The sequence below is a fragment of the Schistocerca cancellata genome, chromosome 3 (assembly GCF_023864275.1).
Source record: "Schistocerca cancellata isolate TAMUIC-IGC-003103 chromosome 3, iqSchCanc2.1, whole genome shotgun sequence".
Taxonomy (NCBI): Eukaryota; Metazoa; Arthropoda; class Insecta; order Orthoptera; family Acrididae; genus Schistocerca; species Schistocerca cancellata.
In genome coordinates, this window is record NC_064628.1 from 1,905,910 (window position 1) to 2,040,663 (window position 134,754).

At 40.4% G+C, this 134,754-nt stretch overlaps 1 protein-coding gene across 1 annotated transcript; it reads left to right on the forward strand.

Moving 5' to 3' along the window:
• Nucleotides 1-57,303: 57,303 nt before the first annotated feature.
• On the forward strand, nucleotides 57,304-119,540 carry LOC126176758 (DNA cross-link repair 1A protein). Its single transcript, XM_049923927.1, has 11 exons — nucleotides 57,304-57,803; nucleotides 62,149-63,236; nucleotides 84,481-84,751; nucleotides 90,130-90,342; nucleotides 94,860-95,000; nucleotides 97,884-97,995; nucleotides 99,586-99,729; nucleotides 104,560-104,684; nucleotides 104,933-105,108; nucleotides 110,927-111,065; nucleotides 118,899-119,540. The coding sequence occupies exons 1-11, from the start codon at nucleotides 57,425-57,427 to the stop codon at nucleotides 119,090-119,092; spliced, it is 2,982 nt and encodes a 993-aa protein (XP_049779884.1). The 5' UTR covers nucleotides 57,304-57,424; the 3' UTR covers nucleotides 119,093-119,540.
• Nucleotides 119,541-134,754: the final 15,214 nt, after the last annotated feature.

Below are 134,754 nucleotides of genomic sequence, written 5' to 3' on the forward strand. Positions count from 1 at the left end.
TCCCAAACATGCTCAATGGGGGACAGATCCGGAGATCTTGCTGGCCAGGATAGTTGACTTACACCTTCAAGAGCACGTTGGGTGGCACGGGATACATGCGGACGTGCATTGTCCTGTTGGAACAGCAAGTTCCCTTGCCGGCCTAGGAATGGTAGAACGATGGGTTCGATGACGGTTTGGATGTACCGTGCACTATTCAGTGTCCCCTCGACGATCACCAGTGGTGTATGGCCAGTGTAGGAGATCGCTCCCCACACCATGATGCCGGGTGTTGGCCCTGTGTGCCTCGGTCGTATGCAGTCCTGATTGTGGCGCTCACCTGCACGGCGCCAAACACGCATACGACCATCATTGGCACCAAGGCAGAAGCGACTCTCATCGCTGAAGACGACACGTCTCCATTCGTCCCTCCATTCACGCCTATCGCGACACCACTGGAGGCGGGCTGCACGATGTTGGGGCGTGAGTGGAAGACGGCCTAACGGTGTGCGGGACCGTAGCCCAGCTTCATGGAGACGGTTGCGAATGGTCCTCGCCGATACCCCAGGAGCAACAGTGTCCCTAATTTGCTGGGAAGTGGCGGTGCGGTCCCCTACGGCACTGCGTAGGATCCTACGGTCTTGGCGTGCATCCGTGCGTCGCTGCGGTCCGGTCCCAGGTCGACGGGCACGTGCACCTTCCGCCGACCACTGGCGACAACATCGATGTACTGTGGAGACCTCACGCCCCACGTGTTGAGCAATTCGGCGGTACGTCCACCCGGCCTCCCGCATGCCCACTATACGCCCTCGCTCAAAGTCCGTCAACTGCACATACGGTTCACGTCCACGCTGTCGCGGCATGCTACCAGTGTTAAAGACTGCGATGGAGCTCCGTATGCCACGGCAAACTGGCTGACACTGACGGCGGCGGTGCACAAATGCTGCGCAGCTAGCGCCATTCGACGGCCAACACCGCGGTTCCTGGTGTGTCCGCTGTGCCGTGCGTGTGATCATTGCTTGTACAGCCCTCTCGCAGTGTCCGGAGCAAGTATGGTGGGTCTGACACACCGGTGTCAATGTGTTCTTTTTTCCATTTCCAGGAGTGTATTTTCGCAGATGTGAGACAATCACCGGCGGACGTGGGGGTCATCTCCCGCAGTACGACGCTTCAGCAGCACCTGCACGCAGACGACAGTATCTCGTCTTTCACCAGCTATATCAGTAACATTGCGCAGCTTCGGCAAATTCAGAAGCCTCGCAGTAGTCACTCCCAGTGTCCATTGCATGCTTAATTATATTTTTATGTAAGAGACCAGTCAGTGGAACGATACAGCAGAGTGTGCTTGCCTAGGCTGGCATCCTTCCACTCAGTAGTCAGTCTCAATTATACGTAAATTCCAGTTAGGTTCCCCGATCTACTGCCAACCAACCTGAGTTCGTGTTAATGAAATGTTATACGGTTGAAGTTTCTGTTTATATGTTTGTTCCCTCTTGACCTTGATATTACTTAATAAATCTCCTTGTGATGCCTTAAGTCCTTGTTATCAATTTTTCAGTGACACCCTTTCTCACTCCCTACGATGTCATTTATTTTGTTGTGGGTTTGAAGTAATTAAATTAATTTTCTGTGTAGTTAGGCAACTCAGGGGTGATCCACACTGGGGGCCACTAGTCAGATTTCCTTGCGCTATTGATAAACGTGGCACCTCTTGGATGTGGCGGTTACGACTTTTTAGTCGTTTGGCAGACAGAGAACAGCCGCCACCACAGGTTAGCTTGCAAGGTAGTTCTTATTTGTACTCGTTGCCTGATGCTTACAAGCATTTGTGAAAACAATTTTCTTTAGCGTTTTCTCTCGATTGTTTTCAGCAATATTACACCTGTTGATTAATATGTTAACCCAAAATTGATATTGGAAACATAAAAGCCTTTTACAACTGACGCAGTTTATTCCATATTTACTTACATAGTTAGTTTGGAAGGAGTGAAAACTGTCTCTCAGGAAGGCACAACCGAATTTTCATCTGCTTTTTGAAATAGATATATTTTGCTTTTATTTTTGATGGAACTGGAAGTTACAGTATTCAGTCTCAATACAATGCCCTTCTGGTCACTTGTCCCTGTATCCCTCATGATGCTCTAATTTGCTTAGGAATACTTGTTGCTAAGAGGGCAAGTATATTTTTTACGACCATTTACAGTTCCTGAACTAACAGTTCAAATTAATCTTTGGAGACAGTATTTAGTACAGTTTCAGACGATGTTTTATGCCCACCACCGACTTCAAAAGTGTATTTTCGCTAACATATTGAGGGTAGACTGAATTCGCCTCTATCGTTAATTTTGTGAGTGGGGGACCTATTTAAAATGACACACAAGGTTGCTTTGAACTGTACGGTAATGGCATCATCTGAGTCAATAGATAGGCAAAAGCAACCGATTATTAGTTTATTCTGGTTGTCAAGTGTAACCTCTACCGATAGTAACTCACAGGAGCTGCCCACTTCGATTTAACTACGAGAGAAACTACTACTAACCGTAACAAATACGCCACCATCAGCTGTATACAGCGTGAAAATTAATAAGACCGACAAACTGCAGGGATGGATGCCTTATAGGAAATTTTGGAAGAAAGGTCCTGTGAATATGTGTCCGGAAATGCACCGTTGCGACAGTAGATGGTCCTGACGAATGACAGGTTCTCTGACCACGTGACATGTGTGTTGCAAGGGCACAGAGTATTGTAAGTACCAGAATGGTCCGGTATTAAATGTCGGGAACAAGCTGAGATGGTCCTTGTTTACAGCCAAGCAGATGGAAACTGTACCAAAACACGTACCCTAACGGACACAAACCACAACACACATTTCAAGCCCTTGACGGGCGTTTGTGTTATCATGTGTCACTTCAGACAGACTAAAGTGCAGGGAAGTGGAGGACTGTTCATGCACCAGATATGGAGCTTATACTAGGGTTCGTCTCACTATTCTGTAGAACCTTGCCCTCCAAATCTGGCCTACGCACAGCCCACTGCTCCCTCCACTTTCGTCTGTCAGAAAGGACCCATGATTATAAAAACGCCGAAAATGGGTTTGAAACGTTGTGTGATGTGGCAAATGACTGTGAGTGTACTTATTTTGGTATAGCCGTACTGCCTCTCGCCCGTTTCCATAGTCTTGGCTCTACACAAACACCATCTCGCCTTTTTGCCGACATGAATACCGAACCATTCTGCTGTTTACAGTACTCTGCGTCAATCACACAGCCTGCAACACACAAGGAATACAAGGCACATGGTCAGAGGAACTCTCATTCGTCAGCGTCAACTACCACAACAATGATGCATTTCCAGACACATGTTCATAGGTCCTTTTTTTCCCTCAATTTCGTCAGGAATCAGACCCTCCAGTATGTTGGTTTTATTGATGTTCACCATGTACACACTATCAATTCAGAATTCTATTAGATCCTTTCCAAAAATTTCGGGTCAAATTATCTCCAGCTTTAGCCAGCTTTCAGTACCTATAACGATTTGAGCTTCAATTCTTTCTGTTTGTGCTTGGAGCTCTGGTTCTTTCCCAACACAGCTCCGACAATTTAGAACAACAATTGTTTCCTAGATCTACCCTCATCCTGTGTTTTCCCTGCTCCCTTTGAGACTGAACCCACTTTCTGTACTTTCCTGAGACCCTCTACCCCGCCACAAGTGTAGAGTCCTCCTGTGTATAACAGATCCATGATCTGGGAATTGAGTTTAACGTCCCGTCGACATCGATGTCACTAGAGCAAACCGCCCACTCTATTAAATGAGCCCTAAAACCCACTGCCGTATGGGAGTGCCGAGTGGAGACATCTCTACATTGTCAGAATGGTGTTGCTGAACTTGTAGAGCGTCGTTCTGCGCCAATAAAACATGATTAACAAGTTGATATGTCTTCATTCAGATTTAGAGTTCTGCATCTTTTCGTCAGCCTCGGCTGACGCCATATGCCATTGACATGGAGGAATTCTGCTGACTCCTGTTGTTGGCTCAGCTCTGCTAGTACCAGTCCACTGCATCAGCAGTTTGGCTGAAGTCTTTTGGGCTGTAGCGCGAGAGTATGTCCCCACACTACATTAGAGCGTCCTCTTGTCCTACTCCAGAAGACGATGATGATCCACACTGATCCACTGGGATGAAACGAGCCGTCAGAAGTTGTGTAGTAGGCTGATCCTGGTACCACTGGACAGTTTGGCACTAGCATCCAGAAGTGCATGCGGCAACGATCAGGGGCAGAAACCCCAGATGACACCCTCAGCCAGCAGTGACGATGATGCAGTGTTATGTGCACCACAAGATATACTGGTGTTGGAAGAAACTCAGTCTCCACTCGGTGATGTGGTAGTTGACAGACATGAAGTCCCTTGAGTGGCAGGTCATGATTACTTGGATGTTGTTGTCTCGAGAATGGCAAGCAGCATATTCATGAAAAGTGCTGCAACATCTGGTACATGGATGTCACTACACCAAAATAATTATTGAATCGTGTGTTTCAGTATGAACGTCATTAATCCTAATAACAATATGAAGTCAGAGATAGAAAACTATGGTATTTATGAAGACGACTGGGAGGCGGCGACATGCGGCTCTGTTCATTATGATCGAATGTGGCCAGATTCCTTACTAGTTATCAGTGGTCCTCATTCTGCTGCGTTTGGTTACCAGTTTGGTACAGACTCTTAACTCAAATGCCTCTAGGCTCTGACAGGTGTTACTGAATCGAGGTACAGCTTGTTGCTCCATGCAGCAAGTGCTAACGAATACATCTCTGACTCACTCTCCCTCAGTGGACGTTCTGGTGAATGTGTAGCTTGAACCTGGTGACTGTTGCTGATGTTGCAACTTGTAATCACCCACACGACCGACTTACAGTGTTACTTGTTTCTTTCTCCTACATAGCTATGTCACACCTGAAACTGACCAACATGAACTTAAGAAAATTTTTAATTTCTTCCCATTTTCTACTCTATAGTGTAGCATTCCCCTCTACTTTAGAAAATTAGTTCTGAATTTTACTTTCTCTATCTATTGCTAAACTAGTCTATACATGTTTCGTATTTACAGTTTAATATGACTCCACGTTCAAGCTCTTGTTTGGTTCTTGAGCTAAACTGTAAGGCTCTTAATTTTAGTCTATGTTAACTTGACTATCTAACTTTATATTATCTTTCTCGTCTGTTTTTCTACTACTAATACTGTTTACAGTTTCTGTTCCTAATTCTTATCACTAGTATATATCTGTAGGAGGTGAGATACCATAGCGGTAGTAAGCCACCAATAGAGGCAAAACACCCTGATCACGAGGATATTATTCATTAAACAGAGCACTAGTACAGAGGAACTAGTCAATCACATGGTTGAGCTCTCACTGAACTCATGTTGGCTGTCCCAAAATGCTTACACACTGGGGTAGGCTATATAAGTGAACGAGTTGTGATGAATTGGAAGAAATGCATTGAGAAGCTATACGAAACTGGTTTGGCCAAAAAAAGTATTTTGAAAGAGGATATGAATAAAAAAAGTGGGGTTTAGGGACAACAGGTTTAGGTAGGATTTTCTTCGAAATACATAATGAGGTAAGAAATATGTGAAATAAATACAGAAAACATGCTTGGATAGGATTTTTTGGTGGAAGCAAAGGTTGAAATAAGACGAAAGATCTATGGAATGAAGTTTTGGGTTGGACTGCAGTACCAAATGTTGCACTGAAAACAAACCCTGTCCTTTCCTTTTGTGTCATCCCTCTATATGTTTGTGTACCCTTGTGTATTTGCGTTTTTCCTGTCTTTCTGTGTTTAGCTGATGAGAGCCATGTTGTAGAATTTTTCTGATAATATGTTATTTTCTTTGCAAAGATGTTTAGACATTATTTATTCTGTTTTGTTTTAATGCTCATCTGTGAAGTTGATGTTTCGAAAGTTATTCTGATCTTTTATGTATGTACTCACGTCATAATTTCTGTAACACTGATGTATATGTTATTTCTATTCTTTTGTAAAGCCTGTATTACTACAAATGTTATCTGTATTGTTATGTTTTTAATGATGTATTTTGTACCTTTGTAATTGTATTCTTATGTGTTAAAATTGTAATTGACACCAGTTCATCATATTATTAACTTGTAAGTTCCATTTCACTGTACACGTTTCTGTTGGTCATAGTATATGGACAATATGTGAGACGCAGGGCCTGTTAGTGTTTGCACGTGTGGTAATAATTCAGCAAGGGACTGGATAACAGCATTGCTGGTTCTAAGGACAATTCCAAAAAACTTTGTGAGTGCACAAGTGGTGGTTTATGGACTTGCTATATTCTCCGCAAGACTCTTCGATGGTGAATGTGCACCTGCACAGTCGCAACAGATGGCTGCTGGCTGTCTCTACAAGGACTACAGTGGCTCTACACCTTTGATGACTCACCAATACCATTATTTCTACAAGGACTACAGTGGGTCTACACCTTTGCTGACTCACCAGTACCATTATTTCTACAAGGACTGCAGTGGGTCTGCACCTCTGGTGGCCCACCAATACCGTAATCTCTACCAGGACTACAGTGGGTCTGCTCTGTGATGACCTACCTACCAATATTCTTCAAAACGTCGAATGACTCTGCTGTGGGTTTGCTCTGTTGTGGCCCATTACCTGTCAGCATGTCAAGAGTCAGCACTGTCTTTCCGTTGGAAGGACAACACTACTTCTTCAAGACTGCATGGAAATCCACTACTTCTGTGCGCAATTTCTTTTACTAATGAGACTTTGTGAAAAACAAGAACTGTAATTACTATTATGATGAATGATCAGGACTATCTTTATGGACTGTGAGAAAATTTTAGCTTTTGACCAACATTGTATTAATAAGTGTGAGCATTTGTTATCTTTCTTACTGTAATTTTGAAAAATTTTTTCAAATCTGTTTTGGCCAGTGCCTAAAACAATTTGCAAACTTTTTGTGGGGAGCATGCGGGCTATGTAAGTAGGCTGTTTATGTTTTCTTATTGGCAACGTTACGTAGCGCTCTGTATGAAAATCACTGGCTGTGCTGTGTGCAGTCTGTGGATAGTTTGCATTGTTGTCTGCCAATGTAGTGTTGGGCAGCTGGATGTGAACAGCGCGTAGCGTTGCGCAGTTGGAGGTGAGCCGCCAGCTGTGGTGGATGTGGGGAGAGAGATGGCGGAGTTTTGAAATTTGTAATACTGGATATTATGAACTGCTATGTATATTATGATTCTTCAACACTATTAAGGTAAATACATTGTTTGTTCTCTATTAAAATCTTTCATTTGCTAACTATGCCTATCAGTAGTTAGTGCCTTCCGTAGTTTGAATCTTTTATTTAGCTGGCAGTAGTGGCGCTCGCTATATTGCAGTAGTTCGAGTAACCAAGATTTTTGTGAGGTAAGCGATTTGTGAAACGCATAGGTTAATGTTAGTCATGGCCATTCTTTTGTTGGGATTTCTGAAAGTCAGATTTCGTTGCGCTAAAAATATTGTGTGTCAGTTTAAGCACAGTCATGTATAATTGTTCTAAGGGGACGTTTCAGTACCAAAGATGTTCGATCGCTCTAGGATGAATGTTCCCACAGAGCTTCGCTGGAAGTGCAGAGCACTGTGGGATGTGGCGACCAGCTTGTGTCAACAGGTGTAGGTGTGCCAGGCGGCATTGCTGTTTGCGGTGGTGCAGATGCACGTGACTAGCTGGCCTGTGTGTGAGAACTGCAGAGGGCCTGACCAGACCATTTCTTGTAGAGTGTGCAAGAGCATAACTGTATGGCTGGTGCTTGCGTTTGGCGTGATTGGACCATTTCTAGCAGAGGATGTAGTAGTGTGGCAGATGCTATGCACATGATAGTGGGGTTAGGTTTTGCAATGTTCGTCTGATGCAGCCATTCTGTGAAGTTGGCGGTGTGGGACGGTCAGTCGGCTCATACGGAGACGTGGCAGAGTCGCTTGGCTCTTGTGGTGGCTGAAATACCATGTTGCATGTATCAGTATTGTGGCTGTTGAGGTGGGTGTATTCGTCGTCCAGTGATAATGGAGGATTTTCATCTTGCAGCGTCCACGCTGGTTTGAGACAGTTAAGCAAGGCATGGGTATGTTTCTCATTAATCAAAATGTCAAAAGTATGGGTTCCATGTTTCAGCACTTTGGAGGGTCTCAAATAAGGAGGTTGCAGTGCAGGACATGTTGTGTCATCACGCAACATCATTTGATCACAGTGTTCAAGATCTCTATGAATGAATATCTCCAGTGTGAAGTGTGGTGACGGTGGAGGGATTCGTGTGTGGTGTATGTGATTTTTGAAGCATTCGACCAATATTGGAAGACAGAACTCAGCAACGTCAGTTGCGGAGAGAGTATAATCTACAGAGAGTGCAAGGGGTTCTCCATACACCACTTTTTCGAATGAAGCCTGAAGGTGCTCTTTATATGCAGTCTGTATGCCTAGTAGTACCTATGAAAGTGCCTTGATCCATGATCCCCTGTAACACAAGAGCGCTGCTTTCATTGTTCCACGTCACTTCTCCACAAGCTCATTGCTTTGTGAGTGGAAAGCAGTGAAGTGGAAATGGTTGATCCCAGAATGGCAGCGAAGAGCATTAAAAGGGGCTGACTCGAATTGTTTGCACTGGTTGGTCGTAATGTGGTCAGGTATGCCAAAGTGAGCAGTCCACAGTACGACAAAAGTCCATGCAATGGCGTCTGCCGTGATATCATAGAGGAGGTCTGCCTCCATCCAGCAAGTGGTACTATCAATGGCAGAGAATTTAATGAAATCCTTCAGACTCAGGCAGTGGCTTGTCGATGACTATGCAGACATGTTTGAAATTTGCTGTCAGGATGGAAAAGTTGCCTAAGACAAATTGAGCATGACATCCAGTTTTTCTTGTTTGGAAGGGTGAACAAAACAATGCCCAGTGGAGACTGCCATGTTTTACATTACACCACACAAAATGTCCTTTAATCAGCTGTGTATTTGCCCTGGCCCCAGGCTGGCTGAGGTAGTGAAGCCTGTCAAATACTTCGTGTCGAATGTTGAGGGGGACAAGTGGGCATGGTTTTCCCAGAGAGACATCTCAAAGTGATGTGGTGGTTGTCAAAGACAAAGTGTGTCGTTCAGTCTGAAGGCTCGTATGTCCCTCAGTGAGCAGTTGTGTGATGGCAGGATCGTTTGCTTGTTATTGTGCCACATATGCTTAATCTTATTGTAGGGAGACTGCAGAAAGACGTGAGAAATAATCGGCAATGATTTTATCGGCACGTTGCATGTGTCTGATGTCTGTCATGCATTGGCTCTACAATCGAAGTGAGGGAAATGTTTGGGGCTGGCGTCTGTGGATTGATTGCAAATGGCATCGACCATGGGCTTATGATCTATAAATATTGTTACATGGCGATTTTTGGTGTCTTCATTCAAATAACGAATGGTCAAGTAAACTGTGAGCAGCTCATGGTCAAATGATGACCATTTCGATTCCGCTGCCGACAGTTTCTTGTAGAAAAATTAACAATCTGTTTGAAGAACTGCCTCAATTGCAGTGTCGCTCGTGTGTGTTGTGTCAATTATGCATCCTGTTGTGGGTGTGCCCATGTAACAGCTTGAACCAGGCAGTTTTTGGAGAGATGAAATGCTTCAGTCATTTCTGGGGTCCAAGGTAATTTCCTTTTCCCGTGTTTTCCTTTCAAGGCATTTGATAGCAGGATTTGCAACTCAGCTTCCTGTTGGAGATATCGGTGGTAAAAGATTAGAATCCTCAGGAATCGTCGTAGGTCGTGGTGCGTTTCTGGGCGAGGAACGTCTTGCATCAGTAGTGTTTGTTCAGTTGTCAGTTTGATACCAGCACCATTAAGAGTGTGCCAGAGGAAGGTGACCTCTGTCTGATGAAGCTGTGATTTCATATCGTTCCTGACCATTTCGTCCTCCTGCAATGTGGCTAGAACTTGTTCTTGGTGTTGTGTGAGTGCTAGCCTACAGAATATCAATATGAGAAGATGAGTTCTTTGTTGAAATACATATAGTAGATGGGGAAGCGGAATAAGAGGCTGCCAATGAACTTCTGCCAAGTCTGTGCAGCATTTTAAACATGTTTGGCATAAAGAGATATTCAAACAGTGTGAAGAGAGTTATAGTGGCAGTGTTTTGGATGTCATAGAGGTGCATCGGTATTTGTGGGTAGACACATTTGCAATCAATCATGTTGAAAACTATAGCCGCTCAAGAGTGTGTGTAAAGTCCTGCATGTTGGGAAAGGGCTAGCGGTTACGTTCGAGAGTTGAGGTGCCTGTAATCACCACCCAGTCTGATAGCGCCATTTTAATTAGGAACAAGCTCGATCCTGCAAGCCCAGTGAGTACATGGAGGACGAGTAATTCCTGCTTGAAGAGGTTCGTCAACTGTGGCTTTGGCAAACTGTAGATCTGGGGGTACTAATCGTCATGGTTTACGTCAAACTCGGGGTCCACCCATGGTTATTAAGCAATGCACGGTTCTGTCGTGAACAGCACAGATTGTGTACATATGAGTGAGGCGACAGGGTTGGAAGGACTGTTAGTAGAAACTGTGCACTGTTGTTTTCTGATCTTGGGATGGCCGTCGGTGGCTGGTGGCGTCTGCATTCGCGTGATGTGTGTTGGGGAGGGGACAGGAGGGAAGTGGGGACATGTCCAGGTGTTTGTTGTCTGTTATGCGGAGCTGCTCGTATTCTGCTGCTAGGGCTGCGGTGGCAGCAGCAATGCGTCATCAACGCTCATCGTTTTCTGTTCAGAGTGATTATGTCTTCGTGCTGCAAGCAGTATAGCACTGATGTGTGTGGAGATTGTCCATTGACAGTTTGGCGCATTTATACAGAACGTCATGGATGGTGCGATCATGGGGGAGTGCGACAGGTGGCAGCTGTGGAGGCATGGAAGAGGCAGAGATAGCTTGCACTCGTTTGCCTGAGATGTGCATGAACTGTAAGACATCAGGCAAGAGCTGATGACGTCGTAAAAACTCGATTCCAATGACTGGTTCTACCATGTTGGTAACCAAGGAGGTCCATGGACACTGGAGTGTGTCCAACAAGTGCACAGTGTGTGTAAGAGTGTCATATACACTAATGTTGAAGTTATTGGCAACCTGGAGCGTGAGGGCTCAAAAGTCAGATAGGAGAAGCAATGAAGCGAACTTACATCGGAGCACTTGTTGATTAGTGTGCGTTGATCTGATGCTTTGTCCAAAATGAAGAGACATCCATGGGAAACAGCTGAGGCAGACGTGTGTGTGTGTGTGTGTTAGATATTTTGGTGGGTTGGTGAGATGTCGCATGCTGGAGCGTCCATTGCGACCCTCTTGTTCAGTTTGGGTAGCCGCAAGGGCCCCAATATTTGCGTGCAGCGTCGCCAAATTGTGTGTGATATCAGTAGCGAGCAGGACCTCAAGCCAGTGTGAGTCACGTCATGTTGTTGCCATGCGTAGCTGTGAGCACTGGTGTGTGTTTCTGCGCAGGCGGCAGGATTACTTTGGTCTGCCATGATTGTGACCCTTTGTGATTAGTCAGCTGCGTTTGTGCAGTGCCAGAGATAGTGCCTGCCACACACGTCACTGAGTTGAATCTTGGGATGCTGTTACATTTTGCCTACAGTGGATGACAGTGATCGTTCTGTCAGCTGTAGCCAAGTGCCATCCAACTGCCTCCGTCTCATTCGTGATCATGACGAGTTGGAGGTCTGTCATTAGCTTGACCAAACACAGGGCCCACAGAATGGCTTCTGATATGAGGGGGGTTGGCTGCGGGATGGAGGTGGCGCCAGAGGTGTGATAGTGTACTATCACCCGGTTTGATCTCTTACATGACATCTTGAAGTTGTTGTTTGTGTGTGCGGGATTGTCTCTGTAACCACACTGATTTGGCCATCTCGTATCTGCTCTCCTCTGGGGGCAACTTGATGATATCATAAATTAGTTATGAGTAGCCAAACAGGTAGCTGAACAGATGCTTATACTTTGATCAGTCATCAAAAGTGCCGGTTATATGAAAAATGCACTCGAAGATCATGATCCACCATCTCAGAGTCTTGGTGTTCAAAAGTCAAAGTTTGAGCTCGGCGCCGCCCGAAAATTTCAATTAACTTGTGGTTACATTATGTCCATGACGTTTGTGAGACAAGATATTTTCCAGTTATTCAAATGTAGTTGGTTGTTGCATGGTGAATTTCGAATGTTGAAATACATTGTGTGGTGTGGGAGACATGGGTGATGCAAACATGGCGTTGCTGAGAAGGTTAGAATCGAGAAGGAACTAGGATGAGTCTGTGAATTCATTGGATTTCACTCATTTAACGCGTTCAGCGTGTGCCACCATTGTTGATGTGGCATCAACGGATTATTCGTTCGCTCAGTTTTTACAGTTGGATTCACACACTGTCCACACCGATCCTGCACTGAATTCATGTGAGCGGCTTCCATTGGTAAACGTATGGTGCCCCTTCCATACAGCTGCCTCATTGTCACTAAGTAGTAACCACAATCGAGTTCGGAGACGAAATTGCGCACATTCGCGGTTGACATTGGATCATCAATGTAGGATGTGAGAGACTACAGTGATTGTAAGCCACTGACTGAGATAACACACCTGGGTCATGAGAATACTGCCGGCCGTGATGGCCGAGCGGTTCCAAGCGCTTCAGTCTGGAACAGCGCGACCGCTACGGTCGCAGGTTCGAATCCTGCCTTGGTTATGGCTGTGTGTGCTGTCCTTAGGTTAGTTAGGTTTAAGTAGTTCTAAGTTCTAGGGGACTGATAACCTCAGATGTTAAGTCCCATAGTGCTCAGAGCCATCTGAGAATACTGTTTATTAAACAGAGCACTACTACATAGCGTCTAGTCAATCGCGTTGCCCTGCTCATATTAAAGTCACTTTCCGCTGTCCCAAAGAGCTTACATACGTCATGCTAAAGATGTCTGGTCGCTCTGGACCGAGTGTCTCCATATATCCATTCCGCGGATATTTGATTGGTCGGTGATTCGTCTGAATGGGGTATTTTGCGTTTTAAGCAGATTGCGCAAGTGAACCATAGAATCAGGATAACATTTGTTGTGGATACGCAATTTCATGATGTTGCTTTACATGTTGTAGCGTCTAGTCAACTGATATTCTTCCCTTTTCTGAGATTATCAATCCACCTAAAGAGTGTAATAGACTGGAATCCAAGGTTTTGTTGAGAAAGGTTAGTTTCTGTACAGGTAATATGCGTAATGGATCCTCTGGCGACGGCAGCGGTGGTCGAGCGGTTCTAGGTGCTTCAGTCCGGAACCGCGTGACTGCTATGGTCGCAGGTTCGAATCCTGCCTCAGGCATAGATGTGGGTGATTTCCTTAGGTTAGTTAGGTTTAAGTAGTTCTAAGTTCTAGGGGATTGATGACCTCAGATGTTAAGTCCCATAGTGCTCAGAACCATTCGGACCATTGGATCCTCTGGCTAATACAACATCGGTTGAGAAAAGTCAATCAGTATTATTCTTGTGATAGTAACTGAAATATGAAACCACATCCCTGCTATGTCGCACTTGATTCCATTGATTAGTAATCCGCTATTTCGCAATTTAAATTTTGTCATCCCTGTTGATTTTCCGTTTCTCTAACAATTGACAGTCACTCTTTCCAGTGTAAATATGGAGTAGGCCCTAAGTACATGTGGTCTCCAGTCTTCTGGAAATATGGCTGCAGGTCTAGAACTTCTATGGCAAGTTGAAAAAGAGAGGGAGGGAGGGAGAGAGAGATAGAGTGATATATACTTGCGTATGACAAATCTCTTCTCTCGAGAAATTTCTCTCCTGTGTTACCACAGATGACGTGTCACTGATTTCATTTGTACTAGGATTGCAATACACGCAAGGTGCCTATTTGCTTCCACCGCTCTGAGTGGAATACGTAAGTTCTAATTAATGTTCACCGACCTGCAGTCTTCTACAGTTGTTGTTCCCTGCGCAGAAAACAGCACGTAGGTCGTGAATCCGTAGTCTTGAGGCTGTAAGAAACTCTTAGTGAGGAATTGATATTATCTGAATAATTAAATTTCCAATTAGTTTGTTTATTAGCAGAACACGAGAAATTGCACAGATACATTCCACTTTAGAATCACAAATAATTTCTATTCTTCAACAAATTAATGAACTGCGTATTTTACGTAAATACTATCACACTGTTCTTAGCTACATGTCCACCAACCATACATTGCTAATAAAGCATTGGCACTGCCTGCAGCAGACAACATGTCTGTCCTCCGACACAGCCGAACCAGCTCTCACATTTACAAACAACACATTGCAAATTGTCTTAAGTGATACCGCAGCGGACAATATGTCCGTTCTCCACGACCGCACTGACTTTACCGCCGACCCACATCGTGCGCCATCCAAGTTAGATGCTATCCGAAGATCACCAAAGTGCCTTGTATGCTTTTTCGTTTATCAGTTGTTTATTATTCTGCTGGTTATTAATATTTGTGAAATAATGGAATAATAGCACGCTATTGAGAGATGCTTTAATTTGAAATGCAAGTAAACACACTCTTTAGTTTGTTTAATATCAATAACAGAAGATTCTCATTTAGGCGCGCAACTTCCGAACGCAGCAGTCAGTCGTGGAGAAGGACCGTTATTTAGGCGGTTTTCCTCACGATACCCGCTCTGAGCAATGCCGCACTCAATAAACTGCCCACTGGTGGCGTGCTGAACTGCTTCTTGCAACGTTTCAATTTCGATCCTTGCAACCCCTAAACTGTCCGCTAATCACCTCAATTACTTCGTTTCACTATCCTTTCATCACGTGTACTTAGGTGACTTCGGAAGCTCCTTTAAATCACTATTCAGAGACAAAAGGAATTATCATCAATACCCCCCTCCTTCAGATCAGTGCATATCTACAGAATCAAAGACAAGCAAATGAAAAATAATGTTAACCGAATTACCATAACATATATTCCAACATAACCCATGTACACCTAAAGTAAAAACGTGTACACTAACCCAATTTTCCCATAGATTTAAGTTCATACAGTAAGTTATGTGTATCTTTTCCTTTTATAGCCAACTTCCCTGCTTCTTGCAACGTTTCAATTTCGATCCTTGCAACCCCTGAACTGTCCGCTAATCACCTCAATTACTTCGTTTCACTATCCTTTCATCACGTGTACTTAGGTGACTTCGGAAGCTCCTTTAAATCACTATTCAGAGACAAAAGGAATTATCATCAATACCCCCCCATCCTTCAGATCAGTGCATATCCACAGAATCAAAGACCAGCAAATGAAAAATAATGTTTACCGAATTACCATAACATATATTCCAACATAACCCATGTACACCTAAAGTATAAAACGTGTACACTCGCCCAATTTTCCCTTAGATTTATGTTCATACAGTAAGTTATGTGTATCTTTTCCTTTTTTATCCAACTTCCCTGCTTCTTGCAACGTTTCAATTTCGATCCTTGCAACCCCTGAACTGTCCGCTAATCACCTCAATTACTTCGTTTCACTATCCTTTCACCACGTGTACTTAGGTGACTTCGGAAGCTCCTTTAAACCACTATTCAGAGACAAAAGGAATTATCATCAATACCCCCCCCCCTCCTTCAGATCAGTGCATATCTACAGACTCAAAGACCAGCAAATGAAAAATAATGTTAACCGAATTACCATAACATATATTCCAACATAACCCGTGTACGCCTAAAGTATAAAACGTGTACACTCGCCCAACTTTCCCTTAGATTTAAGTTCATACAGTAAGTTATGTGTATCTTTTCGTTTTTTAGCCAACTTCCCTGCTTCTTGCAACGTTTCAATTTCGATCCTTGCAACCCCTGAACTGTCCGCTAATCACCTCAATTACTTCGTTTCACTATCCTTTCATCATGTGTACTTAGGTGACTTCGGAAGCTCCTTTAAATCACTATTCAGAGAGAAAATTAATTATCATCAATACCCCCCTCCTTCAGATAAGTGCATGTCTACAGAATCAAAGACCAGCAAATGAAAAACAATGTTAACCGAATTACCATAACATATATTCCAACATAACCCATGTACACCTAAAGTATAAAACGTGTACACTCGCCCAATTTTCCCTTAGATTTAAGTTCATACATTAAGTTATGTGCATCTTTTTCTTTTTTAGCCAACTTCCCTGCTTCTTGCAACGTTTCAATTTCGATCCTTGCAACCCCTGAACTGACCGCTAATCACCTCAATTACTTCGTTTCACTATCCTTTTATCACGTGTACTTAGGTGACTTCGGAAGCTCCTTTAAATCACTATTCAGAGACAAAAGGAATTATCATCAATACCCCCCCTACTTCAGATCAGTGCATATCTACAGAATCAAAGACCAGCAAATGAAAAATAATGTTAACCGAATTATCATAACATATATTCCAACATAACCCATGTACATCTAAAGTAAAAACGTGTACACTCGCCCAAATTTCCCATAGATTTAAGTTCATACAGTAAGTTATGTGTATCTTTTTCTTTTTTAGCCAACTTCCCTGCTTCTTGCAACGTTTCAATTTCGATCCTTGCAACCCCTGAACTGTCCGCTAATAACCTCAATTACTTCGTTTCACTATCCTTTCATCACGTGTACTAAGGTGACTTCGGTAGCTCCTTTAAATCACTATTCAGAGACAAAAGGAATTATCATCAATACCCCCCTCCTTCAGATCAGTGCATATCTACAGTATCAAAGACCAGCGAATAAAAAATAATGTTAACCGAATTACCATAACATATATTCCAACATAACCCATGTACACCTAAAGTATAAAACGTGTACACTCGCCCAATTTTCCCTCAGATTTAAGTTCATACAGTAAGTTATGTGTATCTTTTCCTTTTTTAGCCAACTTCCCTGCTTCTTGCAACGTTTCAATTTCGATCCTTGCAACCCCTGAACTGTCTGCTAATCACCTCAATTACTTCGTTTCACTATCCTTTCATCACGTGTACTTAGGTGACTTCGGAAGCTCCTTTACATCACTATTCAGAGAGAAAATTAATTATCATCAATACCCCCCCCCCTCCTTCAGATCAGTGCATATCTACAGAATCAAAGACCAGCAAATGAAAAATAATGTTAACCGAATTACCATGACATATATTCCAACATAACCCATGTACACCTAAAGTAAAAACGTGTACACTCGCCCAACTTTCCCATAGATTTAAGTTCATACAGTAAGTTATGTGTATCTTTTTCTTTTTTAGCCAACTTCCCTGCTTCTTCCAACGTTTCAATTTCGATCCTTGCAACCACTGAACTGACCGCTAATCACCTCAATTACTTCGTTTCACTACCCTTTCATCACGTGTACTTAGGTGACTTCGGAAGCTCCTTTAAACCACTATTCAGAGACAAAAGGAATTATCATCAATACCCCCCCCCTCCTTCAGATCAGTGCATATCTACAGACTCAAAGACCAGCAAATGAAAAATAATGTTAACCGAATTACCATAACATATATTCCAACATAACCCGTGTACGCCTAAAGTATAAAACGTGTACACTCGCCCAACTTTCCCTTAGATTTAAGTTCATACAGTAAGTTATGTGTATCTTTTCGTTTTTTAGCCAACTTCCCTGCTTCTTGCAACGTTTCAATTTCGATCCTTGCAACCCCTGAACTGTCCGCTAATCACCTCAATTACTTCGTTTCACTATCCTTTCATCATGTGTACTTAGGTGACTTCGGAAGCTCCTTTAAATCACTATTCAGAGAGAAAATTAATTATCATCAATACCCCCCTCCTTCAGATAAGTGCATGTCTACAGAATCAAAGACCAGCAAATGAAAAACAATGTTAACCGAATTACCATAACATATATTCCAACATAACCCATGTACACCTAAAGTATAAAACGTGTACACTCGCCCAATTTTCCCTTAGATTTAAGTTCATACATTAAGTTATGTGCATCTTTTTCTTTTTTAGCCAACTTCCCTGCTTCTTGCAACGTTTCAATTTCGATCCTTGCAACCCCTGAACTGACCGCTAATCACCTCAATTACTTCGTTTCACTATCCTTTTATCACGTGTACTTAGGTGACTTCGGAAGCTCCTTTAAATCACTATTCAGAGACAAAAGGAATTATCATCAATACCCCCCCTACTTCAGATCAGTGCATATCTACAGAATCAAAGACCAGCAAATGAAAAATAATGTTAACCGAATTATCATAACATATATTCCAACATAACCCATGTACATCTAAAGTAAAAACGTGTACACTCGCCCAAATTTCCCATAGATTTAAGTTCATACAGTAAGTTATGTGTATCTTTTTCTTTTTTAGCCAACTTCCCTGCTTCTTGCAACGTTTCAATTTCGATCCTTGCAACCCCTGAACTGTCCGCTAATAACCTCAATTACTTCGTTTCACTATCCTTTCATCACGTGTACTAAGGTGACTTCGGTAGCTCCTTTAAATCACTATTCAGAGACAAAAGGAATTATCATCAATACCCCCCTCCTTCAGATCAGTGCATATCTACAGTATCAAAGACCAGCGAATAAAAAATAATGTTAACCGAATTACCATAACATATATTCCAACATAACCCATGTACACCTAAAGTATAAAACGTGTACACTCGCCCAATTTTCCCTCAGATTTAAGTTCATACAGTAAGTTATGTGTATCTTTTCCTTTTTTAGCCAACTTCCCTGCTTCTTGCAACGTTTCAATTTCGATCCTTGCAACCCCTGAACTGTCTGCTAATCACCTCAATTACTTCGTTTCACTATCCTTTCATCACGTGTACTTAGGTGACTTCGGAAGCTCCTTTACATCACTATTCAGAGAGAAAATTAATTATCATCAATACCCCCCCCCCTCCTTCAGATCAGTGCATATCTACAGAATCAAAGACCAGCAAATGAAAAATAATGTTAACCGAATTACCATGACATATATTCCAACATAACCCATGTACACCTAAAGTAAAAACGTGTACACTCGCCCAACTTTCCCATAGATTTAAGTTCATACAGTAAGTTATGTGTATCTTTTTCTTTTTTAGCCAACTTCCCTGCTTCTTCCAACGTTTCAATTTCGATCCTTGCAACCACTGAACTGACCGCTAATCACCTCAATTACTTCGTTTCACTACCCTTTCATCACGTGTACTTAGGTGACTTCGGAAGCTCCTTTAAACCACTATTCAGAGACAAAAGGAATTATCATCAATACCCCCCCCCTCCTTCAGATCAGTGCATATCTACAGACTCAAAGACCAGCAAATGAAAAATAATGTTAACCGAATTACCATAACATATATTCCAACATAACCCGTGTACGCCTAAAGTATAAAACGTGTACACTCGCCCAACTTTCCCTTAGATTTAAGTTCATACAGTAAGTTATGTGTATCTTTTCGTTTTTTAGCCAACTTCCCTGCTTCTTGCAACGTTTCAATTTCGATCCTTGCAACCCCTGAACTGTCCGCTAATCACCTCAATTACTTCGTTTCACTATCCTTTCATCATGTGTACTTAGGTGACTTCGGAAGCTCCTTTAAATCACTATTCAGAGAGAAAATTAATTATCATCAATATCCCCCTCCTTCAGATAAGTGCATGTCTACAGAATCAAAGACCAGCAAATGAAAAACAATGTTAACCGAATTACCATAACATATATTCCAACATAACCCATGTACACCTAAAGTATAAAACGTGTACACTCGCCCAATTTTCCCTTAGATTTAAGTTCATACATTAAGTTATGTGTATCTTTTTCTTTTTTAGCCAACTTCCCTGCTTCTTGCAACGTTTCAATTTCGATCCTTGCAACCCCTGAACTGACCGCTAATCACCTCAATTACTTCGTTTCACTATCCTTTTATCACGTGTACTTAGGTGACTTCGGAAGCTCCTTTAAATCACTATTCAGAGACAAAAGGAATTATCATCAATACCCCCCCTACTTCAGATCAGTGCATATCTACAGAATCAAAGACCAGCAAATGAAAAATAATGTTAACCGAATTATCATAACATATATTCCAACATAACCCATGTACATCTAAAGTAAAAACGTGTACACTCGCCCAACTTTCCCATAGATTTAAGTTCATACAGTAAGTTATGTGTATCTTTTTCTTTTTTAGCCAACTTCCCTGCTTCTTGCAACGTTTCAATTTCGATCCTTGCAACCCCTGAACTGTCCGCTAATAACCTCAATTACTTCGTTTCACTATCCTTTCATCACGTGTACTAAGGTGACTTCGGTAGCTCCTTTAAATCACTATTCAGAGACAAAAGGAATTATCATCAATACCCCCCTCCTTCAGATCAGTGCATATCTACAGTATCAAAGACCAGCGAATAAAAAATAATGTTAACCGAATTACCATAACATATATTCCAACATAACCCATGTACACCTAAAGTATAAAACGTGTACACTCGCCCAATTTTCCCTCAGATTTAAGTTCATAAGGTAAGTTATGTGTATCTTTTCCTTTTTTAGGCAACTTCCCTGCTTCTTGCAACGTTTCATTTTTTATCCTTGCAACCCTTGAACTGTCCGCTAATCACCTCAATTATTTCGTTTCACTATCCTTTCATCATGTGTACATAGGTGACTTCGGAAGATCCTTTAAATTACTATTCAGAGAGAAAAGGAATTATCAACAATACCCCCCTCCTTCAGATCAGTGCATATCTACAGAATCAAAGACCAGCAAATGAAAAATAATGTTAACCGAATTAAAAAAACATATATTCCAACATAACCCATGCACACCTAAAGTATAGAACGTGTACACTCGCCCAATTTTCCCTTAGATTTAAGTTCATACAGTAAGTTATGTGTATCTTTTCCTTTTTTACCTAACTTCCCTGCTTCTTGCAACGTTCCAATTTCGATCCTTGCAACCCCTCAACTGTCCGCTAATCATCTCAATTACTTCGTTTCACTATTCTTTCATCACGTGTACTTAGGTGACTTCGGAAGCTCCTTTAAATCACTATTCAGAGACAAAGGGAATTATCATCAATACCCCCCCTTAAGATCAGTGCATATCTACAGAATCAAAGACCAGCAAATGAAAAATAATGTTAACCGAATTACCAAAACATATATTCCAACATAACCCATGCACACCTAAAGTATAGAAAGTGTACACTCGCACAATTTTCCCTTAGATTTAAGTTCATACAGTAAGTTATGTGTATCTTTTCGTTTTTTAGCCAACTTCCCTGCTTCTTCCAACGTTTCAATTTCGATCCTTGCAACCCCTGAACTGTCGGCTAATAACCTCAATTACTTCGTTTCACTATCCTTTCATCACGTGTACTTAGGTGACTTCGGAAGCTCCTTTAAATCACTATTCAGAGAGAAAAAGAATTATCATCAGTACCCCCCTCCTGCTGATCAGTGCATATCTACACAATCAAAGGTCAGCAAATGAAAAATAATGTTAACCGAATTACCATAACATATATTCCAACATAACCCATGTACACCTAAAGTATAAAACGTGTACACTCGCCCAATTTTCCCTTAGATTTAAGTTCATACAGTAAGTGATGTGTATCTTTTCGTTTTTTAGCCAACTTCCCTGCTTCCCTGTTTCAATTTCGATCCTTGCAACCCCTGAACTGACCGCTAATCACCTCAATTACTTCGTTTCACTATCCTTTTATCACGTGTACTTAGGTGACTTCGGAAGCTCCTTTAAATCACTATTCAGAGACAAAAGGAATTATCATCAATACCCCCCCTACTTCAGATCAGTGCATATCTACAGAATCAAAGACCAGCAAATGAAAAATAATGTTAACAGAATTATCATAACATATATTCCAACATAACCCATGCACACCTAAAGTATAGAACGTGTACACTCGCACAATTTTCCCTTAGATTTAAGTTCATACAGTAAGTTATGTGTATCTTTTCCTTTTTAGGCCAACTTCCCTGCTTCTTGCAACGTTTCAATTTCGATCCTTGCAACCCCTGAACTGTCCGCTAATAACCTCAATTACTTCGTTTCACTATCCTTTCATCACGTGTACTAAGGTGACTTCGGTAGCTCCTTTAAATCACTATTCAGAGACAAAAGGAATTATCATCAATACCCCCCTCCTTCAGATCAGTGCATATCTACAGTATCAAAGACCAGCGAATAAAAAATAATGTTATCCGAATTACCATAACATATATTCCAACATAACCCATGTACACCTAAAGTATAAAACGTGTACACTCGCCCAATTTTCCCTCAGATTTAAGTTCATACAGTAAGTTATGTGTATCTTTTCCTTTTTTAGCCAACTTCCCTGCTTCTTGCAACGTTTCAATTTCGATCCTTGCAACCCCTGAACTGTCTGCTAATCACCTCAATTACTTCGTTTCACTATCCTTTCATCACGTGTACTTAGGTGACTTCGGAAGCTCCTTTAAATCACTATTCAGAGAGAAAATTAATTATCATCAATACCCCCCCCCCCCTCCTTCAGATCAGTGCATATCTACAGAATCAAAGACCAGCAAATGAAAAATAATGTTAACCGAATTACCATGACATATATTCCAACATAACCCATGTACACCTAAAGTAAAAACGTGTACACTCGCCCAACTTTCCCATAGATTTAAGTTCATACAGTAAGTTATGTGTATCTTTTTCTTTTTTAGCCAACTTCCCTGCTTCTTCCAACGTTTCAATTTCGATCCTTGCAACCCCTGAACTGACCGCTAATCACCTCAATTACTTCGTTTCACTACCCTTTCATCACGTGTACTTAGGTGACTCCGGAAGCTCCTTTAAATCACTATTCAGAGACAAAAGGAATTATCATCAATACCCCCCCTCCTTCAGATCAGTGCATATCTACAGAAACAAAGACCAGCAAATGAAAAATAAAGTTAACCGAATTACCATAACATATATTCCAACATAACCCATGTACACCTAAAGTATATAACGTGTACACTAGCCCAATTTTCCCTTAGATTTAAGTTCATACAGTAAGTTATGTGTATCTTTTCCTTTTTTAGCCAACTTCCCTGCTTCTTGCAACGTTTAATTTTTTATCCTTGCAACCCTTGAACTGTCCGCTAATCACCTCAATTATTTCGTTTCACTATCCTTTCATCACGTGTACTTAGGTGACTTCGGAAGATCCTTTAAATTACTATTCAGAGAGAAAAGGAATTATCAACAATACCCCCCTCCTTCAGATCAGTGCATATCTACAGAATCAAAGACCAGCAAATGAAAAATAATGTTAACCGAATTACCAAAACATATATTCCAACATAACCCATGCACACCTAAAGTATAGAACGTGTACACTCGCCCAATTTTCCCTTAGATTTAAGTTCATACAGTAAGTTATGTGTATCTTTTCCTTTTTTACCTAACTTCCCTGCTTCTTGCAACGTTCCAATTTCGATCCTTGCAACCCCTCAACTGTCCACTAATCATCTCAATTACTTCGTTTCACTATCCTTTCATCACGTGTACTTAGGTGACTTCGGAAGCTCCTTTAAATCACTATTCAGAGAGAAAAAGAATTATCATCAGTACCCCCCTCCTGCTGATCAGTGCATATCTACAGAATCAAAGACCAGCAAATGAAAAATAATGTTAACCGAATTACCATAACATATATTCCAACATAACCCATGTACACCTAAAGTATAAAACGTGTACACTCGCCCAATTTTCCCTTAGATTTAAGTTCATACAATAAGTTATGTGTATCTTTTCCTTTTTTACCTAACTTCCCTGCTTCTTGCAACGTTCCAATTTCGATCCTTGCAACCCCTCAACTGTCCGCTAATCATCTCAATTACTTCGTTTCACTATCCTTTCATCACGTGTACTTAGGTGACTATGGAAGCTCCTTTAAATCACTATTCAGAGACAAAGGGAATTATCATCAATACCCCACCCCCTCCTTCAGATCAGTGCATATCTACAGTACCAAAGACCAGCAAATGAAAAATAACGTTAACCGAATTACCATAACATATATTCCAACATAACCCATGTACACCTAAAGCATAAAACGTGTATACTCGCACAATTTTCCCTTAGATTTAAGTTCATACAGTAAGTTATGTGTATCTTTTCCTTTTTTAGATAACTTCCCTGCTTCTTGCAACGTTTCAATTTCGATCCTTGCAACCCCTGAACTGTCCGCTAATCACCTCATTTACTTCGTTTCACTATCCTTTCATCACGTGTACTTAGGTGACTTCGGAAGCTCCTTTAAATCACTATTCAGGGAGAAAAGGAATTATCATCAACACCCCCCCTCCTTCAGATCAGTGCATATCTACAAAATCAAAGACCAGCAAATGAAAAATAATGTTAACCGAATTACCATAACATATATTCCAACATAACTAATGTACATCTAAAGCATAAAACATGTACACTCGCCCAATTTTCCCTTACATTTAAGTTCATACAGTAATTTATGTATATCTTTTCCCTTTTTAGCCAACTTCCCTGCTTCTTGCAACGTTTCAATTCCGATCCTTGCAACCCCTGAACTGTCCTCTAATCACCTCAATTACTTCGTTTCACTATCCTGTCATCACGTGTACTTAGGTGACTTCGGAAGCTCCTTTAAATCACTATTCAGAGAGAAAAGGAATTATCATCAATACCCCCCTCCTTCAGATCGGTGCATATCTACAAAATCAAAGACCAGCAAATGAAAAATAATGTTAACCGAATTACCAAAACATATATTCCAACATAACCCATGCACACCTAAAGTATAGAACGTGTACACTCGCCCAATTTTCCCTTAGATTTAAGTTCATACAGTAAGTTATGTGTATCTTTTCCTTTTTTACCTAACTTCCCTGCTTCTTGCAACGTTCCAATTTCGATCCTTGCAACCCCTCAACTGTCCACTAATCATCTCAATTACTTCGTTTCACTATCCTTTCATCACGTGTACTTAGGTGACTTCGGAAGCTCCTTTAAATCACTATTCAGAGAGAAAAAGAATTATCATCAGTACCCCCCTCCTGCTGATCAGTGCATATCTACAGAATCAAAGACCAGCAAATGAAAAATAATGTTAACCGAATTACCATAACATATATTCCAACATAACCCATGTACACCTAAAGTATAAAACGTGTACACTCGCCCAATTTTCCCTTAGATTTAAGTTCATACAGTAAGTTATGTGTATCTTTTCCTTTTTTACCTAACTTCCCTGCTTCTTGCAACGTTCCAATTTCGATCCTTGCAACCCCTCAACTGTCCACTAATCATCTCAATTACTTCGTTTCACTATCCTTTCATCACGTGTACTTATGTGACTTCGGAAGCTCCTTTAAATCACTATTCAGAGAGAAAAAGAATTATCATCAGTACCCCCCTCCTGCTGATCAGTGCATATCTACAGAATCAAAGACCAGCAAATGAAAAATAATGTTAACCGAATTACCATAACATATATTCCAACATAACCCATGTACACCTAAAGTATAAAACGTGTACACTCGCCCAATTTTCCCTTAGATTTAAGTTCATACAATAAGTTATGTGTATCTTTTCCTTTTTTACCTAACTTCCCTGCTTCTTGCAACGTTCCAATTTCGATCCTTGCAACCCCTCAACTGTCCGCTAATCATCTCAATTACTTCGTTTCACTATCCTTTCATCACGTGTACTTAGGTGACTATGGAAGCTCCTTTAAATCACTATTCAGAGACAAAGGGAATTATCATCAATACCCCACCCCCTCCTTCAGATCAGTGCATATCTACAGTACCAAAGACCAGCAAATGAAAAATAACGTTAACCGAATTACCATAACATATATTCCAACATAACCCATGTACACCTAAAGCATAAAACGTGTATACTCGCACAATTTTCCCTTAGATTTAAGTTCATACAGTAAGTTATGTGTATCTTTTCCTTTTTTAGATAACTTCCCTGCTTCTTGCAACGTTTCAATTTCGATCCTTGCAACCCCTGTACTGTCCGCTAATCACCTCATTTACTTCGTTTCACTATCCTTTCATCACGTGTACTTAGTAGACTTCGGAAGCTCCTTTAAATCACTATTCAGAGACAAAAGGAATTATCATCAATACCCCCCTCCCCTTCAGATCAGTGCATATCTACAGAATCAAAGCCCAGCAAATGAAAAATAATGTTAACCGAATTACCTTAACGTATTCTAACATAACCCATGTACATCTAAAGTATAAAACGTGTACACTCGCCCAATTTTCCCTTAGATTTAAGTTCATACAGTAAGTGATGTGTATCTTTTCGTTTTTTAGCCAACTTCCCTGCTTCTTGCAACGTTTCAATTTCAATCCTTGCAACCCCTGAACTGTCGGCTAATAACCTCAATTACTTCGTTTCACTATCCTTTCATCACGTGTACTTAGGTGACTTCGGAAGCTCCTTTAAATCACTATTCAGAGAGAAAAAGAATTATCATCAGTACCCCCCTCCTGCTGATCAGTGCATATCTACAGAATCAAAGACCAGCAAATGAAAAATAATGTTAACCGAATTACCATAACATATATTCCAACATAACCCATGTACACCTAAAGTATAAAACGTGTACACTCGCCCAATTTTCCCTTAGATTTAAGTTCATACAGTAAGTTATGTGTATCTTTTCCTTTTTTACCTAACTTCCCTGCTTCTTGCAACGTTCCAATTTCGATCCTTGCAACCCCTCAACTGTCCGCTAATCATCTCAATTACTTCGTTTCACTATCCTTTCATCACGTGTACTTAGGTGACTATGGAAGCTCCTTTAAATCACTATTCAGAGACAAAGGGAATTATCATCAATACCCCCCCCCTCCTTCAGATCAGTGCATATCTACAGACTCAAAGACCAGCAAATGAAAAATAATGTTAACCGAATTATCATAACATATATTCCAACATAACCCATGTACGCCTAAAGTATAAAACGTGTACACTCGCCCAACTTTCCCTTAGATTTAAGTTCATACAGTAATTTATGTGTATCTTTTCGTTTTTTAGCCAACTTCCCTGCTTCTTGCAACGTTTCAATTTCGATCCTTGCAACCCCTGAACTGTCCGCTAATCACCTCAATTACTTCGTTTCACTATCCTTTCATCATGTGTACTTAGGTGACTTCGGAAGCTCCTTTAAATCACTATTCAGAGAGAAAATTAATTATCATCAATACCCCCGTCCTTCAGATAAGTGCATGTCTACAGAATCAAAGACCAGCAAATGAAAAACAATGTTAACCGAATTACCATAACATATATTCCAACATAACCCATGTACACCTAAAGTATAAAACGTGTACACTCGCCCAATTTTCCCTTAGATTTAAGTTCATACATTAAGTTATGTGTATCTTTTTCTTTTTTAGCCAACTTCCCTGCTTCTTGCAACGTTTCAATTTCGATCCTTGCAACCCCTGAACTGTCCGCTAATCACCTCAATTACTTCGTTTCACTATCCTTTCATCACGTGTACTTAGGTGACTTTGGAAGCTCCTTTAAATCACTATTCAGGGAGAAAAGGAATTATCATCAACACCCCCCCTCCTTCAGATCAGTGCATATCTACAAAATCAAAGACCAGCAAATGAAAAATAATGTTAACCGAATTACCATAACATATATTCCAACATAACTAATGTACATCTAAAGCATAAAACATGTACACTCGCCCAATTTTCCCTTACATTTAAGTTCATACAGTAATTTATGTATATCTTTTCCCTTTTTAGCCAACTTCCCTGCTTCTTGCAACGTTTCAATTCCGATCCTTGCAACCCCTGAACTGTCCTCTAATCACCTCAATTACTTCGTTTCACTATCCTTTCATCACGTGTACTTAGGTGACTTCGGAAGCTCCTTTAAATCACTATTCAGAGAGAAAAGGAATTATCATCAATACCCCCCTCCTTCAGATCGGTGCATATCTACAAAATCAAAGACCAGCAAATGAAAAATAATGTTAACCGAATTACCATAACATATATTCCAACATAACCCATGTACACCTAAAGTATAGAACGTGTACACTCGCCCAATTTTCCCTTAGATTTAAGTTCATACAGTAAGTTATTGTATTTTTTCCTTTTTTAGCTAACTTCCCTGCTTCTTGCAACGTTTGAATTTCGATCCTTCCAACCCCTGAACTGTCCACTAATCACCTCAATTACTTCGTTTCACTATCCTTTCATCACGTGTACTTAGGTGACTTCGGAAGCTCCTTTAAATCACTATTCAGAGACAAAAGGAATTATCATCAATACCCCCCTCCTTCAGATCAGTGCATATCTACAGAATCAAAGACCAGCAAATGAAAAATAATGTTAACCGAATTACCATAACATATATTCCAACATAACCCATGTACACCTAAAGTATAAAACGTGTATACTCGCACAATTTTCCCTTAGATTTAAGTTCATACAGTAAGTTATGTGTATCTTTTCCTTTTTTAGATAACTTCCCTGCTTCTTGCAACGTTTCAATTTCGATCCTTGCAACCCCTGAACTGTCCGCTAATCACCTCATTTACTTCGTTTCACTATCCTTTCATCACGTGTACTTAGGTGACTTCGGAAGCTCCTTTAAATCACTATTCAGAGACAAAAGGAATTATCATCAATACCCCCCTCCCCTTCAGATCAGTGCATATCTACAGAATCAAAGCCCAGCAAATGAAAAATAATGTTAACCGAATTACCTTAACGTATTCTAACATAACCCATGTACATCTAAAGTATAAAACGTGTACACTCGCCCAATTTTCCCTTAGATTTAAGTTCATACAGTAAGTGATGTGTATCTTTTCGTTTTTTAGCCAACTTCCCTGCTTCCCTGTTTCAATTTCGATCCTTGCAACCTCTGAACTGTCCGCTAATAACCTCAATTACTTCATTTCACTATCCTTTCATCATGTGTACTTAGGTGTCTTCGGAAGCTCCTTTAAATCACTATTCAGAGAGAAAAGGAATTATCATCAATACCAACCTCCTTCAGATCAGTGCATATCTACAAAATCAAAGACCAGCAAATGAAAAATACTGTTAACCGAATTACCATAACATATATTCCAACATAACCCATGTACACCTAAAGTATAAAACGTGAACACTCGCACAATTTTCCCTTAGATTTAAGTTCATACAGTAAGTTATGTGTATGTTTTCCTTTTTTAGCCAACTTCCCTGCTTCTTGCAACGTTTCAATATCGATCCTTGCAACCCCTGAACTGTCCGCTAATTATCTCAATTACTTCGTTTCACTATCCTTTCATCACGTGTACTTTGGTGATTTCGAAAGCTCCTTTAAATCACTATTCAGAGAGAAAAGGAGTTATCATCAATACCTCCCCTTCAGATCAGTGCATGTCTACAAAATCAAAGACCAGCAAATGAAAAATAATGGTAACCGAATTACCATAACATATATTGCAACATAACCCATGTACACCTAAAGTATAAAACGTGTACACTTGCCCAATTTTCCCTTAGATTTAAGTTCATACAGTAAGTTATGTGTATCTTTTCCTTTTTTAGCCAACTTCCCTGCTTCTTGCAACGTTTCAATTTCGATCCTTGCAACCCCTGAACTGTCCGCTAATCACCTCAATTACTTCGTTTCACTGTCCTTTCATCACGTGTACTTAGGTGACTTCGGAAGCTCCGTTAAATCACTATTCAGAGAGAAAAGGAATTATCATCAATACCCCCCTCCTTCAGATCAGTGCATATCTACAGAATCAAAGACCAGCAAATGAAAAATAATGTTAACTGAATTACCATAACATATATTCCAACATAACCCATGTACACCTAAAGTATAAAACGTGTACACTCACCCAATTTTCCCTTAGATTTAAGTTCATACAGTAAGTTATGTGTATCTTTTCCTTTTTTAGCCAACTTCCCTGCTTCTTGCAATGTTTCAATTTCGATACTTGCAACCCCTGAACTGTCCACTAATCACCTCAATTACTTCGTTTCACTATCCTTTCATCACGTGTACTTAGGTGACTTCGGAAGCTCCTTTAAATCACTATTCAGAGAGAAAAGGAATTATCATCAATACCCTCCGTCTTCAGATCAGTGCATATCTACAGAATCAAAGACCAACAAATGAAAAATAATGTTAACCGAATTACCATAACATATATTCCAACATAACCCGTGTACACCTAAAGTATAAAACGTGTACACTCGCCCAATTTTTCCTTAGATTTAAGTTCATACAGGAAGTTATGTGTAACTTTTCCTTTCTTAGCCAACTTCCCTTTTTCTGAAAATGGTGAAGGAACCTGCAATAATGCGTCAATCACTCCTTTAAATGGCTTCTCTCTACTGATATGGACTACAAATATCTTAGTTGGTAGTTGTAGTTCTGTTGAAGTTGGGTTCTGTTGTTTGGGGGAGGAGACCAGACAGCGAGGTCATCGGTCTCATCGGATTAGGGAAGGATGGGGAAGGAAGTCGGCTGTGCCCTTTCAAAGGAACCATCCTAGCATTTGCCTAGAGCGATTTAGAGAAATCACGGAAAACCTAAATCAGGATGACCAGACACGGGATTGTTGAACCATCGTCCTCCCGAATGCGAGTCCAGTCTGTTGAAGTCATTTCGATGATTTGATATGCTCCTTGAAACTTCGTTTAGAACTCTATTTTGTTTTGCACTTTGATTATAAGGGTTAGTTAGTGATACCCACGGCCCTATCTTGTACTGTGGTAGTTTTCTCACACATTGCCCAATAAGTTCATGACTTTCCAAAGCCTTAGTGTTGGCATATTTCACTCTCTGCCAAAGTTCTCTTAAAATGTTTTGCAATTTCTTTCACCAGTTCACCTCGTGTCGCTGATTTTCGTTGAGATGTATCAAAAGGTGGTGGTGTTGTAGGGAAGCAGCCTACTCACGCTGTAGTAAATTCACATCAGTTTCCATTGTGTGCCAGCCAGTCTGCTGTAACTAGCTCTGACGTCATAAATGTTGCGCAATACCTTAAAATTCAAGCAAATGATCTGAAACTTTTCCAGCATGTAAGGAATAATACTAAATTAATGCGTATTAAATATCAGTTCGATAACTTCAGCCATTTTTGTAATTTGGATGTTTTTCTAAAAAAATAATTGGCGCAACAGAAAGGAGCTAGAGACTTCAAAATTTATATTTAGACTCATCTTTCATAATGATTTAATAAAAACAGTACTTTGGATTTCACAGGTTAAGACTTTAGTGGAAATTCATGATTTTCTGGTTTTCATCTCAAAACTGAAGGAAGCAAGATAGATTAAGTAGGCTAATGAATAAGACTAGGATGTTTAGATTTAAATAGGTTGGAGGTCCGCTATGACTATGAAGATGTGAAAAGTTTCTTTTGAATACCTATAAAATTATAGCGATAGCGGATCTCAAAAGGACCAGTTCAGAGCTCATATGCTGCGTGCAGCGTAACTTAATTATTTCTCTCGCCCAAGATATTTAACTTAGCCACGTCATAATTTTATTATAAATACTTACCTGCGTGCTAAATGCACGATTAAATTAACAGCTTCATAAGCCATCAGCAAAAGAAGCTATAAATTATTATGTAACTTGAAGTGGTGCGTTACTAGCCCAGCGGCCAGTCGTGAGAGCCAAGTTAGAGCCGGCGTTCTCTTAGCCGTCCGCACCGAGGCTATATATATAAGAGCACTGCGCGAGTAAGGAAGGCCCCAGTTCTCTCCAGACGCTGAATAGCACGTCAGCTGTGTCGGGAGTCGCTTCGCTACGGTAGCGCTGCTACAAACTGCCTCGGGTGCCGTATTGAGTTACGATGTATACGCGTAACTGTGAAAACATTTCAAATGAAGGATTATTTTTGGAATGATTTTCATTGTCTAGCTTCAGTTTGCGTGTTGTTGTATTTTCACGTGCCGTCGCGGGACAGACATTCTACCAATCATTTTAGCGTGGCGTTTGATGAGATTTTCTCATCAAATTTTGGCGAGCATTCTTTTGACATTCAATTCGGACATTTATAGTTGCATCAGCGAATTAGACTCTGAACTGCTCTGTTTGTTAGGCTGTTGGGATAATTGTGATGTTATCAGTGAATTTCAGAATATACTCAACTATTTTGGAAAATTGTTTTTGATTAGAAATCCCGAACAATCTCCTACTTCTTCAGAGCTATAAGCTGCAGCTATAATAATATTCTCAGGTTAAGTGGGCACTAGGAACTCTCATTACAGGCTCCACGTTTCGTTAAATCACTTTCTGGGTGCCAAAAAGCAAAGAGAGAGCCAGTGTTGAGAACGGCGAAAGACAGCATTATACAACATTCCAAAAGCCGGGAAGTGCAGTGTTTTTCCCACGTTTAAATAACAAACTTTATTTCACAAGCAATTTGCTTACTCATTCGCCGCCCCACATATGGTGCATCGGCCGGGAAAGTCAACTAAGTGAAAGTGATTTTTAACTATTCGGATCCGCGAGTGAAATGCGACACGCAACTGAGTATAGAACAGTGAAAGTGTTACATAGGCAGGTGGACAACGCAGTTGAATCAACAACGCATCTAGATTGACGGAGCTGGCACTGAGTCTAGCGGTGCTGCCGGCATCGCGAGAAGCCAGTTTCGCCGTACCGCAGTCGTCCGCCGCAGCAGCCGGGGGCCGCGCCTGCAGTTACGGGCCACGTAAACACACCACAGCCGTCGGAGTGCCGTCTGCAGTTCAACGTGCCACGTCGCATCAGGAATCCTGGTACGCCGCGCCGGCTACGGCAACGTCGTGCAGAAGGAACTAAGTTAAGTGGAAAACTGTTAAAAATTTTACTAACCTGCACTAAGAGACTGTCGGCGATGGAACCGCCAAAAGAAACTGAGGTTAAACTTATATCAGAACCTATGTCTGAGGAGGGAACTGTAAATCCAGACAACGGTTCAAGTGTAAATATGCATAAAAGTGGTAATGTTAAAGTAAAATATGAAGTATTATCTCCTGACAGTAGTGTGGGAAGGGGTAATGTTTCAATAATAGAGACCCCTGTAGTAAAGCAGAAAGTAGAAATTGTAAATTTATTGGATGATAGTTTCTCTGATGAATTAAAAATGAAACAGTCATCAGAGATGGTAGAGTTTAAGAAGGAGAAGTTAGATAGGACTAATCAATCAGAAGTTTCATTTAATTTTGATGATTCTGGTGTTGGAGCTAGTTTTTCGTCACCTGAGTGTGATAAAAAGCCAGCTAGTGAGCAACCCAAAAATGCTGGGGCTGTTGATCTAAATGTTATATTACAAGCAATCGCTGCCAGTAATGCACAAATGACAGCTGAATTAAAATCTGATATAATTGAGGTAAATAACAGGATTGTGGCCAGTCAAACTAATTTTAATAAACGATTGGAGGTAATGGACGATACCTTCAAGGCTGGTTGCAATAAGTTGAAAGAGGATCTAGACAGTTTGAATTATAAAATTGATTACAACCATGAGGATATTAAGAAAAAGGTTGCTCAACAATTTTCTGAAATGTATAAAACAGTTAAATCTGAAGTTGCTGAGGTTCGCAAAGACTTCCAAATGGAAGATGCGAAGCTGGAGCACAAATTAACAGAAAAGATCGAGTCGGAATCTGAACTGTGCTCAGATAGATTGAAAGATGTTAATATTAAAGTAAACATATGTCAAGCAGACGTAGATGCAATCAAAAGTGATACTACTCATATTGTACAAAGAGTAGATAATGTTGAATTGAGAGTAGAAAATATCAGTACTAACATTGCTAACATTGAGAGTAAAGTAGCTTCAGTAACTTCTGGTAATGGTAGTGTACAACAAGTTGTAGCCGCAAACGCCGCATTTATCGGGTGTCGGCAGTTCTTGCGGTTTGATCCAGATAAAAATATCCACCCGCTAGATTTCTGGAACGATTTTGAAGATGTAATTCCACCAAATTGGTCTGAACGAGAGAAAATCTCATTTATTAAAAGCCATTTAGCAGGTGACGCCTTGCGTTGGTCCGCTGATGTTATGTTGAAGTGTAAAACTTTAGCGGAGTTTAAAACAGCTTTCATTAATGAATATTGGTCTAGTAATAAGCAAAATGAAGTGTTAAGAGAATTTTGGAGTGGAAAACGCTTCAGTGCAGGCAAGGAATCAATTAAAGAATTTGCTAGGTCATGGATTTCACGTTTGTCACATTTGGCGGAAAAGCTAAAGCCAGAAATGATTATATTAGGTCTTGAAGCCAAACTGCCATGGTATTGGCAAACCAGAATTATATCGGCCCCTAGAGACAATCTTGATCGTTTCATTGAATATTTGGAACGTGTAGAACGTGTTGCTGCCAATGAGGAGCAGGCACGTAATAACAGAAATGCCACTAACAATAATAGTAATTTTAGGAATGAGCAAAATGGTAGTGTAAACATCAGAACAGTAGGTATTCGCCATCCTAAGAGAGGTAGGAATTGGGGAAATAATTATCAGAACCAACAATGTCGTCCAAGGGATAATAATTTTGTTCCAAACAGAAATATGCACGTAAACAACAGTACGGAAAGCAATGCTATGCCAGCTAACTATAATGAAACTAAAGAAAACAGCAATAGGCCGAGGCAGGAAAACTAGTTCCCGTCTATGAGGACACTGGCGCTCACCAGGCGGTTACTTTTCCTAAGCCAGTAGTTAAGGGAATTGGTAAGACAGATCAGAATACTCAAACTGAACATGTGGATGAAGAGTCGGTAGCATCTAAAGATACAACAGAAATATTAGATCACTCACAGTATTTGATAGATACCGTGTTAGAAACGCTTTCTAAGTGGGAAGAGAAAGAGAAGGCGCAGCAGTGTAACAATAGGGAAGAGCTACAAAATATTGAATTGACAGGTGAAGAAGCAGAAGAAATTCATGCTTATATTTACGATGAGGATGATGTGCTCTTATCTAAAGTGCCTGTGCAGGATGTTGATAATGTACTAATAGATTTAGGACAGGAGATAAGTGAGAATGTAGAGGGTAGGCAGTTGAGGGTCAATAAACCCAGTAGCTGTGACCAGTTGTCACTTGAGAAGGAAACCGACGATAATGGTGAAAGTGGTTTAGCTGTAACTAGTGCTATGCCCGGTCTGGAGACGCAGAATCGCTCAGACTACAGTAATTTGGGTTATGTTCAGCAAACGAAATGTAATGAAGTCGTTCGGTGTTTCGATTTAAAATTAATAGACCGACTGGAAAAGGCAGCTGAAAATATAATTCCGGAAACCCCTACACACTGTGACCTAAATGTAATGAAGACAGATGTCAATCACTTTAGTTGGAGACAAATCCAAAAGGAACTACTAGATGAATTTGAGGAACCACCTGTACAACCTAGAATAAGCCACCCTATAATAATAGTAAATATGTTGGGTATCAATGTACGTTGTCTCTTAGACAGTGGAAGTGAGGTAAGTGCAATATCTCAGTCCTTCTTTGATGCATTACCTGGTAAAGACAAGCTTACGGTAATGAGGGTATCAGGACTAAGAATAATTGGTGCTACTGGCAAGGTATCAAAAACGGTAAAGCAAGAAGCTTTACTACCCTTTAACATTAATGGTAATTTAATTGATCATCCATGTTTAATTGTAAACAATCTCAGTATTGAGGTTTTAATTGGCATAGATTTCTTGTCAAAATATCAGAGTGTTGTTGACTTTGAAAGAAGCCAGTTAAAAATGGTCTTGCCAATAACCGGAGTAATTACAGTACCTTTTAGTGATAAACATGTAGTAACTGATGATGAAACTTGGGAGCTGCCTATACGAGTTCTGAAAAATAGGAGGTATTGGAACGAAGGTGTTAATCTTAGTAACAGTAAGTTGAACACAGAAGAAGAAGAAGCAATTATTTTAGACAAAATAGAAGCTAAATTGCAGGAAATCAATAAAATTTCCGCCAATCAAAAGGAAGAACTGAGACAGGTTCTAAAGAGGCATCATAAGGTATTTTCAGATCGACGTGGCGTGGTCAAAGGCTATGAATGAATGCTGTAGGGAGGAGGTTGTTCTGTAACCTCTACACAGTGTGGCAGCTGTGCAGTCCCAGCTGTGTGAGATCTTCTTTCCATTTCAGGTCTCACTCATTCTTCATCTTTCCTATCCACCAAAATTTCGGCTTTTACTCTCAAATACTAAAATCTTCCGGTATGGTTATCAATACAGCATTAAACTAATGTTATGCTGTAGGGAGGAGGTTGTTCTGTAACCTCTACACAGTGTGGCAGCTGTGCAGTCCCAGCTGTGTGAGATCTTCTTTCCCTTTCAGATCTCACTCATTCTTCATCTTTCCTATCCACCAAAATTTAGATCTCTTCTTTCAGACATGAAATTTTTCTGTCATGACTATCAGGTCATGAGTTATGTTACCATTCTATCTACCGATCAGTGAAGAAAGATACCTAATGTGATAAACTGAATAGTGACAAACAATAGAGAAGTATGACGTAATTAAGATACAAATGTATTTGAGTAACAATTATGTGTAGTACCCTGGTAATATAGTAAGTACAAAGTGTTGTTTGGTTGGAAATGGTCCATCAACAGTAATTTAAAAAGATGTATGAATTCGTGTACAAGCAGAATCTGAAGTGGTAATGAAACCTAGTGGATACATTAGAGCTAACTAATAAATAATAAGAAAGAGATTGCTAAGTGTTATGAAAAATATGCAGATAAGTTGTAAGTTTAAACTCACCTGATGTAGCAAGGAAAGGCAGTGTAATAGAAGTGAGCAGTGTTTGTGGTTGAGTCGTGAAGGACACGTCCCTGAAGTATTTATAAGGTTGGAGCTGGCCATTATTTTAGTGTAGTGTGTGACAGGATACACCTACGCATATTGAGGTTATGAGTTGGAAGCGTGAATGCGACCATAGGTACCCTTATGTTAGATGAGACAGAGCAGCTCATGGTGTCCTATAGGTTTAAGGAATTTAGCATTACGCTCGTCCATAATTATTTGATGCACTTTAGTGGTAGGTCCGAGAGAGACTACCTGAGGTTTCAGCATCCGATCGAGTGGAAATGGATTGCCACGTGAGCAAACTAATCAGCCGCAATACACTATGAATATGAAATAAATGTGCTATCCTATGCTTTAAATATTAATAGAGTGAGTGGTAAATAAGTACATACACTAGCAATATAAATAAGAAACATAATAGCAGATGTGAAACAGTAATTTTAGCTCAGCATAAATACACTTCAAAGTAAGTAAGACCCTAATTGCAGATGTGGAACTGACAACAGCAGAGGACCAATAAGTGGATTTTGTAGGCAACTAAACGTAGTGTGTTTTGAACACTCAGGACTGTACTATTACCAAAAGTTACTCACATATACAAAGAAGCTGAGAAAACAACCACTAATCATACTCATACTATCTCTAAGAATAAGATAATCAAAGATGATTCAGTTAAGTGCTTAATATACAAATGTCAGGAATGTACCGAGCATTGGTTCAGTGTTCCGGCCCAGAAATAATAAATTGACGTTAAATAGGATTCATGATTGTATGCCATGAGCATAGATTTTCTCTAGTACGTGACTAACGGCGTTTTGAGCCATTTATTTACCGATTTTATGACATTTAAGTAACCACAAGAGTAATGTTAAAAAAAAAAGTTCTGTTAACTTTGTTCCAGTAATATATTGGAAGTTAAAATGTATATATCCCCATTTCATTGTGACCCACCCTTAGATATTAAGTGAACAGAGTCTGAGGCACTCTTTTGTTTGTTCTACAGGACAAACCAGATAATGGCAGCCGGGTAGCTGCGTGAAAGTGTGGAGTGACTTGGACACAACTCACAGTGACCCCTCCCCTTTCCCCCATGTAATTTAGAGAGAACGTGAAGGACGCACACCATAGCAACTTCCCCTCCTCTACCCTTGTGAATGGAAGTGTAGGACGCCAGCCAAAGCGGCTACAACCACGTGTGTAAAAATTATTTGTGAACTTTCTTTCAGGTTTAGAAAAGACTGCTAAGAGATAATCATCTGTTTATGTATCATGTTATTTTCTTTGAATTTGTGTATGTAAAAATGTATTTAATGGATCTAAGATTTTCATAATTTTTTAATTCGTATGTGTTTGTTGGTCTAAGGCAATATGTATGCCGAAATATTTTAGTGACTTCGCTTAAAATTTTGAGTACTGACATTGTTTAAAAGGCAGTGAACATGCCCACAATTTAAATAATTAATGTAGATAATCAGTTTTCTTTAATGTTTCTACATGTTTATATTTCAATTTTGATTTTTATAGGGAGTTAAATTGTACTCTTGCTTCCCTTTTTGTAATTAAATTTTTTTTTCTCATTCATTAACATTCATAAACAAAAAATTTAAGTAGAGGGTGATGTAGGGAAGCAGCCTACTCACGCTGTAGTAAATTCACATCAGTTTCCATTGTGTGCCAGCCAGTCTGCTGTAACTAGCTCTGACGTCATAAATGTTGCGCAATACCTTAAAATTCAAGCAAATGATCTGAAACTTTTCCAGCATGTAAGGAATAATACTAAATTAATGCGTATTAAATATCAGTTCGATAACTTCAGCCATTTTTGTAATTTGGACGTTTTTCTAAAAAAATAATTGGCGCAACAGAAAGGAGCTAGAGACTTCAAAATTTATATTTAGACTCATCTTTCATAATGATTTAATAAAAACAGTACTTTGGATTTCACAGGTTAAGACTTTAGTGGAAATTCATGATTTTCTGGTTTTCATCTCAAAACTGAAGGAAGCAAGATAGATTAAGTAGGCTAATGAATAAGACTAGGATGTTTAGATTTAAATAGGTTGGAGGTCCGCTATGACTATGAAGATGTGAAAAGTTTCTTTTGAATACCTATAAAATTATAGCGATAGCGGATCTCAAAAGGACCAGTTCAGAGCTCATATGCTGCGTGCAGCGTAACTTAATTATTTCTCTCGCCCAAGATATTTAACTTAGCCACGTCATAATTTTATTATAAATACTTACCTGCGTGCTAAATGCACGATTAAATTAACAGCTTCATAAGCCATCAGCAAAAGAAGCTATAAATTATTATGTAACTTGAAGTGGTGCGTTACTAGCCCAGCGGCCAGTCGTGAGAGCCAAGTTAGAGCCGGCGTTCTCTTAGCCGTCCGCACCGAGGCTATATATATAAGAGCACTGCGCGAGTAAGGAAGGCCCCAGTTCTCTCCAGACGCTGAATAGCACGTCAGCTGTGTCGGGAGTCGCTTCGCTACGGTAGCGCTGCTACAAACTGCCTCGGGTGCCGTATTGAGTTACGATGTATACGCGTAACTGTGAAAACATTTCAAATGAAGGATTATTTTTGGAATGATTTTCATTGTCTAGCTTCAGTTTGCGTGTTGTTGTATTTTCACGTGCCGTCGCGGGACAGACATTCTACCAATCATTTTAACGTGGCGTTTGATGAGATTTTCTCATCAAATTTTGGCGAGCATTCTTTTGACATTCAATTCGGACATTTATAGTTGCATCAGCGAATTAGACTCTGAACTGCTCTGTTTGTTAGGCTGTTGGGATAATTGTGATGTTATCAGTGAATTTCAGAATATACTCAACTATTTTGGAAAATTGTTTTTGATTAGAAATCCCGAACAATCTCCTACTTCTTCAGAGCTATAAGCTGCAGCTATAATAATATTCTCAGGTTAAGTGGGCACTAGGAACTCTCATTACAGGCTCCACGTTTCGTTAAATCACTTTCTGGGTGCCAAAAAGCAAAGAGAGAGCCAGTGTTGAGAACGGCGAAAGACAGCATTATACAACATTCCAAAAGCCGGGAAGTGCAGTGTTTTTCCCACGTTTAAATAACAAACTTTATTTCACAAGCAATTTGCTTTACTCATTCGCCGCCCCACAGTGTCTTCTGCCCATACAATACTTTGTATGGTAAAAGACCTGTTCCTGTGTGGAGGTTTGAATTACATATGCTGACTACAAAACTTAGATAGGTATCCCCGTCTACATTTGGCTAGTCATGTAATGGCTTAACATATTCAATACTGTGTGGCGAACTCTTTCTGTTCGTCCATTACCTGGTGGACAGAATGAGGTGGTACGTAATTTCTTGATTTGCAATAAACGGTATAACTGTGTCATTAAATTGGGCACAAAGGTAGGCCCCTGATCTGTGATTCTGCTCTCCGGTATGCCAAATTTCAGTAACCAGTTGTTTACCACTGCCTGTGCAACGATGTTAGCTTTCCAATCCAGAGTTGCTACTACTACTATGTGCCTCGAAAAATGATCTATCATTGTGAGTACATATTTGTTACCGTCTGGAGTTCTGCTGTAAGGTCCTCATCCATCACGTCCTACCATTTGGAACGGTTTTTCATCTACTGATAACCTCTGCAATTGCGTTTTCTGATGACTTAAATCTGTTCTCTCCACATACTACTGTACAATTGCGAAGGGAGACGAAAATTTAATAGTCATGGGTGACTGGAATTCGACAGTAGGAAAAGGGAGAGAAGGAAACATAGTAGGTGAATATGGTTTGGGGGTAAGAAATGAAAGAGGAAGCCGCCTGGTAGAATTTTGCACAGAGCATAACTTAATCATAGCTAACACTTGGTTCAAGAATCATGAAAGAAGGTTGTATACATGGAAGAACCTGGAGATACTAAAAGGTATCAGATAGATTATATAATGGTAAGACAGAGATTTAGGAACCAGGTTTTAAATTGTAAGACTTTTTCAGGAGCAAATGTGGACTTTGACCACAATCTATTGGTTATGAACTGTAGATTAAAACCGAAGAAACTGCAAAAAGATCGGAATTTAAGGAGATGGGACCTGGATAAACTGACTAAACCAGAGTTTGTCCAGAGTTTCAGGGAGAGCATAAGGGAACAATTGACAGGAATTGGGGAAAGAAATACAGTAGAAGAAGAATGGGTAGCTCTGAGGAATGAAGTAGTGAAGGCAGAAGAGGATCAAGTAGGTAAAAAGACGAGGACTAGTAGAAATCCTTGGGTAACAGAAGAAATATTGAATTTAATTGATGAAAGGGGAAAATATAAAATGCAGTAAATGAAGTAGGCAAAAAGGAGATCGACAGGAAGTGCAAAATGGCTAAGCAGGGATGGCTAGAGGACAAATGTAAGGATGTAGAGGCTTATCTCACTAGGCGTAAGATAGATACTGTCTACAGGAAAATTAAAAGAGACCTTTGGAGAAAGGAGAGCCACTTGTATGAATATCAAGAGCTCAGATGTAGACCCAGTTCTAAGCAAAGAAGGGAAAGCAGAAAGGTGGAAGGAGTATATAGAGGCTCTATACCGATGTACTTGAGAACAAAATTATTGAAATGGAAGAGGATGTAGATGAAGATGATATGAGAGATACGATACTGCGTGAAGAGTTTGACAGAGCACTGAAAGACCTGAGTCGAAACAAGGCCCCGGGAGTAGACAACATTCCATTAGAACTACTGACAGCCTTGGGAGAGCCAGTCCTGACAAAAATCTACCATCTGGTGAGCAAAATGTATGAGACAGGCGAAATACCCTCAGACTTCAAGAAGAATATAATAATTCCAATCCCAAAGAAAGCAGGTGTTGACAGATGTGAAAATTACCGAACTAACAATTTAATAAGTCACAGCTGGAAAATACTACCGCGAATTACTTACAGACGAATGGAAAAACTGGTAGAAGCCGACCTCGGGGAAGATCAGTTTGGATTCCGTAGAAATGTTGGAACACGTGAGGCAATATTGACCTTACGACTTATCTTAGAAAATAGATTAATGAAAGGCAAACCTACGTTTCTAGCATTTGTAGACTAAGAGAAAGCTTTTGACAATGTTGACTGGAATACTCTCTTTCAAATTCTGAAGGTGGCTGGAGTAAAATACAGGGAGCGAAAGACTATTTACAATTTGCACAGAAAGGAGATGGCAATTATAAGAGTCGAGGGGCATGAAAGGGAAACAGTCGTAGGGAAGGGAGTGAGACAGGGTTGTAGCCTCTCCCCGATGTTATTCAATCTGTATATTGAGCAAGCAGTAAAGGAAAAAAAAGAAAAATTTGGAATAAGTATTAAAATCGATGGAGAGGACATAAAAACTTTAAGGTTCGCCGATGACATTGTAATTCTGTCAGAGACAGCAAAGGACTTGGAAGAGCAGTTCAATGGAATGGACAGTGTCTTGAAAGGAGGATATAAGATGAACATCAACAAAAGCAAAAGGAGGATAATGGAATGTAGTTGAATTACGTCGGGTGATGCTGAAGGAATTAGATTAGGAAATGAGACACTTAAAGTAGTAATGGAGTTTTGCCATTTGGGGAGCAAAATAACTGATGATGGTCGAAGTAGAGAGGATATAAAATGTAGACTGGCAATGGCAAGGAAAGCGTTTATGAAGAAGAGAAATTTGTTAACATCGAGTATAGATTTAAATGTCAGGAAGTCGTTTCTGAAAGTATTTGTATGGAGTGTAGCCATGTATGGAAGTGAAACGTGGGTGATAAATAGTTTAGACAAGAAGAGAACAGAAGCTTTCGAAATGTGGTGCTACAGAAGAATGCTGAGGATTAGATGGGTAGATCACAGAACTATTGAGGAGGTATTGAATAGAATTGGGGAGAAGAGGAGTTTGTGGCACAACTTGACACAAAGAAGGGACCAGTTGGTAGGACATGTTCTGAGGCATCAGGGGATCACAAATTTAGCATTAGAGAGCAGCGTGGAGGGTAAAAATCGTAGAGGGAGAAAAAAATGGTTCAAAGGGCTCTGAGCGCTCGATGTTAACAAGTTTCTCTTCTTCATAAACGTTTTCCTTGCCATTGCCAGTCTACATTTTATATCCTCTCTACTTCGACCATCATCAGTTATTTTCCTCCCAAAATAGCAAAACTCCTTTACTACTTTAAGTGTCTCATTTCCTAATCTAATACCCTCAACATCACCCGACTTAATTCGACTACATTCCATTATCCTCGTTTTGCTTTTATTGATGTTCATCTTATACTCTCTTTTCAAGACACTGTCCATTCTGTTCAACTGCTCTTCAAAGTCCTTTGCTGTCTCTGACACAATTACAATGTCATCTGCGAACCTAAAAATTTTTATTTCTTCTCCATGGATTTTAATACCTACTCTGAACTTTTCTTTTGTTTCCTTTGTTGCTTGCTCAATATACAGATTGAATAACATCGGGGATAGGCTACAATGAGCATATGAAGGGTGAAGGGAAGGAAGGGAATCATTAATAATTTTGAGCCACTACCAAAAACAAATCTGGGATCAGTGTATCTTGTTCCTGAAATTTATTTTAAAGTACTTTCATGCAAGATGAGATAGATGTATTATTAAAATATTATATTACATTATTCAAATGGCCACAAAAACTTTATTGTTATTGCATTAATCTCAACCTTTCAAAAAATGTAGAAATAAATAAGAAATTAAAAAAATAAGAAAAGGACAGATGCTCTGCACATGCAACAGGCTATATAAGAAAGCTACAAGCCTCTTATTGAACCTGGTTTTTATTCATTATAATTGCAAAACAAATTTAAATACAAATATATAATTTTTCATTAATGTGCCTTGTGATTGTGAACTTTTTTGGCTATGTCGTCTATATCTGTGTCGTTTGGGTTGCATGCAATCCTCATTGTTTCTGTTAAATGACTAGACAACCGATTATGATATTTATTTTTCAGGTACTTCCTTTTTGAAAATGAAGCTTCACAAAGGTAAGTTGAAGGAAATAGCGTTAAAATGACTATGCACAGTCTCGTAAATTTTTATAATTGTTAGGCACACATTTCCAAAATTCAGTGTACTGTTGTGTTTCACAATTTTCTATAAACAGAGCTTCAAGCCTTGTGTCATGCTGAAGTTCGATTATTTTTTTAGCTAATTAGTTTTAGGAAATCCAAAGTGGCAGAATAATTTGAGATCATCATGTCCAACATGCCAAGGGTTCTCTACGGGAGTGAAACAGCTTTGAATATTTTAACATCTGCAAATCTGTTTTTTATTTCTTCCAAATAGGCTTCCAAATATTCTTTCACGTTTTGATACATAGTTTCAGCGAAAGTTAAGTCTGATCAGAGCATAGCAACAGTTGGAAAATTAGGCAGATCTTTTACTTCGAGTTCATTTATATATAATTGCAGTTTGGCTTCAAATGCAAATATTTTGTTAGTCATTTGCCAATTATCTTGTTTGGTCCTTGTAATTCCAAGTTAAGTGGATTGAATTTTTGTGTAATATCGGTCAAAAAAGCTGTAAGTACCCACAGTTCATCATCATCAAGTTCAGGATAGTTTTTACCACTTTGTTGTAAGAATAAAATATTGCTTAGCCATCTGGCAGCAGTATGTAGGAGAACATCACTGTAACAAACTTGCAATTCTTACAGAAGTTCTTTAAATTTTCGGTGATTAAGTTCACAGGCACGAATGAAATTTATAATGCTTACAACCGTTTGCATAACATTCTTCAATTTGGTATTTAAAATTTGACCTACCATACTTTCCTGATGCAGTAAGCAGTGAATGGAGAGTAAATTTGGCAAATTCCATTCCTTATTAATCAGTGCTATCAAATCATTGTTGACACCCATCATTGACAGACAATCATCTGTACATACTGATATTAATTTGCTCGTAGGTAAGCCATTTTTATACAAATTGTTTAATTGCATCCACAAAATCACATCCTTTTGTGTGACCTTTCATGGTTATAATTGCTAAAATATCATTTGTGTAGTAATGCACAAATAATGAAAACTGAGCCATCGAAGCTAGATCTGTACTGGAATCATATGCAAGACTAAAGTATTTGCATAGTTTGACTTTGTTAATTACTGCCTCAAACATATATTTTGAAATATCTTCTATATGTCGTCGACAGGTAGATACTGAAAGTGAGAGCTTATTTATTTCATCTGATATTTATTTACTGTTGGAGAAATTTTGAAACGAAGTTTCAGAAACAGTCATCTTAAATTGCTTCACTAATTCAGCATCAGTGAAAGCTTTCATATTTTTTGCCAGAATATTACATACTTGGTATGATGCTCTTGTGACATCCTCACTTTGCCCAACTGCTGCTAACATAATGTTTTGTTGACGACGAATGGTAGATTTTAGATGAGCAATTTTTTCCTTTCTTCCATTTGAATTCAAAGGAAAAGCTATTGTAAATGAATTGTACTTACTTGTGTAGTGGCGAAATAAGTTGTCTCTCTTCAGTCCCACAATCGTATTCCAGAATATTAAGCAATTAGCAGTACCTTCTTTGTGTCCACTTATAAAGCAAAACTCTTCTTCAGATATTTCTTGAAAACTTCTTTTCTCTTCATATATCTTCCTCTTAATCTCTGTTCTTGAGGGTATATCAGACATTATTTATTCCACTAATAATTATATCACCAAATATGAGCAAAAATACGCGCAATACGCGACGAACGCTCAGGGACACCGAAACTTAGTTCACGCCTGACATACTGACACGACAAAGCTAACAACGAGGCGGCTGCGGGACAAGCCCGTCGCCGACAAACGAGCGGCCGTGGGCACGCGGCGCGTTTGATGCATGGCTCACATTATTGGCTAGTAGGCCCATCACGCCTTTAGCGCTGTGGAACACTGGCAAGTGGCGCGTTAAATGAAAGTGGTGGATGGTTTTCAGTTATCTAATTACTTCCCTGACTTTAATCAAAATTCTAAGCAATTTCCGTATACAAAACACCGCTACGCCAGACAAGTAGATAACTAATGCTACCCGTCCGAAGCCAAGGAGGGTCGCGGGCCGCACGAAAACATGATCTGGGCCGCATGTGGCCCGTGGGCCACAGTTTGACTACCACTGATCTATAACAAAAATAATACGTCAAAAAACCAATCTCCCTCATGGCGAGGCTACATTTCTCAAACCAGATACCATGTCTAATGGAACGCCAGCTGTTTTCATGCCAACACCGTCACATAAATGGGTCCCTGGTCTGAGACGCTGTAATTCTGGCCAGCTACATACGGTATTGTCACCCGAGTGCTCCATCTGACAACCTTCTCAATAAGACCAAATAGTGCAAGAAATTAATAACCGACATTATCTCCTCCCCATGTCAGCCCGCAGTGAAGCACTGTTATATTTCAGAGTCATATCCATACCCAACAACAGAAAACACACAGTGAATTAAATTAATTACTGCACAACAAACACCAAACCACTAAAAACCTCAAAAAAAGCCAAACCCATGAACCATACTAAAGCCTTAATAACTCACTGAAAACACTTCCTATGCACGATACTTGACCAACAACTAACACTCCCAGCAACATTAAACTGTAAACACGAAACTTCAAATGAACCCAATACAACATGTTACACTCCGCACATATACGTACACCACATGAGGGCACCATCAAACACAACAACACGACATCTACAAACACAGTCAACTCAAAAACTTCGCACCGTAATGACGTCACACACAACATTACTGTTATGTCATGGATAGAAACAGATGGGTAGGATCAGATGCTTCTGTTGAACCGAGCAAGTTGCCAATCTCTGCATCATGTTGAAATCTTGTCACTGACTGAATATCACTGACTAAATATTTAAGTAGCTTCTCTCAGATAGTACTTCAATATAGATAATAGCACCATCTTCAAAAAGCCTGATTTTGCTGTTAATATTGCCCGCAAGGTCATTAACATCCAAAATGAACTGCAAGAGTCCCAGCACACTTTCCTGGGGCACACCTGAAGTTGCTTCTACATCTGATGATGACTCTCCATCCAAGATAACATCCTGCGCCCTCCCTGACAAAAAGTCCTCCATATCATCGTACTTTTGACAAAAACCGTAGGTGTGATACTGAATCAAATGCTTTTTGGTAATCAAGAAACACTGTATCTACGTCGTCGCTTGATCCAAAGCTTTCAGTATCTCATGTGAGAAAAGTGCCAATTCACACGATCGATGTTTTCGAAAACCACGATTGTTGGCACTGAGGTTATTCTATTCGAGATACCTCATTATGCTTCAGCTCGGCATATGTCCTAAGATTCTACAGTAAATCCATGTCAAGGATAGTGGAGGATAGTTTTGTAGATCACTTCTACTGCCCTTCTTGTAGATGGGTGTGATCTGGACATGGTTTTTTCTTCGAGTGATCTACGATGGATTATAGTGAGAAAAGGGGCTAACTCAGCATCGTGGAGTAAGCAGTTCTCTGTCTACGGTATGTTCAAGCGGACAGTTTTGCGATCTGGGACGATAACCACCCAAGTGAGGACGCTATTTCTGCAGACGACGACTATGTAAATATAAACTGACGAATACGCGAGAGTACCCCGTATGCTCTTCAGTTGTTGCCAGCTTAACTAGACGAAAACTCTTTTCCGGGAATAATTAACCAAGGATTAAAATGGGGTCGACACACACTCTTATCGCCAAGTTAACCCGTGGTTAGCCTAGTCCTGTAGCTGGATTTATCCCGAGATTGTACAACTGACTGTAAGAGGAGTATCTTTGTATACATGGAGTAGAGCCACATACAACTCTCTCACAAATATTTGGATATTTATATCCTAGTGTGTGCAAAGATCATAAAGAGACAGATACATCACACGGTAGAAAATGGCCCTTCTGGTTGGTACATTCCTGCTGCTAACTTAATGTCTGTAGTAAGACTGTTTGTATCACTGATTGTAACTCGTATTCACGGTATGACACTGGGCTAAGCAAAGTGATGTGACGGACAGTGTGAATACATCATTACGTGATGGTGGCGTCGCGTGGCCTGACGTAATGACCTAGTGCAAAATTTAAAGATGTTGTAGCAGGTTCTTCACCAGCAGAAGCTATGGAACTGATGTGGCGAGAAATGAAGGAAAAGACTTCTTGTTACCATTAAAGAAGAAACTGCAGGAAATACAAAATACGAAAATCCTCATATTTTCAATACCGTTGCGGCATGATCTTCCATCCTGGTCTTGTGTGAATGTTGAAATGAGAAGAGTAAATGAAGAAACGAAGAAAATTTGTAAATACTTTAAAAATGACTGTTTTGTAAACATAACTAACTTAGGTATAAGATTCCACACTGCTCATGGTCTCCATCTGAATCAAAAATGGTTCAAATGGCTCTGAGCACTATGGGACTTAACTACAGAGGTCATCAGTCCCCTAGAACTTAGAACTACTTGAACCTAACTAACCTAAGGACATCACACACATCCATGCCCGAGGCAGGATTCGAACCTGCGACCGCAATGGTCATGCGGTTCCAAACTGACGCGCTTAGAACCGCATGGCCACACCGGCCGGCCATCTGAATCAACTCGGAAAGAAGTATGTGAGTAATGAAATCATAAAAGCAGCACAAATCGATAGCTCTGAGTCAATACCACTTAGATTTAGGGAAAACTCTTTTTTAGAGGTAGTGAAGAAGCGCCGAGACTAACAGGATTGCCCAGATTCACCATGGACGACCAGATTAAAGATAAGAATAATATAATAAATGTCGGTATCGCCAGAGAGAAATATAGCAGTAATGACGATTCCCCCATTAAAAATATTACTCACCAACTTTGTCTTTCACGACAGGTTATCTCAATATTGAAATTATAAGTGGAAAACACGTAATTTTAAACGAATTTGCAAATGAGAATTTATTTGATATATTATGCTTAAGTGAGCACTGGTGAAATGGGAATGAAGTATATTCTCATGTACTAGATGATTTCCACTTAGCAAACAACTTTAGCAGAGGGCAGCATATTCATGGGGGTGTATCAATTTACATTATAAAAGATTAATAAATTGTAGTAATGAACTAGATCTCGGATTTCTGTGCAGTGAGATACATTTTGAAGCCACAGGTGTATATCTGGATCATTTAAAAATTGTTATTGTATCTCTTTATAGATCACCAGACGGAAGTCCACTAATATTTTTAGAAAAACTTGAGACTTTACTGAAGTTCTTTCTTAGTCCTCAGTGGAAGAAATATGGTATAGTGATTGGTGGTGACATCAATGCCGCATTTGATGTAAACAAAGATGTGCACACTGTAGATGAATTTAAAAACCTGTTACGACAATTCAACTTCACTTTTACGAACTGCAAATCCATAAGACAGTCCGCTTGTCTCGACAACATATTTACAAATGTTAATAGAGAGTTACTGTCTTCAGATGTAGCTGTCTTTGATTTCTCGGACCATGACTCAGTTTGGGTGAAAATAGGTACAGATAGGCCTAATGTGGACTATAAGAAGTTTGAAGAACCTAAAATAGTAATCACAAGACCAATAACGCAAGAAAAATTGTCTAATTTCATAGTCTCACTCAGTAATTATGACTGCTCATATGTCGTTGTTGTTGTTGTTGTGGTCTTCAGTCCTGAGGCTGGTTTGATGCAGCTCTCCATGCTACCCTATCCTGTGCAAGCTTCTTCATCTCCCAGTACCTATGGCAACCTACATTCCTCTGAATCTGCTTAGTGTATTCATCTCTTGGTCTCCGTGTACGATTTTTCCCTCCATACTGCTGTGTAATACTAAATTGGTCATCCTTTGATGCCTCAGAACATGTCCTACGAACCGATCCCTTCTTCTAGTCAAGTTGTGCCACAAACTCCTCTTGTCCCCAATTCTATTCAATACCTCCTCATTAGTTATGTGATCTACCCATCTGCCCCCCCTCCCAATGAACTATGGACCTTGCTGTTGGTGAGGAGGCTTGCGTGCCTCAGCAATACAGATAGCTGTACCATAAGTCCAACTGTAACAGATGGGTATCTGTTGAGAGGCCAGATAAAAATGTGGTTCCTGAAGAGGGGCAGCAGCCTTTTCAGTACTTGCAGGGGCTGATCTGGCCTTGTAACACTAACCAAAACGGCCTTGCTGTGCGAACTGTTGAAAGCAAGGGAAAAGTACAGCTTGCAGCTTTACTGGTCACCTATGTTTAACAATAATGCTCAGGGTTCTGCCAATACATTATTCGATAGATTTTTTCATTCTTTCTTAAACATATTCGAGACCAGCTGCCCTCAATACAAATGAAAAGTTAACCCTAAAAGTAACAGTAAAAGACATAGGGATAAGAATCCATGGTATACCGCTCAACTAGCCAATATGAAAAGGAGGTTGTTGTTGTATAGAGATTCTTACAGACTTCAGAAAACTGATATGGTAAACAAAGGTACTCAAGAGCACAAAAGGAACATAAGTATGCTTTAAATGAGGCCAAAAAACAACATAACCTAGTCAGCATTAAGTCATCAAAAATTAATGCAAAAAAAAGATGGACTATAATAAATTCAGTAACCAAAAGAAAGCAGAAGCCTGAGGTAGAAATTTCAGCAGATGAATTTAATAACTACTGTATAAAATCTGTTAATCGAATTAGGGAAAGCAATGGGAGGCCGCAAGAAACTGTAGCTCATCTCATTAAATATCATAATGTAGACTACACCCTGAAAGATAAATTCCTTTTAACAGAGGTCACACCAGATGTTGTTTTAACTATTGTAAATAATTTTAGGGCCTCTGATAGTGAAGATATATATGGAATTTGTTGTAATATGTTAAAAAATATAATTTGGCACATAGTATATCTTCTTACTAAATGTAAAAACAGATGTCTAATTGAAGGAGTATTCCCAGATGTATTAAAATTATCCAGGGTAGTGACCATTTACAAGAAAGGAGACAAAAATTGCCCATCTAGGTATCGCCCAAAATCTCTGTCATCTATTTTATCTAAAGTTTTGGAATCCATCATCAACTCCCAGTTGTGTGATTATCTGACATGTAACAGCATTATCACTGCGTTACAATTTGGCTTTAGGTAGGGCAAATCCACAGTCCATACCATTGACTCCCTGTTTAAAAAAGTTCTTATTGCTTATGAAGGAAAAAATTTTTCTCAGGCTACCTTTTGTGATCTTAGCAAAGCCTTCGATTGTGTGGAGAATATTTCACTCCTCAACAGACTAGTTTATTACAGAATCACAAACAGTGAAGTTGACAACATTTTCGAATCTTTCTTCAGCAACTGTAAACAAATTGTTTGTATTGGTAAACAGAGATCACAGCTAGCTGAAGGTAAGTGTGGTATGCCACAAGGCTCAATATTAGAACCTCTACTATTTATCTTAATGACAAACGATCTACCATCTTACATAAATACTCACTCCATTCTCTATCCAGATGATACCACTTTTTTCAATATCGGCTCAGACATGGATATGATCCAAACTGTGGCAAATGACACAATGTCGCAGGCATCAGTCTGGTTTCGAGCTAATGGGTTCCTGCTTAATGAGAGTATTTAGGTTAAGAGATCTGCCAATAGAAGACTTCATGGATAGTGTTAAATTCTTAGGTATTGTTATAGATAGTAAATTGACTTGGGAGCCACATATTAAATACATTAGTGCAAGGCTCTCTAGAGTGGCGTATTTGTTAAGGAATTTAAAAAACCATGTACCTGCGGCCTATGTAAGATCGGCCTACTTTGCTTTTTTTCAAAGCATTATATCTTATAGGCTTTTACTATGGGGCAATAGCTCACACCTTCAGGACATTTTGGTACTTAAGAAGAAAGTAATTCGAATTATCACAAACAGTGATAAACTGGTCCACTGTTTATCAACTGAAACGTCCCCTTTGAACAATTTATGAATTACTGTGCTGATAAACCTCTTACATTATTTGCTTTTCAAACAGCTGAGCAAAACTGAACGTACTCAAACATTCACTAAAGGGACACACAATATTTTTTAGCACAACGCAATCTTTCAATAATCCCTACAAAAGAAAGGCCCTGACTAACATTAACCTATACCTTTCACAAATCACTTACCTCACAAAAATCTTCGTTACTCGAACTACTGCAATACAGCGAGCGCCACTACTGCCAGCTAAATAAAAGATTCAAACTACGGAAGGCACTAACTACTGATAGGCATAGTTAGCAAATGAAAGATTTTAATAGAGAGCAAACAATGTATTTACCTTAATAGTCATCAAAGGTCATAATATATATAGCGGTTCATGACATCCAGTCTTACAAATTTCAAAATTCCGCCATTTCTCTCTCCACATCCACCACTGCTGGCGGCTCACCTCCAACTGCGCAACGCTACGTGCTGTTCACATCGATCTGCCCAAAACTACAATGGCAGACAACGATGAAAACTAGCCACAGACTGCACACAGCACAGCCAGTGATTTTCCATACAGAGCGCTACGTGGCGTTACCAATAAGAAAACCTAAACAGCCTACTTACACAACTTAAAAATATTAACTGTTATAAACATGTATATTTACACTGCCCTATGCATATGAAGAGCAACTTATCAGAATACCAGCATAGAAGAGATGTACACTCTCATAGAAATAGTAGCCATCTTGACATATCTACTACAGATTATCCAAGTCACTGGGTATGAATATGTTTAACAAACAGCCACTAGAATGGGTAGAAGCTCCATTTGATTTATTTAAAGACAAATTATTCAGTTGGTTAACTGCAAATCCTTTCTACTCACTTCAGGAATTTTATGACTGTAAAATATTATAGTGGTACCAGTTTGGAAAGTGCAGCATAACTTATTTAACTGTGTAATTTATGATGCAATGTTTTCTTTATATTTCATTTTAAATATTGTATTTTATGGAAAACCAATAGTGACATAGTGATCTTTAGCCCATGTATATATGCTGAATATTTACTTTACTTTACTTTTGCATGTCTGTCAGTAGACTTGGATTCCAATAGGTCGGTGTTGTGTCTTTGGGATTGCCTCGTATGCTCTTTCGCAGCAGGTGTCGCAGATGCTCCGGCTGACGAAGCAAAAATCGGGATTGTAACCTCGCTTCCAAATTTTGCTGTTGAAGGAGCAGGGGAGCTTGGGGTCGTGGAGAAGTGAGAGGTTATTTGGCTCAGCCCATTGTTCTAGCAGCTGACCATTGGCATCTGTCTCGTCGTAGCCCCAGGTGGTGCTGTGGCTGTTAAAGTCGCCCACAACGAAGTGTGTGCTTTGGTTGTTGAAGCTTTCTGGCGTTGAAATGTGTAAGTTCTGGCCGGGGGGTTTATATACGGATCATATCGTAAATGATCCACTCTCTATGCCTAACACTTCAGTGTTGTTGGTGGTTGTCTTACTCGTGGAAGAGAGCAGCATCTCGGGTCTGGTAAATATTGCGCTCCCGTACCTTCTGTGAGGTGCTTCTACTGCCAAGCGCATTCCTTTGATATTGGGTCTGTTTGCTGTTTCATCTCTATGCATTTCCGGCAGGCACAGTACATCCCACTTTTATGATTGGCATAGTTGCGATATTACATCCTCTTTATTCTTGGTGATTCCCTCGACGTTCTGGCTGACGATCGTCAGGGTTGGCCCTGAAGAGGACCTGTTTTTGTTTTTGGCTTTTGATTGCATTGGTTTCCGGTGGTGGAAGGTTTGGCCGTTGTCCGATTCGGCAACGTTTCCGGGGAGCGCCGGCATTTTACTTTTTTCTATGTAGCATGTAAGTAAAATGCACACGTGGAGGCACCTTCCTTGCTCCCCTATGCTGTATAACTTTGTAGGCGACTTGCCTACAACAAATAATTGCATAGCTGTCCAGTATAATGAGTTAACGAAGTAATATTTATTCGTGAAAACTCACAATGAGAAGAAACTAAAAACAACAGAGAAGTAACAAAAACTAGGAGATCCTATAGTCTTACGGCAAAGATAAAAAACAACACATGACCAAAAAAAACTCTCACGCACTTTTGATCTCACTTTGCACTAGAGATGGGGGATCCGCTTTTGAACTGATTCATAGAGTTGAATCTTTCAAAGGAGTGAACAATCAGTGATTCAGAAAAAAAGAACAGTAGCTCCAAACGTTTCCCAAGGCAGAGAGAGAGAGACGGAGCATATCAGCAGCGCCTCTGCTGGTCACAGCACAGTGCACGCCACACAACACAGCCAGCGCCGGCCTCTGCCCTGCTTCTACCTTGGCTGCCTGCATTGTGCAGTGCCCCATTGGATTTTGTGTTTCACATATGCCGTGCCGTCTCTGTGCGTCGTCTGCCGCGTGCAGTGTCTGGCGCAGCTTAACTTCGCATCGCACTCTGTCGGCGATCGTTTCAGTCGCACGTCTTGCCCTCTGGGCAGTTGATGCGAGCAACAGGACAGAGAGCCACCTAGCGGATAACATAGGAACTACTTGCAACAACCTGCTCGCAAGGGAACGGACGATTTGTCTTGGAGTGGGTGAGTTCACCGCTCCCCCCCCCTTGGAACTCGCCCGCTCAATGCTCACCCCACCGTTCTCGACTCTAGCCAGAGCGTTGAGCAAAGCAACTCAGGTGTCACTCTGGTCTCTGCGGTCAGAGCTCACGCAGTAATACAGCTCGCGACTCGACCTGCTCGACTCAGTGCTTCTGCATCGGAGTTCGTCTCTACTGGATATTGTTCTTCGTAGTAATACCGCCATGTATATTACATTATTATGTTATGTATACATCATTTGTTTTTATTTTATTTTTATTTGTTTAAATTGATCAGATTAGGTTCCTGACGACTCCTCTTACTATAGGATTTTTATTACGGACACTCGAATTTACGCTTTAATTACGAGCGAACCAATAAACGTATCGCAAAATGTGATACACCAATATTTTCCTTGTTTTATTCTGCGTAAGGCTATATGCAGCACTTTCGTTTTACAGTCAAATTTATATTTTTTTCTTATTCTGGTACGGATTTTGCGATTTTAGGCGTCTTCGGAAGAAAACGTTCACTTTAAAAATATATGGCTTGCGATGTATTTGTATGAGGTTAATGAAATTTTAATACATTATAGCCAAATATATTGTTAACGTAAATCTCAAGTTACAACATTTTCCGATCACCCAAAAAACCACGATAGTGCAAAATAAATCAATAATCAAAAACTTTGTCATATCGTGGAGATTTCAATAAACAATACAAAATTCTTACTCATTATCTGTGTTACTTCAAAATAGGATCAAATAAGATCAAAATACAGGTATAGTACTGGAATAAACCAAGTTTAAAGGGCAATGTGCCTTCCATTTATTTTCTATTGTAAATGAGTGGTGAGTCATGAAAAAGAGCTAATTCATTTCAGGGAGTGAACAGTTCTGATCCGATCTCTGAAAAGAACAGTTTTGCCCATCTCTACTTTGCACCAGACATGAAAAATATCACTGCCACACGCCCCCCCTCCTTAAAGTGCGGAGCCCCAGGGATATCTTGATACTTGAATTTTATTCGACGTCCAGCTCTGGTGTGCGTCGGGTGTCTCGGGGGCGGTGACGTTGTTGTTTGTGGTGGTGATTCACCTGTCTCGGACGATGTACTGAGCGGTGTTTTGGTATGCTCTGCGTCCATCATGTGTTGATGCACAGGCGTGGTGTCAGAGGTCGGAGAGGGTAAAACCCATGCTGACTTGACATGTTCAATCGATACCTTTGTCGGAACACCATTGTACATTATGTCCACGGTATGCTTATTTCTACTCAGCACCTGAAATGGGCTCGTATATAGTGGTTGTAAAGGCGATTTGACTGAGTCTGTTCGCAACATTACGTGAGAGCAATTGTACAAGTCTTTGTGTACAAACACCTTATGGTTACCATGGCGAGAAGGTGGCGGGCAACGTATATTTGTGCAGTGACGTTTTAGCTGCTGCACCCAGTGTGTGAGGCCCTCTGATCCAGGTAGTAAGGTTGGTACTAAATAATCTGCAGGAATCCGTAGCGGCTCGCCGTAAACCATCTCGGCAACTGATGCACCAATATCGGGTTTGTGAGCTGTCCGCAGTCCTAACAACACTAATAGTAATGCTTCAGTCCATCTCTCTTGATGACACATCAATGCTGCTTTGGGTGTTCTGTGCCATCGTTCGACCATACCATTACTGGCAGGGTGATAGGCAGTCGTGTGGTGGCGTTGGAAACCGCACATTTTGGATAGCTCGAGGAACAACGTAGATTCGAACTGACGTCCTTGGTCAGTTGCGACATGAAGGGGGCATCAAAAACGGGCAACCCACGTACACAGGAACGTCTTAGCAGTAGTTCTTACTTGCATTGGTAGCTGTTGTTGCCATACGTGGAGTAACAGTCTATCAGAGACTGTCGATCTATCTACCAGGCTGCGTAAATGACGCCAGTATTCTGACGGGGTCCTATCTCCCCGTTTCTCTTGGTACAGTACTTGTTTGACTCTGATGTCGACTGACTTCACACACCGAGAAATTAATTCTTCTTTCAGTCTACAGTATGCTCCTTCAGTAGGCGGGTTCACTATAATGTCAGATATCAAAACCGAGGTCTGATGGTCCAAATTACTTATCACCAAGGTGAACTTCTCGTGATCACTGAATATTCTTTGTTGTAGAAATATATTTTCCATTACCGCGAACCATGTGTGTGGCTGAGAAGGCATGAATGGGGGCGCCCGTAATTGCAACCATTGAGTTGGTGAAGCATTGAAACCAGCGGGTACTTCCGTTGCTGTTACTTGCTGTGGTTGTGCTGCCATGGTTGTTGAACCAACGTCATTCCTTTCGTCCGGTATATGCTTTAAGTTCATATCTTTCGAAATATGCAACTGTAAAGTTTCTATCTCATTCTGAAGCCTATGAATTTGTTCCGTTATCGAACCGTATCGTTTGCCGCCGTCGGTCATTGCTTGTGCAGTTAATGTTCGACGTAGCTAACGAAAGAGTTAAAGTTCCTTAATCGGAGGTCACCAATTATGTAGGCGACTTGCCTACAACAAATAATTGCACAGCCGTCCGGTATAATGAGTTAACGAAGTAATATTTATTCGTGAAAACTCACAATGAGAAGAAACTAAAAACAACAGAGAAGTAACAAAAGCTAGGAGATCATATAGTCTTACGGCAAAGATAAAAATCAACACATGACTAAAAAAAAAACTCTCGCGCACCTTTGATCTCACTTTGCACCAGACATGAAAAATATCACTGCCACAACTTGTATATATGTAACTTGACTTTTTCAATTGCTGTAGTAGCTAAACGACAATAAAATTTCATTAAATTCAATTCAATTCATACGTTCAGTTCAATTTAATTCAATTCAATTCAGTATGATTTGGTCTATCCATAATCGATTATGAGAATAATAACGATTAATCGATTAATTGCAATGTATCGCCCATCACATGTGCTGTGTTCAAAACATCAAAACAAAACATGAAGCGGGTTGTGCAAGTAGTGTAGTATTGAAAATATTTATATTGTGAGGTTTATATACTTATGCGACGAAATCTTTTCATAATTTGTGACTTCCCAAATGAAGATTCTGTTTACATCAATGAGTGACGATTTATCTGAAGACTTTGTTTCATTTGCGAGGACGTCTCAGTTGCAATCGAGCCCAATTCGTAAGGATGTAACAAGAACTAAGCTTTCTTTTTCACAGCAGAAAGTTCGCAGGCGACTGAAAGCTTCTAAGAGTAGTCTTGACACTGCAAATGCGAAGTTTTCCGATTGTGCTAAGGAAGAAGATAAAAACTTGCAGAAGGGGTGTAAAAAGAACCGTGCACAAAAGAGAGAGACACCGGATGACGAGCAGCAGTTTTGTCCACTGTGCCAGATGCCTTTAGCGTCACTGAATATTTTGCCCGAAGTTCATGTTAGTACATGCTCAGTGGTTTGGGATGATCTCAGAGGTAAGTTATACGATTGCCCTCCAAGTGTAATAAGATCGAGAAACTTATTTATTATAAGAGTGGCAATCAGTGTTTTCACTGTTCAAGATAATTTATGTTACAAATCTTGCGGAATCCTTGGGATTAAAAATGTGAAGAAGAATGTATCAATCATTTAACATTAATACAGATACAGTCTCAAAATAAAATGGAAAATTGTTGTTCCAGAAGGATTTTTTTCTGCCACAAATTGTCGCTAATCGTACACGTTTTACAGAAACAGATGTTTTGAATTATCATTTACAATAATACTTGTATAGTTACGCCACATATTTCAGATCTCAGAAATGCTATGGCAGAAAACTGAAAAGATTGTTACACATAAAGTTACCTTCCATTATTAATGTGGATGCACTCAACGACTGTGATATGTCTTTCGAAAACTATTTCATAGTATCAGTGCATGTCCTAGTATGTCAGGCCCCTGTTGTTCAGGCTTCTGTCACAGTTTGTGTTAAGACTACTGAATTTCTAAGAATGTAGTCTTGAACGAACTGTGACAGAAGTGGGAGCAGTAGGGGACTGATGTACTAGAACATGCACTGATACTTCGAAATAGTGCATTGATAATGACTAGTCACTAGCCGAAATCTAGATTTACTTAATAATATCGTGACCCTGTTTAGCTGTGTGGTACATGCTTGCCTCCCATGCAGCAGACCTGGGTTCGATCTCTGGCTGGGTTGGAGATTTTCTCCGCTCGTGGACTGGGTGTTGTGTTGTCCTCATCATTTCATCCTCATCACCGGCACACAAGTCGCCCAGTGTGGCATTGATTGAAATAAGACTTGCACCTGGTGGCCGAACTTCCCTGGATGGGGCCTGCCGGCCAACAATTCCATATGCTCATTTCATTTCATGAAAGTAAAAGACGACTGATTGCTGTGCTTCATCATTTCAAAATCTTATTACCATCTCGTAAATATTCCAACTAATTGCTGTTTTAGAGATAGTAGTCTTCCTTGGAGACCTATTATAAACATTAAGCTACATATATTGCCTCTCACAGTTAATATCGGCTGGAAGAAGATTGCTTTCAGTAACCAAAATATAGTGATGGGGCTATTATCTTCGACAAAAGATTGTCACAAGTCCATAATTTTGAAAGCAGATATTTGAAATTATTGATGAACCTGATATATTTTAGTCAACAATCTTTGGATCCTTGTGCATTTTTACAGCTGTAGATTGTTTTTTAGATTTGATATTATTTTATGCTGGAAGGAAACCAAATTGAAAATATACTGGGTGATGCCTAGCACGTAGGTCTGCAGGTCTTTCAGTGACATAGTTGCTAACTGTGACATAAAATGTTCTGAAGCTTTTGCTGTGGTCAGTGTCTGACTTATTGTCCACCTCATGACTGGTTGTGTACCAGCAGACCAAACCTAATGAAGCCACTGGAGATGCATCCTTGATTGTTGTTAGTATTACCAACATAGTTTATTTATCCGAGGATCATTGTATGATGGTATAGAATCTGTAAATTTAATACAGGAGAAACATAAATCATATGTGTGTATATGACTATATACGTGGTTGTCATGGCTTTGTGGGAGGAACTATCCCACCATTTGCCTGAACTGATTTAGGAAAACTAAATCAAGATGGCCAAATTGACATAGCGTTAATCCTCCATGATCCCGAATCTGAGAGCAATGTCTTGATAAATGCAGTAACTAAAAGAAAGAAAGGGAAAAAAAGGTTGTAATGGCAGATTGAATCATGGTCTAGTGTGAGGTGTAGGTTAGGTTGAAAGTTGGAGCTTGGTTGTGAGTTGGCCAAGCCAACAAGTGTGAAACTGAAAAGACCTGGTTGTGGTGACAGACTGAGCTCTAACTTAACCCATTTGAAAAAATCGCCACTGACATCATGTGATAGTCGCCATGTTGTCTACACCGTTTATCACAAGTTTCCTGTGTCACTTTTTGTATTAGATGATACCCAGTGTGAAGATTGGAACAAGGTTCTGTAACAACATAACAAGTGTGCTATACATTGTTCATGTAGGAAACATGTTAGATGTGGGACTAGGCCTAGTTATTTCATTAATGTATCCAACCATATTCCGAAGAGGATATATTTTTTTTAAACCTTTTTTTTTTGTTACATCATTATAATCATTCAGTAGGCTGTTGTGTGTGTACTGACAATTTTAAAACCTCAAGAACACTTTTGATTGTTCTGATGTATGGTATATTTAAACAGTATACTTGAAAATACATGCCAGAGTTTTTTGTACTAGATAATGAAACACCTCTCCATTTCCCATGTGATTCATTCACTTATCAAGCAAAATTTATTAAACGTGGAATGAACTTTGCCCACAGTGGATTATGTCCAAAAGTAGTAATGGCTGAAATGTGGGAGTAATGCAACTAATGAAGAGAGTAGAAACAGTTACTAAACCACGTAATGAAGATGTTAAGTAGCTGATCAGCACAGAAAAAAGAATCTTAACATCATAGCTCAGTGTTCAAAAAAATTTGTTCTTCTTAATAGTAAGAAGCCCTACACCTCCATATCCTCTACCTCCAATACACCCCTCTTCCCTCCCGCAACATAGTGTCCTAGGAGGAATGATCATTCAAAGCAATAAAGTTGAGGACACATGGGCTCCAAAATGCATACCTGAAGGTATATGGGGACTTCCTCATCTCTGATACTTTGAAACAAATCTCTTCTGCTGTCAGCTCTTTGCTTTCTGTATTTTGAGAGGTGATAGTATGGACCAAAACAAGGGAAAACTGCCCAGTAACTATTGGCTCTAAAGTGCATATCTTAAGAGGTATGAGCACTTGTTTATCTTCACTCATGTGAAACATCTCTTAATATATGCATTTTAGAGCCCATGTTTACAAGATTTTTCTGAATAAAATTCAGTCATCAGTTGCAAATATATTTTTATTATGCTTTACCAGGTTTGATTTCGGAATAAAATTAAGTCGTCAGAAACAAATATGTTTTTTTACACTTTGCGGTTACCAGTAAAATGTAATAAAAATACATTTGCAACTGACTGAATAGAATGAGTGGTATTCTTGGCTGAGTTGAATGTGGAAGAGGTGGGGGGAAGGTAGGAGCAGCAGCAAAGGTGCTAAGGCGAAAGATACACAGCAGGAGAAGAGAGATGGAAAACAGTGTAAGTGAATGCTCAGTCTCATCACAGCAGGAGTAGTGTTAAATTGATCATGGAGATAAATTGGAAGAGTTGTTGAGGACCAGGGTAGAAAGATATTTTTGAGATATGTGTGTGGGTCAGGCTCCTTATACTTGAAAATTTACTAAAATGGAAAAGGTGGGGGGCCAGAGGGAAGTAAGCAGTGTGTGTGAGATGAATGATGGGATAAAACTCCTTGTGGTCCCTCTTCTTATTCCTCCTCCCCCCTCCCCCCCCCCCCCCCAAACCTCACCACCGCCACCACACACACACACACACACACACACACTCATACACATGTTTCATACCTCTCTCTATTCCCACTTTGGTTTCATTGTTTAGGAGCGTCCTCTACCTACTAATAGTCATTGTCCCATCTTTACTCTTGCCCTTCACTTCCTATCACCATTATCCACCTCACCAACTGCCACCAAGATAAATACTCATATAATGATTGCACAGCACGAGGACAGAGAGAGTGAGTGAGTGTTCATGTCGCTCTTAGACAAAGCGTACAAATTAGCTTGTTGAAATTTGTTAGATTGTTCTTCACCCAGATCTAGTGGTCATTTTATTTTGAAATGCTAGATACATAACCCTCAGGTTGCTCCATCACTTGGGTGAAATATTCAAATTTCTGACTCATTTCCAATTAACAGTATTTCACTATTTGAATATGGCTTGTTCAGGAGATTCCAAGGGAGCATCTAGAGACTCTCATCTGGTATGTTCAGTTTTTTCTTATGGACATATTCTGTGTGTACATTTCCACCATTACAGAAGAAATTGAAGGCACGGGATTTTTAAGACTCTGTAGTTTTGTCTAAATCCTCGGGTGGTGTCCTTTTAGCTTGGACCCAAGCTCTCTGAATGTATTACCTAATAATGAAATAAATTTTAGAGTTTTGGATTTATTTTGTTTATATTGAACAGATGAATGATTGCCAATTGTTCCTTTGCTTAATGTGAATATCCTTTTCATACTTGTTTGTTGTTCCAAAATACTTAATGGCAGAAATGGATATCAATATTGTGAAACTTCAGTCACTATATTAACTTTAAACTTTTTTGTTTGTTTGTTTTCAGTTAGTCAAGTCTTAATGTATCAACCTGTTGATACCATCCCTTTGGTTTACTCTTTTTCAGAATGTCCCCAAGGAAAGGAGTGTAGTGAAACAAGCATTTTTCACTTTAAAGACTTCTCCCACAAATTATTGGCAGAAATTCGAGCAACAGTCATTGACTACAATCGTCGCCCATCAAAAGACGATTTGTGCGATGTGGACAGAAGTCAGTTGTCGGCCAATAAGAGGATAATATCAGAGACCAGTACTGAGAGTTCTTTAGATTTATTTTCGGATGAGGGAGATGAAGGAGGCTGTATTAAGCAAACAACTTATCAAGCTGCCTGTGTAAATGCTGCTTCAGGTGGGAGGAAAGAAGTGTCAGTTTCTTCTTCATCACAGTCAACATATTTTGAAGCTGATGTTGATGACAACGGTAATGTGGATACTAGTGAATCAGTAGCAGATTTTAACAAAACAAATCATACAAAAAGTATCTCGTCCAAGTGTTTTGAAGGAAATAGCTCTACTAAAGTGCCCTCAGAACGATTTATACGCCATAATGACCTAACAACTAGCAGAACAAATGTTTTTTCGGGTTCTGATGAATCGTCCAAATCTGTTTCAATTCTCAAAGTTTCTTCGCCTGTTGAACAACTTACCAAAAACCCATTCAAAGTTAAAAAGCCTAGTAACATCTTAAGAAACTTAAGTGGTGGTAAGGACAATTACTTTTTAGGTAATCTGGAAGATAATCAGTCAGTGGAAGCTGCATTGGTGAATACTGAAAAAGAAATTTCAGCTTGCGACAGTTCCAATAGTCTGAAATCAAATACAGTGGACCTGAGCTGTGATGAAGACAGTGATAGTTCTGCAAGAACTGATAAAACAGAAATTTTTCTTCAGAAAAGTCTTCAGTTTAAAGGTAGCATTAAATTTAAAGGCAAATGTGACAGTGCTGATACCACCAATGTTAAAAGTCCAGTTAAGTCTAAGACTATTCCATGCAATTGTGTCCATGGGATCGCTTCTGAAGTACCTTCTGTAGAAATGGAGATTAATTCACCAAAGAAGTCCCTAGTAAGTCCTGTCAAAGTTCATCTTACTTACAACAAAACTGGGTGGCAGGGTCTCGGCATTGATACTGTCCCTGGAACTTTACTTGATGAGGTAAGACAACATTTCTGACAAACAAAGCTCAGTTTTGTTATTTTTAGACTGATGAAAACTAAAATAGTGTGTGTGGGCATGTAACAGATGTGCATTGCCATAAAACTGTGTGTGCGGTAACTTAATTATGTGTTAGTTTGTTGTATTACTGTGTTTTTATGCTTTTTGTGACTATTCTTTGCTCATTATGAAACACTGATATCTCTAGTTAATTGAACTGTGTACATAAACAGTACTACACCATTCACCCTCATGGAATTTACTCGAGTTAAGTCAGGTTTCAGTTGTGCTGCAATCCAGCTCATTTGTGATATAAAATATATTATTGGGAAGTAATTAAACGTGACAAGTGACAATATGTAGTATAAGGAAACAAAAGAAATTATAAAGAATAATATACTCAGACGAGTAGAAGACTTGAGCATACTCAAGTGAAAAACAGTGTTTGGTAAAACAAAATACCACTGTCTTAATGAAATTCACTAGACTGTTGTGCATCATGCTAGCAGCTACAGTCCTGTAAAGTCAACAGCAATTCCCTTATTTGTTAAGTGTGTTGATTCACTTGCTCATGCACCTTGTGGTGGTCCCTATCATCCAAATCAAAGATTAAGGATATGTTAAAACTTCCTAAATTTTGAAAGATGGATGATTACGTTGCAGGTCACAACTTACCAAATAACTGGTTTAGAAAACTGATACAACAAAGTGTCATGCTACTTGTTACAAAAAGTATATTGTTATTAGGCTGAGAAATAATCAATGTGACCACTATCTGAAGCTACAGAATTTGAGAGACAGGGAAGTCAGTAAATAGCAGCTCCATGTGTATGTATACCATTTATGTGTTTAATATATTAGGTTGGTGGATAAGTTTGTTGTGTTTATCCCTAAGTTTAATAAACACAACAGGTAACACATAATAGAGACTTTAGTCATCAATAATATATTCTCCTTCACTATTTACAACAGTCTGCCAATATTGGGGTAACTTTCCAATTCCATTATTGCAGAAATCATGTGGTTTTGAGGTGAAGAACTTGTCGAGCCATATTAGGATCGGATTTTCATCTGGAAAGGAAGTTCCTTGAAGGTTGTTAGACAGAGAGCAGAAAAAGAGAAAGTCTGAGGCCTAAAAATCAGGTGAATAAGTTGGGTGCAGAATGACTTCCCAACCCAGCTCCCGTATAGTGTTTTTTGTCAATCCAGCAGAGGTAAGAGGGCGATATTGTGGAGTAGCATCACTTAGTGCAGCCTTCCTGGTCATTGTTCTTGGATTCCATCTGCAAGACGTCTCAGCTGATTACAGTAAATGTCAGCAGTGATAGTTACACCTCGGGGAGGCAATTCGTAGTACACCACACGATCGCTGTTCCACCAGACGCATGACATCATCTTTTGAGGATGTGTGTCCGCCTGCTTAGCTGGGTGGTAATGTGCTTGTCTCCAATGCAAATGGGAATGGGTTCGATTCCTGGCCGGGTTGGAGATTTTGTCTGCTCGTGGACTGGGTGTTGTGTTGTCCTCATCATCATTCCATCCTTATCACTGGCACACAAGTCGCCCAATGTGGCATCGAATGAAATAAGACTTGCACTTGGCGGCCAAACTTCACCGAGTGGGGCCTCTCGGCCAACGATGCCATAAGCTCATTCCCATTTCCATTGTGGATGAGTGCAGTTCTATGTACGGGAAGTTGCTGATTTGTTGGAGCTCAACCATTCCTTTCTTTTTGTCATGTTAGCACAAAGACACCATTCCTTGTCACCAGTAATGACACAGGGTAGGAATGGCCAGTGTTGCTCATGAGCCAATTGATAACGAGCAAGCAGAGATTTACATATGGCCAGCTGCTGACTTTTGTGATTTTGGCTTAGAGCATGTGATACCCATATACCTGATTTTTGAACCTTCTCCGTTGCATGAAAATTTGCACAATATTGGAATGATTGCAATTCATTACATTTACCAGTTCTCGAGTACGTTGACGTAGATCATTGTGGATTAGTGCATTTAAATGATCGTCATCAAACCGAGAAGGTCTTCGTGAACGTGGAGAGTAACTGATATCAGAACGACCCACCTTAAAATGAGAAAACCACTTTCTTGCCGTGCTCTGTCCACCGGCATTATCCCAATACAAGGCAAAAACATTTCTGGCTGCTTCCGCTGCTGTCACCCCACTGCTGAACTCAAACCGAAGAATATGTCGGAAATATTCTGGTGTCTCCACTTGGCTCTTCATTTTCTAGCATCTGTCGCTCAACTCACATCCCAGATGACAAAATGACAATATGTAAACTCAAACATCAACAGTGAACTACAAATAAAAGTGACAGTTGATAAATAAGCTCATAGCAACTGGAATACCAACGTGCAAAGCAAAAACACTATCAACTTACGCATCAATGTAATAATATTGGCAAGCTGTGGGTGGAATGAAGGTAAATCACTCATTATATAGTTGAACAATCAACATGAACATGAGTACGACTGAAATCAAAGATTGCCATTAAACTTTGAGCGATGTTTTTTATGTGCTTGTTGACCATTGGCTGAACTGAAGAATGTGGCACCACCCGATGGCCTTGATGCCTGATGTCATCAAGATGGTGAACACCACGAAACTTACACAATATGGTGAAGATCACTCATTACAGACAAGGATAATATGAAAATTATTTATTTGCAGAAGTAACATCAAACTGACAGGACAATTGCAGGAATGAGAGAGTTTTGAGTGGAAACAAACTAAGTATACAGAATTCCTAATAATGAAGACATACCAGAACAAATATTAATGCAAAAAACAAGCAGACAAAATCCCCAACAATCAAAAAGACCATAACTCAAAAACCAGAACAAAAACTAGTATTGGAAGTTTCCATTGATGTAGTCGTGCAAGGCATCTCTGCCACTCTTCTTCATTGCTGCTGGCTCTGCTGTCCCCCTATCCGCAGGCCCCCCTAATCATCGGCCAGTACTGTGGTGGACCGAGGACGTTGCAGTTACTGACAAGGACCACCGACGGGCGCTGCAGCAATTTAAGTGACACCCGTCACAAACCACCCTCCTCACTTTTAAGTGTCTCCGTACTAAGACTCATTACCTTACTAAGCGGAGTAAAAAGGAATGCTGGGAGCGCTATGTTTTCTCCCTGGGAATGTATGCCTCTTCATCGCAAGTTTGGTCAAAGCTCCCTAGCCTTCTGGGCCACCAGCAACAGTCAACTGTTCAGGGTCCGAACCTCCAAGGTTCTCTGTGCACTGATCCATCATTCCTTGCAGAACATCTCACGACACACTTTTTTGACGGCATCGTCGTCTTCTTCCTACTCTACTACCTTTCTCCGGCACAAACGCAGAGTTGAACAGACCTCCCCTCTGTTTCATCCCGCACCATGTTGAGCCCCATAATGCACCTTTCGCTGAATGGGAATTGGTGCAGGCTCTTAGCTCTACACGAGACACAGCCTCGAGGCCGGATTCCATCCGCAACCAGATGATCCAACACTTGAACATTCCCAAAGGCCACAGTTCCTCAGGGTCTTCAACCACATTTGGCTCATGGGTGCTTTTCCGTCACAACGGCGAGACAGTAGAGTTACCCCAACGTTAAGCCCGGGAAAAACTCAACATCTCGCAACATCTACCGCCCCATTAGCCTTACAATTGTACTTTGTAAACTGCTTAAAAGGATGGTCGACTTCAGATTACGTTGGTTACTCGAATCTCGGGGCCTTTTGTCCCTGTTTCAGTGTGGCTTCTGGGCAGGGCGATCTCCAACTGACCATTTACTCTGATTGGAATCAGCCATCCAACGGGCTTTTACTCACCAGCGGCACCTTGTCGCAGTCTTCTTTGACCTACATAAGGCATATGACATGGCTTGGCGCCATCACAGTTTTGTTACCCTCCATGAATGGGTTCTGTGGCCCCCTTCCAATTTTTATCCACAAGTTTTTATCTTACCAGCTCTTCCGGGTTCAAGTTGGCACTACACTTAGTGCCCCTCAGGTTCAGGAGAATGGTATCCCACAGGGTACTGTGCTGAGTGTCACACTCTTCCTCATTGCCATCAATGGGCTTGCAACCTCTGTTGGACCTCTGGTTACGCCGGTGTTGTTTGTTGACGATTTTTGTGTCCGGTGCAGCTCCCACTCTGTAGCGTCTGCTGAGTGCCAGCTCCAAGGTGCCATCCGACGGGCCTCTGCGTCAGCCACCGTCCACGGCTTCCAGTTTTCTCCCTGCAAAATGCGGGTTATGCAGTTTTGTCGTCGACCCACAGTACAATCCAATCCAGAACTTTATTTAGGCAACCAGCTTCTCGATGTTGTAGCACAGTCCTGTTTCTTGGGCCTTATTTTTTATAACAACCTGACATGGCTGCCCCACATTCGCCAACTAAAGATTACATGTATGTGGAAGCTTAATGCTCTCTGCCTCTTGGCCCACACATTTTGGGATGCAGACCACTCCACTCTTTTCCTTCTGTACCATGCTCTGGTCTTGTCCAGACTAGATTATGGTAGTCTGGTTTATAGCTCAGCAACTCTTTCCGCTTTTAAACTTGGCATGCATCTCACTTACCTCTGTCAGGGGCTTCGTCTCCACTCATTGGACTGCATCCCATGTTTTTCCTCCCGTAACACCCCCCCCCCCCTCCCCATATGGATGGTGCCTAAACCACAGATTAGAACTGATCTATTCCAGGGTCCTAAGATCTCTGTTGCTCCTATGGTTTACCGGTGTCTTGTATGTGCCGTCCTTGCAGATTTCCAGGGTGTCACCATCTTTTACACTGATAGTTCTAAGACTATTGATGAGGTGGAATACGCTTTCACATCTCCTACTGGCTTCGAGCACCATTTAATGCTGGGATCTGCTATCTTTGACCTTCTCTCAGCCCTTCAGCGTACCGCCTATTCCGTCATCTTTCTCTGTGTACCAAGTCATGTGGGCATCCCAGGGAATGAATTGGCTGCCCATTTGGCTGGAGAAGCGGATACTTACTCCCCATTTACTTTCATGATTCCAGCTGCATATATGCAGATCTACATCAAATCTCTCTTTGCCCAACAGTGGAATGCCATCTGGAGTGCTAGAGCTCATAGTAATAAACTCAGCACAAACAAGGAGTCTACTGCAGTTTGACGCTCTTCTTTCTGCTGCTACTCGGAAGGAGTCCACTGTTTTGTGCTGTTTACGCATTGGTCATACCCGGTTCACCCATTGTTTGTTCCTACGTAACGACCCACCCCCCACAATGTGGTTGTAGAGCCAGACTGACAGTAACTCGCATATTGGTGGAATGTCCCCTTGTTTCGGCCCTTCGTGTTAAGTATGGTCTTCCTAAATCCTTAAATTTAATATTAGCATACGAGCCACGGATGGTTGACCTGGTCCTTGGTTTCCTTTGTGAAAGTGCTTTTTATTTCCAGATATAATGTTCTCCTTTAGACTTGGAGCAGGGCTGGGTTGGTTGTGATTGGGACTTCTTTTGCAGTCTTCTCGGTCTGTGGCCCCATGACCACCCCCCTTTTTTACAGTTCGTAGATCTGGTTTACCTTTTATGCTTTTACTGTGTGTATTTAATGTTTGTTATTTTATAATTTGACTCCCCTGACTGGATCTGTCCACTTTTAGCAAATCCTCATTCTTCTGTAATTCACTTTGAAATCGCGGGACTAATGACCTCGCCATTTTGTCCCATACCCCCTTTCAATTAATCAGTCAGTCAATCAATTTCTTTTTATGCTGATGATGTTGAAGGTGTTAAAGCTGTTTTCTTCGACAACACAGCCTGTCCTCCAGTGTGAGCCTGGCTGCAGCCACACATGATTCAGCGATCACTTGCAGTATGCTATCTGTGCATGTCCTGTATCTAGCACACTTATTAATTTTTATGTACCCTGGATCCACACAACAGCAATTAGGTGGCAGTAACACATATTGTCAACGGCTAAGCATTTTCACCTCAAGAATGACTATGGAAGTGGAGGTTGCCTATATGGTGGGAACTGTGGATTAAATATCCACCTTTGGGATGGTTGGAACCTCAGCATGACAAGGGTGTATGCCTAGGCTGGAGCTCCGGACCTAATAAATGCATGGTATTCAGGACAGACCAACAACAGCCTGACATACATTACACAGACCAACAACAGCCTGACATACATTACATACATGTGTGCTGCAGATATTTCCAGTATGTGTGATCCTTTTTCCTTTTGTTTGGGAATTCAACATCGCTCACATAAATGTTACAGTGGTTCATATTCACGAAATTGGCATTTAGCAATTAGGCTAAACAACCATGCACTGCGTTTTATTGTTATCGTTAATAGTCACTGACTACCAGTACAGAAAGAGACAATGCCAACACTGTACAAAAATCGCTGTGTCTTTTATATTCAAACCAGCGATCTCCGTCTTACTGCTTTAGTTCTATATACAACATGAGGTAGGCCAAGCAGACCTTTTTCCCTTATTTAGACATATAATTCTTAAAGAAACCGACCTCAGACACATGTGTGCTGTAGACCCTGATAACTGGCATTTAGCAACTGTACGGTACTCCGTCTTCAGGCCACGAGTGGCCTACCGGGACCATCCGACCGCCGTGTCATCCTCAGTGGAGGATGCAGATAGGAGGGGCGTGGGGTCAGCACACCGCTCTCTCGGTCATTATGATGGTATTCTTGACCGAAGCCGCTACTATTCGATCGAGTAGCTCCTCAGTTGGCATCACGAGGTGAGTGCACCCCGAAAAATGGCAACTGCGCATGGCGGCCTGGATGGTCACCCATCCAAGTGCCGACCACACCCAACAGCACTTAACTTCGGTGATCTCACGGGATCCGGTGTAACCACTACGGCAAGGGGCAACTGTACAGTGCAGCTGTAAAGTATTTGTTAAAAATTCAAGCAAGTTTCTTAAGAACTAGTTTACAATTTTTTATTCTGGGACACATACAGACACACATGGACGAACACAAACTCAAGACAAAATCATCACTGTCACAGGTGGGATTTGAATCCATGACCTCTCGAAAAAACGTCTTAGTGCCTTAGCCCACTTGGCCTCCACAAGCTTGGCTTAAGGGAAGACCTAAAGCAGCAAGAATTTGCCAGCCGCCGTGGTCTAGCGGTTCTGGCGCTGCAGTCCGGAACCGCGGGACTGCTATGATCGCAGGTTCGAATCCTGCCTCGGGCATGGGTGTGTGTGATGTCCTTAGGTTAGTTAGGTTTAAGTAGTTCTAAGTTCTAGGGGACTTATGACCTAAGCTGTTGAGTCCCATAGTGCTCAGAGCCATTTGACCCAGCAAGAATTTTTGAATAGATCATCCTTAGTCTGACACAACTACCACTCCTTTTGACAGAGGTATAAACGTTCGCTTCCTCCCCAAGCATCAGCATAAGAATGGCAACCAGACATCATGTCGCTGGCAGTCAGTCGCAATTACTCACTGAGAGCATTCATTTCATGACAGTTTCATCGCTCTGGCTGAATATGGTGGCTCTTCAGCTAGAGATGCTGGGAGGAGATGTGGTGTGCCACCTACCATTGCAAAGTATTATTGCAGGGATTATTTTGAAACAGTCAGTGCCAACAGAGTCCTTCCTCAGGCAGGAAGAGACTGGAAACACACCAGGACAGAGAGTCTGTGCATAAGAGCCAACTGTTCCACTTCCTAAATATGAAGCAATTACGGCAAGAGACCAACTTTCTCAACTACAGTGACAGAGTTAGCCAAAGGCTGAGGAAAAATACACTGCACACACAAAGATCTTCTGTGTAACAGGAACTCAGAGAGAAAAGTGTTTTATACCAGCTGGCATTTGTGGATCGCATTTGTGGATCTCGTCCTCAATGCAGCATCAAAAGCTGACGAGAAGGTTTTCCGATGGTCCAGGAGTGATTTAAAGGCTGGGAGGGACAAGACATCATGAAGAATGATGGAACTTATGATAGTGGGCAGTACACCCGCGTAGTGAAGAATGTGATGCTTCTTTCATTGTGAATGCTATACACTGTAGGAAAAAATGAAATTTTTGTATGGTATTATAGGCTGAGAGATCCCGTTTGGGATGTTTGGCTGTATGGTGCAAGCCATATTATTTTATGCCACTTCGGCAATTTGTGTGTTTGTGATGAGGACAGAACACGCCCCCCCCCCCCCCCTCCTCCCCTCCCTTGTCCACGTACACACACAGCATCTGGAATGGAGGAAAGATCATTCTCGTGATCATAGTTCTGCATTCGTTCAGCAGCAGCTGTCCAACAAGGGCTTCAGCATCATCGACTGGCTGCCAAAGGCTGCTGATATGAATCCAGTGCAGAACATTTGAGACGAGGTAGCACAAAAACTGTCAGATAACTGGTCACAAAACCAACGAGATACATCTCATTCCCTTTGAGATGGTGTTCTTGAAGCCTGTGAGGAAGGTCTCTCTTCTGGCAATTACATTTGACTCCTCATAGAGTCCATGTGAAGATACATGGTTAAAGTCAGAAATAATGGGGGATTCTAGACAAGATAGAGCACTGAAAACATTTTATTTTCTTTACTTATTCTTTTGATCAATTTTCTGTCAGTAAGAGCCGGTAGAAGATCACTCGGTGAGACAGAAGTGTCAAACCCGAGATGATTAAACATGAGTTAGTTTGCTTTAAGTTATCTTTTTTAATTGAAACAAATTTCTTTTAAATATGTTTTTAAAAAAATATCATTCGGTCTGCAACTTTTCTTCCACTGTTTTGCAGTAAATGACAATAGCAGCAAGTGGTGGTGCACGTTGTAGGTTGAAAGCATCATACTGTAAGCTTAGGCATTTGTAAACATAATGCCATCGAAATATTAATTGATTTGCAATTGCATCATAAAGTTATTCTCAATGGAATTTGTCAGCTTATGAGCCCAATTCTCATCATTTGCAGGAAAATTTAATTTTCTGCTTTAATGTGAAGAAATCTGCAGCCGAAGCTCATAAAATGCTTGGTAAGATATATGGTGAGGCACCTGTTAGTGAAAGAATGTGCAGATAATGCTTTCAGCATTTCAAGAATGGTACTTCTGATGTCAAAGACCATCATGGTGGTGAATGAGAGTAGGCTTTTGAAGCTACCGAATGGCCAGTACTTTGAATTGTAAATGTCCTGTAAGTTTTTCACAGTAAAGCCTCAAATTTTGAGGAAAAACAGTGGAAGCAAAGTTGTAGACTTCATTCATTTGTCTTTCATTTACCCTTTCCCTACACACTTAAGAAGTAATACATTATGTGGTACTTGTAATGCTATTTTTTGTTATTTTGAATTCGTCTCTCTCTTGCCCTCTATTACTGTCTCCTGTGTCCTCCCAAAAACGTGTCAAGATGCCAAACTGTAGCTACAGCAGCGCTTAGTGAACATGCATGGTTCTTGTTCTTGTATGGAGACAGTAGGCAATGGTGTGACAAAGCGAAGGCAGCCTTGTAGAGAGCAAATAACTAGCTATGGAGTTAATAGCTATTATTAGGTTCGTTAAATTCGGAATAAACCATTTTATTTTATTTGACTTTGTTTTATATTTTGCTGAAATTTCTGATGACATTGTAGGATGCTAGTTTGGGTTAAGCAATGTGTATTTCTCCTTCATTTTATGATTTTCCAATGATTTTTTCATGTTTGCCCATTCTGATGTCACCAGGGAGGTCACTAGTTTTCATGTCTGTTGGTCATTCTGGTTATGCGCTAGTTGCCTACCCAGTACAGTAGTCGATGGACTTTATGACTGTTTTGGAATACTACAAGGGTTTAGATCAAACAATGAGTGGCACCTAATTTTGCAAACTGCCACATAACGTAGCTGTCTGTTCTAACAATTGTGCCTCGATGATTCTCATGTTAGTATTGTGATGACCTAGTTGGTAAGTTAATATCAAACCATTAGGCAATAACTAAAGAAAAAACTGCACTGACTGTGAGGCATTACTATGCAATATGCCTCACACTCAATGAGATAAACCCCTTATTGCTATTTTTCTCTCTTTTTTTTCTCGCTTTTATGAACATGTGTCAGCAAGGATTGTTTTGTAATTACATGGGTAGAAGTTAATTTGCATTCTTCTGATTATTGTAGACTGAATGACAGCTTTACTTTTGAATTACATATTAAAGACTGTGCTGACAGGGTACTGTGTTCCTTATTACATGCCCTGCTTTAATTTCTGTATGCCTTTGCAGCACACTTTTCTGGAAATTGCAAGAATTGTGCATTGTTTCTTTGCATAGTTCACTTAATAAGTTGAGGCTTTATGTTACTTGTGGCTTATTTAATTTGTTTGTGGATGTTTGACTTTTGCAATCAGTGCTCTGTTTTTGTCTTTTCATTTGTGTCCCTCCATTTTGGGGTTATGCCAATGACAGTGTTCTCAAGGAATATCTTCTTTAAGTCTATAAAGATCAAAAATGTGTTAAACTTAACCAGCAACACTCCAAAAAAGGAATCACACCTGATGAATGAGCTTTTCAATTTGCGGTATGCTTAAGCAAGAAAAACAGTAATAACTGTGACAGCTATTAATTTAGGATTTTCAGCTTCCCGTCAGTGCATAGAGTGTTATTAGTATCTGCACTCTAGCCCCTAAGACTAGCTACAAAAATGAGAGTAGAAGTCATTGGCTAATACTGTTGATATTTTGGCGCTACATTCTGCACTGCTGAGCCCCCACAGGAAAACCATTTGGTCTATAAAAATATTATTCCTGTGACTAGTAAAATTGGCAGCATTGCATAATATATTTGGCTATTTTGTGACCATCAAGCTACTTCCAGGAATGCCATAGATTTATCCTGCTAAATTCACTTGATATTTTCGTGTCAGTTGCTTGAAATAATCTGAGTGATTTTCATGTAAGGTGCTGACGTTGGGTTGTCAGATTTATGGTTTTGAATCCAGAAAGGTTATTGCACAGAGAAAATAAAACCACTTTGATCTTTTATGTCACAGAGTATCTTTGTTAGCTAAACTATGACAATGAGAGAGAGAATGGACCACAGCATTGGCTCGCCAGCGTAGTGGTAATGTGATCACTGTCTGAAGCAATGCCTGTTTTTGCTGTGGGTTCAAAGCTCACTGGAGGATTTTTATATTCGTGTATTTTTACATTTTTTTAAATTGTCAGACCAAGTCAGCAAGGATATTTTAAGGAACTGTCTGCATCATAAGCCTTCTCATAACCTTTATTACTACATTTTGGAGCTGAAGGTGAAAAGCTTATGAAATTCCTGATTACACACTTGTTAATACCAGCATTTTTCTGCTTTAGCCAACGTTATTCCCAAAAAAGTGCGAATTTGTAATTTTTATCAAATACTGAATGCCACTTAACAATTTGTTAAGTAAGTAGACAACACACTTTTGGCTGTAGTAGATTGACAGCTTCCTGTGGTAAAGATAAGCAGTAGTTTCAGACAATAGACCCGCAGCATATGAGTGGAATGTAAATTATGTTTCTGGGCGTAATCTAATGATGTGCATAGACTGTTCAGTGTTTCAGCTAAACCCTCTGTTCAGAGAGATGTAGCTGAAATGGTAAACAACAGATAAACAAAATCGTTTCGTTTGAACCTGTATTGTGTTCAGCATGTCTTAAACCAGCTGAAATACGTGGAGAATATTGTAAAGGTAGACTAATGTCTTCAGTATAGCTCCTGGGAAATCAACCTATCTCCTCATGCTATTGCTCATCAGGTCTTGCTTAAATGAAAAAATTGTGGGTCTCATATAACATAACCCTTTCCACACTGAGAGGAAATCTCTTAAAATTTTTTCTGATATGTACCAATTACCATACATTATTACCTGTAGAATCAGGTAAAAATACTGAAAAAATTCGCATAGTGATAGTTTGTTCAAGAAGTCACCAGCATTATCGTGCTACTCAAAATTCAAACATGTATAAAATGCAAGTAGCATTTCATGGAAGTGTCTAGACACCTTACACAACTTAAGTGAAAGATCCTCAGTCTAAAATGATATAGGAATTTCCTTAAACTAATGAAATGTAGGAAAACAGAACGCATTTATCTCAGTAACACATGGCTTTGTCTTGTCATTGAAGTTTTAAATGATCTGTTGTACTCTGGTGGTCACAGCATGAAACAAAACAGCTGCCAAACAGAAGCTGGGAGCTCACACTATCGCTGCAGTCTGGAGTGACGCAGAAACATGATGTAGCTGAAACACGAAAAATTTATAATCGAACCCGCACGATTGTGCGAGCCAGAGTGGAAAGGGATAATGGAATGACAAATAGATATCAAGACTTGCAGCCCCACAGTAGGAATTGCCATGCAAGAACTTGATGATATAGTCATTGAGAAGGTGAAAGAACGATAAACCAGCAGTTTTAGATTATATGAGAAGTGAATAGATTAAAAATTTAGGCACCAAAGGAAGTTCATTGCTATCTTTATTTTTCCCCAAATGACGAAAGAACACCTAACAAACATCATAGATGGTTTCTTACTTTTGCAGCTTGTGGTGACAAGCATAAACGCAGAGCTAGTGCAATAAGGCATGCAGGCTCACTCCACGGGGCAATTATACCCATTGTGGGAAAAATTTATCAGCAGATGCAGATCAATTCCCAACACTTGAGTATTACTGAAATAGCTTTAGCAAGGGTCCCCAGCCTCGCCTTGGTCTGTGAGCCAAAGATAAAAGCAGTACCACACATATACTACTACTATCAGCTCTGTTGCAACCTTGTTACATTAAGTTAAGTTGCAAATTACTCCCACAGAACCAGAAACATACATTGCTACCAGTCTCCACTTAACTGACTCTACTTAACTCCCAGCTGAAACACTGCATGGTGACAAAAAATCTGAGCAATGAAAAATTCTCAGTACCATTTTCAAGGTAAAGAAGATCCAACAGTTACAGGAAATCAGGCACATCAGATCTCACAGAAACTTTAGCCACTTGAAGAAAAAATATTTGAATTGTAGCAAAGTCAATATGCAGTAAGGCCATCTATTTCGTTACTCTCATACTCAATTTCATAATTTGGGTAAACATTGGCCAGAATTTTGCTGTCTTTTTCATTCCAGTGAATTCTTACAAATGATAAAAATATGGAAACAAGTAGCTTTGAATTCTGCACCTTCAGATTACCACTTCAGCATTCTAACCATTATGCCATGAGAGAAAGACCTCAGAGCAGTCACTTTGAATGCTTGAGTCCATATACCCATCGAAGGTAATTTTGTAGTATTTATCTTCGTTATAAAACAGGTGAAGGTATCATTTCAAGATGCAAATGATGAAGATAAGCGATTTTAGAAGAAACAAAAAACAAAGGTTGGTAAAACTGGCTTTCTTTCTGTGTTAAGCCGCGATGGTAGATAGTGAGCCATTGTAAGCGCATTCTTAAAGCTTGTATAGCCTCTGTGCTTCATATTTCTACATCTACATACATACTCCGCAATCCACCAGGCGGAGGGTACCTCGTACCACAACTGGCACCTTCTCTCCCTGTTCCACTCCCAAACAGAACGAGGGAAAAATGACTGCCTATATGCCTCTGTACGAGCCCTAATCTCTCTTATCTTATCTTATCTTTGTGGTCTTTCCGCGAAATGTAAGTTGGCGGCAGTAAAATTGTACTGCAGTCAGCTTCAAATGCTGGATCTCTAAATTTCCTCAGTAGCGATTCACAAAAAGAATGCTTCCTTTCCTCTCGAGACTCCCACCCGAGTTCCTGAAGCATTTCCGTAACACTCGCATGATGATCAAACCTACCAGTAACAAATCTAGCAGCCCGCCTCTGAATTGCTTCTATGTCCTCCCTCAATCCGACCTGATAGGGATCCCAAACGCTCGAGCGGTACTCAAGACTAGGTCGTATTAGTGTTTTATAAGTGGTCTCCTTTACAGATGCACCACATCTTCCCAAAATTCTATCAATGAACCGAAGACGACTATCCGCCTTCCCCACAACTCCCATTACATGCTTGTTCCACTTCATATTGCTCTGCAATGTTACACTCAAATATTTAATCGACATGACTGTGTCAAGCGCTACACTACTAATGGAGTATTCAAACATTACGGGATTCTTTTTCCCATTCATCTTCATTAATTTACATTTATCTATATTTAGAGTTAGCTGCCATTCTTTACACCAATCACAAATCCTGTCCAAGTCATTTTGTATCCTCCTACAATCACTCAACGACGACTCCTTCCCTTACACCAGCGCACCATCAGCAAACAGCCGCACATTGCTATCCACCCTATCCAAAAGGTCATTTATGTAGATAGAAAACAACAGCGGACCTACCACACTTCCCTGGAGCACTCCAGATGATACCCTCACCTCCGATGAACATATATCACATATATATATAGTAGTATATGTACATATATAGCATATTTGATGGTATTCAGATGCTGTCACTGTAATTCAAACACTATTACGGGTCCGTAATCAGTGCGATGAATCAAGCAATCCTTAGCACAAGGGGCATAGGCGAATACAGAGTGAGCGTTGTATTTCTTACACATCCTGTGCCTGACATCACACGCTGGCTCAGATTCATGCTTCTACTGCCAAATGGTCTGATTTTTCTGTCATTTTGTCTATAGTGAACTGGTTTAGTTTCTCTGCTGTTAAGTACACACTCTTCAAACTTTAGCAGTAGACGACATACCTCTCTTGCAGTGTATTCAACGAGAGTTGGAGGATCATCTTCATGACACTTACACACTTACTAAATGAACATGTATGTTTCCTGGCGTTTCTCCCAGTGAATCTCAGTCTGGCATCTGCCTTACCCACCGTTAATTTTATATGATCGTTCCACGTCAGATCACTCTGTACACATGTTCCTAGACATTTTATGGAAGTAACTGCTTTCAGTGGTTGTTCTGCAATTGTGTAGTCATACAATGAAGGTCTTTCTGATTATGTATGCAAAATATGTTACGTTTGTTTCTGTTGAAGGTCAGTTGCCACTCCCTGCACCAAGTGTCAATCCTCTGGAGATCTTCCTGCATTTCAGTACAGTTTTGTAGTGCTGTGACTTCTCTGTATACAACAGCATTATTCGCAAAAGGCCTCATGGAACTTCCAACATTATCTACCTGGTCATTTATATATTACATTAAACACAATGATCGTATAAAATGCCCATGGAATACATCCAAAGCTACTTTTATGTGTGAAGACTTATCTCCAGTGAGAATGACATGCCATGTTCTCTTTGCTAGAAATTCTTCAATCCAATCGCATAGTTGGTCTGATATTTCATATGCATGTATTTTGTTCATTAGACAGGGTTGCAGTACTCTATTGAATACCTTTTTATGTATTTATTTACATGTCAAGTTCTGTAGGGCCAAGTTGAGGAGCAAATCTCCAAGGTCATGGAACGTGTCTGTACATGAAATTACAACTTAAAAGTAATAACAGATAAAAATAAAATGTTTATGAAACAAAAAAAAAATCAAGCTATAAGTTCATGTAAACACAATCAACTATACAACATAAGAATCAGCTTAATTTTTCAAGGAACTCCTCTACAGAATATAAGGAGTGACCCGTGATGAAGCTCTTCAGATTTGATTTGAAAGCACGTGAATTACTGCTAAGATTTTTGAATTCTTGTGGTGGCTTATTGAAAATGGCTGCAGCAGTATACTGCACATTTTTCTGCACAAGAGTTAACAAAGTCTAATCCAAATGCAGGTTTGATTTCTGACGAGTATTAACTGAGTGAAAGCTGTTTATTCTTGGGGATAAGCTGATATTGTTAATAAGAAATGACAGTAAGCCAATGTCAAAATATGTAGACTAGTGAACAGGGGTCAACAAGAGGTTCACAAACTTACACCACTTATTGCCAAAACCACCTGTTTGTGAGCCAAAAATATCATTTTAGAATGGAAAGTGAAGGAGCACAGCACATACCTGGGTGCCTGTATCAACTGCTTTTTGGGTCTTGTGGTCAAACGGAGCAGGCTGGGTTTTACACAGTTGTTGTTTCTGGAATCCATGTTGATTCCTAAAGAGGGGATATTCAGTCTTCAGATATTTCATAACCAACTTCAGAGTACAGTCGTACCATTTTGTGCCTCTCTTCAGTGACACTTCTTGAAAATGGGAATGACCTGTGCTTTTTTGCAGTCGTTAGGAATGCTTTGCTTCTTAAGGAGTAAGTTGTTTTGCATAGTCTTTGTAGAGTGAAATTGGTGTCCCATCAGGTCCAGCAGTCTTTCCTCTGTTAAGGAATTTCAGTTGCAGTTCTGTCTCGTGGTCACTTATTTTGATATCTGTCATTTTGTTCTTCATGTGACTATTTAAAAGAGGAACTGAAGTGCGATCTGCCTCTCTGAAACAGTTTTGGAAAAAGACTTTTAGTGTTTTGGTCTTTTCTGTCTCATCCTATGTTTCATTGAGTTTGGACAGGGGGCCTCAACCCACCTGTATCAGAAATCAGGTATGTACCTATTTAAGTGCAACATACGATGGAAGGTGTGAATGGAAAGCTAGTAGAACATTTGATACCCAAGACAAAGAGCATAGAAGCACAAAATAAACCACTCAACTTGTGCACCAGCGTCACCATAAAATGATTACAAGGAATAGGGACATGCATATCATAATTGTAAGAGACAAGAAACATCTCCTCATCCTGCAGAAAAATTATTACAGTCATGAGATAATAACAGAAAAGTAGCAATTCATAAATGATCAGACCAGTATGGCAAACCACACATTTTATGACTTAATAGACGATACAGTACAGTATTAAATATAACCATAGGATCCTTCCTCTCTCCATATTAGATTTCACACCCCAGTTGCCTTCTTCTACTACACCTTCTCCCCTCGTCGCCTAACAATTTACTTTCTCTCTCTCTGTATTCCTCTTCTTCCCTCCCTCCCTCCCTCCCTCCCTCCTCCCTTACTCCACCACTCCATCCTCCTCACCATTCCACATCCCTGAATCCAAAAAGAGCTAGTAGTGAATGTGATATCAAGCTTTTTTCCAATTGCAACCACCATCAACAAGGAGAAAAGTAACCAGCTGTCAGCAAAACAGGTAGAAAGTGATAAACTCCATAAGTAATGTGTACAAATCATCAACTACACTGTATTGAATTCTGTAGTAATTCAATTCTAAAAAATGTGCTATGTATGCAAAGTGTTCACGGAATCACAAATGATGATGTGAATAATAATAAAAAAACACCTAACACTCCATAACATTATAACAACTAAAAAGTCAGGAATGATGAGGTGTTTCCAAAAGCTGCATAGCTGTACAGTTATTATTTACAATGTCTCTAAACTGTGGTTACCCTCCCCAGAAAGTTGTTTGTAGCAACTGATGATGTTTGACCAATATTAGTGAAACATATTCAATGAAAAATTTTCATAATTTGCAATATAGCTATGAAAGGAAAAGCCAAATACTAGTTAATGTAATTTCAGCTGTAGTTGTTCACAGCATCGTATTAGAAACCCCTGTACAGATATGTGTCATATTGTAGAGTAGCAGATAGGCACAACAAAAAGACAGTTTTCGGTCAAACAGGCCTTCATCAGAACACACACACACACACACACACACACACACACACACACACACACACACACACACACACACACACAAATGCAGCTTACACACACGACTGTCAAGGCCAGAAGGGGGAGGTGGAAGCAGTGAGGGAGAGTAGTAGCAGGGTAGGGTGAGGGACAGTAAAGTGCTGGTTGTGGGTGCAGTCAGGGATGAGGTCGGAGGAGGGTAGGGCAGCTAGAAGCAGTAAAACTGTGGGTGAGTTGGTGGAGAGGGCTGTATAGTGCTGGAACGGGAACAGGGAAGGGTATAGCTGGGTAAGGACAGTGACTAATGAAGGTTGAGGCTGGGATGGTTATGCGAATGTAGGTCATATTGCAGGGAGAGTTTCCACCTGTGCAATTTGGAAAAGCTGGTGTTGGTGGGAAGGATCCAGATGGCATAGGCTGTGAAGCAGTCATTCAAATGAAGAACATCTGGTTGGACAGCTTTGTCGGTCCACTGTGGAGCAGTCACTGAAATGAAGAACATTGTGTTGGGCAGTGTGCTGAGTAACTGGGTGGTCCAGCTGTTTCTTGGTCACAGCTTGTTGGTTGTAGACTACAGCACAGTGGTTGCAGTTTAGCTTGTAGATCCCATGACTGGTCTGAGGTAGCCCTGCCTCTGATGGGATGGGTGATGCTAGTGACAGGGCTGGAGTAGGTAGTTGAGGAGGATGTATGGGGAAGGTCTTGCATCTAGGTCTATTATGGGGGGGTACGAACCATGAGGCATTCTACGTTACCATGATAACTAACAAGCTGTCTGTCCGCGTTAAAGGCCGCTGACGAATTGTGGCCAAGAAACAGCTGAACCACCCATTGCTGGGCATGCTGCTAAACATAATGTTCTTTATTTCAATGACTGCTTCATACCCTGTGCCATCTGGATCCTTCCCACCAACACCAGCTTTTCCAAATTGCCCAGGTGGGAACTCTCCGTGCAATATATTCTATGTTCCCTTAACCCTGGTGGCCTCAACCTTCTTTAGTCATTGTCCTCACCCTTCCCTGTTCCCATTCCAGCACTACACAGACCGCCATTCCACCAACACACTCACAGTCTTTTTACTTATCTTGTTTGTCATTTACCCCCCCCCCCCCCCATCTGCCCTCTGTTTAACCTCACCCCACCTCATCCACCTCATCCTTGTATGCTCCCACAACCAGCACTTTACTGTCTCCCACCCCTACTGTGCTATCCCACCCCAACCCAACTTCCTCCTTACTCGCACCATCTCTTAGCTTCTCACATCATGCGCTGCTGCTGGCAGTCTGGTGTTGGCAGCTAGAGAGGTCATATGTGTGTAAGTTTCATTTGTGCTTTTGTGTATGTTTTGTGTGTGTGTGTGTGTGTGTTATCTATTCTGATGAAGGCCTGTTTGGCCGAAAGCTTTGTTTGACAGTCTTTTTATTGTGCCTGTCTGCGACTCAGCATCTCCAATACGTGCTAAGTAGCAACTATTCTTTTCGCAATATTGTCATTATTCCATCCTGGATTTTCCATTGTCATATTGTAGATTTTATTAAAACCTTTATTTGGCCAAGATCACAGTGTAGAAAACAGTTATTACTAGTTTTGAGTGCTTAAATGGTCATCTTCAGATAAGGGTATAAACATGTGGTGTCTACAGCAAGAGAATTTTTAAGACACTTTATCATTATGGTATTAACATCCTTAATGAAATTTCAACTTAAGAGTTGCATTTACAGTACTCCCATTTAGAGATTTCCAATTAATTCAAGATTTATGTTGCAACAGTGCATATGGATTATGTGAAATGATTACATTTACAGATCAATAGCAGAAGCGGTTCTGAGGTACCAGGTATTGACCTATGCTGAGACATCCGTATTAGTACACGGTGTAGGTCCATGAGTGGTATTGCAATCACTGACTCTGACATCCAGTCCTAGGATATGTTATACCACACCTGATCGACCTGTCCATTTAGTTCTGCAAGAGCTGTTGGTTGACAAGATGCATCATCACTTCTCGTCCCATGATATCCCACACGTGCTTTAAGAGATCATGCTGGCCAGTCTTGTAGAGCATGTTGAGTTTCACAGGCAGTATGAGGACAAGTATTATCCTGATGGAACAGCACATCACCATCCTTTTGCAAGACCGGCAAAAGAATGGGTCTAACAACATCCTGCACGTACCGAGCACTGTTAGCGCCCCTCGAGAAATACCAGAGGTAAATGAGAGTTGTAGCTTATTGCACCTCAGACCATAAGGCCTGGTTTAGGGCCAGTGTGACTTGGATGAATGCATTCTACGAGACAGCATTCACCAGGTCTACGTTGTATGTGAAACGACCCTCACTTGTTTGCAGGCAGAATCTGCTTTCATTGTTGAAGACCACGGCATGCCACTCCTTCTTCCAAGTGATCCACTGATGGCACCAGTCAGGCAGTACAAGTCGATGCTGTGGTGAGGGTGGAAGACAGTCCAGAGGTGTGCATGCTCGCAGTCCCATTGTTAATAACTGGTTGGCAAAAGTTCATGTGGACACATTTGAGCTCACAAGCCCTCTTATTTGTGCTGTGGTAGCTGTATGATCTGCCAGTGTTTTCATTACAGTTCGACAATCCTGGTGGGTGTCTGTGCTGCATGGACATCCAGAACCTCATCAATAGGTGTGAGAATGTTCGTGTGATCACTGATACAAGCATCGTTGCACAACTGATGCAGCACCTCCAACTTGTGTGTAAAATCTCTGAAAAGGCCATTCCACGACTCGGAAGGCCCCAGTGTGATCCCTTTCCAACTCGCTCATTTGGCTGTAAGACGCAAGAATGCATTTCCGTGGTATGGTTGCCTGTTTGCTTCACACGGTTGCAACACACAGAGGCTTCTGGCTGTGAGCATTTCCTATTAAAGGGTAGACACTTATGGCACTCTGCTAGCTATGCAACTACATCATCTGTTGGTGGATGATGTTGAAATAATTATCAGTACATTTACTTTCTCCCTGGTGGCATATGCCATCATCGGATCAAAATCGACAGTGTCTTTCCAGGTGTTCTAATTTTCTCCTGCCCTCAGCAGTGTACATATGTGCAGCAGATAGACTGTTTGCTACCTTGGCCTGGAAAATTTTGAGTGATACTGTGATTGGGCATTATTACTTTATCTTTTGTAATATTCAGATTTCTAAAAAGATGTTTGTACTTCACATACATATATTGTATTGTATTGTGATGACAAACTGTGATAACTCTTCTCTTTATGTAGACACTGCATGTTTGTATCCTGAGGTGAAGATGACAGTTTAAGCAGTTGCAACTCGTAAGCACTGTATTCGACATTTGATCATGGCCAAATGAAGGTTTTAATAAAATCTACAACATCTGTAAGTGTAGAGGGCACTGTCTTAATGCTGAGTATATCAGGTAATTACAAAATATGTGACAGTTTGCAAGCTTTACACAGTTTATGCAATATAATATAATGTCTTGTAACTTCCATCCTGGAGTTTCTATTAGTATATTAACTTCTTGTAATGTATTGAGTCAGTTAAAATCAGATACTCGACTATGGGAATGACACATTTTTACTGTCTGTCTGTAACCATTTAATGCCTTTGTAGCATTTTTCATGTCATGAAATGTAGTTGTAATGTTTACAGGTAAATGTAGAAATGTGCAACTGCCGGAGTGCTATGCATGTAGAATGTACAGTAGCAAATCGGAGAAGTACAGTGAAAGCACCATCACCAAAGAGGAGGTGCTTGGAGCCAAGATTTGAATCATCGCTTGATGGGCTGGGATTTTCTGGGAAACAAGCACCTGTACAACCTATGAAAGAAGTATCTGTTGTGTCATGTGTTAGCTCAGGAGGCACCTACTCTACAAATGTTTCATACACACAGAAACCAGTTGTAGCCGATGATAAAGAGAGTAAGTGACAAAAATTTTACTTCTTGCAAACTCTGATTGTAGCAATTGTAGTAAGTATCTTCTAGACACAATACCAATACGGTGTGTGTGTGTGAGAGAGAGAGAGAGAGAGAGAGATAAAACACTGAAACACTGTAAATACTTTAAGAACAAAAGAGATCACTGGGAGGAGTGGCAGATGTGCGGTGTAGGTGGGTGGGTGTCGCAGCTGATGGGGAGTGGCACACAGTGAAGGTGACATGGATTGGGAGAGGGTGATATGACAGAGGAAGGGGAAACTGTTGCATGGAGGGTATGGAAGCAGTGGGTTAATGAAGATTAAGGCCAGGGTTACGGTAGTGGAGGATGTGCTACAAAGTTCACCGAATAGTTCACAAAAGCTGGTGGTGGAAGGAAGGATTCAGATGACCTGCATTGTGACACAACCATTGACATCAAGGCAATTGTGCTCAGCTTCGTGTTATGCCATCAGGTGGTCCACTTTGTTGTTGACTGCTGTTTGGCAGTCACTATTCATTCTGGTGGACAACTGATTGGTAGTTATACTGACATGAAAAGCTGTGCAGTGATTACAGCAACAGTTGTAAAATGACATGGCTTCTTTCATAGGTGGCCCTCCGTGTGATGGGGTAAGGTAAGCCTGTAACAGGGCTGGGAAAAAAAAGTGCTGGGTGTGTGGGTAAGCATGTCTTGCATCTGGGTCATCCACAGGGATATGATCCCTGTGGCAATGGGTCAGGAGCAGGAGTTAGTATATGGATTGACTAGGATGTTGTCTAAGTTGGGTGGGCTGCAAAACCCTGCTTTAGCAGGGGTGGGAAGGATCTTGGATAGGATGTCCCCCATTTCAGGGCATGATAAAAGATAATCAAAGCTCTGGCGAAGAATATGGTTCAGTTTGTTCCAATCCAGGAAGGTATTGGGTGATGAGGGTTGCGGGTTACTTCTTTGCAACTGATTCTTGGGGGTGCTGGGAGGATTGGGGGAGTTTGAGAATACGACACAGGAAATCTGTTTGCAGTTGGTGGTTTCATAGTGAACCTTAACCAAACAAGGCTAGGAAGTTTTCCTCTAGATGGCCCATAGAAAGGTTGGCATTGGGGGGGGGGGGGGGTGCCCTGCATGTGTCTAATGCTGTGCTGCATATTTGTTTATATCCCTTTCCCTCTAAGAAGAAGTAGTTGTGTGACACAATGTAGTTGGTAAAGTGTATGAGGAATTAGAAGTTGTTGTGGAATGTAGAGGATGTTAGAAGAGGTGGTGTTTGGTAGCAGCGAGACCTTGGGCATGAGGGGTGTTTGTGTATATGGAGATGAGGTGGCATTAATAGTGGTGAGTGGGGATTCAGAAGGTAAAGAAATGGGGATGGTGGAGATTTGGTGAAAGAACTGGTTAGTACCTTCAATTTTTGGAGTTCTGTGCAATTGGTTGCAGGTGTTGAACAATAAGAGCAGTAATTCTTTCAGTAGAGGTACAATAACAACCTACAGTAAGGTGTCCGGGATTATTGGGTGTATTGATTTTGGAGAGTATGTAGAAGTTGGGTGTGAAGGGTTTTCATTGAAGTGAGGAGGGAGGTGGACCTGGGTGAGAGATCCCGGTATAGGTATGAGGACTTCAGTAAAGATTGGGGGTTATGTTGGACTTCTAGGATTGGGTCATTGTGGCAGAGCTGGTAGGTGGAGAAGTCAGACAGTTGCTAGAAACCTTCTATTAGATGGTCGCTGCCTTTCATCTTGACAGTGGTGGAGCCTTTGTCTCCTGGGAGGATGATTAGATTAGGATCTGCTTTGAGGTTGTGTATGGCTGTTGCTTCCTGTGGTGAAAGATTAGTGTTGTTAGGAAACGGCTTGGGGAAGGATGGTGAGGCCAAGTTTTAGGTAAGGAATTCCTGGAAAGTGACCAGGGGATACCTGACCACAATCTGGCATTCTGTTCTCGATACGGTGTACCTAGTGCTTTGTCTGATGTTCATTCCCTGTGTCCACATTCTCTGTTCTTCTTTTTGTTAGTTCTGCTGTAGCAACTATTGCATTTTTAAAGCCTTCTGTGTAAGATGCCAGGCTTTGTTGAATTGCTACCTAGTGTCATGATTCATGAGATTTTCTGCCACCTTCATAACACTGTCCCATCATCTAGGGGTCTGTGCCGGAACCTAATTTTTTCAAAGATCGTAGTATGATTAAGTTCCTGACAGTGCTCGACAATAGGTGATTCAGTTGCCTGTGTCATCCAGGTGTGCCTCTAATGTTCTTGGCATGTGATGTCATCTGTCCTAGTCGTTTGGCCAATGTATGACATATCATGTTGGCAAGGTATGTTATAGATTCCTGGGTTTTGTGAATCAAGGCGATCTTACACATTTCCCAGTAGTCCTCTTCTTTTGGTGGACAGACAAAACACATACAGTGTTATGTTTCTTGAGAATCTTCCAGGTCTTATCATATCTGCATAAGGTGGCAAGCCATAGACTTTGCTTCATCTTGCTCTTCTTCTCTTTTGTGTGGCAGGGTGGCTGGCTGAGTAGTCTTCTGAATCAGTTTTGCAGAATACTAAGCAAAGAGTCTATCTCTGATGTCAGCCTATCTTGGTCTGACAAGGTGTGAACCCTATGCATCTGGTGGACCATATGGACCATATTGAGAACTCAATGCCAGATCGCTGTCAGCCACAACAGACCAAAAATGGCATATCAGCTTATTGCCAAATGCACCAAACCAAAAACAGGACATACCAGGATGATTCTAGTGGGAATGGACCACAAACACCTGGAGCCAACCATGGAGTGATAAGGCAGTAGGTATAAATAACAGACCCATTCCACTCAGCTGGCAGCCTCAGGTAGCCGATGACGAGTGACGTTATTGAAATATTGTGCATGGACAGTACTGATATCTGGCAGAATATCCGACACCTCAAGATAGCTAAATGTTACTTTTTTTCTGTGTTGACTTGCTGGCCTAATATATGTCTGTCTATATTAAATACTTTGCAGTTGTGATTATTGATTATCTTACAAGACTTCTTTTTCCAACTAAATAATGCTGATGGAATGCTAGTAAAAACCTGACATGATTGAGTAATTCTAAAAACTGAATATAAATGTACAGATAGAATGTCCAAGCAGATATGTTTGTCTTTTCCTGTTTTGGATCATTTTACAGTGGAAAAAAAAAAACTCCCAACCAACAGGAAAGATGTTATGCAAGCTGGAAAGCACTGTGTGTATGTTTGTACACATATTTTGGAACTTCGTTTGATAGTCCTGTTTTACATTGTTTCATCCAGCAAAGAGGGTGAAAGAAGGATTATTCAACTACATAGTGAAATTAGCTGCAGTTCTTTCAGTAGAGTGCAGTGAACATGCACTAGTTGATTAATGGAAACTTTGACATTAGAGGAATAAAAACCAGGCAGTGACATGAACCCGGTAGAGATTTACTGAACTCAGTCTTTTTAGAAGATATATACTTCTGGAGAAAAAAAATACTATACTGTTATGAAAATTGTGAAGGCTGAACTCACACTTCCACTTGGGAGTGGGAATGTGGGAAGGGGATTGTCATTGTCAGGGAACAGTTGGAATGAAGGCACCACAAATATGTGTAAAAGCACAGTAGATGCTCATTTGACTGTAAGAGATGTTGTGACAAATGTGAGGGTAAGGTTCACTATGTAATTATCACTCAAGAACTTTTTTAATTGGCAGGGGTAGCTCATGTAAGACATAAGCAGTACTCTGAAGATGAGATAATAATAATAATAATTTTACTGTCTTTAAGCCATTACAGCAATAGACAAATTCATACGCATAATACAATACAGTACATGCTATAAAAGAACAGAATTGTTATTAACGTTACAGTTTAATATCACAGGTCATGAAATCCTTTATATTGTAGAATGGGTTTACAACTATCAGTCTGTTACCATGACTAGATTTTTTTGCAAGAACAGTTAAATATTTGTGACAAGCGAGAATATAAATGTTCACTACTGAAATAATCACATGTCCTGTGCTCTGATTGACTGACAGAAGAAAATCAAGTAGTTGCCATCGTGAAAAATTCAGTGCCTGCAAAGCTAACTTGCCATATTTGTCACTGTTCATATTTGTACTTACTTACTATGAAAATATGCAGCTTCAATGAAAGACAGCAGTAAAGATCTCTCTAAACTCGTCTTTACCACTTTTTTTCTGAAGTGTATGTTTTCTATGTAAAACCTTTACTGGTTTATATGTTGACCATAGTTAAAACAACACACAAATTTGAGTTGGCTGGTTATGAGTATGGTGGAAACTAGATTTTAAAAAATGCAATTGCCCCTTCTTCCCTAAAGAAAAATATGAGTCAGTATTTAGATCATCTTTTTATGTTCAAATCAGTAAAGTCAGTTCTCGGAATCAAAATGATCAGTAAGCAGTAATTTTAGTCTTAGGTTTGGTGTCCGTCTGTGCACTAGTGATGTTTAGAGACAGTGTTCAAACTGTCTGTGATGAATCTTGTTTTAGAGATGTTCCTGGCCCGTGAATTTCTTTTTGTAGGGGGAGATGAAGTGTTTGGTGTATTAGATACTCCAAAGAGCTAGTTGCCCATTTGGCTGATACTGCAGCCATTATTTGCAAAACATCTGGTTGATTTGAGTGTGTTAGACAATCATTAGCATGTAGATGCCAGTTTTGCATTAATGTAAGTGGGTGACATTTTCAGCAGAATCTGACAGCAGCTTGAACACCATCTTAAAACATCACTAGTGTCAAAGCCTTATGGATCCCTAGTGGGGAACGGTGTATCTGTGACGTTTTTGTCACATAAAAAAGTATTTCCTTTATCTCCTTGAACTACACTAAAATGTTGTATATGTAGTTTTTTATAGTTTGTATTTCATTTATACTCCTGATGCTTCATATACACTGGGAACTGCTAGCATTATATTCTAGTGAAATCTCAGTTGACGAGACAGATCGAATGTCTGAGTAAACAGTACAAGTTTCATTGTTTGTAACAGTTCATTTTACTTTTACAGTTTTCTGTTGCAAGGCCTGGTCTGTATGTATTTTCAGGCTAATGGTGAATTGAGCAAGGTACCCCAGTGTTTTAAGATATGAGCATATATTTGGCAGCTGAAGGTTTAAATTCCTGTTCTACCTTTGACATTTAGCTTTCCATGGTTTCTCTCAGTCACATCAGGTAAATGATAGGATGGTTCCTCTAACAAGATCTCCAACAATTTCCCTCACAATCCATATCTAGTCATAGCAATTTTCTATACATATTGGATTCCACACTGTTTATGCTCCAAACGTTCCTTCATTGCTTAATGGCAGAGAAAATGCATATTGCCTTTTGTAAGCCTCATTGTTTACTATTCTGCAGGAAAAAAGTCAGCAAAAGATGAGTGGAAAAAACTTATGGGTCGTATGAAGGCAAGAGGCTATGAAGATATGCAGGTCGTTTCATCAGAAAGTGTGTCATCAAGTAGCGAAAGTATTGCTCCAAGAAACAGTGCTCCAAGAAACGTTTCTGGAAGAAACAATGTGTCTGATACTTCGAAAGAGAAGAAATGTCCTTTTTATAAGAAGATTCCAGGTAATTACTGTATAATGTTCCCATTCGTAAGTGGGCCTGCACGTTATATTATTAGACAGTAGTTTCAGTTGGCAAATTGAAATTCAGATTTTAATACAGTAAAAAGATTTGATTAAGCAATGGAATGCACAGTTTTAAACAAACATAGAAAATTTTAGTACTAAACAAAATAACAGTTGGCCTTTGTCTCTAGCATGATGTACACGTAACGTATGCAAATATTTTATCCTGTGACTCCTGTTACAGCCTCTACCCATGGGCATTTGCTAGTGAGCATTCATTCTGAAGCATGATATGTGTAACCTGGCTACCGTATTTACTCGAATCTAAGCCGCACTTTTTTCCGGTTTTTGTAATGCAGGAAACCGCCTGCGGCTTAGAATCGAGTGCAAAGTAAGTGGAAGTTCTGAAAAATGTTGATAGGTGCCGCCACAACTAACTTCTGCCGTCGAATATTATGTAGTGCTATGCAGGCATGCTTTAGAGGCACAAAAATAAATACTGTCGCCAAAACCTGTGTGTGAGTAAATAAATTCATAGAAAAGGTAGAAAAGAATGTAAACATGCCAGGTATTCTTTCGTGTTTGCTGCTGTCATTTGAATCCTGTCTGCCTAATAAACCACGAAACTAGAACGAGACAACCGCAAACACGGAAGAATATACATATCATGTCATGTTTATATTCGTATTATTCTTTTGCTGAATAGTGATACAGTCAGAAATAAAGCACAGCAACTGACTAGATTTTTAAATCTAAGATGACTCTAATTTCTGTGCAGAATGTAATGTACTAAAGAGATTTTCATCATCATCATCATTTAAGACTGATTATGCCTTTCAGCGTTCAGTCTGGAGCATAGCCCCCTTATAGTGTTGTGGGTAAACTCTTCTCAGGTATTGTTGAAAGGAAAGTGCGAGTATTAGTTGAGGACCAATTGGATGAAAATCCGTGTGGGTTTAGGCCTCTTGAAGGTTGTCAGGACCAGATCTTTAGCTTACAGCAAATAATGGAGAAGTGTTATGAGTAGAACAGGGAATTGTATCTATGCTTTATAGATCTAGAAAAGGCATATGACCAGGTTCCTAGGAGGAAGTTATTGTCTGTTCTACGAGATTATGGAATAGGAGGCAAACTTTTGCAAGCAATTAAAGGTCTTTACATGGATAGTCTGGCAGCAGTTAGAGTTGACGGTAAATTGAGTTCATGGTTCAGAGTAGTTTCAGGGGTAAGACAAGGCTGCAACATGTCTCCACTGTTGTTCATATTATTTATGGATCATATGTTGAAAACAATAGACTGGCTGGGTGAGATTAAGATATGTGAACACAAAATAAGCAGTCTTGCATATGTGGATGACTTAGTTGTGATGGCAGATTCGATTGAAAGTTTACAAAGTAATATTTCAGAGCTAGATCAGAAATGTAAGGACTATGGTATGAAGATTAGCATCTCCAAAACGAAAGTAATGTCAGTGGAAAAGAAATATAAACAGATTGAGTGCCAAATAGGAGGAACAAAGTTAGAACAGGTGGACGGTTTCAAGTACTTAGGATGCATATTCTCACAGGATGGCAACATAGTGAAAGAACTGGAAGCGAGGTGCAGCAAAGCTAATGCAGTGAGCGCTTAGCTACGATCTACTCTCTTCTGCAAGAAGGAAGTCACTACCAAGACTAAGTTATCTGTGCACCGTTCAATCTGTCGACCAACTTTGTTGTATGGGAGCGAAAGTTGGGTGGGTTCAGGTTACCTTATCAACAAGGTTGGTGTTACGGATATGAAAGTAGCTAGGATGATTGCAGGTACTAGTAGATGGGAACAATGGCAGGAGGGTGTCCACAATGAGGAAATCAATGAAAAGCTGGGAATGAACTCTATAGATGTAGCAGTCAGGGCGAACTGGCTTAGATGGTGGGGTCATGTTACACGCATGGGAGAAGCAATGTTACCCAAGAGACTCATGGGTTCAGCAGTAGAGGGTAGGAGGAGTCGGGGCAGACCAAGGAGAAGAAGGTACCTGGATTCGGTTAAGAGATTTTCAAACGGAGAAAAATTTTTGCTGAACTCTCAGATCATCATCTGTCATACGCAGTCTATTATTGATATGGTTATAATAGAAGGAAACATTCCACGAAGGAAAAATATACCTAAAAACAAAGATGATGTGACTTACCAAATGAAAGTGCTGGCAGGTCGACAGACACATAAACGAACACAAACATACACACAAAATTCAAGCTTTCGCAACAAACTGTTGCCTCATCAGGAAAGAGGGAAGGAGAGGGAAAGACGAAAGGATGTGGGTTTTAAGGGAGAGGGTAAGGAGTCATTCCAGTCCCGGGAGCGGAAAGACTTACCTTAGGGGGAAAAAAGGACGGGTATACACTCGCACACACACACATATCCATCCACACATATACAGACACAAGCAGACATATTTAAAGACAAAGAGTTTGGGCAGAGATGTCAGTCGAGGCAGAAGTGCAGAGGCAAAGATGTTGTTGAATGACAGGTGAGGTATGAGTGGCGGCAACTTGAAATTAGCGGAGATTGAGGCCTGGTGGATAACGGGAAGAGAGGATATATTGAAGAGCAAGTTCCCATCTCCGGAGTTCGGATAGGTTGGTGTTACTAGGAAGTATCCAGATAACCCGGACGGTGTAACACTGCGCCATGATGTGCTGGTCGTGCACCAAGGCATGTTTAGCCACAGGGTGATCCTCATTACCAACAAACACTGTCTGCCTGTGTCCATTCATGCGAATGGACAGTTTGTTGCTGGTCATTCCCACGAATGCATCACAGTGTAGGCAGGTCAGTTGGTAGATCACGTGGGTGCTTTCACACGTGGCTCTGCCTTTGATTATTTGGTTCTTGTTGATCATTATCAAAGAAAGCGGCAGTGTAAGTAACAGCAAATAGCAGTCTCTTGCCATTGTTCTGCTTATGAGACAGTTCCTCTTCTTTTTAAAAAATAAATAAATAAAGCGGCGGTAGCGCGCACAAAAGCAAGCCATGCGGTGAGCGGCGACAGGTTGTAAACACTCATTATTAGAATGTGACAAACAATGCGTGATACAGTACAATAATGCATTATCAGCTTACATTGACGTAAACACCTATAAGAAAGAGAACGGCACTTAACAGATCAAAGCAAAAAAAAGTAATCCATTCAAACCTGACGAAGCATCTGAAAAAGGAAGGGTACCCATATAAATACGGACGGAGCGCCCGGCACATAGCAGTGGCTAATTGGTAAAGCTTAACTGTTAAAGATTACGACTCGAACCAAACTACTGTAACTGTATCTTCACCCATTCGACCTAAATTGTGTCCCATGTTACAATGGACTAACTTTGTTTGGATTTGGAGGTGCGGTCTAAAGCTTTTCTCTCCCCTTGAATTTCGAGTCTCAAATATCAGGTGCGGCTTAGATTCGAATGCAGCTTAGATTCGAGTAAATACGGTACTATCTAAAGCCATGGCTTGAGATAATTCTTGTTTTGTCAATTTTATATATGACAGGAGCCACTCAGCTTCATCTAATCTAATGTACCATCATATGATGTAACAAGGCCCAAATTTTACAACTGGTTGGCTGATTTTTCAACCTCTTTAAACAAAATATTGTGTATAGTTTCATAAATCTTCTGGATTCTACATGTTGACAATTGCACTATTTGGCTTCAGCTAGCCATGGACTGTTGGCTTGTAATACTGTTGACTGCGAGTCACTGCTATTGAACCATGATCATGGCATCAGAATAGTGACACAACTAATCTTACGGACATCACTGTCCTAGTGAAGCCCATGGAATTATTATGAGTTTGGGTCATTATTAAACCTGGTCTGAGTCAGCGAAACACTTGGATCTTGTCATTCCTTATAAGGTATTAAACCCTGGCAAAAAAGATATCAACAGGATCTTGTCATTGCTTATAATGTATTAAACCCTGGCAAAAAAGATATCAACAGTGGTTGGAAGGCTTTCTTTTTGGAGCAGGCAGTGAGACTACTAGAAAATGAATGCTTGTGTGGCCGGGGGGGAGCCATTTGGTTTGTGATATATCCAAAGGAACTGCTTCAGTTTAGGAATACTTAGCTTTCACTGTGTTGATTGGGATTGTAACTGATCTAAATGAACAGAAGTTGTGTCTCATGAAATTTTCCTCTCATACTTGTAAACTTTATAGTTACAGTATCCATTCCATAGTTAAGTTTCAAATGGCATATCTGGTATTACAGTGTGTCTTACGTGCACTGCAGATATCTTAATGAAAGATGTTTTGCTCATTATGTGTTGATTCCTGCTAAATCCGTTTTGAGTGTGTTGCAGTCCGTCTGTTACTTCTTGGTTTGTTTCTCATTTGCTAATATTTAGACAGTTGAAAAATTTCTGTAAAATTTGATTTAGTCTGGTCAATAATTTCCATTGTTTGTGTGTATAAATTTCATTGATTTTTATTAACATGAACCGAGATGTAATTCTGTCTTTCTGTGCATTCTTCTTTCAGATACAACATTTGTTGTTGATGCGTTCCAGTATGGGATCATTCCGGGCATTACTTCATACTTCCTGACACATTTTCATTCAGACCACTATATAGGTCTTCGTAAAGGGTTCAGTAAACCAATCTACTGCAGTGCAGTTACAGGCAAGTTTAGGAATACCTGTTGAATATACAGGAAGTATAATTATGTAAACGATATTATTACATAAATACACATATGAACAGTTGAATTAGATATAGCCATTGTGATGGAAACTCAGCACTCTTATCATCGTGGCAGTCTGAATAGTTTGGTATGATTTGTAGTATCATCAGACCTTATATTGACAAATGGGGTGACAGTCAAATTCAGGAAGGGCAAAACTCATGATATCTCATTAAGTTTGATTGTTGCCAGATTGTGGATACAGGCAGTATGTGACTCTTCATAATGGAGGTCATACAGGCCCTGGGGCTTTTTATAGCTGCTTTATGAAGGATGTAGCACAAATTCCTCTGTTGAGGGGGGGGGGGGGGGGGCGGGGACCACTGCCATAAGAATGAGCTGCTCTGGGCTGTAATGTGTTGATGACGGGGATCACTGTTAACTCTTGCAAATTGTAGACACCACCTCTGCACTGCAGGGGACACAGAAGCCACCACCCCGGATGTATACTTCTATTTACTGTTCACCACAGAACAGAGAGATTGCCATGGGTAAAGGAGTGTTACCATTGGATGCTTAAAATATGGAAGCAGAACAGCTGGACTAACATGTGAAACCCATTATTACCTAGTGATGGCAAAGTATTAGCACATCATAGGCACATGAGGAGTATATGCCACCTCTCAACTTTCAAATAGGTGGTGGAAATATTCTCAAATGAGAGATATGTAATTAAGGTGAATACTGAATTTTAGAGCCCTGATTTGTCTGTCATTGTTTTTAACTGGTGAACAATGTAGGAACTTACTGCCTGACTGTATGCATCCACTGGTTTGCCTAAGCACCTCACAGGTGACCTGCATCTTCAGAAAACCAATGTACTTCATCTCATTGCTACTGAATTGTTTAAGAAAGGTTTAAGAAAACCTGACACGCAGTAAGGTCTTGTGTGGCTTCCAGCTCATGTGGTTTCAATACTATTGAACACATTTGAGATGCCATTAAAGGAGTCATGCTCACTTTGCAAGACCAATTGAGGTGACACAATGGCTAGCACACTGGACTTTCATTCGGGAAGACGAGAGTTCAAATCCACATCCTGTCATACAGATTTATGTTTTCTGTGATTTCCCTAAATCTCTCCAGGCAAATGCTGAGATGATTACTTTGAAAGGGTGTGGCTGATATCCTTCCCCATTCTTGAAATAGTCCAGGCTTGTGCTCTGTCTCTAATGACCTCGATGTCAATGACACATTAAACCCTTAAATCTACATCTACATAGATTCTCTGCAAGCCACCATATGGTTTGTGGCAGAGGGTACCATGTACTAGTACTTGTCATTTCCTTTCTCGTTCCACTCGCAAATAGAGCGAGGGAAAAATGACTGTGCCTATGCCTCCATCTGAGCTCTAATTTCTCATATCCTATCATCATTGTCCTCACCAGTCTTGCTGAAAGAAATGTATGTGCAGGGTGTCAGCGAATATGTTGGAAAAGTTATCTGCCAAGTGGGTGGCAAGCCAATATACTGAGGTAGCAATTAAATGGGGCATGCTATGATCTCCACATCTGGACTTTATGAAGTTGACTTTGGGAGTGTTATAGTATACACTGTGAGATCTAGTGTCCAGTTAATACATGTCTTATGAAAAACAAAGGCACATGTGGCTCACACAACACAGGAAGTCAGCAGTGGTGGAACATTGCCACGGTTATATATTATACAGTTTCCATAAGCTTGCATGCTGGCTATGAAACCTTACCTTCAAGGGAGAGATGTGAGAGGTGATTGGAATTGTGAGGCAGCATGCCAATATGAATTGTAAATGACAAATACAGGCTTCGGTCATATTGACTGACAGCCATAACTGGCCTTTGGGCTGACATTGCTCACATGGTTTCCCCAGTCAAATGTGGAAATAAACGTAAAGACGGAAGGCTCAGAGTGCACTCAGTTGTCTAGGCTGCCACTGTGGGAGTGAAATGGTTTGTTCCTCTCTCACTGATATGAGCCAATGGAAATTAAAATAAGACCTAATATTAATAAAGGATGTCACTCTCAGCTTCCTCCTTGAATCAAAATAGAGTTCAATGATGTTCAGGACAAACTGGCTCTAGGAGCAGGATGAAATTAACACTATATAACATCTTAAGACAGGAATGGCCAATAGTATGAAGAATAACTCTGATGAAGACTTTTTGCAACAGTGGTCTACAAAACAACATGACAGTGTGACCATACACTCAGAAAGGTGGGCATATACTCAGAAAAGTGTTACCGAATAAAAACAATAATGCAGACGCAAGTGAACACCAAAATCTGAAAGCATTGCGTTGCTGATTGGACACCAACCCCTTCAAATTCCTTATAAAATCAATGTTATTTATTGAGCTAGAGGCTTGAGACAGCTTAATTTTTTGATGGAACTAAGCATAATACCAACAGTCCTCAAATTCACGCAATAATTGGAATAATATAGGAAAATTTGCCCAGTCTTCTGAAAGAAACCATCCAATCAGATCAGATGATTAGTAAAAAAAAACTAATTTGTATTGTGTAAGATGAAAATCCAGGACATTTTACTGTCCACAAAGAGTGCCTGGGGACATCAGGACAATTCATTAAAAATAGGAACTGTTGTGAGCAAAGCAAGAGGAACTGGAATGCAAAATGGAGGCATGGTAAACATTTATAGTCTATTGGTGGTGACAACCGCATTACATGTTGTGTAACTGTATTGTAATGACAATTTTGTGGCTTAAAATTTTGTTTAACATTCAGCTTTTTTAAACCAAACCTATTGTGTCATTTTGCAGAGAATATTATTGTGTTGCTGAAAGTGAATAAAATATATGATTGTTAATTTTTATGCTTACTAGCTGCCCTTGTCAAGAAAAAAATTGGTGTGGATGAGAAATACTTGACTGTCCTAGAACTTAATGATGAAAGAGTTATTGGAATGGTTCGGGTTACAGCATTAGATGCAAATCAGTAAGTTGACAAATTTGTATCTCCACTTCTGCCTTACAATAAAATATAACTAGAGATGTGACTTAAATTCCACACCACTACATTTCTAAAAAGTTAAAGTATTTTTGTTCAGTAATATTACTAATATCAACAAGTATTGAATAAAAATTTCAAAATGTTGAAAAATGTTGTGTATGTTTTCTATTGTTGCTGTTTTATTTACACTGAGGTGACAAACGTCAAGGGACAGCAGTATGCACATGTACAGATGTCAGTAGTATCATGTACACAGGGTATAGAAGGGCAGTGCACTGGCATTTGTACTCAACTGATCCGTGTGGAAAGGTTTGTAACAGATTATGGCTACACAGTGGGAATTAATGGGCTTTGAATACAGAACGGTAGTTGGAGCTGGACACATGAGACATTCCATTTCAGAAATCATAAGAGAATTCAATATTCTGAGATCCGCAATGTCAGGAGTGTGCTGATAGTGCCAGATTTCAGGCATTACCTCTCACCACGGACAACGCAGTGGCCGACGGCCTTCACGTAATGACCAAGCATAGCGGCACTAGTGTAGAGTCTTCAGTGGTAACAGACAAGCACCAAGCCGTGGAAGTAACTGCAGAAATCAATGTTTGACGTATGACGAACGTACCTGTAAAGACAGTGCGGCAAATTTTTGCGTAAATGGGCTATGGCAGCACACGACTGGCACGAGTCTCTTTGCTAACAGCATGAAATAGCCTGCAGTGCCTCTCCTGGGCTGTTGACCATATCAGTTGGGCCCTAGACAACTGGAAAACCTTCAGATGAGTCCCAATTTCAGTTGATAAGAGATGATGGTAAGGTTGAAGTGTAACACAGACCTCATGAAGCCATGGACCCCAATTGTCAAGAAGGAATTGTGCAAGCAGGTGATGGCTGCATAATGGTGTGGGCTGTGTTTACATGGAATGGACCGGATCCTTTGGTTCAACTGACTGGAAGTGGTTATGTTTGACTGCTTGGAAACCATGTGCAGGCATTCTTGGACTTCACATTCCCAAATAATGATGAGGTTTTTACGGATAACAATGGACAATGTCACTGGCTCAGAATCGTTGCTTTGAAGAACGTTCCTGACAATTCGAGCGAATGACCTGCACATCCAGATTGCCCAAAATGAATCCCATCAAACATTTATGGGACATAATTGAGAGAGCATGTCATGCACAAAATCCTTTTCTGGCAACACTTTTGCAATTATGGTCGGCTGTAGAGGCAACATGGCCAATATTTCTGCCGGGTCAGTGTCAAGTTGCTGCACTATGCTGGGCAAGAGTAGGTTCGACACGATATTAGTAGGTATCCCATGGCTTTTGTCATCTCAATATATACTATGTCTCTTGCGTAAAAATTACAAACATTCAACTTAGCAAGGAATGTACTGTATAATCTAGGAAAACCTCATTTCACAGTTTTCTTAAATGTAAGAGCATTGTTTATTAAAAATGTAATTCTAGCATAACAATTTTAGTAGGAGTATGTGGAATGACAAATAAGGGAAGTTTTTACTGACTTGGTGATTTTTTTTTTCATAACATATATTCTGTTTTACTTTTGCAGTTGTCCTGGTTCAATTATGCTGCTGTTTCAGCTACCTGATGGTAGAAATTTTTTACATGTGGGTGATTTTCGTTATGACGGAATCATGAAGTCATTTCCAGCCATTCAACACTGCTCTATAAACAAGCTATTCCTCGACACCACGTAAGCAAATTTTTTTGCTTTTTTATTTTCATCCTGTTTCTGTAAAATAGTTCTTCATCTTTTTTTTAGTATTTTCATCAAATACTTTTGTCCAGCTCTCTTGATAGATGATGCCTGCTTAACTAGCATTTGGAACCATGGCACCAACTACTGTTTCTCATTTTCACTACTTAGTTAACACTGTACTCATTAATAATTTAGAAACTGAAATGAAACATGCATAGAAATTTGACAGAGAGTTGAATTAAGGTCGGCTCTAGCAGGAGGAGACAATTGGCAAATGAACTCTAATGGTCTGTGAAGTTGCAGAAATGTATGCCAGGAGGAAATTTCACATTAAAAGTTTGGGGTAGACTGAGACCTGGCACTGTTGTTGTTTATGGGAAGTGCTCTTACTAATTGTCATCTGCACACTAAAAGTTTGGGTTTGAATCTTGCTTGCTTTAAGTATTTGGATTTGAATCTTGTTCCGGCATGCCAGGAAGTTATGTTTAAGTGTGTACTCTAATTTGTTGTGAGATAGATTCACTGTGGGAAAAAATTCTGATGCTATGTTTAAGCCATTCATCTGCCATATCCTCCTACCCTTGATGCTTCTCCATAAATTTACAAAGGAAAACCTTTGTGAAGTTTGGAGAGGGGGGTGATAGTAGTGTAAGTGATTTAAACATCCAGTTGGCATGTGATGTGTGTTGCCATCACGTAGAAAGGTAAGGATAATGGTGTCGGGAGATATCAGCGTCTAGGACCACTGTACTGAAACTGTTTGAATCAAATGCAGGAGAAATCATTTTCCAAGGTGAAAATTCCTATATACAGGCAATATTTAGTTATTCCTTACGTGGAGCAGCAAGATGATGAAGTTTGGCATTTATCAGGCTTTCATCTTATTTGTTTACATTTCAGGTTGATCTTGAATCCCAACCACAAATTCTGAGAAACTTTGCAAATCATATGTAAGGAAAGTAGAACAAAGATTATGTAATATGTATTTCAGACAGCTTTTATTGGTTTTTCAAAACACACACACACACACACACACACACTTAAAGAAAAATAACCCCTAGATTTCAGAACCACAATCTCATGGCAAGAAAGGAGGAAGAATAGAACACATATGTGGGGTATGGGGTGAAATAAATAGGATAGCAAGCATTTGCCATACAAAATGTAATAGAACAGAGAAGGAAGAGCTTAGATAGACAAAGAAAGAAATGCATGAGTAGCAGATTGATGTGACAAGTCAGGAGGGGTGGGGGGGGGATAGGAAATCACATGCAAGAAGTGTAGTGGAAGGAGGGGGGGGGGGGAGTGTGTAAGCAAGTGTAGAAGACTGATGTAATTTGAAACTGGGAGGTAGTAGTGTGGAACAGTGTGTCAAAGGGAGGCCTCAGATGGTTCCAGTGTTGAATCATGCTGTTGTGCGTATTGGGTAACTGAATTCTAGGGTTACAAACAGTTTATCTGTTATTGTTCATTTTTTCCACTACTTTTGTGTGAGTTATTTGCACATAGATGACAGGCAAATCGGGTAAACCAGTAAGAAAAGTTAAGAAATGCACCTGTGATACACAGTTTGTAGAGCAATTTTAATGTCTTGTATTTTGTATGAAATCTGTGCTAGCAGATGACAGTAAGTTCTTGAAGGATTCTTACAGCCAGGAAGAGCTCAGCAGTGCCACATTCCTAACCTGTGCATCTGTCCTTTCCCTCACAGCCATTGCCACCCTTCCCCTCACTCCTTGTGTCCTTTTTCTCCTTGCCCACTCTATGTGCCACAACCCATCATCCCAGTTCAGTTGAACTGTACAGTTGGCACAATTTAGTCAGCCAGAAAAAGGCAGGTGTGTTTGGGGGGGGGGGGGGGGACTGATTTAGCACACTCATTTGGGATCATGCTGTGCCAGTGATAAAGCCAGAATAAAATATTTGAAACATTCCACATATTTCATAAATGTTTTAAGACATCGAAATGAGACTTTGGGAAATGGTAGCATAGAAAGAGGAGGGTACCGTGTTATTCCACAAACAGCAGACTTTTTTGATGAGAGAATGTAATTTTTAAGGGCCACCAATAGCTAGTGAAATGAGAAATGCTATGGGTTTTGGAACAACATATGTGAAGACATTACACGTTTAGTTAGTGCCAAGGACATGCTTTTTAATAAGTTACTGACTTTGCTTGTCCTCAGTTCCTCACTTAATAAACTTAGTAAACCACTGTTTTAGAATTCTCTCACAATTGTGTCTGCACAACATGTTAGTAAGGTGATACAGTGTAAATTTCCCTGTGTTTTGGCAAAAGAAGCAAATTTCAACATGGCACCAAGAGAAATGTGTAGGTTTTACCCAAAATTTGCCACTCGTGATGCTTCTCTGAAAGTTCCAAATGGTTAACAAACCAGGCAAAAATAAATCACTGCATTCTCAGCAGAATTCCTTTTAGATAGTAACCAAAGCAGAAGTGACAGATATTTTTGAATGGTCACCATGCAAGTGTGGGCAAGGTTGGGCTCCACTTAATATTTACAAAAAAATGTTTAGAACGGCACTCCCCCTCCAGCTCTTGGCATCTCCCCTACAGCACTTGCCCATTAATCCCCTCCACTATTGCTCTCCCCACACGTGCACTGCTGACTGTGCATCTACCGGCCATGTTATTCTGTGCTGATTCTTATCTTTACTCTTACCAGTATCTGTATTCCTGCAAGGGCTTTTCATTCCCGTGGTGCAAAATAAGGTAAGCATAAACTATCGAAGGGCACTTATAAGTCATATAATTCTCTACAGAAAGTTAAAAATGTAGGAAAAGATAGACTGCTACTCACCATGTAGATAAAACGCTAAGTTGCGGGCAGACACAATTAAAAGACATCTACACATAAACTTTCGGCCATAGCCTTTGTCGGAGGAACAGAAACACGCACCATTCATTCACACAAACAAGCACACTTTACGCTCACATTACCACCTACTCCAGCAGCTCGAGCCAGAATGCAATTATCAAGTGGGCTGGTAGCAGCAATCTGGAGGGGTTTGGGAAGGGAAACGGATAGCAGTGTATGGGTGGGGGGAAGCACTGACTGGCAGTGTGTGCAGGGACTAGAATGCCAACAGGTGCAATGTCTGGTTGTGTGGCAGGGAGGTGGGGAAAACAGCAAAAAGCGAGAGGAGCAGGGAAAGCTGAGTAGGTGTGTTGGTACAGGGTGGTAAACAAAGAGTACAGGAGATGGGAATTGGGAGGAGGTGATAGGACAGAGGGGTTGGAAACTGCTGGGTGAACGGCGTGGGGCAGTATGTTACCGTAGGTTGACGCCGGGATAATTATGGGAGCGGAAAATGTGTTGTAAGAATAAGTCCCATTTTTGCAGCGCAGGAAAGCTGGTGATGGAATGGAGGATCCAGATGTCTCGGGTAGTGAAGCAGCCATTGAAATCAAGGATGTTATGTTCAGCTGCATGTTGTGCCACAGGATGTTCCACTAAGCTCGTGGCTGCAGTTCGGTGGTGGCCGTTCATCCTGGTGGACAGCTGGTTGGTAGTCATACTAATGTAAAAAGCTTTGCTGCGTGATTGCAGAAGAGCTGGTAAATGACATTGCTGCTTTTGCAGGTGGCCCAGCGCTTGATGGGGTAGGATAAACCTTTGACAGGATTGGAATAGGAAGTGCTGGGTGGGTGGATTTGGTGGGTCTTGCACATGGGTCTTCCATAGGGATAGGATCGTTGTGGCAGGGGGTTGGGATTGGGAGTGGCATAGGGATGGACTAAGATGTTGGATGATGTGGGTGATGGAACACTGCTTTAGGAGGAGTGAGAAGGATTTCAGGTAGGATGTCCCTCATTTCAGGGCACGATAATAGGCAATCAAAGCCCTGGCAAAGGATGTGGTTCAGTTGTTGCAATCCGAGGTGTTGCTGGGTAACATAAGATGCACTCCTTTGTGAGGGGAAATAGCATCTGAGGCCTTTTTGCAGACTGTATCTGAGGGATAGTGCTTGTCAGGAAGTTATGTATACCGATTAAATACAAAGAACTTTCTGATACAGTTAGCGCTATCTTTCCTGGTTTTCTTGTTGTGTTTTTGTCTGTGATGAAGACAGGGAAGTGTTGTGCCTCGCTACTGACCAAACCACATAACACAGCATTGATGACTTTTGTAGCTGTTGTACTTTCAGTGCTAATTGTAACCAAGGAGTGTTTTGTTCCTGTATTATTTCCCTTACATTACTTCTGTTCCCTCTTCATCCAGTTAATTGCAATTTTCGGTTAACTGTCTTGTTTACTCATCTTTTTTCTTTGGCCATTCCTCTTGTCATACACAAGTCATCAAATTCTTCTCTCTCTTTGTCTTTCCTATTCGGTGTGCTCAGTTTTTCCTCTTGCTTCTCACAGTCTTTTTTTCAGTGTGCCTACAATGCCGTCATCATGTGATGAAATCTTAGTGATACATGTATTTTTGTCTATGTCTCTTTCCTTTCCCATATTACAGTTGTACAGTCATTTATCTATTCCTGTGCATTGCAGTGACTATAGAAACTGCAGCACATAGTTATTGGGGATGTATCACAACTGGTCATTTAATTTCTTCTGCTAGCGATCAGAAATAGTTTATATAACATTCTGAAGCAATTGGTCTGTTCAGTGCTGCTTCTATTATAGTATATGCTGTACTACACTTCTGTAGTATTATCAGTAATAATGTTGTCATTTGTAAACATAATTTCATTATTCCTTGATGAAATCAGGAACTTTGGTAGTTGTCTGGGAAATACTTTAGCAGCTGGATTCACATTAAAGTGTTCTGTCTTATAGAAATGTGTTGTTTACAGATATTGTGATCCAAAGTATGATTTTCCATCACAGGAAGAAGTTATTGCAAAGGCCATAGAAATAACAAAAGTAACATTGCAAAGATGTCCTAAAACTTTGGTAGTGTGTGGAACATATCTCATTGGTAAGTTGTTCACATTTTACCTTTTAGTCATAGAGATATACTAAATGTGCAACTGTGTTTGCACAACCACAAAATTACAATTTTGAAGCTGGTGTAATATTCCTCACACAGAATTTTCCCGTACTGTCAATCACGTCATAGTATATAATATACCTGTCTCTTTGGCCACTATAACAGTGAGCATCATTGTAATGATACATTATATGGTGTAACCTCTAATTTTTCTAATAGGGCAGTGTTACTTTCAGGAAAGGAAAAAGTTTTTCTAGGTATCAGTAAAGCAATAGGAGCAAAACTGTGGGCACGCCCTGATAAGAGAGGTGTACTAAAATGTTTGTGTGATCCAAACATTGAAACGAGACTTGTAACAAAACCATATGAGGCTCAGGTGCATGTGCTTGCTATGAAAGAGCTCAACAGCCGGGTAAGTATTATCAGTATTTTGGTTTGATTCCATAGTATTAGATGCTTAAGGTAATTTTTCATTAGGGATATCATGATGTATGCAATACAGTAAATTTCTAATTTCCCTTTCAAAAGTTTGGGGGATACCCTCCATATTGTCAACAGATTACACATATCGGCATATCGTTGAAAAACTTTATCAGTGTGCCTGAAGTTGTCCTAGTAATTTATTATTACTGGTAAGGATTACTGGATCTGACATTCAAAATCACTTTAGAAATTTTTCAATTTCATTAGGGACAAAGACTTTCGCTGTGAGACATCAAGGAAGTCATCATTCACATCTAATGCTAAATGTAACTTCTCATTTCATTTCTGTGTACATGATAGGTACAGCATTTTTGCTGAAAATAGTTGACCAAAAAGCTTTTTTTCTGAAATACCAGTTTCGGGTGGCTATACTGAGCTGACAGTATTTGCAGATGGTTCCTTATAACAGTAAAATGCAAAGTTATGTTAATATTACCCATCTTCACTTACTTTCAACACATATTAAAATTTCCAGCAGTACTTTCACTGCAGTTTCGAAATGTTGATGAATATTGAATTCTGTACTTGCTGACTTTTGAGTAAAATGGGATGAAGATATTAAATTACCTTGAAAAATAATCTGTGGCATAGTATGCCCTTCTACATCCAAGAGGAACATGTTATTTTTCTTGTGTCAGTAAAGACTACTTTGCTTCGTACATTGTCATTAAATATGCTGTAAGCTTTTAGAATTGTGATGAGTAACTAGTATTTAAGGGGCACCTATTTTCAGCAGAAATGCTGTATGACTTCCCTGATGTCTCATGGCGAACAAGTTGGACTGGCACCTGTCTTCCTCGCTGGTGAGACTGAAAATCTCAAAAGTGTATTTAAAGGTCAGATCCAGTAATCCTTACCCCATTAGTAATAACCTACTAGTCAACTTCAGACACACTGATGCAATTCTTCAGCGATATCGGTATGTGTGATTGGTTGACAGTATAGAGGGTACCTGTCAAGCTCTTCTTTGGCGTTAGACATTTCAGTCTTCCATTTTAACAACTAAGTCACTTCTGAAGATAATGGTAATTTTCGCATAAAAAATCATACTTTGGGGAGTTTTGGACATGGGACCTCTGTCACCGAACATATGCAATTAACTGACTGAGCCACAGTGACTTTGCTTTGAATACAGCCAGTTTTACCATTTAGATAGACTACTTTGGAGTCAAATTTTCCAAAAGTTGTCAGGTTCATATGCCCAAAGAAAATGTAAAGGCATCAACAGCTTCCAAAATTGTGGTGAATATACTAATTGAGGATATAATGATCCTCTCCTTGAATCCATCCTAAAAAATGGCTACCACAGTTTAATGTCTGTCAAATGATCACAAAAGTCAGTGCTTGGCTCCTATCATCTTCCATACAACATTTGCGTGTCATAATGACGTCACATCTCACTTCAACAGCGTGCAACAAGAATCACCTCTGGAGGAAGATGGGTTGACACAGAAGTTTGTTTTTAGTGATGAAACAATGTTTCATGTATTTGGAAAGGTGAATCATCATGAGGTGTCTCTTTGGGACTCTGAAAACCCACACAGGATTATGGAGCACATTCTTGATTCCGTAAGTTAACATCTGTTTGCCATGCCCTCTTCAAAAGTTTATGGACTGTTTTTCCTTGCAGAGAAAACTGTGACTGTTTCATGCATCTGTACATGCTGCAGCTGTAGTCTGTGCCACAGTTACAGTAGGACTGTAAAGAGCAATAAGATGGTGCCCACTACACTCTCTCTCTCAGACATTTGTGATTACCTCACTGCCGAACTGCCTCAGTGTTTTGTTGGACATGCTTCGCATCATAACACTCCTCTTCTTCAGAGACCCCCCACAATCATCTGACTTAACTCAGTGTAATTTCTTCTTAAGGGGTTATATCAAAGATCATGTGTTCTTGCGGCCATAGCCATTTAATTTGGAAGAATTCCGAGGTAATATAATTAATTTGCTCACTGATATCGACCATGACTATCATATTGATATTTTCCGTGTTGCAAATGGTGCCCATATTGAACACCAGTAATGTGAGTCAAAGACTTGGAGAGATGCTCCGTCCTCTGACATGTATTTGTTTTCTGTATGTCTTACAGTTTTCTGACAGTCTTCTTCTGAAGCTTCCAGAGGTACTTATGAATAACCTGTATGTATTTGCTGCTCAACATTTTCTCCATAAGCCATACAGTAATGAAGGTTTTTCTTCATGTAATTATTCCTTTTATATCCTACCTGATATTTTCCATTATCATAACGTAAATCTACATCTACATAGCTACTCTCAAAATCACACTAAAGTGTCAGACAGAGGGTTCATCGAATCACCTTCACACTAATTCTCTATTATTTCACTCTCAAACAGCTTGCAGAAAAAATGAACATCTATATCTTTCCATGCAAACTGCAATTTCCCTTATTTTATTATTGTGATTGTTTCTCTCTATGTAGATCAGCGTCAACAAAATATTTTCGCTTTGGGAGGAGAACGTTGATGATTAAAATTTCAATAGGAAATCATGCTTTAACTTCTTTCCCCCTGTAACTGAAGTCAAATTATTGTGACTGAATAATATCTAGTTACTTGGAAACTTTTGGGCAAGAGAATTCACATCCCCAATAGTTTTACAAAATTATCTCCCACACTTCCAGGTAGAAATTTTGCTAATTTTGAATTCTCAAGTCTATAAAACAAAATGATTAGAGCTTATGGTTCATAATCATATTTTGTCTAACCCTTATTGTTGAAGTCAGCACCTGGAATAAAATCTCTGTGGCTCTGCAGAATTCTGGCGATTGTCAACTCTGAAAATTCTTAAAATAATCAGAGGCACAATCATATGCCATGGGGAAGCCGTTTTGGGTGCTATGGAAATTGGAAATTTGTGGTAAGGCCTTACGGGACCAGACTGCTGAGGTCATCAGTCACTAAGCTTACACACTATTTAATCTAACTTAAACTAACTTACACACACACACACACACACACACACACACACACACACACACATACACGCACGCACGCACGCCCGAGGGAGGACTCGCCAAACATCCGACAGGAGGAGCCACACGGACCGTGACAAGGTGCCTCAGACCGCGCGGCTTGGGTGCTATGACATACTCGCTATGCAATGTGGTAATCAGTGCCCAAGGTGTGTATCAGTTTTGATAAAGTCCAAAATTTAATCTCTTAAAATAGAGTTGTGGTGCAGGCTCTACTGGTTTTCCAGGATACAAAGTTCCCTACGAGTTACGACACACCAAATATTGTTCTGAGCCACAGACATGGGAGAAGTTAAAATAACCATATAATTGAACGTACCTTTTTTGTCCATGAAATTATATTTTCCATAAATGATCTTCCTAGCTACATTTAAGTATACATCATCTTCTTGTACAAAATGAAATGTTATCGTACTCCATCAAATTACATTCAGTATTCAAAAAAGCAGCTTACAATAATGCTGTTAATTATAGTTTCACCACTATCCAAGTCTCTGCAATTCTCAATCAGAAGTCAGTGAGTTCCTTTTACGCGTAATGTTCCACATTATATCCGCAGAGTTTTTATATCATGAGTCAGAGCTAATCTGTATCTCACAGTTGTAATGAGTCTTTGAGCCATATAAATCTTTTGCTTGGTTATGCATAAACATTTGTTCTACAAGAGAAATGAAATGGGAAAAAGGTGATACTGCAATGCTGCAACAAAAAAAACACCTTTGTTCTAATGATTTCCACCCCAAATTCTGTATCATGTCCATGACACTATCTTCCCTATTTCTTGATAATACAAAATGTTGTGCCCTTCTTTGAACTTAGTCGATGTACTCGATTAATCTTATCTGGTAAGGATGCCGCTCCACACAGCAGTACTCCAAAAGAGGACCGGCAGTCTCCTTAGTAGATCTGTTGCACCTTTTAGGTGTTCTACCAATAAAACATAGTCTTTGGTTCTCCTTCCCCACTGCATTGTCTTTGTGTTCATTCCAGTTTAAGTTCTTTGTAATTGTAATTCCAAGGTATTTAGTTGAATTTACAGCCTTTACATTTGACTGATGTATCGTGTAACTGAAGTTTAATGGATTCGTTTTAGCACTTGTGGATGATCTCACACTTTTCATTATTTAGGGTCAATTGCCAATTTTTGCACCATGCAGATATCTTCTAAATCATTTGCAATTTGGTTTTGAGCTTCTGATGACTTTACTAGACAATAAATGACAGCATCATCTGCAAACAACCTAAGGTGGCCGCTTAGATTGTCTCCTAAATAGCTTATATAGATAAGGCACAACAGAGGGCCTGTAACACTACCTTGGGAAACCCTAGAAATCACTTCTCTTTTACTCGATGACTATCTGCCAATTACTACGAATTATGACCTCTTTGACAGGGAATAACGAATTCAGTTACATAACTGAGATGACATTCCATAAGCACACAATTTGATTACAAGCCGCTTATGTGGTATGGTGTCAAAAGCCTTCTGGAAATCTAGAAATATGAAATCATCTTAAATTAAGGCTATCAGCTTATTTTTTCAAACTATGGACATTTGAATTTTATTAAACCAACAGAGGTATTTATTTTTATTTTTTATTTTTTTTTATTTACACGTCTAGTTCTGTAGGACCAAGTTGAGGAGCAAATCTCCAAGGTCATGGAACATTTCAGTACATGAAATTATAGCATAAAAGTAATAACAGGAAAAATGAAATGTTTATGAACCCAAAAAATGTCAAGCCATAAGTTTAAGTAAATGCAATGAACAATATAACATACAAATTAGCTTAATTTTTCGAAGAACTCCTCAACAGAATAGAAGGATTGACCCATGAGGAAACTCTTCGGTTTCAGTTTGAAAGCATGCAGATTACTGCTAAGATTTTTGAATTCTTGTGGTAGCTTACTGAAAATGGATGCAGCAGTATACTGCACACCTTTCTCCACAAGAGTTAAGGAAGTGCGATCCAAATGCAGATTGGATTTCTGCTGAGTTAATACTCGGGAATTCTTGGGAATAAGCTGATATTGTTAACAAGAAATGACAGTAAAGAAAATATATATTGAGAGAGCAATGTCGAAATACATAGACTAGTGAACAGGGGTTGACAAGAGGTTCTCGAACTTACACCACTTACTGCCCGTACAGCCCATTTCTGAGCCAAAAATATCCTTTTAGAATGGGAAGATATACCCCAAAATATAATACCATATGACATAAGCGAATGAAAGTAAGCAAAGTAGACTAATTTTCGTGTTAAACAATGACTTACTTCAGACACCATTCAAATAGTAAAAATGGCGGAATTAAGTCTTTGAACAAGATCCTGGACATAGGCTTTCCACAACTTACTATCTACCTGAACACCTCGAAATTTGAACTGTTCAGTTTCACTAATCATACGCCCATTCTGTGAAATTAAAACGTCGAGTTTTGTTGAATTGTGTGGTAGAAACTGTAAAAACTGAGTCTTACTGTGATTTAGCATTAGTTTATTTTCTACAAGACATGAACTGCACTATTTGAAACTAAGCCAATGTTGCACACAACATCATTTACTACCAAGCTAGTGTCATCAGCAAACAGAAATATTTTAGAATTACCTGTAATACTAGAGGGCACATCATTTATATAAATAAGGAACAGGAGTGGCCCCAACACTGGTCACTGGGGGCACCCCCAATTTGACCGTACCCCACTCAGACCTCACGTCACAGCCAGTTAATTAAAACATTTTTGTTTACAGGACTTGAAGGATCATCTCAAGAGCTTACAGGGGATATATTCCAATGTTCTTGCCTTCCGGCCATCAGGATGGGAGTTGCAAGACTCAGGATCCTCACTAACCTTCAGACGAACAGCTGATGATAATGTCACTATTTACGGTAAGTCTGAAGCACTCTCCAATATATACATATCACAGTATGGGATCATTTACAGGAATGAACCGAAAGTGGCAATGAATACAGTCTTTGTGAACTTTGTACCAATTTATAGTTATGTTGATAACACCAGTGAGAGATCTAAAAGAACTCCTTTCCTAAGGAATTACGTGAGAGCCTTTTACTTTAAGTAAACTGTTTAAGATGGGCTATAAGGAGATTAGCGTAGGACACTGCCCTCGTACTTCTCACAATAATAGTCTGTTTGTGGATTTGGTTTTCAAAGATGAAATTCTTATTAGAATGAGATTGATGGAAGTAATGAGAAATGATGTCATGGTTTTGCGAGCAGAAGGACCACATGTATTTGTAGAGCATTTACTTGTTTATAGCGGTTTAAGTTTGACCTTGCAGTACCAAGTAAACATATGCTACTTTGGAACAGCTGTGCAAAGGTATTAGAATACACATAAATAAAAGGTGTCAAGTAAAGAATTCTTCTAAGGCTGGTTCTCATGGAAAATTTATCGATCAAATTGTAATGAGAGACAAAATTGTTAAAGATAGTGTTCAATGTAAGGCCTGAATGTGTGTTCAATGCTAGTAGTTGAAATACGCTGGCCAGCCAAGGGGCAGGAGAGAAGGATATTAAGGAGAAACAAAAATGGAAAATCCAGGGTGGAGTAATGACAATATCATGAGAAGGATAGATTGTGACTCACCGTATAGTGGAGAAGTTGAGTCACAGACAGGTGCAACAAAAAGACTTGGCAGCCAGAGACAGAGGTCGTGGGTGTGTGAACTGCCTTGGCATGAATGTGTGTGTGTGTGTGTGGTCTATTTCAGAAGAAGGCCTTCTGGATGAAAGTTTATATGTTTAGTAGTTTTTGTTGTACCTGTCTGTGACTCAAGTTCTCTGCTGTATGGTGATTAGCACTCTATGTTTTTCATAATACTGTCATTTAGGAAAAACAGGTAGATGGAAAATAAGAAATTGCATCTGTAACTCTGTTAGACTTCCCACAACACCAGAACCTTGCACCTTCTTCCTTCAATTTCCTTCTGAAGATTCAAAGGGCTCTGATAATAATATTGCAGTATTGCTGCTGCCTGGACAATTATTTTGGTCATTTGACTGAAATTAGTAGATAAATGTAAAGGTACTTACTTCCATATTTCATTTATTTCAATTTGTGTGTGCAGTGTGTGGTCATATTGGAATCTGTGTGAGAAAGAAACACCACATATCTCATCCAGTTAATAAGGTTACAGTGCTGTAAGATGTGAGATCAAAGGAATTATCCACTTGGGATGGAAATTGGTAGATGTGAAGTACGTAAACAGACAAAACAATGATTACAATTTCAGATAAATTGGATGATTTATTTCAAGAGAAAGAAATATTGCAGTATTGCTGCTGCCTGGACAATTATTTTGGTCATTTGACTGAAATTAGTAGATAAATGTAAAGGTACTTACTTCCATATTTCATTTATTTCAATTTGTGTGTGCAGTGTGTGGTCATATATTTTCTCAAAAATTGAGAAAGTCAATAATGTGTTGTTACACCTCTGGCTCTTATGCATGTGGTTATTTGTCTTGAAATTGATTAGTAGACTTGTTGTATGTTCTCCTGAGGTATATCATGCTAAATACTGTGCAATTGGTGCATGGGGTCCTCAGTTCCAAGCTGTTTGAAGGGCTCTGCCCATAACGTTCCAAAAGTTCTCAACTGGTGAGATATTTGGTGACCTTGCTGGCGAAGATAGGGTTTGTCAGGCACAAAGACAAGCAGTAGAAGGAACTCTCATCATGTGCTGGTTGGCATTATCTTGCTTAAATGTAAGCCCATAATGGCTCACCACAAGGGGCAACAAAACGAGGCATAGAATATCCTTGGCGTACCGCTATGCTTTGAGAGTGCCGTGAATAACAACTAAATTGGTCCTGCTGTGAAAAGAAATTGCACCCCAGACCACCACTCCTGTTCATCAGGCCGTATTGTGGGCGACAGTCAAGTTGGTGCCCCACCACTGTGTGGAGCATCTTCGGACATGTCTTCACTGTGTGAGATACCAAACTTGACTGTCGACCACTGTATGGCCTGACAACAGGCGTGATGGTATTGGGTGCCATTTTATTTCAAAGCAGGACCTCTTTGGTTCTCATCTGCAGCACCCTTGCAGCATGGAGGTATGTCAATGATATTCTCTGCCCCCTGTCGATGCTCTTCGCGGCAAACTATCCTATGCTTACATCGCAGTGAGATAGTGCCTGCCCGCACCCGACAAAAGTTTCTGCAGCTTGTCTTCATGTTTGCCAAACCCTACCTTGGTCAGCAAAGCCTCCAGATCTTTCCCCACGTTTGGAGCATTATGGGCAGTGCCTTCCAATCAGCTCGTGATTTTGGGGATCTAATGCACCAGTTGACAGAATTTGGCACGATGTTCCTCAGGAGGACCTCCAACAACTCTGTCGGTCAGTGCCAAGGCAAATAACTGTTTCATAAGGGCCAGAGGTGGGTGGACCAACACATTATTGATTTCCTCAATTTGTAAAGCTCTTTCTCTTGAATAAATCATAGAAGTTTTCTTCATTTGTTTTTCTTTACATGTATATCGCACATACCAATTTCCGTCCAATTTGGGCAGTTCCTTTGTGGTTCTTTCCTTCTCCCCATCCCCCCTCTCCCCTTAGAGTGTACAACGGAAATTTGTTGTTAATCTTATCTTTGTCATTGGAAAGACTTACCTGGAATACTTGAAGCTGCCTCCCCCCCCTCCCTTTTCCACTCTGTGTTTGTGAAATACTCACCTAATATCTAAAGAGGCTTATGTAGTTAGTACAGATAGATATAGCAAGGAAAATTATGGCCAGATGTAAATAATTTAGAGTAAAGGACTCTCCGAAAAGCAGAAGTATTGACTTGTCAGCAGACACACAAAAGGGAATGAAAACTTTGCTAGCTTTTGGAAGAAATCCTTTGATGAGCTAGAGTACACACACACACACACAGTAAATTATTTTTACAAAAATCATTCCTGCAATCGATTTCATAGCTTTGTATGCACATGGACCAAAATTTAGATACAGTGTAAAAGTAATGATGAAGCAAAGAGGATTTCAGATTTCTACATACAAAAACAGATTCTTCATACATTTTATTTCTGATGGCAGACTGTTGTAAAATTAATTTTTTTTAGTGAGTACTTGTGACCTTCGTGCCACAATACCATTGTGTGTATAGAGTTCTCACAACAAATAATCCAATATTCTTATGTAATTGTTAGTGGTATGAATATTTGGCAGTAAAATATATGGCGGATGCCTTTCCCTAACAAGATATGTAATCCAAAAACGTTTAAAACTACTTGCTCTCTCTTGACAGCGTAACAGTTTACAAAAGGGAAATACCAAGTCAATATATGTATAACAGTATTTTTACATTTTACCTTTACAAAATATAGAATAATTATTTGTTGATATAGCTGTATAAATGTCATCTTTGGAAGTCATTTGACTTAAAATGTTAGTACTGAATAGTAGATGGGTTTCCACTAGCGAACGTTAACGTCTATTGTTACTCCAATTGGTATGCGTGTGGCTCTGGCATGTTCCGTATGACTGATTCAATTACACGATTGTAGATGGCTCTGGTCTGTATTTGCCTCACTACATTTTTCATTTATTTGCTAGTGTCTCGGTATATTACACCCTCCTGAAGCCATTGATCTCATAGTTGAGTGGCAGTCATGGGGTCCTGATCAACACGATCAGTATTATGATGGAATGGTGAAATGTAGTCCTGATTGCCCATGATCTGGCTGCCCTTTAATTCTGGCATGCACTGGTAGATGTTTCTCTGTCTTGCATGAGGCATAACATGACCTTCTCACAAACAGCCAATGTTCAGATGCGGAAACTCCAGGTAGGAATGTCAGCAATGTAGGAAACGACAGTTTGCTACTTACCGTAAAGCAGACACGTTAAGTTGGAGATTGACACAATTAAAAGACACTTACAGAAAGATTTTGGCCACAGCCTTCATCAGTAAAAGAGCACAGCTCATGCACACATGATCACCAACTCCAGCATCTCGGTCTGGAATGCAACTATCACATGGGATGCAAGCAGTGTGCATAAGGTGTGCTTGCTTGTGTGTAAATGGTGTGTCTCTCTTTCTTTTACTAATAAAGGCTGTGGCCAAACGCTTTATGCAAGTGCCTTTCAATTGTGCCTGTCTTCAACTTAACGTGTCTTCTTTACAGTAAGACACATTGACGGTATTCAGGTGTGATTTGTGAGTGAGAAACCTGCATGGTAGTCTTCCATTACATGCAGAATGTAGAAGGTGTTTCTCCTACCTTCAGCTGTGATTTTTTCCATCGTGGACAAACTCTAGGAATTGATCAAAGAGAGGATACAGAACAAAAACAGTCTAATTAATTTATGTCCAGAAATGTATGGTTTGCATGCTAGAGACTTTTGTGTTGTCTTGTTGTCAATGTAGGCTTGTACCATGGGAAGCAAGGAGAGGATGCTGGTTGCCAGCCAGTACCCTCTGTCTATATCACAAACTGCATGCATATATTAAAATAGAAAATTAGTTGACTCGAGGTAGTCCAGCTGCCGTGGTACAAGCTCTTCTGTAATAGTCCACATTAGCCTCACTGCTGGTGAAGTACACATCCCACTATGTACACTATTCGGGTCGCTGCATGCTGCCTGTGACTGTCTGTAACAGCAAGTGACTGGGCTGCTACTGATGTCTCGGTGACTCGCAGAATGACAGACTGGAATTGACTGGGCCCTCCGAACCGCAGCGGCGATCCAAATACTGGCGGCCAAGACGGCATTGGCAACGCCTTTCTTGCAAGACCGTCTTTGGCCTCTGTTGATTTTCTCACAACCTCTTTGCCACCTGGTGTGCTGGTGCCAACTTACACCAGCCCAGAGACCATTTATTCAGTTATACTTCGTTACAGATACTGCAGTCTAATACACACTATACCATGCAGCCACCGTTAAAGTATCCATGGTTTCCTCCTAGAGGGTGGTACTGTTCCTCATACGTCATGCTCTAGCACCCTCTCCTGCCATAATAATTTGTAATGTAGTGTCCGATTCACTTCTCTAGCTGACTCACCTTGTAATGAATGTTGATACAGGATTGTACACAATAGTTCCATATTCGATTCGAGAGCTTTTCGACACGGTGTTTACTTACGGAAAGGCAAATGGTAGCGTGCGGCGGGCAGCAAGGTTGTATCCGGAGGTCTATCTTCACTGACAACAACCACAGCATTCAATGTTTGCAACAGTGTTTCACCGTTTGTCTGAGACAGGGTCATTTCAGGAAGGAGGAAATCATGAATGACATTCAGAAAATGTTCAGACACCAGACTTGGAGGAAAAACTGACTAACACTGTGGAAGGTGACCACCATACCAGTACCAGGCAGTTGGCCCACCAGTACAGAGTAAGCCAGGCGATCATGTGGAACATTCCCCATGACAATTGTTACTACCCTTATCACTTACATCATGTACAGGGCTTACTAGCGACAGACTTTCCACAGCAGGAACAGTTTTGTCACTGGTTTCTTCACTAGGCAACCATGATTCCGGGATCTGTGTCATCCATCCTATTAGCAGATAAGGCCACCTTTATCTGGAGTGCTGTCTTCAACTTTCATAACAGTCATCTGTGGGATACTATGCAGAACTCCCATGATATGGTGACAGCAAATCACCAGCATCGGTGCAGCCAGAATGTGTTCCTTCCAAGTCACCAGAACTATCAGCATTTCTTGTGGGTGACTTTGCCTCTGCTGCTGGAAGATATGCCATTGATGATTCGAAGGGCTATGTGGCTGCTACTTGATGGTGCTCCGGCCTACTTCGCTATTAAAGTCCGGACATATCCCAATCGTGTCTTCCGTGGCCGATGGATCAGACAAGGGAATCCAGTTGCATGGCCTACTCGTTCGCTGGCTCTCAATCTGTGCAATTTCTGGTTATCGGACCATCTCAAAAGTGTCGTGTATGCAGAGCCCATTCCAGATGCAGAGACACTGAAGCACCATATTCATACTGCCTTTGACAGCCTGGCCTACATGAACGTGCTATGGTGCATACACGCATGCGTTGAGACACATGGAAACCATTTTCGACACGTACTGTAACTGTGACTGCATGGTACAATGCACATTAGACTCTGTCTCTGTCCATTATTGAATAAATAGCATGGAAACCGTGCATTTATGAACGTAAGTTCATTAGACCTTTTTTTTCCGTATCCTCTCATCGATCAATCCCTGGAGTTTGTACACAGTGAAAAAAATCGCCCTGTATATTATGTGGCTCCACCTTTGCACCAGTTACATGTTTATTGCATTCATCCTTCATGGTATTGCAGTTTTAGTGCTCAGCAGTGTATTTTCAGTGCTGCTCTAATTGTTTTTTCTTCATTAATTTTTGTACACTACTGCTAGGTTTTTACAATAATGTCTGCAATGAAAGGCCTTCTTCCAGAAGTTTTTACATAAATAATAAAAGAAAAACAATTTTGTTACAAATCCTTTTATTTTCTCAAAAATAATTCCCTTTAAAATTTATACACCCTTGAATATGTTTGAACTAATTCTAGACATATTTTGTTTCACCCTCATCTTGCTACTTCAAAAACTGTTTTGAAAGATTTCAACAATTTTTTAAGGTGATGAAAAATTGCTGCTTTTGTAGTTTTTGTTTCTCTCAAGGGAACAAAAAGTAATCATTAGATGATAAATGAGCTGAATAAGGACAGTGAGACATCACAATTAAATGGTTTTGTTATCAAATAATTAACTGTTTGATGTGTTGTGCAACAGGTGATATTGTCGTGATGAAGAATGATATATTGTTTTCAGTTCTTTCTCATGATTTCATTTATGACTTGTGATACAGAAATTGTTGTATACTATCCAGAGTTAGCTATTCTTTGGTCCACAAATGCAACAGTCACTAGTGTCCACAAGTACAACAATCATGACATGTGCAGTATAACCAAAAAGACAAGCAATCACACACAGATTGGAAGTGCTTTTCGAAGGAACTGGTTTTGATGATTCAGTTCATCTAATTATACCAAAACAGTTGGTTGCTGGTAAGTTTCTGGCTCATACAAATATAAACACATTTTCTCCAATTACAGTGTTGCATGGTGATTTTGCTTTTTTTTGGCATAGTTTCTTGAACATTTCCTCAGGCCAATTGACTTGAGCATGTTTCTGAGTTTTGCTCAAGTTGTTGTAGAATCCATCAGGAACAGATTTGTCTACGGCTAAATGTTTGTGCAAAATCAAACAGACCACAATCTTCGAAATGCTTGATGATGCCTCTTTTTCAATTTAAGTGTCAAGCCAGTCCTCTTCAGTCATGGATAGAAACTGATTTTGGTTGACCATCCCTAAATTCATCACTGACAGGAGCACAACCAGAATGAAATTCTGTAAACCAATCACAGACTGTCTTTTCTGATGACTATTGATTGTTACCATTTGAATGAAGCTGTTCGCAACATTGTTGATAAGTGTTCATCAAAATTGTAAAAATTCATCCACTGGAACTCTTTACCTGAAATTTCCATTTTTTGATAACACTGTGTTTTAAACATTCACTGTAAACAGCCAACATGTCCAATTTCTGAGCTGTAATTGTTTTAACAATAACATTTTTTTTAAAAAGTAGCATTTTCATCTAGTAGCTGTTTCTGAAAACTTTCATACGTGTCAGTTGCATAAGAGTTACTCTTAATTTGTGCCATTAATATATCTCTAATGTATTTTTTTTACAGGTGTCCCCTATAGCGAACACTCCAGCTATTCAGAATTACGTGAGTTTGTACAGTTTCTGCAGCCAGAACATATTGTTCCGACAGTGAATGTTGGAAAACATGCTATTTTGCAGCGATACTTTTCTTCGTGGCTGTCTCAACCAGTTTCTTCAAAAACTCAGAAGAAACTGTCCTCTTACCTCTCTGTGCAATAAATTTTATAATTTTATAGAAATTTAAAGCAGATGTTGCTTAAATTTACTTTTTATAAAATGTAGTAAGACAATATGATTGTTAAAGTTTTTTACAGAATTTATATGAACTTTACGGGGTTTTATTAAATGTACCATACTACTTTCCATTTTAAAAATTGTCCTAAATTATTTTGTTATGTATTTAATTTGAATATTTTCCATTTTTACTTTCCTGTCTAGATTCCTGCTTTTCTTATATTTGATATTTTGCTAATGTTGTCTGTGTTGCCTCTGGATTGCATTATCTGATAATCAGTGTGGGGAACAGTGGGGTAATAGGTGTTACAAGACATAGATGATATTGCCCTTGTTGAAACTGAAATTTCTGCATAAAATTGTCATTATGTAGGTAACTTGTACTGTTATTTTTCTGAATTTTTCTCGGAATGTATAAAAAAGTGGCTGGTGATAGTCAAAAGACTATTAAAGTAAGCTAGAGAAGAGGAAAAGAGTAGTAATATTCATTTATCTTCCGTGTAGAAAACATGCTAATGCTTGAAAAGGTACTGGGCATATCTATGTAAAATATAAGCAATGGAATCATTGAAGGTAACCACTCACTGTATAGTGGGTGTGTAGAGTGATGGTCCAGCATATGAATCCACCTTCTCATTCAGAGAGAGACACACATACTTTGTGTCGGTATTACTAACCTAACAGATCTTTTAAGATGTTTAACCATAGGTCTCAAACAGCAGTCTAACTGCTGCCTCTACAGGATAATTGTATTGCGTGTTGATGCACTACACCAGCAGACACAACTTTTGTGTACAAGGTAACTGCAAAGAAATCTGAACAAACGTTTTTGATAAGCTTTTAAAGAAATAAATGAAGTAGAAAGAGAAGCTTTTCAATGTGCTAATTTGAGTCAGTTTATGACAATTCGGTTTTTAAGTGTGTAAGTAGGAAACAAAGTGATTCTATACTGCCCTGATCATTAACTAAAATAGGTCATAATAGGAGATGTATTGATGTAGAAGGAAAGATGTGCCCTCTTAATGATTTTTTGAGCTATTTTTTTCATTATACATGCCATTCAGTGGCAAATAAGATAATTCTGTTTATTTATTTCGTGATATATTTTTTTCTGGTGGGCAATGCTGATACACCATCAAAATTATACTGATGTGGATTTTACTGTGTTTCTATCAAGTGTTGTGTGTCACTTTCAGGAGGTCAGTGATATTAGAAAATATACTATCTAGCTTGTAGCAGGCATATAATGGAAATCAAACAATGGAAAATCCAGGCTGGAATGGAACAATATTATGAAAACGGAAGTTGGTACTCCCCATATAGCTGAGATGCTGAATCACAGATAGGAACAACAAAAAGACTGTCGCAAATAAATAAAGCTTTCAGCCATTAAGGCCTTCATCAACAATAGACGTACGTACACACACACACACACACACACACACACACACTCGCAAACGCAACTCACAGACACGATCACAGTATCAGGCAACAGAAACCACAGTTGTGCCTATGTGCATATAATGGAAATATTTTTTCTCTATTACCTGTTCATTATTATTGTATTGTATCTCCAGTGTTTTATGTGGAAAACCCTAAGTATGCCTTGCCCTTTTTTATTCTCACTTGTAATTTGCTCTACTGTTCATCAGGTATATTAATAACTCACTTAGATTTTTACTTTGATCACCTCCCTCACTTGATGCATAAAGAAAAACTCAAATCTCTTACCTTGAAATGCTAATCTACCTTCTTACATAATCAATAAATATTGGTATTAACCTCCACTGCCCTCACAGTGTCAAGGTCTGCAATGTTTCCAGAACAGCAATGTTCTCCAGTCACCAAGTGATTGCTTTTTCGTCAGTGGCATACCATCAATTTATACCCTGACGCAAAAAAAGCACTACACCAAGAAGGAGTTGTACGACATAAACGGAATTTCCTAGGTGTGTTTCTAGATCTGAAAAATGATGTCTATTCAGATTTTGTGCCAGTCGCATGAGGGTGGTGCCAGTAACACTGCTATGAGGATGCAAATCAGGTTTGCTTTAAATACATGCTGTAACAGTTGTGAGCATTAGTTACATTTGAGACTGGATGTGATGAGTGAATGTTAGTCAAGAATGCGTTCAAGGTGGCAAAGACACCATTATCAACACCTCACTGAGCTTGAATGAGGTCGTATAATAGGGCTATGAGAACCCTTATGTTCATTGTGGTGATCATGAGAATCTACAGTCGCAAGAAGACCAGACTACAGACAGTGATGTGGCAATCCCAAGAGAGCAGACCATTGTGTTCAATGTACGGCCCCAGCGCATCGTAATACATCTGCAACAGCAATTTCAGCAGCACCACAATGACACAACAAGCTATTACAAATTGATTACTTCAAGGACAGTTCTGATACATACGAGGGGGGACCCAAAAGAAACCGGACTCCGAGGGCGCTGCCACTCGTAGATGTAGTGCAGGGTTCTCACGCTAGATGGTGTTAGTAGAGACCTTCATGAAACAGCTGTGCAGACGGCATCAGTGTAGAGCTGTACGTGCAAGTGTGGTATTGCGTTTCACTGACTGTTGGCGAGTTACCTCTGCGAAGTCGTTATGGCAACTTTAAAAGAACAAAGAGTGTGTGTGAAATTTTGTTTCCTGCTTAAAAAGACTGCAATGGAGACACACCAAATGCTTCATGAAGCTTTCCAGGACGACTCTATGAGCCGCACACAGGTTTTTGACTGGTTTGGGCTCTTTAAACGTGGTGAGATGTGTGTTGAAGACCGAGCTCATTCTGGACGCCCTTCAACATCGCGAAATGAAGAGAACATTGAAAAGGTCCATCAAAAGATCAATGAGGATCGTCGCCAAACGATCGACCAAATTTCAGCAGACACATGAATCAGTTGGAGCTCGTGCCAGCGGATTTTGAGTGAGGATTTGCACATGAGATGTGTTGCTGCTAAATTTGTTCCGCGCCTTCTCACACAGGAGCAAAAAACCATCCGCATGAATGTGTGTCAGGACTTGAAAACAGAGATTGCACGTGATCCAAACTTCTTGAACGAAGTCAGTACAGGGGATGAGAGTTGGTGTTACGGGTATGACCTAGAAACCGAGCAAGCGTCAAGCCGGTGGAGGACTCCCAACTCTCCCAGAGTAAAAAAAGCAAGGTAAGTGAGGTAAAATGTGAAGACGATGACCATTGTCTTTTTTGATGTTCGTGGAATTGTGCATCGGGAATTTGTACCCCCTGGCCAGACTGTTGACCAGCACTTTTTCTTGGATGTTTTTAAGGAGCCTGCGAGAGGATGTGAGGAGGAAACGCCCGGAACTTTGGCGATCAGGTGACTGGTTTCTGCATCACGACAATGCTCCAGCACACACGGCCTTACGAGTGACCCACTATTTGGCATCTCAGAGGTGGTCTGTTGTTCCCCACGCTCCGTATCTGCCGGACCTAGCCCCGTGCGACTTTTTCCTATTTCTACAAATGAAAAAAACGCTAAAAGGGGAGCGTTATGACGATGTGGAGGTGGTATAAACAGCTTCGCAAAGGGCACTGGACAATATCAAAATGGAAGAGTTCCAAACATGCTTCCAACTGTGGGAAAAGAGACTTGACAAGTGCATCACATGTAATGGAGAGTATTTTGAAGGTGACTGAAGTAATTTTGTAAAAAGGTTCATCAATAAATTTTTTATAACAACAATCAGGTTTCTTTTGGGTCCCCCCTCGTATATCTTGTAGCATGCATTTCACTGACCCTAAACCAATGCTGTTTGCAACTTTAGTGATGTCAAGCCAGAGCTCATTGGAGGGGAATATGGAGGTTTGTTGTGTTTTGTGCTGAAACCTTGTTCTGCCTGGTGCCAGTGAGGGCCATGTGTTGATTAGGAGGAGGCCATTTGAGGGTCTGTAACCAACCTGTCTGTGTGCAAGACTCAGTGGATCTACACACGGAGTAATGGTCTTGGGTGCGATTTCGTATAACAGTAGGAGCACTCTAATGGTTATCCAGTGCACCTTCACTGCCAAATTGTATGTCAATCTGGTGATTTGTCCTGTTGTGCTGTCATTCAAGAACAACATTCCAGGTTTTTTTTTCCAACAGGATAACGCTTACCCAGGTACCTAGGCAACATGCTGTACAGCATGCTGACATGTTGCCTAGGCCTGCTCGATCACCATATCTGTCTCGAATTGAGCACATATTGGACATCATCGGATGACAACTCCAGCGTCATCCACAAACGGCATTAACCCACCATCCCTGTATTGACTGGACAAGTGCAACTGCCAAGGAACTCCACCCCACAAACTGACATCCGGCATCAACATTCTGGCAGTTACACCAGCTATTAATGTATCAGTATTTCACATTTCCGATGGCTTGTCTTGCACTTACATTAACCTGTGATCTTGCAGTGTTAATCACTTAAATAAGACAAAGGTATTCCTGAAATTTCATTACTCTAATTATTTTGTGGTGTTGCAAATTTTTTTTCCTGTCAGTGTACATGTCATGCTGAAAGCTACTCGTGAACATGCCAGTCACTGTAAGCACTAATTAATCAATTAATTTTATTTTTTTATTTATTTAATTCATTTACTTATTTTAATTTTATCTTCTATGAATTTGTCTTCTACATGTTCAACCATTCTCTACAAGCCACCTTATGGAGTGTGGAAGAGGATACTTATCTTCCCACTATCATCCCCCCTTTTTTTTCTTTCTTATTCTATTCAAATGATGATTGACTGTCACCAAGACCCTAAATCAGCTCAAGTTTCTCTCATGTTTCCTCTCCTGCTGATTTTGTGGGATGTTATTGGAGGAAGTTTATATTGCCTGACTCTCCTTTGAACATACAGTGTGTGAATTTTAGCAATAAACCTCTCAACAAGGCACAATCCATCTCTTGCAGAGTTTGCCATTGAGTTTGGTGGTCATCTCCATGATCGTCTTTTGCTTACTAAATGAAACCAAGATAAAGTGCACTGCTTTTTTTAGACCTTCTGTATCACTTCTACCAAAACTACCTGGCAATGGTTCCTGAATAAACCCTTCCACAGTGCCGGTTTCAACCTGTACCCCGCAGCCTGGCCTGTAAAGGCCAGCCTGGTTGGTTTGTCAGACTGTGCAGCAGAACACAACCCCCAGGGTCATCCCGGCTAATTTGGAGCACCCACTTTCCCAGTATGTCTCGGTGGTTAACCTCGTGGGCAGCTGCTGTGGTTATGTTTTGTGTCCGCCTGCAAAGCCTTGTATTTATCCTCCATTATTGTTATTCTGATTATCCTGCAGGAGAAGTAATCATGTGTTCCAGAGCTTTATGACATAAAATCTTTTTCCTTTTCACTTTGTCATTTTTCTTTCCACTTTCAATAATATATTGCTGGAACTGAATAAGCATATTACCATAACCGTCAAGAACATTGAACTATGCATATTAAACTTGCTGAATATGTTACTACAGTGTGGACACCTGTCTTATTACACATGATTACATACCGAGCTCACACTGAATTTACTCAAAGTCATTGTCTAATCTTCAAACTTAGCTCTTTGAAGCGTTTTTAAAGTAATTTATTTGAGTTTAGAATTAGTGAAGATAAAGTCTAATCAAATCACACCCCTTCAGGGGCTCAGCATTGATTTGCTGGGTATCGGCTTGCTAACCCCGGGGTTCTTGAGCTGGGGACTGGTAAGTGCCACCAGTCCTCTGTCACCGTAAGCTCTGGGCACGCTTCAGCGACCACCGTGTGGCACAGCGATGGAACGTTGTGTGTCTCAGGGAATGGGGATCTTGGCTTGACTGCCCGGATCCTGAGGACTGGATAAACCTCTTAAAAAAAAAACGCCATTTCAAGGCGTGCTGCGCACTGATGGAATGCATGGCTGTTAAGGCTGAACTGTCGTTAGCGGGCAACCTCTGGGGAACCTGCCGCACCTCAGTTGTGTAAGACTTACTCAGGCACGCGGGGCTCTGTCTGAGTGGATCCTTATTTCCCTAGCTGCTCGTGGGACCGAGACAGAACCCTCGAAATCATCTTCTTCTCCTCCTCCCAGCGGGATTGGTGTACCACCTGGGAGTATTCACGCCCATTCTTCCAAATCAATGAGAGAGCCTACTCCTCCTAATAATAAGAATACTTTGGACTGCAGGAACTGGGCTCATGGAGTCATGAATAACACTTTGTTACTGGTGATAAAGAGGAAGGAGGGGACATTTGAAAAAGTGTCCCCCTTTTATGTCCATAAGGGTTTGGAAGGCCTTGCTGGAACATTAAAATCTATAAAATGATTGTGTAATGCCTTACGGTTGGTCGAAACTAATAGGTCAAAGCAGGTAGACCTTCTTACGAAGTCGCAGAAACTGGATGACTATGATATAATTGTCGAGTTGCACGCCTCTCTCAACTCCAATAAGGGCTTGTCACATGCCAAGATGCCATGGACATGGACATAGCAGAACTGAAGCAAGATTGAGCATCCCTGGGAATAGCCGATGTGAAGCAATGAACTTGGAGGAATACTGGAGAAACTGAAAAGACTGACACTTTCATTGTCACATTCAATTCTCCAACACTGCCTGAATATCTTATGGTGGGGTTCCTTCAACTTAATGTTCCGCCTTACATTCTAAACCCTAAGCGATGCTATGAATGCCAGCGTTTCGGCCATACAACCATGATTTATGGAGGTGAAGCAATCTGCAGGAACTGTGGAAAAGCCGCTCATGACACTGGGACTGACTGCCCGTCTTTGACGATCTCTATCAACTGCTTTGGGAACCACCCAGTCTGGAACCAAAACTGCCCACTTTTTGCAGAAGAACGCAAAATACAGGAGATAAAAGAGACCGAGCGGATCCCCTGTGCTGAAGCCAAAAAAGAATATAAGGCGACAGAACTCCATCTGTGCCACCTCATATTCCTCCACGGTGTAGAAACCTATTCCCAAGGCGGACACTTCGACACAGACGACGCCTAGTGTGCCTGTATCCATCACAAGTGCCTGCACTTGCATGCCTTCATGTCAAGGGAAAAAGAGTAAGGACAAAGAAATCCAGGCAGTTGCATCAGGAAAGACCAATAACAGTTCCACAGCGAGCATCCAAAAGGTACAAGAAAAGCAGAGAGCCTCTCAGCACCCCCTTGCACCCTCATCCTCGAGTGGACAGGTGCAGGGAAAGGTTCATGACGTTTGGATCAAAAGCTGCCCTGCGCTCCGTCAGACGTCATTCTTTCCCACCTGACTGATGAGGAGGATATCGTGGAGTTAGATGCTTTGGATCCAGGGAACCCCTCCACTCCCCCTCGCTCTTCAAGTGCTTCACCTCCCCGGTGCAAGGATAGGGGTAAATTAAAACCGCACCGATGACATGGCTTCCATACTACAGTGGAAGATGAATGGATTCAGGACTTGTGTAGAGGAACTGAAACTCCTAGCACAGGCACGTCCCTTGTGCTTTTGTTTACATGCATTTCAAAGATACAGATGTCATGCCACAGGAATATACGCTGTACCACAAGGATGAACTCTCGGGAAAGGACCAAGGGAGGTGTCTCAGTGTTTTTCACTAATGTGCACCACTCCTCTGCTCCCCCCCTTGGCTACTGACCTGCAAGGAGTTGCAGTTCAAATTCAAGTGTATCGAAGGATCACTGTTTGCTCACTGTATTTACCTCCATAAGCTGCACTAGACTCTGAGGCTTTCACGGATCTTATCGCACAACTCCTGCAACCATTCCTCCTCCTGGGAGACTCCAGTGCCCACGGGGTCGGGGTTTGGAGGGCCTCATGATGTCTCACGAGCTGTGCTTCCTTAACACGGGTACTCACACACATTTCTCTACTGCTGCTGCGTCATTCTCAGCCATCGACCTCTCTTTCTGTTCTCCTGCCCTTGCCGATTCTGTTCAGTGGGCGGTCATTGACGATCTTCATTCCAGTGACCACTTCCAATCCACCTTCACCTACTAAATGGCTCACCACCTCAGAGTATGCTCCCAAAATGGGTGGTCAGCAGGGCTAACTGGACACGTTTCAGCCAGCTGGTTGTGCGAGAACACTGCAACAGCATCCAAGAATGGGTGGACCACATCACATGAGTGATCCATCATTCTGCTGACTTCTCCATCCCACAGTCCTCAGGTCATATTAGGAGGCAACCAGTACCTTGTTGTGCACATGAGTGCCATTCCTCGATTCAGGAAAGGTGTGCGGCACTTCAACATTTTAAATGCTGACCGACTGATCTTAGGGCCTTTCGAGTCGCGATGGCCGAGGCTCAATACATCATTAGTAAGAGTAAGAAAAGGTCATGACAAGCATTCCTGGACTCCATCAATCGTTCCATTTCTTCTATAAAAGTATGGGAAGCCATCCGGAGGATTTCTGGTAAAGGCAGCTGTTTACTGATGGCAGCAGTGCTGAAACAGGGGTGCCTCCAAACAACACCCAGAGATATTGCTCAGATGCTATCCGAACATTTTGCACAAACTACTGCCTATGCAAGCTAGGATCTGGCGTTTCATTGCTATCAGGCGACTGTAGAGAGGAAAAAGTTGGACTTCAGGTCCAACAGTTCTGAGGCCTACAACTCCCCTTTCTCCATGTGGGAGCTTGAATCGGCACTGACTGAGATTCGTGACACTGCACCCAGTCACGACCCTCCTAGATGCGGCTATTCAGCAGGCTTTTCTCCATAAGCATCACTGTATAGGTATATTCTTCGATATAAGTAAGGCATGTGATACTGCTTGGAGAATACACTCGGACAACTGTCTGATTGATTTGAGCAGGAGAATGTTGTTCCTCAGAGCAATGGTTTAAGTGTTACCCTCTTTGCAATAGCCATCAACAGTATCACATCTACGGTTAGGAGTCCTGTACAGTGCTCCTTATTTGTAGACGATTTTTCTGTTTTATGTTCCTCCTCCAGTGTTGTAACGGTGAGCCGGCAGTTGCAACTTACAGTGCAGCGGTTTAGCGGAGTGGGCTGCAAAGACGGGTTTTCAGTTTTCTGCAGATAAGTGTGTATGTGTGTTCATTTTAATCATTCTCATCATCTTTTTTAATTTGCCTGCCTTGAATATGGGGGACACCATCCTACATTTTAGAGCCACAGTGCAGTCTCTGAGCCTCATTTTAACTCCAAATTGTCATGGTTACCACACCTGCAAGACCTGAAAGTCAAAACCCTGAAGGCATTGAACATCATCAAGTACCTTAGCGACAGGTCTTGGGGAGTGAACAGGGTGCATCTCCTTCAGTTTTATCGGGCTTTTGTGCGTCCACGGCTGGACTATGGTTGCACGGTGTATGGGTCAGTGAAGCTCTCTTACTTGCGTATAATTGACACTGTCCATCATGAGGGGATTTGGCTGTCCATGGGTGATTATCGTACGAGTCCCATACCTAGCATCTGTGCTGAGGCAGGGGAACTGCCACTTAGCATCCAGTGCGAGATCCTCATGGTACGTGTAAGTTCCTTGAAGCTCCAACTTCACCAGTACCCCTTACTGTTGCCCGTCCACCTCTGGAATGCCTTTTTTCCAACCGCCCACGAGCCACGATGCCATTTGGGGTCCGCATGCAGCGTTTGCTGGAGTCACTCTGTGTGGAGCCAGTATGACCCCAAATCCAGGTTTTTAAATGCCTACTGCCCGGTTACTGGAGAAGCCCAGAGTGATTTTAGATTTGGTGCGGTACAGGAGAGAGAGCACTCCTGCTTCCATTTTTAATGCGATATTTTCTGATATTTTATCTGAGTACCACAACCATGTAGATGTTTTTACGCATGGGTCCAAGCAGGGCAACTCTGTTGGTTGCCCTGTTGTTTTCCCGGATCGTGTCCTCAAGGTCAGACTGCCTCCAGAATTTACCGTCTTCGACGCAGAATTATAGGCGATCTTGCGAGCGCTGGAGCAGATGAGACGTTCTCCCGGTGTTAGATTTCTCGTCTGGTCAGAGTCTCTGAGTGCCTTTTACTCTCTCCAACATTTGTACCCAGCAGATACAGTAACCCAGAATATCCAGGATGCTCTCCTACAGCTAGAACGACTGGGGAAGGAAGCATCTTTCTGCTGGGTACCTGGGCACATTGGAATTGCAGGGAATGAAAGGGTGGATCGAGTAGCCAAGGAGGCGTGTCGTGATCCTCTCGTATTTCGGTGTGTTATCCCCCTGCATGCTATCACCTTGCTGTAGAAGTACAAATTCATGTGTCGATGGGAAGACACATGAGGAGTGGCTGGTAGTGACCTATACCAGGCTCCGTGTCATCAAGCCAACAGCTCGGCCGTGGAATACTTCCTTCCAGCCATGTCAGTGGGATGAGGACCTTCTTACTTGTCTTCACATAGGCCACAGCCTACACACGTATTCTTACTCCGGCGAGAGGACGCTCCAATGTGTGGTGCATGTGGCGTGCAGGTCATGGTGCGCCACATTTTGTTGGACTGCATTTTATTTGCCGACCGGGACTGCAGTGTATTTGCCATCTATTTTATGTAATGCTGAAATGAATGTGGTTAGGGTTTTAAAGTTTTGTGAATTGTCCAGCATTTTTAACAATATTTTAGGGAGATGTTCTTAATGCACCGAAGGGTGGCTAGCTCATCCTAGATTTTCGTAACTGGTGAGTCAGTCACATTTCCCTGTTGTTTTCTTTTAGTTCTTCTGTGTTTTGTTTCCTCTGTGTACTGATTTCGTGATTAGCTCTCTTCCCTACTTATTGATTTTAGTCCATGTGAGAGTGCATGTGATACAGAGTGACCGTGTGGTTGTTTCTAGTGCATGCGTGTACAACACTTGTAGTTCATCTCCACATTCATTTGTTTTTATAAGTGCAAGGGCGCTGATAACCTCACCATTGGTTGCCCATCAGATCCAAACACACACACACACACCCACACACACACACACACACCCACACACACAGTCAAATCACACAATAACTCACAATCACCTAGTACAATGACAATAATACACTATATATGATTTCCTTCACTTCACGAAAAGTAAATGAAATATCTGTGACTGTATTTATGAGCCCCAAAAGCCCTGTTCACCTATAAATTTTCGCATTAACTTTTTCACAAATAACGTGTCATTCTGTGAACTATTAACGATCTTTGGCTGCTTTTTATAGTTGAGTTTGATTCCTGATGTCCACTGTGTCCTTTGATGCATTTCACCTCCCTCCCCAGAGCCCGTTCTGATGTTCAATGAAACACACATTCTTGTAGGTGTAATGACTGACAAGATCTTAATAAACTGAGTGCTAGACCCCAAGCCTTGTTTAAATTGAAACCCCCATCCCTGTTTATTAGGTTATTTGACCTCTGTAATTATGCTGTCCCAGAAACTTGACATTTGCACCACAATACTGTTCTCATTGCATCTCATCTTATGATTATATTCAAGGTAGAGCTCTGTGACAGCTGATTTCCTTGGTTGTTTTAGTTGGGTGTGTTACTAATGTTCTTGCATCTCTCCTCGACTGTTCTGATAGTCTGCTCCCATTAAGACATGCCACATTCACATGGAATGTGGTACACATTCACCTTTTGGAGGCCTCAGTCATCTTTAATGTCACGAAGCAGACTTTTTGTTTTAGTTGAAGGGAGTGAAATACAGTGGATGCCATATTTCTGTAGGAGTCTAACAATCTTTCCAGATAACGTGAGGTATATAAGTAATTCTTGACTTCTCTTTCTCTATCTCAGTTTCAAGCTTGTCTCAGGTGATTTTGATTCTGTTTTAGAATCTTAACCACTCCAGATGACGTGAAGGAGAGTGCAATGAGAAGATGGATGTGTTAATACAAGAATTTGCAGTTATTCAGTAAAACCTCCACGGTAATATCATATTTATGCATTGTATCCACAAGTGACATGTTTTATCTGTTTTGAACCTAAATTTTCAGATCAGAAAACAGGGAGCAACTACTGTAGTACAATGATAAGAAATGCTCTGTGGTCAAGAAGAAATTGACATGAATTTAGGTAGCCGGTAAAGTGCGAAACATTTAAACCATAAATTAAGAAATGTTATAAATCCCTTATTCACAGTTTAGTATTGTATAGTAGTAGACTTTGTTGTTGTTGTGGTCTTCAGTCCTGAGACTGGTTTGATGCAGCTCTCCATGCTACTCTATCCTGTGCAAGCTTCTTCATCTCCCAGTACCTACTGCAGCCTACATCCTTCTGAATCTGCTTAGTGTATTCATCTCTTGGTCTCCCTCTACGATTTTTACCCTCCACGCTGCCCTCCAATGCTAAATTTGTGATCCCTCGATGCCTCAGAACATGTCCTACCAATCGATCCCTTCTTCTAGTCAAGTTGTGCCACAAACTTCTCTTCTCCCCAATCCTATTCAATACCTCCTCATTAGTTACGTGATCTACCCACCTTATCTTCAGCATTCTTCTGTAGCACCACATTTCGAAAGCTTCTATTCTCTTCTTGTCCAAACTAGTTATCGTCCATGTCTCACTTCCATACATGGCTACACTCCATACAAATACTTTCAGAAACGACTTCCTGACACCTAAATCTATATTCGATGTTAACAAATTTCTCTTCTTGAGAAACGCTTTCCTTGCCATTGCCAGTCTACATTTTATATCCTCTCTACTTCGACCATCATCGGTTATTTTACTCCCTAAATAGCAAAACTCCTTTACTACTTTAAGTGTCTCATTTCCTAATCTAATTCCCTCAGTATCACCCGACTTAATTTGACTACATTCCATTATCCTCGTTTTGCTTTTGTTGATGTTCATCTTGTATCCTCTTTTCAAGACACTGTCCATTCCGTTCAACTGCTCTTCCAAGTCCTTTGCTGTCTCTGACAGAATTACAATGTCATCGGCGAACCTCAAAGTTTTTACTTCTTCTCCATGAATTTTAATACCTACTCCAAATTTTTCTTTTGTTTCCTTTACTTTAATGAATAGAAATTATTTTTAAAAACTGAAATCTGTTGGAAATACAGAACTTCCACCTCTGCTATCCAACCATGCTAAACATATTTCTATACTTTGCTAAAATAGAAAAAAGCTGACTTTTCATATCCTATTGATTCCCCTCAGTAATTTAAAATATTTTTCTTTCCATTTGTTTCTGACTGTTAGAGAAGGAAAAGAGCAGTTATGAATCGAGAACTGAAGAATATGTTAATTGTCTGACTTTTGATGACTGGTACCTCCCACAGAAATAAATGAAAAACCTTTTTTTTTATGGTTGTGTTTCACCCACTACTATTGCAGATTTTATTTTTCATGCAAAAGTTTTCATCCTAAACATTAGAAAAATTCTCACTTTGACAAGACACTCTGCTTCTAGAATACGACTTATTGGGAAAAAGTGGTCTGCATTTTATTGAGACTGCTGCTTCACAAGTAGTTTCAGGCAATATCCACTAAAACTGTTCGTAACTAAATATAATTAATTTACGGTTTATCGTCTTTGATAGTATTTTTTGAACCTTCAGTGTGTCTTTCTGTGGCCTGAAAAATGTATTTATCAATAAAGTGTTTGAAAACAAATCCTGTTATAGAAATATAAAGCAGCAAGCCATCCATGACTTGTCTGAGGTTAAATACCAAATAGAATTGACCCAGGACAACAAAGGTGCATGAAATTAGCTCATTTGATTGTAGCTAAATTATGGTCGCTTGACTTATCAGACAGTCCCCCTTGAGGTGAGGAGGTACTAAATTTTTAGTGCCACTGAATCAAAGGTAAATCAACATTACTACCTGAGTCAGCTGCCATGGGCAACAAGTGCTCATGATGGGGCCCTTGATATGTCCACCATTCTCTGTCGTTAGAGAACAATAAAAGAACATAGTGTCTGATTATATGTGTGTGTCTGCCTAAAACACTCACATGTGACATGTACCTTCAGCAAGAGTACACACTACACCATCACTCCTGAACCTTGTCAGAATAGTTTAAGGATTACACACAGTGCTTGCATGGCCTCCATGTCTCCTGATTTCTATAATACAGGGCGCACATCTGACCAGTCTCAGTGATCTGCATTTGAGCTGTCATGGATTATGATAGCTCCAGAAAGCTATCAGTGCCTTATGTAGTCCATGCTACAGCACATCACCACCATTATTAGGGTGAAAGGACATGCAATATGCCAGCAGGTAGGAGTATTTTTAATTCAGTTGCTCATATCTATATTTTGTGTAGGGAGGCATGTAGTTGTATAGCATATCCAGCATGATTCACTCTTGTTTTGCATTTATTTAGATTGAACTCCTTAGCAGTTTCATTCAAGTCAAAACAGTACTTATAAAACTTAATGGCAGATTAAAATTGTGTGCTGGACCAAGCTTGAACCTGGGACCTTAACCTTTTGCAGGCAAGTGCTCTACTGACTGAGCTATGACTCATGACATGCCCTCACAGTTTTTTTCTGCGATTACGTCATTTCTAACTTACAAACTTCACAGAAGTTCTCTTGCATACCTCACAGGACTAGCACTAGTGGAAGAAAGGATACTGTGGAGACAGGGCTTAGCCGTAGCCTGGAGAATTGTTTTCGGAAACAGTGAATTTATTTCACTGGTGTCCAAACAAAGCAAAGGCAGTATACTGAGATTTTTAAATATTGGTCTTCAGGACTCTATGCATTTAATTTGTTTCATTTCTCTGACAATCTTTTTGTGTTACCTATATGATTTTTGGAGTCCCCCACAAAAAATAACTATATATATATATATATATATATATATTAGTAGTGATGTGGAGCTGCTTATATGTTGCTACTACTGGGGAACAGCTTGTATTTTGAATGTGAAGGAAGAGGGATGGATTGGGGAAAGCTAAAAACTGAAGTCAGATTGCCGGGAACCCACCTGTTGTGAAGACGAGGAGGCAAATATCTCTGTTGCTTCTCTTCATCACAAGAAGTAGGTCCCTCTCAGAGTGGGATCTGAGTGACTTCCCTTTTTATTTTCCCCAATCCATCCCTCATTCCTCCCTGACAAAGAAACTAACCATTCGAAAAGCTAAGGTAGTTTCCAGTTTTTTGCATCTATCAGCAATATTCAGAATGTAACATCATGAAGATATATAAGTACTGGACAGCCATTCTGTCTCCTTGAACTTAATGTTTTTACATTAGAGGAAAAACCATAAATTCTGTGCACGAGTGAGCAGATCCGCTTACTGTATGGCGATCCATGGAAGTTCTAGTGAAAGTATACGGAAGAACTGTGGAACAACCGAGATTCTAAATAAAAAATAAAACACTAACTCTTTATCTTGGACTTGCCGGAGGCAAGATGTATGAGTACCTAATTACTTTGCAAGTAGAGAGAGAGTCTTTAAGGTTCCTGTAACTAGCATCATTCTTTGGAGAAGAAGTTTATAGAGATTCAAGAAGCCGGCTATCCAGAGAAGAAGATCGGCTGTGTACACCATGTAAGTCGACTTGTATAAGAGAAGTGGGAAGTTTGCACATACACTTCACACACTCTTAGTCATCAAATCGTTAGAAGAGGAAGACAAATTTTGTCATGTCACACACCACTCATTGCTGGAGTGGAAAGGTTTAAAGTTATTGAAGCAGTCAAAAAAAACAAAGTAGAAAAAAAGTATAGTATTTGGTCA

Coding starts and splice junctions, on each gene's coding strand:
- LOC126176758 (XM_049923927.1), top strand. CDS start 57,425: ATGAAGATTCTGTTTACATCAATGAGTGACGATTTATCTGAAGACTTT. Junction 90,343..94,859: donor TTTTTATAAGAAGATTCCAG/GTAATTACTGTA, acceptor TTCTTCTTTCAG/ATACAACATTTGTTGTTGAT. Junction 105,109..110,926: donor TGAAAGAGCTCAACAGCCGG/GTAAGTATTATC, acceptor TTTTGTTTACAG/GACTTGAAGGATCATCTCAA.